Here is a 144,179-nt window from a genome sequence, read left to right as displayed (position 1 = left end):
ATTCAGTACTTTATTCTCTCCCCAGTAAAGGTCAAGTTTCCTACCTGTCATGCAAGAAGGGTCCTCTGCTGTGGGAGCCACACTACCTTTCAGTCTTAATACTCCTCTGTCATACAACACTATCCAGAAGACATTAGTCTCTGCCCACTTTGCAGTCCTATAATGCACCATGCTCTGATGTCCCTGTCCCTTTGTTCAAGCTGTTTCCTAAACCTAAGATGTTTCTTTCTCTATTTTTGTCTGTTGAACCTATGCTTTAAAGCCTGGAGCAAGTATTTCCTTCACTGTGAAGCTATCTTTGTTGATGTTGTGTGTATGTGTGTGGGGGCATGGGGGTGTTTAGGTTTCTGGTATTACAAGTAACTGGTGGACTAGCCTTTGAGTCCCCAAAGCATTTATTAAGGACTTGAAGAGGAACAAGGGGAATGAAAAAGAGAAGGAGGAGGAGAAGATGAAGAAGGAGGAGGAGGAGGAGGAGGAAGAGGGGAAGAAGAAAGAAGAGGAGGAGAAAAAGAAAGAGAAGAAGAACAAAGAGGAGGAGGAGATGCAGGGGGAGAAGGAGGAGGAGAATAGCAAAAATTATAGCATTTACACAGTGTTTTAAGGTTTGCAAAGTGTTTTACATATATTACCTCATTTGAGCCTCACAACAGCTCTGTTAAGTAAGTGCTATTATTAATATCCCCATTTTACAAATAAGGACACTGAGGCAGAGGCAGGATTCCAGGTCTGATTCCAAGTCCTATACTCCATTTAGTTGTCTCTAGAGTAAAGATATTTGCCTAAAGGTTATTGAAAAGTCACCAGCCTTGAATTCCATAGATTCCATAGCCATAGATTTCTCAGGTACCATTAAAAAAACAAGGCAATAGGACAAGCATCCCATTCCTGTGGTGGTATAAAGTAGGTCCTCTTGCATCTGAGCCATGGCTTTCTTGAGTGGATCTTAGCTGGGATTCCTTTGCACTCACCTGATTCCAGCCTATTAGACCCTGGAGGCAAGCCAGCTTCAGATCAGATGGGTTTCAAGGTCAGGCACCACATGAGCCCTTGACCCCTAACCAAGTGCCTTCACAGGGTTTCTGTGGAGCCAAGTTCTGAAATTCTTGGAGGCAAAGGTGACACCTATTGGCCCTTAGAAATGTTGTTCTTTATTCATTTGATGACGGACAGTTTCAGCAATACTTTGGGCCAATAACCTGAGAGAGTAGCATGGTAGATTGAGAACTGGTCTCACTGTCATGACAACAAGATATGCTATGACCTGATTCAACATTTCTTAAGCATTCATTGGACAGCTAGTAGGCACAGTGGATAGAGCACTAAATCTCAGGCTTGACCATGTCACCGCCCCCCCATTCAATAAACCACAGTAGCTCCTTACTACCTTTAGGATCAAATTTAAATTCTTCTGTGAATCATCCAAAACTCTTCACAATGTATCTAAATTCACCCTTCCAGCCTTATTGCATGTTACCCCCCTTAAAAAATTCTGTTGTCCAGCTATACTAGTCTTGCTGTTCTTCATACACAAAAATCTATGTTCTGTCTGTGAATCTATCCCCTTCTCAACTTTCTCTTATAATTCCTTGTTTTCTTCAAGGCCACTCAAATACCACCTTCTTCATGATGCCTTTTCTAATCCCCATTTATTTGGACTATTGTCTTTTATCTATTTTGTATACACACACATATTTCATGACAGTATATGGCACACCAGACAGAGCACTAGGGAGTCAGGAAAACCTGAGCTATGACCCTGGGCAAGTCACTTAATCTCTATTTGCTGCAGTTTCCTCATCCATAAAAATGAGGATAATAATAGCACCTACTTCTTAGGGTTGTTGTGAAGATCAAACTTGATAATATTTGCAAATCACTTTGCAAATCTGACAGTGCTATATAAATGCTATTATTCACTTATATATACACATATGTGAATATATACATACACAGATATGTACATTTGTGTGTATATGTATGTATACATGCTAGTATTTAGCACTTTAAGATTTGCAAAATGATTTACAAATATTTTCAAGGATTGATTTACATACCCATCAATATTTACATATTCATATGCATACACACATTTGTCTCCAGGAAGATTATAAGTTTCTTGAAGACATGAATTGTTTTGCTTTTTTTATTGTCACTTGTTAGGTCCTTAATAAATGTTGATTGATTTATTGATTACTTGGGGGAGCAGAAATGCACCATCTTTAATTTGTTGAGTCAGAAGAGATAGAGAAATCCTATAAAGAACTTTTAAAGACCCTCCAAATTGTCAAGATTTACTTTGATTCTTGGTGACTTCAATGTAAAAGTGGGAATAGGTGAGGATATTGAAAAATATATTGGAAAAAAAACAGATCATGATAAAGGAACAAGGGAGGACAAGGCTACACAGAAAGCTCAGACTTATTTATCATGAATACTATCTTTGAGAAAAGAAAAAGTAGTCACAGGCCATGGCAAACATGAATATCATTACAAAAAATGAAATTATTCATTACTAATGTTGGAGTCATTCCTATAAGAGTCATCAACTATCTATGTCCCCTATCAGCTATGTCATTTCCAATTGTCAGACCACCTACTTAGTAAAGCAAAGATCAAACTTTATTCACAGATTTTAAAAAAGAATAAAAATGAGAGCAATATATCATGTGCAATTGAAACAACTCAATCCCAATCTATTAGGGGGCAGCTAGGTGGCGCAGTGGATAAAGCACCGGCCCTGGATTCAGGAGTACCTGAGTTCAAATCCGGCCTCAGACACTTACTAGCTGTGTGACCCTGGGCAAGTCACTTAAACCCCATTGCCCCGCAAAAAAAAAAAAAACCAAAAAACCAAAAAAAACCCAAAAACAAAACAATCCCAATCTATTGAAACATGTTATTGATAATAAAAATGATTAATGAAAGGAAAAGGAGGCATAAATACAGATTATAATAATGTCATGCAGTATTTTAATCAATATAAATCTACCAATATAATAAGACCAAAAGAATTTTAAAAGATATTTTAATTTGCAAATATTTTACTTTGCTAAGCAAAAGGAGATGACAATAAATGGTAACGCTGGTTTAGAATATAAATTATTTTGTAAAATTTTATAGAGAAAGATTATGAAAAATTATGAGAAATTTGGCCTCATAAAACAGAGAGAAATAGTGAAAGATAAAACCAAAATGGAATGAAGACAAACAGAAGAAAAATAGAAAAGATCTGAAAGATTATTATCACAAACTTTTTATTATTTGTTCGTTTATTTATTGTTATAGTCAAAATGCAGGACAATGACCCCATTTGGGTTCTAACATCACAGTCCCATATTTTCTTTTCTTTTTTGCAGGGCAGTGAGAGTTAAGTGACTTGCTCAGGGTCACACAGCTACTAAGTGTCAAGTATCTGAGACCAGATTTGAACTCAGGTCCTCCTGGATCCAGGGCTGGCCCATATATTCTTAAAGAGGAAATTCCTTGAAATATGTAACAACAGAAATAAACTCATTTTATGACCCTATTATTACTAATATCAGGCAAAGAGTAAAAAAAGAAAGGTCTCTTCTCATCAAATGTATTTTCTACCGTGATATGAGATCCAATGTTGAGTGTAAGTTGAAGAGAGATTTTCTGTAGATGGTAGTGTCTTCCAAATGCTCTTATTTATGGATGACAGTGCATTAAGCCTTGAATAATCACAGAGCCTTCTACAAGAGATGTCACCACTCAAAAGAATTTGGACTAACCACTCATGGGGAGGGGGGGGGCGGAGAATACCAATTTCCCAGATTGTAACATGCAAATAGAAAGACAATCTTTAGAGTTTGTCCATCAGGACAGCGCAAATAAACAACCAGTTGGTCCCAGAAATAAAGAGGAGAAAAAACTGGATGCACTTCAGGAAATTGTGAAGTTCCTTTAATTACCCCATACTTCTCCCAGAAATAAAGGCTCTTTAGAATACTAGTGTAGTTTATAGCTATGAGGCATGATGGCCAAGGAACTAAAAATGAGTATCATACTGAAGAGCAAGGAACCTCAAGGAAGATCAGGAGTGAAGAATTGTCATCCAGTAATGATTTTGTATATATGCATGTATGTATGTGTATGAGCACACATGTATGTATATATATACACACACATACATATTAACTATAGGTGTATATTATATATACATATAAATATGTCTATGTATATATGTGTGTGTGTGTATATATATATATATGATTATAAGAAAAAGAAAATAGACTGATCACATGGTGAAAGCAAAGAATAGTAGGTAGACAGTCCAATGACTCTATTGAGATCCTAACCTCTAGGATATTAGGAGAAAGTGAGGAAAGTCCCTAGTAGGTTGGATGGATCCTTCCAATGGTGAATCACATACAATAGGCGAGTACTCATAGGTGTGAATTGTATCATTGGAGGGGATATCAAAGCCTATGGCATCAGAGATCCATGTGAATATTTGAGAATTCCTAATAAAATCTTAAAGAAGGGTCTTAGAATGCTTTTACAAACCAACTCTTAGCGTTTTCCACTTCTGGGAAGATTTCCATGAATGACTGATCTCATGAATTGTAAGGATATTCATGATCATTAACTATGAGTGACACTTCTTGGCCTTGTCTCCAGATGTTGAGGGCCTTCCTTCCTTACCTCTCTGGGCTAATTAGAACCTGGGTAATGAAGGTCACAGGTCAAAAAACTAAAGGCCAACATAGTTTTAATGTTTCATAGCCACAAATTGCTCTTCTAACCAAAACCACCAACTAAAAAATATACCCCATTTCAACCAGAACAGATTGAAAAAGTTATTGTAAATGACTCCGCAAATATTTATCCCCCTCTTCTGTAGCAGTAAAACAATTCTAAATTTGTGTCTTACTGAAAATAGCTAAGAAGCCGAGACCAAATCAGGTATTTGTACATAGAAAATTAGACCCTTCTGCATTTGAAAAAAGATGTTTTGTGTGTTCTTCTCTATATTACTTACACATGCAACTTAACTTATCATAAATAAATACTCATATGACACAAGGAATGCAATTTTCTGACTGAGACCCAAACAGTTAGTGACAGTTCACATGGATAGTGAGTGATTGAACCAGGATTTGAATTGAGGTCTTCTGAATCTAAATCCATCACTAGATATAGTAGAGCATCTAAGAGTATGATGTCAATGATTTTAGGTGGAAAGGTCATTGGAAAGTACTGGATCTTAAGTCAGAAAGCCCTGAGTTCAAATTCTGCCTCAGATACTTATGAGGGGAATGACCCTTGGCAAGTCACTTATCATCAGTTTCCTCATCTATAAAATAAGAATAATAGTAGCAGTTTCCTCCTAATGTATTTGTGAAGTTCAAATGAGATATTTATAAATCATTTTGCAAACCTTAAAGTGCTATATAAAAGCTATTATTACACAGAGATGAAGTGATGTCAATGGTGGGATTATGGTCAAAATCTTACAGTGTAGTGGATAGAATGTGGGATTTGGAGTGAGAACATGAATTCAAATCCTGCCTCAGACACTTACTAGAGATGTGACTCTGGGCAAGTCATTTAACCTCTCTCAACCTCAATTTCCTCATCTGTAAAATGAATATAATAACACCTACCTTCTTGGGTTCTTGTAAAGATCAAATACAATGATTAAGTTTTGCAAACCTCAAAGCTCTATATAAATGATCACTGTTATTAATCAGAGTCCTGAGGAAACTAGTGACACTTTCATTAATTCAATTTCCTGCTTATGCCAGGGTTCACCCAAACTCTGCTTCTATTTCAACCCTGATTATTGAAAACCTTGGTAAAATATGAATTCACTCTCTTCCCTTAGTAAATGCACAATTCTGTAAATGATTGGGTCTTTCTTTGCTAAAAGATCCTTTGTTTGGCAATTTCATCATATTCCAGTGTCACCTTTCCAAACCGAAATTCTCAGTGTACCGCAAGACTGAGATCATAGGATTGTAGTTTCAGAACCAGAAGGGACCTCGAAGGCCTTCTAGTGCAGCTGCCTCATTTTACAGATAAGGATACTGAGGCCCAGGGAGATTGAATCACATGACCAAGTGCACACAGTAAGCACTAAGTAGCGAGAGGCAGAAAATGGATTACGTTGTATTGGAGAATATCTGAGGGCTCAGGGAAAGGAGAGGAGCCTTCAGCTCAGGCCAATTATGGGAAATGTCAAAAATCTCACCATCCCCACAGCAATCCCCAGCCTGAGAATAGGAGAGGTGGGGTATCAGAAGGAATGTGCACTGACCCTGGGACATTCTCTGAAAACTGCTTTTTAAAATAAGAAAGTTCACTTGTTTTCTTTCCATTCATTTCTTTCTCATAATGGAGCAAACCACTCTATTTTAGTTCATTTAGGTTTAGAGTTCATTGGATCCTAGGATTTAGCATATAAGGCAGTATTTAGACCAAGAAAACTCTCTCTCTCTCTCTCTCTCTCTCTCTCTCTCTCTCTCTCTCTCCTCTAATCCTGGATTATCCAGATGATATAATTACTTCCTCTCTTCTCTCTCCACTTTGCCAACTAGAGATGGCTTAAAGGAGCCCAGGGCTGGATTGTTGTGGAAAACCACCCTAAAGACCAACTCCATCCCAGCATTTACCTATGTGTGGCATCTGTGTGTGTCCTTTCCTGACACCAATCTCATTCCACTGAAACTATGTTTTGCTCAGTCCTTTGAGTACACAGCTCAAAGCAAGAAAGAGGTAAGCATGACAGGCTCTGACACCTGATTGTGCCAGGAAAGGAAATGGGACTGGGCATTTTGCTGCTGGCACTTCCTTTCCAAGACCCAATCTGAGCAGTGACCTTCTTAATGAGTTTCCCCTGCAGGCTCTCCTGTTCTTTCTCCACCCCTATCTCTGCTCCCTCAGAGGGTCAGCAAACAGTGCCCTCAGACCAGAGCTAAACAAACAAACAAATAAATCTACCTGGGGCTAGAGAAAAGCAGGAGGATGGAGTGGAGTAGGTCAGTCCCTGAGGAAGCATATTCAGATGGCCACGGAGGAAAAAAAATAAATCAGTGCTAAGGCAATTGAATCAAAAAATGTAATAGGAAGCTGACTTTATGTGCGACTATAGGTTAGACTCTTAATCTTCCCTTAGCCTCAGTTTCCTTATTTGCAAAACTGAGATAATAACTGTCTGCCACACACACGGTTGTTCTGAGGACTGAATGATGACAAGAATGTAAAAGTGCTCTGGAAAACTAACTGGAAAGTACTCCATAAATATTAAGCATTATCATTAGAGTTTCTTATTTGTGTCTGTCATAAAATTAAAGAGAACTTTTATAAATGTGGTCAAAGGGAAGAAGTGTTGGATTTAGGAGTCCTGAGATCTGGGTTCAGATCTCATATCTGGTACTTACTAGCTCTATAATAGGAATTCTTAACCTGGGGTATGGGCAGCTAGGTGTCACAGTGGATAGAGAGCTGGGCCCAGAGTCAGGAAGACTTAATCTTCCTTAGTTCAAATCTGGCCTCGGATACTTACTAGCTGTGTGACCCTGGACAAGTCACTTAGCCCTATTTGCCTCAGTTTCCTCATCTGTAAAATTATCTGGAGAAGAAAATGGCAAACCACTCCAGTATCTTTGTCATGAAAATACCAAATGGAATCAAGAAGAGTAGGAAATGATTGGACAATAAAAACCTGGGATCCATGGATAGATTTCATGAGGCCTTGGATGGAAAAAAATAAAAACTACATCTTTATTTCAATATAATTGATTTCCTTTGCAAGCATATGTATCTTATTTTATGCACTTAACATTATTCCAAGAAAGGGTCCATCCATAGGCTTCACCACATTGACAAAGGGGCTCGGGACACAAAAAGGGTTAATAAATTCTGTTCCAGGCATGTCACTTGAAATTACCATTTCTTCATTCACACAATGGAGTGGGGGGGAGATTAGTGTCAAAAATTTTTATATATATTATCTCATTTAATCCTTGCAAGAACCCTGCAATGAAGGGTCTGCCAGTATTTTATAGTCAAGGAAGCTGAGCCTAAGAATCAGGTCATAGTCAGGCAGCTTGTAATGTTGGAGGCAGGATTCAAACCCAGATTCCTCTTAATTCCTGGTCCAGCACTTTTCTCCAGTTTGAAACTGGAGTAGTTGGGAGATCCTAAATTCCTCTCCTGAAGCAGGAATCAGGGACGGAGGTGCTAGTCCTTCCCTAATGCCCCAGCTTCCCATCTAAAACATCTCCCTCTACCTCCCAAAACAATTCTCTTGTCTATAAAATGTTAATAATAATCCCTGCTCTGCCTTCCTCACTGGACTCTTAAGAGGATCAAACAAAAGATATGAAAGCACTTTGCTTTTTTTTTTAAATAAATGGTTTATTTTTTGTTATTCTAATCTCAATAAACACCAGTGAATATGAACATTTCTATATGCAAAGAAAAACAGAAAAGGAGTATTATACATGAAACCATAAATCCATTATATATAGTTTGGATTTTTTTTTAAACTACATAATATATTCAGCACATTAGTTCCAAAGTTGTTCTGCTTGTCTGTGTCTGTGTCTCATGCTGAATCTTCTACTGTCCTGTGCAGTTTTATAAATGTTCCATTAATGATCTTATTCTTTTGGGGGGGGGGGGCAATGGGGGTTAAGTGACTTGCCCAGGGTCACACAGCCAGTAAGTGTCAACTGTCTGAGGTTGGATTTGAACTCAGGTCCTCCTGAATCCAGGGCCGGTACTTTATCCACTGTGCCACCTATCTGCATCCCTTATTCTTTTTTTAAATCACTACCATTACCCTTCCTCTCTCCACTAATTCTGTCCCTGCCCACCATCCCCTCAAAATGTAGAAACCTCCCTTGTAACCAATAAGCATAGTCAAACCAAACAAATCTACATGATGGTCATGCCCCCAAAAAGTATGTTTCATTCTACCCCTCTGTCCCATCACTCTCTGTCAAGATATGGGAAGCATATTTCATCATCAATCCTCTAAAGTCATGTTTGGCCATTGCATTGGAGTTCATAAGTCTAGCAAAGTCTTTTTCCTTTATACTACTATAGTCATTGTGCAAATTTTTCTTCTGGTTCTGCTCCCTTCGTTCTATATCAGTTCATACAAATCCCCCAGGACTGGAAGCACTTTGTAACTGAATGATGTACAATGTAAGAAATAGGATAATGAGGGGCAGCTAGGTGGCTCAATGGATAGAGCACTGGTCCTGGAGTCAGGAGTACCTGAGTTCAAATCCTGCCTCAGACACTTAACTGTATGACCCCAGGCAAGTCACTTAACCCCAATTGCCTCACTAAAAAAAAAAAAAAGAAATAGGATAATGGCCATGATGATAACAACATTGATGCTGATTATAATGACAATGATGGTAGAAATGGTAGTGATGATGATAATCAATCAATGCACTTCTATTAAGAATCTGGAGATAGTCCTCACAGGAATTTAAATTTTACTAAGGGGATAAAACAAGTTCAAGGCTAAGTAAATGCAATACCAAAACAAAAAAAAAATATAGTGATGGGATTTGGGGGTATGAGGTAGGGAGAGAACTAGCAACTGGGATAATCCAGGAAGGCCTCTTAGCACTTGAGCTAAATCTTAAAAGGAGTTCCTCTAAGAGTTCCAAGAGGACTCTTGTTATCTTTGTGTTGGGAAATTAGGTCATCTTTTGTCTCAATTCTTACCTAGCCCCAAGTCATTGAAAGAGTGTGGCCTCAGAAAAACTGAGACCTGGGAAAGAGTTTAATTTAGAAAGGCCAAGGTCACCCACTGCATCCTGGGGCCATTGCCAGTCATCTTGACTTTTCTCTTTTCATTGGACTTCTTCAATGACTCTGGAAATAAAAGTAAGGCTGACTCAGCCTCACAATTCCAATTCGTATGCAAGTCAAGAAAGACATTAACTTTGAGATGTCATTTGTACTTTTTAATAACAAAGGATGAACAACAACAAGAGGAAGAGGTAACAATAGAGGACTGCCTGTACAAATGATGACGATAATTTGTCAGTCATCTAATCCTGGTCAAGTCGTTTAACTTCTCTCAGCCTCAGTTTCCTCATTTGTAAAAAAGAATGGCTTAGAATTAATTGGTCTCCAAGGACTTTTCCAGCTGCAAATATATGATTTTTCTACAGATGATTTCATGCACTCGCTAAGCACTATTCTGGACTTAGTTTGTTTTCCCAAATAGATTTTCCTTCTGGGAAGAGTAGACACTGACCAACTAACATGAATGTTAGGGCACCTGGCAATTGTAATTCTCATTTTAAATGATTAAATTAGTTTTTTGGAACAAGGTAATCTAAGATGAATTTGAGTAGTGAGATTCAAGTTTCCTAGGGTCAGAGCTTCTGGATAAGCTGACCACTGAGATTCTAAGACCAGCAGAGTTGAACTAATCCATCCTGAAGTGAACAAGTGCCTGGAAGCCTGTGCAAAGACAAGAGTACTAAATTCACTGATGGCGGAGCTATAAACCAACACAACCATTCTGGAAAGTAATTTGGAATCATGCTAAGAAAGTGAAAATATCCGTAACCTTTGATTCAGAGATTCTGCTTCTAGGTCTGTACCACAAGGAGCTCAAAGATTGAAATAAAGGCCCTGGGGGCAGCTAGATGGCACAGTGGATAAAGCACCGGCCCTGGATTCAGGAGTACCTGAGTTCAAATCCAGCCTCAGACACTTGACACTTACTAGCTGTGTGACCCTGGGCAAGTCACTTAACCCCCATTGCCCCGCAAAAAAAAAAAAAAAAACCACATGTAAAAAAAAAAAAAAAGAAATAAAGGCCCTACATATGCCAGAAAATTCTTTTTTTTGCATTTTTTTTTTGTAAACAAAGTAGATTTCCCCAAAGAGGAATGGCTAAGCAAATTGTAGTACATGAATGTAATGGAATTAGACTGTGCCTTAAGAAACAATCAATAAAAAAAGTACCAAGAAGCATGAGAAGATAAATAAGCAGAAGGGGAGGATGGAACTACATAATAATTGTAACAATATAAATGGAATGGAAAAAACAATCACAGCAACAAAAAATGAAACCAAATATTGTGCAATTATAATGACCAAGATTTTTCTGGAAAGAGAGATGAGAATTTGCCTACCCTCCTGTTTTGTTTTTGTTTTTGTTTTTTTGGTAGAAGGACTATAGGGATGGAATATGCATATGCTGTCAGACTTTGTTGCTGTCCTGTTTAGTTTGTTAGATTATATTTTTTCTTCTCTTTCTTGTTAAAGGAGATCAGGATTTTAGAAAAGCCTGGAAAGACTTGTATGAACTGATGTATGGTGAAGTGAACAGAACCAGGAGAATGTTGTGCACAGTGACAGCAATATTGTTCAATGAAGAACTGTGAATGACTTAACTATTCTCAGCAATACAGTGATCCAAGACAATCCCAAAGGACTAATGATGAAACTTACCATCCACCTCCAAAGAAAGAACTGATTTGAATAAACACAGAATGAAGCATGCTATTTTCCACTTTTATTTTTTTTCTTTTATTTGTTTTCTGGTACAAAATGATTATTGTGGTAATGTTTGACATAATTGCACATGTAAAACCCATATCTGATACTGACTCAGGGAGAGGGGAGGGGAGGGAAGGAAGTAGGGATAAAATTTGGAATTCAAAACTATAAATAAAGATGTTTATTATTTTAATAAATAAATTGATAAAGAAAAAAAGAAAAAAATCAAAGAGATCAGGAGTAGAGGAATGGGGAAGGATATGTTTGGAAATGCATGGTTGTCTTTTCTTGCTGTAAAGTCATAAGGAGCAGAGCAGGTATGAGGCTGGGAAACCAAAGGCAGGTGAGTCTTTTGGGAATCATTTAGGAAGCAGGAACAGAAACTGGAGTCAGAGGGACAAAGCAAGTCAGATTGCAAAGTGTGGGCTAACAACCACAAGTAGAATATGTATCACTCCCAGGAGTTTTAGCGGGCTTACCCTAATATTGTGATATTTATAAAGTGCTTTAAGGGTTGCAAAACCCTTTACATATTGATTCTCATAAAAAGCCTCAGAGGGAGATACTATGAGTATTATCTCCCTTTTACAGAGTGGGAAACTAAGGCTAAGAGAGAGATGAAGAGACAAATCCAGGGTCAAACAACTAGTAAGTGACATGCAATGGATTAAAACTCCTGCCTTCTCCAGATTTCCCAGGATTTGCATTTGCATCAGTCACTCAGCTTTGACCCCACCCCACACACTCCTTGAAGCTGAGCTGCTTGTCACAGACTAGCTGTGGAAGACTAATCTGGTTGAGAGAAAGGCCTGTTGCATTGAATTTTGTTAAAATTCAGTTTTTATTATTTTCAAATATATGTATATATATATATATATATATATATATATATATATATATATATAATTAAATTAGGTTATAGAGCAAGCGGACCTTAGAGAGTAGAGTTCCTCAGCACATCTGCTTAAGAGGATAGATAAGAAGATGAAACAATTTGGTTCAATGGATGGAGAACTGGCATTCTGAGTCAGGAAGGTGTGGGTTCAAATCCAGCCTTTGAAACAAAAAGGCAACAAGTATCAGTGGTAGATATAAGCCTCCCTGAGGCCCCAGAGCAAAGATCTGGAGAATGAGCAAATTATTTAACCTCTCAGTACCCACCATAATTTTCTAAGACTATGACTTCTAGGATGGTTGCCAGTTTTTACTAATAAAAGGAATTTCCTTTTTAGTAGAAAAATTGGGACAGCTAGGTGGCACAGTGTATAGAGTGCCAGGCCTAAACCCAGGAAGACTCATCTTCACGAGTTCAAATCTGGCCTCAGATACTTACTACCTGTATGACCCTGGGCAAGTCACTTAACCCCATTTACCTCAGTTTCTTCATCTGTAAAATGAGCTGGAGAAGGAAATGGCAAGCCATTCCAGTATCTTTACCAAGAGAACCCCAAATGGGGTCACAAAGATTCAGACAAGACTGAAAAACAACTGAACAACAAGAAAGAAAGAGTAGTTGGATTCATCTCTTCATTTCCCTTCAGCTACACCAGGATAAATTTGTCACCAGAAATTTGCTCATCATGGAAATTGCTTCTGTTTTGATACTTCTACCCCCTGGATCCCCTCTAAACCCTCCCTTTATAGAAGGCTAAGAATTTCCAACCATCTCTTCATTTCCTCCAGCTAATAAGCTTAATTTTGACTCCATAAATATCATTCCCTCCCATTCCAGTACCCTTTAACACATCTGCCTTGAACTTCCTTTTGGTGTTACTCACCAGGGGCAGGAACTATCTATCTTTTTCTCATTTGTATCCCCAGGGTTTAGCACAAGGCCTGGCACATTGTTGTTGTTCTTGCTTGTTGCTGTTCAGTCATTTTTCAGTCATGTCCAATCTTCATGATCCCTTTTTGGAAATTTTCTTTGCAAAGAAACTGGAGTGGTTTGCCATTTCCTTCTCCAGATTATTTTTAGAAAGTGAGGAAACTGAGGCAAATAGGGTTAAGTGGCTTGCCCAAGATCTCACAGCTAGTATCTGAGGCTGGATTTGAACTCAGGTCTTCTTGACTCCAGTTCCAGGGCTCTATCCACTGTGCCGTCTAGTTGATACATAGTAGGCACTTGATAAAGGTTTATTGACTATTGACAATGTGAGTGAGATTTTTCCCATCCCTTAGATAAAAGTGATTTAACAGTAGTACTGAGCAGTTTATAGACTACAGTGATATTCTTTAGTAGTTTAAGAAAATGATAAATAAAAGAAAATGATAATGAAGTAAGACATATTGAAAAGAGCTACTGCAAACGCTAACTTGTCTAATCTACAAGTTTAACCAAAGATTCAATTATCTGACTTCCAGTTGTGGTTAGGTATAGTTACCAATCAGCTTAAAGGTCAGATACCTAAAATAGTCATTTCTGAACTATAAGGGACCAATTAGAGCTGGTGAGAAGTTGGAAAGCCAGGCTAAACCAATACAGTGGAAATTCTTGATAGCCGAGAAACAACTCAGAGAAATATAGTCCAGAGAAGTTGTGTCCAAGATGGATTCTTATGTCATGAGCCTGTTAAGTAGGGTACATAGAATGGCAAGTGACTATGCTAGTATCTGACTGATGGTTTCTTTCTTTCTATTCCATGCTTATTGTATTTGTACCCCTTGCGTTATATTAAATTGTGGGAGGAGTCATTGTGTATAATGTAACGATTGGAATGACGCCACCTGCTGGAGACTTACTGTAGAAGAGTTCTGTGATGAAGCAAAGGTCTTTGAGGGCAAGACCAGGAGTCTTTTCTTTGGCGTCAGGAAGTGACGTCTGCTGGTGGGAGGAGGAAGGGGGAGCCGGGTGCTCTGCTTCTCTCTCTCTTCTTGGGGATGCTGGTGGAGAAGGAAGCAAGAAATGCGCTCTCCCTTTAATAGATAGGAATCTAGGCCTTTTCTTCTCTCTTTACCAAATTCTTATTCTCCTTAATAAATGCTTAAAGTCTAACTCTTGCTAAAGCTTATAATTTATTGGTGACCACTCATTAGATATTTTAGACAGTTTAGCTAGAATTTTAGCCCTTAACAATAAATAACCGTGGATTCTAAGGCTCAAGGTCTTTGGGTCCTAGACCTGAGACCGGTTCTATTGTGAGACAGGATCCTTCTCTCAATAAACCTATTTTCTTTTGGCTTGGAGACTTTGGTTTTGTTTGTTTGTTTGTTTGTTTGTTTTGTTTTGTTTTTCTCCATCTAACACTGAAACTTAGAAATTTTCACAACACTAAGTCAGAAGATCTGGTTTCAAATCCTAGTTCTGCCTAGTACTACCTATGTTACCTTAAGCAAATACATTTAATCTCTCTAGGCCCTGGTTTCCTCAATCTGTAATTAAGACCTCTAAGACTCTTCCATCTCTAAATCTATGATCTCTATCAACCTAAATTGTCTATAATAATGAAATCATAGCTTTAATTTTTTAAAAGAATATTTGCCTTAGGCTATCAATTCCTTTCATGAGAATCTAGAGCATTCGATATCTATACTACACACTGGACGTATTATTTATTGTTTCATAATAGTCAATTAATATTTCATTGTGTATGAAAATTAGTCTGTAGGCTCTTGGAGTGGAGGGACAAGCATATTACAGGGTTTTTGGTGCCTCCCATAATGTTTTACATATCAGACATATCTAATAAATATGTATAAGGGAGGGAATGGTGATCAGGGAAGTCACTTAACAATTTGAGGAGTTCCCCTGATAAACCTGATAAGATTACAGGGTATAACCCTTTCCATATAAGGGGTACTTCCTCATGGAATCTAAGCTTGCCTACGAGTATCATACTGATTGAGTTTCAGAGACTGGAGTTACCCCCTGATGATTGGCCAACTGAGAATTAGTCACCCTTGCCCATAGTCCATAAAAATGAGTTTATTGTTTTCTTTTGCTCTTTTCAAGACTTGTCTTTACCTTTTCTTCTTATGTCTTTTCCAAGAGGAGAGAGGAAGGATGGCAAAAGGAAATGGTAACAGTAGCACATGGCAATGGTAGGCATATGTTTGCTTGAGGTCTGAACTGAGAGATCCTTAGAGTAGACTTCTTTGAGTTTAATAGGTAATAGTGAGAGGTTTCCTATAGAACCCAATAGAAGAAACAAACATGTCTATGACCAGGTAGCCCAAGAGGAGAGTCGTAGCTTAGGAATTGCCTCATGGATAAAACCTGGATAAAATTGCCAAATGAATAAAACATGGATAAAAAAAATTCAAGAGTTTTGGCACTGGATCTTCCAAAGAGAAAAGATTTCCTAATACCACAAGCAAAGTCAGTGAGTTACAGAGTAGGCCCAACAAAAAGATTATTTTTCCATCAACTTCCTTTCCCAGAAGGTTTACCCTAAACCACAGAGTGGAACCATGAGTCTGGAAAGGCATTATGTATGGTGCCATGGGAAAGACAGACCACCAGACTAGAAAGGGTGTTGCCCTTATAGCAACCCCAAGTTCAGTTCTTTTGGATAAGGGTTTTGTTGTTGTTGTTGTTGTTGTTTAGTTATTTTTTAGTGGCATCTGGGTCTTTGTGGCCCCATTTGGGGTTTTCTTAGCAAAGATACCGGAGTGGTTTGCTATTTCCTTCTCAGCTCATTTTACAAATGAGAAAACTGAGGCAAATTAGCTTAAGTGACTTGCCCAAGGTCACGTATCTAGTGTCTGAGGTCAGATTTGAACCCAGGAAGATGAGTCTTCTTGACTCCAGGCCCAGCACTCTATCCGCTGCACCACTGCAGTTTCCCTTGGGTAAAGTTAACAGGGTATTATTTAAATGACCTATGTGTTTTTGTATCATTTCATGGGCTCCAGGGAGGTACTTTATGGTATTTTTAAAAAATATTTTTCATCAGATGATATGAATTCTGTTCCATACCCGATGCTTCTATTATAGTTTAAGTGCAAAAATAGAAACTGAGGACCTTTTTAACCTACATGTGGGAAAACTAAGACATGAACTACACCACGAAATTTTCCTGTTCCAACTCCAGGCAGGAACAATTAGACAAAAAGAGAAAAATACGCTATTTGGTCAACCTTCAGGATCGAATAGAGTCTTTGTGAATCCTGAGTCTTTGGGAGGCCCTGGTTCACAGACTCCATATATGGATTAACTGATTGCCAGCTTTTTGTAGTTTAAGATAATAGAACCATAGTTCTTTAGCTGGAAGGCATCAAAAACCAATACCCTCATGCAATCCCCACTACTCTAATCTAATCCTTTCATTTTACAGATGGCAAAACAGAAGACCAGAGAGAAGTGACATATTAAATGTGTTGTTCAGAAGGTCCCTTTTAGCGCTCAGATTCAATGCCTCGACTGGAGGACTTGAACATGATTTGTCCACATGTAGTTTAAAAACTCTACCTATAATCTTCTCTATACTATTAATTTGCCAAGCAAACCTTTTCTTCATAAGTTCTTTCAGGATGAATTTTTAGTCCAGTTCAAATTGTCATAAGTTGTGATTTATGAAGTTTTCCTGTAAAGACAATTTGATGATGATGATGACGAAGAAGAAGAAGAAGAAAGTAATCATAATAACTAATGATGACACTCTTGACACACACTTAAAAGCCACATTGTGAAACGTGGCAGCATCTGAGTAAAGAGTTAATCATAGGGGGCAGCTAGGTGGCTCAATGGATAGAGCACCGGCCCTGGATTCAGGAGGACCTGAGTTCAAATCCGGCCTCAGACACTTAACACTTACTAGCTGTGTGACCTTGGGCAAGTCACTTAACCCCAATTGCCTCACTAAAAAAAAAAAAAAGAGTTAATCATAAACAGTCAGTATCCACCTCTGAAAATCTGTAAGGTAGTATGTTGGTCAGTAAGAAAGGCTTAGTAAATGTCTGGGCAGCTAGGCAGCGCAGTGGATAGAGTGCTGGGCCTGGAGTCAAGAAGACTTATCTTCCTGAATTCTAATATGGCCTCAGACACTTACAGCTGTGGGACCCTGAGGCAAGTCAGCTAACCCTGATTGCCTCAGTTTCCTCATCTATAAAATGAACTGGAGAAGGAAATGGCAAACCACTCCAGTATCTTTGCCAAGAAAACCTCAAATGGGGTCATGAAGAGTCAGATGAGACTGAACAGCAACAAAAAGTAAATGCTTGTTGACTTGATGGGGCTGGTCTTTGTACCAAGTGGATTAGAAATAAGACTTTCTTTGTGAAAGGACTTTTACCAACAAGAATGTGTGGATTGCTATTCCTGGTCAAGTCTGATTTCTTTTGGTAATGAAAATATGAGGTCTAGAGGGGAAATCAGCATGTTACAGGGACTGTACATGTTGTGTCTATTAGGTCTGAATTGACGTAAGCTCTAAATTTTGAATGCTCTATCAGGAAAGCAAAATGCAAACCAGGAAAAAGGTTGTACCGAAAAGTGTTTTAGAAGCTGACTTTATCATAAATATTCATCCGTCAAAACTTCTTTTCAGATCTCACTCAGTGCTGAAGCCCAGGAAATGGCTGCCCATAAATTCACTGTCAACATATTTCTTCACTTTCTGACACTGTATTATGTCAGTTCAACCTCATGGTCTCCCACCAACAGAGTCTTACCCCTGCTTTACCATCGTGTAGGCATGCAGTCCATCTTCTTTTTAACTGTGATTACTAGTAAACCCATTCTGGGGTTTGTATTATTTTGAATCCAGGGGCTATATTAAACCCAGGAGATGAAAGTGTCATACACAGGCAAGGAGATTCATAGTGCCTCTGGAAAATAGCAGTATTTAGATGGGAACAAGGTCAGAGTTCACCCATTTCTGTATGGAAGGTGTGGGAAAGCTAGGAGAGCTATCTCTCTGTTCATATATTGAAGAGAATTAATTCAAAATAGAAAACTGAAAATTCAAAAAAAGAATTGAAGCTTTTCTTTTTTTTATTCTGAACTTAAGCACCAAAAAAGCATTTCCATATAGAGAACATAAAGATGATATTATATGAAATGGTGCATCACCATTTCAAATTACTTGCATTAAAAGAAAAAAAGGTATATAATAAATGCCACATATTACTTTCAAAACTGTCCTGCTTGTCTGTGCTTCCTTCTGTCCTATCCATTTTTTAAAATGTTTCAATGGCCCTTTTTTCCTGTATCACTATTGTTAACTTCCTCCCCCTCACAAAATGTTTCTCCAATTAAAAACTGGAAAAAAACCCAACAAAAACCTTGTTAACAAATACTTGTAGTCAAACTTGTAGTGACTGTCCAAAAATGCATGCCTCTTTTTTGCACCTTGAGTCCATCACCTCTAAAGAATAATTTATTCTTAAAAGAAGGAACAAAATCTTGGAGTCCTATAAAAAGTAGAATGAGCATTCTTAATTCTGCTTATGGACAGCAGGTTGCATAATTTTCCACTCACCTATAACTTTATTATACTCATTTTATCTATTCATCAGACAAGCCACTTTTAAGTAATGGGTAATGGCTCTTTATTAAAATGTCCTTTCAGTGACAAATGCATTAGGTTTTTATGATCCTTCACATATCTGCCTTCAAAATGGCAGCACCGATTCCCCATTACTTGAGTAGACAAAGGTTACAAAGTGAGGCAATGAGAAATAAATTTGAGGGCTTAGCTGAAGCCTTCCTTGGGAAGCAGACATACACAGTTTTTTCTCACATATTCCCAGCAAAGTTTCGGTTGACCTGATGAATTCTGTCATTTTTACAATTGTAGAATTCTAGCCAAAATTTTCCATCCAGGGAAGCAGCCAGATGGCTCTCACTGAGCACCAACACCAAGAATTCCCAACTGCCCTGTCCTTCAGCACAGCACAGTATATTGAGTGTATTTTTGGAAACTAGTCTCTTGGTGAAGCTGAGAGATCCAGGACAAAAGTGGTGCTTGGAGTTACTTCAATAGGTGACATTTGGTAGGGACAGAGAAGAGTTTAGCATTGGATACTTTTGAGCTTTTGCAGGTTATCTGGGGGAAAAGAAAGCATTACTGCGGACTAAATGGTAAAGGGGAGAGGGGACAGAAGGAGGAGACAATGACAAATATGGGAATGGTGTATAATAACCATTCTTTCCCAACAGGCTGAAGTTTTCTGAGTACATAATCATCTTTACTTATTATGGATTTTCCATATTTTCTGTACACTATTTGTTCTTATCAAAATTACAGATTGGAGGAGGGAGGAAATTAGGGTGTATGCCTATGATTTCAGCAGTTTATGGAACTCCTGGTATGGAAACTCCCTAGACTGATGCATATAAGCAACTCACAAATTATTTATCATCTTAGGGAGTCCCCTGGGAGTGCTGAGATGAAGCGATTTGCCTCTTTACAAAGCTGGTATATGTCAGAAACAGGACTTGAATCCAAGCCTTCTGACTCCAAGGAAAACTCTAAACCCTATTTCTGCATACTGGGTCTAAAATTATCCCTGATTCCATTATCATCTATTTTTCTGCTTCAGAGTAGGATAATCCCTATACAGCAAGCCAGGAGAATTCTCAGGATGTCAAAACACTTAGCAGTTTCTAGGGACTGCTCAGAGCTGCCAAATTTCCTCACCTCTTCACTCCCACCCTAATTACCTCAAATCCATTCACAGAAAAAGCTACTTACTCCACAGGCTATTGGACACATGACTGGATGCCCTCTGCAAGGGAGAGAGTGTTGGTTTTGGTGTCAAAAGACAACTACAAATCATTTCTTTTATTTCTGTTGCTGTTTTTTGTTGTTTGTCCTTTGTTCTTGAAGAGAACCATGACATCAGGGTGATGTCATAACTTGCAGTGAATTGGATTTAAGTGAAGGAGGTTGTATGCAAAGTCAACAACCTCCCTCTCTCCCCCAAAGCCATGTGGGTCCAGTGGCAGGAGATGATATAGATATAGATATAGATATAGATATAGATATAGATATAGATATAGATATAGATATAGATATAGATATAGATATAGATATAGATATAGATATAGATATAGATAGATATACACATACATACATACATAGTAGTAGTGGTAGGCTTCCACCAGTCGCAGACGACCGTGGATCAGCGCCTTGAAGAGCCACAGGCCACAGTGTGGCTGTGCAGTCCCATACGGGAGCAGCTCCTGTCACAATGAGGACATCGGAAAATTGCGCTCTCTGTTGCCCTTTGGTTCCTGCGTCTCATTCATTTTTCTTCCTCCCGAGCTTGAAGGCCCATCTCAGCTGCGCACAAGCCGCTCCTGAGTACTGAATTCCATCGGGCACGGTCCTTGGCCATCTCCTCCCAGCTGCCAATGTCTATTCCCAGAGCCCTCAAGTCTTGCTTGCATACATCTCTGTAGCAAAGTTGGGGCATCCAGCAGGTCTTTGGCCTGAGGCTAACTCACCATAGAGAAGGTCTTTAGGAATGCGCCTGTCTTTCATGTGGTACACATGACCGAGCTAACGCAGCCATCTTTGTTTCAGTAGCGTGTAGATGCTCAGAAGTTGCACAGGTTGGAGCACTTCTGTGTTGGTGATCCTATCTGACCAAGATATGCCGACGATGCGCCGAAGGCAGTGCATACATACATACACGTATATGTACATATACATATATATATATACACAAATATGTACATATATATACACAAATATGTACATATATATATATACACACACACACACATACACACACACACATCAGGATGACTAGAGATGGCCCCGGGGTGGTTTAATGCAATTGGGGTTAAGTGATTTGCCAGGGTCACACAGTTAGGAACTATCTGAGGTGAGATTTGAACTCAGGTCCTCCTGACTCCAGGGCCAGTGATCTATACACTGTGCCACCTAGCTGCCCTCATTTCTGTAGTAAGAAGAGAAAGAAATGGAAACTCCCTGTTCAAATAGGGGATGTCTGTCTTTATCAACCAGAAGAGCCAAGCCTAATATGAAAGGAGTCAAAGCCTTTACAAAAGAATACAAATAGCTTTGCAAGGAAATGGCTGATATGTGCTGACAGGAGAGGATTCACTTTCCCATGATGCCATGGGTCCCAAGCTACCTGTATAAGAGAAAGAAGGAACAAAGGTCACTAGTAAAGAAAAGAAGTAGACAGAGTGACTTTCAGAAGGTGACAGCATTGAAGGTCAGCTGACTGAAGCCGCAGAGACCGTGGCTGGAAGATGAATAACTAGAGAGATACCTGAGGTAGTCCAGGGATTACAGAACAGGGGACTCAAATGGCAGCAGTGAACAGGTGGCAACAAAAGATAGCAGTGGAGAAAAATGTAGCTCATGTCAGAGTTAAGGGACTATCCACCTCTGGGAAAAGATGGCTAAGAACTGGAAATCAAAGGAATACCCATGCAACAAGCTACACTCAAAACCTGCACCAACAGTGAATTCAAGCTACTGAACCTTCCTCTATTAGTACTGTGGGTATTTTATAGGGAAGAGAACGAGGTACTCAGAATGAGATGTGCTACTTAGGCCATTCAGTTTTTCTATTCCTTTACATTCTTTTTTTTTCCTTTTTTTTTGTGGGGCAGAAACTAGGTATAGACCAACATCTCACACCATATACTAAAATAAGGTCAAAATTGGTACGTGGTTTACACATAAAGGATGATACTATAAGCAAATTAAGAGAGCATGAAATCATTTATCTGTCAGATTTATGGACAGAGGAAAAATTTAGGGCAAAAGAAAATATATAGAGCAATACAAAATGTAAAACTGATAATTTTGAATATATAAAATTTAAAAGCTTTTGCATGAAGCTAATGTAACCAAGATTATAAGGAAAGTGAAAAACTGGGAAAGAATTTTTGAAACAAGTATCTCTGATAAAGGCCTCATCTCTCACATATATAGAGAACTGAGTGAAATTTATAAAAAAAATACATATCATTTCCCAATTGATAAAGGGTCAAAGAATATGAACAGCCAGTTTTCAGACAAAGAAATCAAAACTATCTATAATCATATGAAAAAATGCTCTATATCACTTTGATCTGAGAAGTGCAAATTAAAACAACTCTGAGGTATCACTTTACTCCTATCAGAGTGGTAAATATAACCAAAAAGGAAAATATTGGATGTTGGAGGGGACGTGGGAAAACTGGGATGCTAATCTATTGTTGGTGGAGTTGTGAACAAATCCAACCATTCCAGAGAGCAATTTGTAATTATGCCCAAAGGGCTTTAGAACTGTGTATACCCTTTGATCCCACTGCTAGGTTTATATCCCAAAGACATCCCCAAAAAGAGAAAAAGACCTATTTGTACAAAAATATTTATAGCAGCTCTTTTTGTGGTGGTTAAGAATTGGAAATCAAAGGAATGCCCATCAATTGGGGAATAGCTAAACAAGCTGTGGCATATGATTGTAATGGAATATTATTGTGCTATATGAAAAGACGAGCAGGATGATTTCAGAAAGACCTGGAAAGTGAGCAGAACCAGGAGAACATTGTGCACAGAGACAGCAATATTGTTTGATGAAGAACTGTGAATGACTTAACTATTCTCAGCAATACAATGATCCAAGACAATCCCAAAGGACTAATGATGAAAAGTACTATACACCTCCAAAGAAATAACTGATATTGATTGAACACAGACTGAAGCATGCTATTTTTCATTTTCTTTCATTTTTTCCCTTTTATTCAAGTTTTCTTATACAAAATTACTAATATGGTAATGTTTTACATAATTGCACATGTATAAACTATATCTGATCACTTACCACCTCAGGGAGGAGGCAGGAGAAGGAGAGAAGGAAGGATAGAATTTGAACTCAAATTTTAAACAAAAATGTTTATTCTTATTTTTTAAAGCCACATACAATGAGATCAGTTTTTACCATACAACAGGCTTTTGGGGTATGTGAGCTTAAAATATGACACTTCAGACCCAGGGTACCCATGGGTAAGTGACTTACCCAGGGTCACACAACCAGTATGTGTCAGAGGCAAGATCTGAACTCAGCTCTTAATTCTAAGGTCAACTCTCTAACCATTATGCCCAGCTTCCTCTCTACTTGCAAGAAGGTAGAGCTGAAAACAAGCCAAAGTCCCAAAGAGACTTCTGGATAAGAGCAAATAAGCCATAAAAAGTATTGATAATTGAGAAGTCTTTGAGATTGAACTCAGGACCATCTAATTCCCAAGCGTCAGTTCTAGAGGAATGAGCTTCACGTCACTTGCCCTTATAGAATGCCACACAATGCTCAATAACTACTTAAGTAATAATTACTCAGAGTATTTTTGAAAGAGATCAAGACATTTTTAGTTCTAAATCTAAGATTCTATGATCTTATGCTCACTAAATGCTACATGTAGGTGCACAGAAACACAAGCTATTGAAAATTCTGCCCCTCCACCCACAGAATGTGAATTTGCCCTCTTAACTGTAGTAACATTTTATTTTTACTCTTTTCATGGCAATTAGTATATTCTGTTTTGTACAACAGTTGTTTTTGTATTGGTCTCATCTGTCCTCACAGATTTAAAGTTCACTGAGGAAACGGATTGTGTCATTTGTAATTTGACATCAACTTGCAAGGGCTAGTCCAGTGCAACCCCCACAGAAGGCCCTCTGAAAGGTTTAATTGAATGGAACTGAATTGGATTGGATTTCCTTTCTTTTAGTAGGTGTTCAAGAAAGGTTGAATTGCATTAACTTGGAAGAAACAGGTGGAGAAAGTCTGGAAAATGCCATTGACTCTGAATATTTAACCCACCCCTGTCTGTCATCCCAGTGGTTCCTTTTAATGAATGCTGTCCAGTGGGATCCAATACTGAAAGGCCAAAGCCTTCCATTCATTTGAAAACCAAACTCCATTTGACTTTCAAGTGAATTTCCACATAGAGAGGAAGATAAAAGGTTTAAAAGGAAAGGACAGAGGTGCTTATCTTCTCATCTCTAGGAGAGACAGTCCTGGAACTTTTGAAAATAGCATACAATAAGTTCCTTAAAAGAGGACCTTTTCGACTTCAACAAGGGTTTAGTGCATTCTTCCTTTAAGGTGAATTTCTTCTTCCTACCCCCACCCCACCCCCAGCATCTCTGTATCCAGAGTAAGCTTGATAATTCTGCAAAAAAAAAGCGGGGGGCGGGGGGGGGGGGGAGGAATTCTCTCACTCTTTGTTTAAAAATCCCAAATTTCTTTCATTTCAAAAAATAAAATGAAAATCTTCCACTGGTCTCACATCTCTAACTCTCTCATTCTCAGTGTGTGATAGAGGCCCTTTATAATTCATCAAAAAGGCCACATATAATGAGATCAGTTTTTACTCTACAGCTGGATCTTGTTGCTGCAGCCTTGAGCGAGGAAAGCACACCAGAGTAACTGCAAGACTTCTAGATATTGTCATAGTTTCCAGCTTGATGAATCGTGTTGTTAAAAGCAGTGAATCATATGTGTGTGATATGTCAGAGGCTCAGTGTATTCATCACCACCACCACCACTCCCACCCTCAAAAGAGTATTTTTGGTTTTAAGCAGAGCGAAAGCATAGCTCTGAACCTGCTGGTAAGGGCTCAAAGTTGTAACTAAGGTTCTCAAACTCATAGAAATACGTGCTGCTACTGGCCTCCCCCGGAATCTACCAGGAAATGTGGTACCTTGTCTTTTCCTAGCCCATAAGTAGGGCAGAACTGGGCTGGATTTCAGCATCAACACACGTATCAAGTAATACGTACTAGGCCCATGCTTTTTCTAAGACCATGCTCTTATTCTGGGAGGAGATAAAAAGAGATAAGAGATAGTCCTGGCTTTGACTATGATCCTGGGTATGCTGGGACCAACTCAAACTAGCTAGAGGACCCATTGTAAAATTTTCAGTGAGGATTTACACCTCAGCAATGGGAAAACACTACAAAGAAGGTCTGGATGTCTTGTTCTGTTGTTGGTCTAGACTTAAAGTAGTAGAAGAAATGTTAATGATGCAGATTAAGTTTAAAAGTGTACCATAGGGGCCGCTAGATGGCGCAATGGATAGAGCACCAGCCCTGGATTCAGGAGGACTTGAGTTCAAATCCGACCTCAGACACTTAACAATTACTAGCTGTGTGACCCTGGGCAAATCACTTAACCCCAGTTGCCTCACCAAAAAAAATAAATAAATAAAAGTGTACCATATACATATTTTTTTTTTGAAGAGCCAATTGTTAAATATTTACTAGAACACCCCTTTCTAGAATCCACACTCTATCCCAATCTCTCTTGTCAGCATATCTGTCCAGGAGCAGAAATGGAGTCTCTGGTCAGGGAACAGAGCAAAACCATAAGGATCCCACAAACCCTGAAGTCCTAACCCCAGATGCCTTATCACTGTGCTCTAACCAACCAACTTAACTAGCCACAAGAACACTGCTGTCTAATTCCATGGGGCCCCACCCCCAAATACACCATATTCCATCCTTCCTCTGAGATTTGGCTCATACCATCATCTCTCCATCTTTTTCTCTTTTTTTTCTTTTTCTTTTTTTTTTTTTTTTTTTTTGGTCAGGCAATGAGGGTTAAGTGACTTGCCCAGGGTCACACACAGCTAGTAAGTGTCAAGTGTCTGAAGCCGAATTTGAACTCAGGTCCTCCTGAATCCAGGGCCAGTGCTTTATCCACTGTACCACCTAGCTGCCCCTCTCCATCTTTTTCTAAGTTTTCCTCCCTTTTCCTGCTCCAGTTACTTGCAATCATATCATAAATAGCCTTAGCTACCATCCACCCAATTATATCTAACCCATCATTCAAGATCCAACTTGTCTTCCCTCTTCCACAAAACCTTCTACAGCTTTTCTAATCAACATAATCTCTTCTTCCCTTGAATGTCTATATATTTATTACCTATCATATGACATTTAGTCAAAACAATCCTAACTTCCTCCATTTGTCCCCAGCACCAAGGCCAGGGGGAACTTAATAAATTGTTGAATTAAATTATAACTCCTATTTCTTTAGTAGTTTAAGATTTACAAAGTATTTTCTTCACAAAAATCTGGTCATACAAATATTATTATCACCATTTTATATATCTGAGGCTCAGAGAGAAGTTAAGTGAGTTGCCTTTGCTCATAGAGCTAGTGAATATCTGAGGGAAATTTAGACCCAGATCTCTTTCTTCCAGGTCCAACATTTTTTCCATGCATCACACAGCTTATCAGTGCCCCCCACTATGGCTGATGAAGTTTCAAGCAAATAATAATTACTAGCACTTATAAAGCATTTTGTTTTATGGAAATAAGCATTTTAAAGTTTACAAAACAAATATTTCATTTGATGCTCATAACAACCTGTGAAATTACTATTTTACAGATTAGGAAACTGAGGCTGAGAGGGGTTAAGTGACTTACCTAAGGTCACACTACTAATAATTGTCTGAGGCAGTATTCAAACTCATTTTTTCTAACTCTTTCTCCAGTTGTTTACCTAATACATCACTTGAACTTTAGTAGAAGTCAATTCAAAGATGGCTTGGAAGGTTGGCAGGAGGATAGCCACTGTGCCAGGGTGGGAATGGAGCTCAACCCCGCAGTCATGCTGACATAGATCCAGTCCCAGGCAGGCCTCACCAGAGAAAGAGAACCCCCAGAGCCTCTGAATCAGCTGCAGTGCCAGCATCTTCTTAAGAAGTCAACTGAATACAACTGGATAATTTACCTATAGCACATAAAATCCTCAGCTTCCTTGACCCCACCCCCCCCCCAAACTGACCTTAATACCTAGGAAATAAAAAAGAGGAGGGTGGGGGGAGAGAGAAATGTACAGACAGACAGACAGAAAGATAGAGGGAGACAGAACCAGAAACAGAGAAATTGAAGGAAGGAGGGAGAGAGACAGAAAGGTAAAGACAGAGGGGGAGAAAGAGATGAGAGATGATAGATAAATGGTAGATAGATAAATAGATAGATAGATAGATAGATAGATAGATAGATAGATAGATAGATAGATAGATAGATAGATAGATAGATAGATAGATAGATAGATAGATAAATGGTAGATGGATAGATATGTAGGTAGATAAATGATAGGATAGATAGATAGATGATAGATAGACAGATAGTAGACAAACAGACAGATGATAGTAGACAGACAGACACAGATAGATGGATAGATAGTTGATAGACAGTAGAAAGACAGACAGATAGATGATAGATAGATAGATAGATAGATAGATAGATAGATAGATAGATAGATAGATAGATAGATAGATAGATAGATAGATAACAGACAGACAGATAGTAGACAGACAGAATTACCATATGGGTAATTGCTGTTTAGTCATCTCTGACTCTTAGTGACCCCTTTTGGGGTTTTCTTGACAAAGATACTAGAGTGGTTTGCCATTTCCTTCTCAAGCTCTTTTTACAGATGAGGAAACTGAGGTAAATAGGCTTAAGTGACTTGCTCAAGATCATACAGGTAGTTCGTGTCTGAGGCCATATTTAAACTCAAGAAGATGTCTTCTTGACTCCAGACCTAATGCTCTATCCACTGCACCACCTAGCTACCCTTGTCTGAATATGTCATACCTCTAAAGTGAGGTTTCTTTGAAAGAAAAAAAGTATATAGGCATTCATTAAAATATAATGCCAGGTTTTAGACAAGACAGATTAGAGGAGGAAAGGGTTGACCTGCATTAGGACCAAGGCACTATTATTCCCATATTTTAAGTATCCTAACATGGTATAATACAGCAGTTCTTAAAGTACAGTCCAAATATCCCTGGGGGTCCCCCAAACCCTTTCAAGTGTCTGTGAGGTCAAAAATGTTTTCATAATAAAACTAAGATGTTACTTGTCTATTAAAATATCTTTCCCTTTTCCAACTGTGTCTATCTTAGGTCAGATTATCTTCATATACTTCAACCAAAACAGCATATCATTACAGATTGAATGCAGAAGTTAGCAGAATCTAGCTGTTTTCTATTAAGCAAGACATTAAAGAGAATTTGCAAAAATTTTCAAAAACAATGCTACTCTTCTCATTATTTTTTTGTTTTTGAAAATATAGTGATTTGGGGGGCAGCTAGGTGGCGCAGTGGATAAAGCACTGGCCCTGGATTCAGGAGTACCTGAGTTCAAATCTGACCTCAGACATGTATGACAGTTACTAGCTGTGTGACCTTGCGCAAGTCACTTAATCCTCATTGCCCCACCAAAAAAAAGAAAAGAAAAGAAAAGAAAATATAGTGATTTTTCATAAAATATTTTATTTATTGTTGAAGAAGACATGGGAATAATGGAACACTATCGCATTGTTAATGGAGTTGTGAACTGATCCAACCATTCTGGAGAGCAATTTGGAACTATGCCCAAAGGGCTATGGGGTTGTGCATACCCTTTGACCCAGTAATACCACTACTAGGTCTGTATCCCAAAAAGATCATAAATAAGAGGAAAGTATTCACATGTATGGGGAATGCCCATCCATTGGGGAATGGCTGAACAAGTTGTGCTATATGAATGTAATGGAATACTATTGTGCTATAAGAAACGACAAGCAGCCAGATTTCAGGAAAACCTGGAAAGACTTAAGTAGACTGATGTTGAGTGAAGTGGATACAGCCAGGAGAACATTGTACACAGTAACAGCAACATTATGTGGTAATCAGCTGTGACAGACAGCTCCTCTCAGCAATACAATAATCCAAGATAATTCCAAAGGACTCATGATAGAAAATGTTCTTCACATCCAGAAAAAAAGAACTGTGGAATCTGAATGCAAATTGAACCATACTGTTTCTAATTTTTTTTTCTTTTCTAAGGTTTTTCCCTTTTGTTCTGATTCTTCTTTCACAACACAACTAATGAGGAAATATGTTTAATGTGATTGTACATATATAACCTATATCAGATTGCTTGCTGTCTTGGGGAGGAGGGAGGGAAGTAAGGGAGGGAGACAAATTTGGAACTAAAATTCTTTTGAAAACAAAAATAAAAACTATCTTTACATGTAACTAAAAAAAAATAAAATACTATTGAGATTGAAAAAATAATTTATTTATGTTAACACAAGGTGGGTTTATTATCATTTTAATGGAAAAAATGGTTTTTTATTTGAACAGTTTTAATTTCTAAATCAGTAAATATCAATGGATATAATCCACATAAATAAAAGCTCTTTGCGGTCCTTTATAATTTTAAGTGTGTAAAGAGGTCTAAAGACTAAAAACTTTGTTATTTGCATCGTATAAGAGAAAAACTTGACTGAGTCAGGAAATCTGGGTTCCAAACATGTTTCTACAATTAACTCACTGTGTCTGACTTTGGGCAAAAATCCCTTTTTGTATTGGACCTCAGCTTTCTTATCTGGAAATTGAGGGGTAGACTCTAAGATCCCTCCCAACTTCAATAATCTATAACAATCTATGGAATTTCTGAAAATCACATAGCAAGTAAGCAGTAGATTTAGAATTTCTGATTTGTGATTCTAAATGGAATGTTCATTTTTAATCTGAATAACACTGTTCATGTGTGATGATTGTGAAAAACTGATTTGAAAACACTATCCTGAGGAAAAATTTTCACTTGAATATCTAATGTTGAGAGAGAGACAGAGAGACAGAGAGAGGCAGAGAGTATGGTATAGTAGTTAGAAAGTTGGTCCCAGGAAGGCCTGGATTCAAGTCCCATCTCTGACATATGCTGGCCTGCTGGACCCTATGAGTCACTTCTCAGCACCCCGGTACTCTCTAAGACCCTGCAGAGCAGTTGCTCAGCTACATTGGTAAAAGGGAGTTTGTTCACTGGAGGTTGCCTATACCAGTGAAATCACAGAACTTGTTTTAAAAAAATCTTATTAAGCTTTTTCCTTTAAGTCACTCCAGTGGGATGCCTGTGAGCTATTGTGAACAAGAACACACACACAGGGTCTGAAGTTCAGAGTATTGATTTCCCCCTCTTTTTTCCTTCCCTTGCTTCACCTCACTTCAATGAAATTCAAAAATGGTTGTCATAGCAAGTGGGTTAAATCCACTTCAGTTTAAAACAAGGGAAATGTGTGTAGTCTCTGCCATGCACTTCTAAAGACCTTTGACTGTGGCTTTGGAGGTCATTGAGATTTTCTTGTGTGTTGTGTTGTGTTGTGTTGTGTTGTGTTGTGTTGTGTGAAAGCCTACATCTTTCCAAGTCATCAGGAAGTCAAAAGAATACTTAGAGACCATTCTACTCTTTTGGGTCCTGCTAGGTAGATAAAAGGTTAATCCATTTACAGATAGTTCTCAGAGTTGGAAGAAATCTCAAAGGATATCTAGTCCAACTTGTACCTGTACTGTAATCTTTTCATACGACTTTTCCAGTAAGTGGTTATACAACTTTTGCTTAAAGATATATGGTGAAAGGCAAGGGCAAGTGGGGAAATCTCAGGTGGGGGGGGGGAATGTATATAGGATATAAAGGTTAATCTCTCTTAGAAAAACATGGATAGACTTCCACAAAATAATGGAGAGCAAAATGAGCAGAACCAAGAAAACACTACATAGTAGTAGCAATATTGTTTTAAGAGCAGCTTTGAAAGAATGTCATTTTGACTATTATAAATAACCAAAATAACGACAAAGACCTATGAAGGAAGATGTTATCTGCATCCAGAGAAAGAACTGATAAGTAGAGGTATGTATAAAATGATTTTACAGAAAAATAAATAGATAAATAGATGATTGATAGATAGAAAAATAGATAGATAGATGATGGATAAATGGATGGATAGATGGATGGATAGATGATAAACAGATTTGTGTCTAATGATAGCCATCTCTAGGGTGGGAGTGGGGCAAAAAAAGAGAAAAAAAATAAATTTGCATGCTAACTTTATTATATATTTAAAAGGAATAGTAAGTTGAACATAATAGATTTGTAGTTTCATGTGCAATTTTTAAACATATACTGTTATGTATTTGCTTGTTTTATTCCATAAATTAAAAATAAGGCAAATTTAAAATGTATTAAAGTTTAATCTGCATTACCATTCTCTATATCAGTTTCTTAAGTCTAAACAATCAACAAAAAAATAAATCAAGCCCCGATTTGTAGCATTTGCCAATTTCTGAGATAGAAATGCTCACCATGAAAATTTAAGAACTAAGTCTGGGGTGTTCCAGCACACCCCTAGTGACAGGGAACTCACTACCTCCTAAGGGAATTCCCCTTTTGGAAACTTAATTCCCAAGAGAGTTTATCAAGCTAAAAATCTGCCTTTCTGTGATTTCCCCTGATTATTCCTAGTTCTGCTCTCTTGAGCTAAAAACCAATAAATCCAGTCCTGTTTCTGCATGACAACCCTTCAGATACTTGAAGACAGCTCTCATCTATCCTCAAAGCCTTTGCTCCTCCAGGCCACGCATCCCTAGCTTGATCTGCAATCAATTTCCAAATAACACATTCTCCAAGCTTCTCACTATCTAGGTTGGCCTCTTTGGGATTTGGTCCAGCTGGTGGAGATCCTTCCTAGAATGTAGCATCCAGAACTGAATTCAGCATGCCAGCGGAGGTCTGCTGGGGTCAAAGTATAGTAAGACTCACCCTTCCCGGCCTCATTCTAGTCACTCTGCAGTATAGGTTACATTAGCTCTTTTTTTCCCCACTGTTACAATGTCATACTATTGACTCTTTATTATGGCATAAGCTCTTATAAAGGAAAGATTATTTTATTTATTGTAAGCCCAGCACCAAATATAAGTGCCTGGCATGTAGTAAGTGCCTAATGAATGCTTGTTGATTGATTGATGTTGAGTCTGCAGCCTAATAAAAACCCTAGACCTTTTTTTCTTAGGAATTAATGTTTGGCCATGACTCTCCAATACTGTACAGTCACATTCCTTAGGATACAATCTTGGGTAACCCAGGAGTAAAGCAACCCCAGAACATTAAATTTGTCTTGGGGTTTGAGTTCCCCTACAAGGGAGTCCCACCTACATGGGCAAACACAAAAGTAAAAAAAGAACAAAAGTACAAGGTATTTATATGTTTAAACCACAAAGGAGGGGTAAAGCATCAGGCAGATTGAGAGGGGATATTGTAAGAGCTGGCTGATTAGATAAGGTACCTGGATCTGAATGACCAAGCTGATTCCAGACAGGAAAGCTCTGAAGTCTGACCAGATGTTATCCTACAGGGTGTTATTGTGGAGGGTGACTGGGATGGGGAGTCTGGGAATTAATCGCTGCACTAATGCTTAATATAAGATGGAGGGAGTTGTGCTCACTTCACCAAGTTGGAGTTGTGTTCACCAAGATAGAGTTGTGCTCATTCTGTGATCCACACCAAGCGAGAATGGCACCATAACTAGGCCCCACAGTAAAGAGGAGGCTTTTACTGGGTAAAATGGAACTGATCCATGGGCTGGAGTTGAATGATGAAATAAGGGATAGGTAGGTATCATGTCTAGACAATTAATGGCAAAGGAACATGGAAGTCAGGACACCAGGACCAAAACCTTTTGTTGTCATTTTAAAGAGAGGTCTATGCCCTAAATCCCTTAACACCACCAAGGGAAAACCAAACAGACCTGAAATAGCAACAGTGAACTAGGAATAAGATGCTGGCAATTAATAATGAATTAAGAATGAATCACAAAAATAAAGAAATAAATATTTAAAAAAACAAAGAATGAATCACAGTGTCGTTCATTGCTTTCTTAGATAGATGCTCTTTTACACATGTCAGATTGGTTCAGAAGTTAAAGTAATAATGCTCATCGTAGAGTTCCTAGTTGGCCTCCTCATCAGAATGGAAGGTCAGGGGCAGCTAGGTGGTGCAGTGTATAGAGCACCGGCCCTGGATTCAGGAGGACCTGAGTTCAAATCCAGCCTCAGACACTTGTCACCTACTAGCTGTGTGACCCTGGGCAAGTCACTTAACCCCAATTGCCCCGCAAAAATAAAACAAAAACAAAAAAAAAACAAAAAAAACACAACAGAATGGAAAGTCAGTACAGACAGATTTGGGGGCAGATCTTAGAATACACATACAAGGGAATGTCAGAACCCCACCCCATAGCTGGGATCAAGAGGCTAGTGATTAGGGACAATTAACAGGGCCTGGGGGAGAGAATCTTCTTGGAACAAGAGAACATGGCCCATGCAAGTGAATAGACTGCTATGTGGGGTCCAGCTAGAGTTTATGGGGCAAAACAAGAAATAAGAAAAAACACAACACAGTCATAATTCAGTGCTGGGGAGGCCAAGCTAAGTGGGGCAAGGAAATCTGTGACAGGGGACATGCTTAACTAGAGAAGACTCTTCAGGTATTTGAATAGCAGTCATGTGAAAAAGGGATCGAATTTGTTTGGCCCCAGACCTCAGAACCAGGAGCAATAAGGGGAAGTTACAATGAAACAGATTTTGGCTTCATATCAGAAAAAATTTCCTAGCAGGAAGAGCTGTCCAAAAGTGGAAAAGGCTACGGGCAGAGGTAGTGAGCTGCCCCTTCCTTGAGAGGGTTTTATGCAACAGCTGGGTGACCACTGGGTGAGTGTGTTGTAGTGAGGAATACTTTTAGGTATGGATTAAACTAAATGGCTGTTTCAGTTCCTTCTAACTCAAATTCTGTGATTCTTTTTTTTTTGGGGGGGGGGGGATAGGGGGAGAGTTGAAGAGGCAAACAGGGTTAAGTTGCCCAGGGTCACACAACTAATAAGTCTGAAGTGTCTGAGGCCAAATTTGAACTCAGATCCCCCTAACTCCAGAGCTGGTGCTCTATCCACTGTGCCACTTAGATGTTCCAATTCTGTGATTCTTCAGCAAAATGATGGTTTTTCTCATGTGACATCTCCATCTCAGAGAGCATTTTTTATCCTAGTGGTAGGGTAAGCATTCCCCCTCATCACTGCACTGCACTAGCACCATTAGTATGAGCACAAATCAGGGAGGGACTCCTAAATTCAATTCAAGAAGTATTTAAGTACCTAACATATGCAGAACACTGTGCTAGACAGCAGAGACACAAAGATTTTTAAAGGGATAGTTTCTACCCTCAAGAGGCTTACATTCTACCAAGGAGGTGATAATATGCACAGACAAATAAAGGTAAAGGAGAACACTCCATACAAATCATCCTGGGAAAGTAAGAGGTGGCAGAGAATATTTTTACCTGAAGTGAGAGTGGGAAATATATATCGATTCAAAAGATCTCTCAACTCAGTGACTTGAAAAAAATAAAAACCTTCCTTTGAACTCTTCAATAGTTAAACAAGTGAGTTAGTGAATGCACATTGCCTTTGTAGACTCTACAGAGTGAAAGGAATGGGGCAATCTCTGAGAATATCCCAGATCATGCCACTCTTCAAAGTGGGGGAAGCAAGAAAAACCGAAAAACGAGGTTGGAATACTGGCTCTTTGAATGCTTCTGTCTTAGAGCAGCAGGCAAGTTTAGGAATTTACAAATTTTTTTAAAATCGTTAGTTCCCCCACCACCACCACCCACCCCAACAACAAACAAACAAATGGAAGTCATTCTGGGGAGTTCATAATGATGGATTTCAGATTAGACTCAAAATTAACTCAAAGATATCAAGAAATCTAGAATTTAATGTGATTTCCGTGACATTATGGCTGCAGTGCCATAAAATATAGGTTGAAAAGGCCATTACCCTTGAGCTTTGGGCTTTTTTTTTTTTGAGGGGGAATGGAGGGAGGAGTGGCTTCAGAGGACTGGCAAGAGGGAATGAAAGGGAGGCAACTAGGTGGGTGCAGTGGATAAAGCACCAGCCCTGGATTCAGGAGGACCTGAATTCAAATCTCACCTCAGACATTTGACACTTACTTAGCTGTGTGACCCTGGGCAAGTCATTTAACCCTCATTGCCCCGCCCCCCCCCAAAAAAGAGGGACTGAAAGCATTGTGCCTCGTTTCAATGAAATATCAAGTTGACCCCCTTTTTTTTTCTTTTTGCTAGCATTCTATTTCTCCCTGCCATTTATTGTTGGCAACCAGCCCAAGCAAACACACTGAGAAATAGGCAGAGAGAATTGCACCCTCGCTTTGAAAGCAGTTCCTCTTAGCACATACTCATTTCATAGCTTACGCTCCAGCAAAGGCTCTGGCGTCTCCCAGTGTCACTGGAGATGCTGTTGCCTTGGATGATGAGTATTGCTTGCAGCTCATGTGCTAGCTAGCTCCATCTGTTAATAGTTTCCCTAATTGAAATGGGTTAGGAAACAATGGATTCCTCTTCAAGGTAACCTTTCATAAATGTGTACATACGAGCCTACAGCTTTCCAAATCTCAGGAACACTCATCGGCTGCTGCTGGGATGAAGGCAACAGCCTGCCTGCTGATTGAATGTGTAAATAAACATGTTCCCTCATCTTCTCACTGTGGAGGTAGGAAATTCGAGGGAGGTTCCTTGGCCTTGCTTTTTTGAAAATGAGGGGGTTTGTCTAAAAGGCAAACTAGAAAAGGATCTAGCAATAAATGGGAGGATCGCTGAGTGTCCCTTCCCTTCTGAGAACGACCGCCACATGTGTAGGAAGGTGAAGTTTGGGCGTGTATGTGTGTGGTTATTCCGGTAAAGCAGTGATGAAATTAATTCGATCATCAGTTTCTAAAAGCATATAGGTTTAAAGAGGAATATTATTAGTTACTCGAGGGAGGGGACAACTGTGAAACTTCTAGAAAAGGAAGTCTCTGTAGCCTCCACTTCATCACTAGACATTTATTCCTTAATCCCTTGCAGTTTGGCTCTCACCACTGACATTCTTATAGTTAGGTAGCTAAATGGCGCAGTGGATAGAACAAGAGGCCTGCAGTCAATAAAACCAGAGTTCAAATCCATTCTGTAACACTTACTAGCTTTTTGACCCTTGGCAAGTCACTTTAACCTCAGTTTCCTCATCTGTAAAATGGGGATAATAATAGCATATACCCCCCAGAATTGTTGTGAGGATCAAATGCTGTAATAATTGTAAAATGCCTGGCACATAGTAAGTGCTATATTTTTTAAAATAGCTATTATTATTGATAGATGTTCTGTTGGCATCTCCTCCCAATTAGCTCAGACAATTAATTCGTTTCCCTTCAAAAGTCTCTCCTTAAAAGGGGCAACTAGGTGGTGCAGTGGATAAAGCATCAGCCCTAGATTGAAGAGGACCTGAGTTAATATCTGACCTCAGACACTTGACACTTACTAGCTGTATGACCCTGGGCAAGTCACTTAACCCTCACTGCCCAGCAAAAAAAAAAAATCTCTCCTTAACCCTTGACTTTTTTATTTCCATTGATGACACCACCATATCACCAAACATCTGGGCTCATAACCTCAAAGTCACCTTTGTCCCCTCCCCATTGAACCAGACAATCACCAATTTTTGTTGAGTCTTCTTACACATTAATGAACTTTTTCTGTTCTCATCCTTCTTGAACTGTCTGCAAGATCTGACACTCTAGACCACCCTATCCCTCTTGATTTTTCCCACTAGGTTGCACTCTAGACATCTCTTCACCTTAGAAGATCATTTCAGCTCTGGAATTCACACCATGGAAGTACCCTGGAGCCCCTGCCTCTGATCAGACAACTTCTCCTGGAGCCCCCTTTTAAGGAGGGGGTTCAGACCATCTCTTTCTTTCCCTCTAGGCTGTACTTTTCAAGATTTCATCACACCTCTGTGCCAGGTACCTTCTTAGGTTTAACCTTAGCCTCTTTACATCTTTCTGTTATCTATTACCTTCCTCATTTGAATGTAAGCTCCTAGGGGGCAATGCTTAGCCCAGTGCTTGGCACATAGTGAGGACTCAATAGGCCAGCTTTTCCTTGAATGATATTAAAACCATTTGGGGGCCTTATCTGGTTTAGGGGAATAAGGCTTGGACTACTGACTGTGACTTTCTGATGGCCAGAATATAAAGGAATTATTGGCTACTCCCATCAGACTTCTGATTAGCAACCAGCATGACCGATACAGAAGCAGACAAGGTATACCCAACGGAATAAATGCTGTACCCTTGCTAAATAACCTTTCCCTGCTATGGCTAAATAAACATTCCTTTTTTTTAAACTCTAAGTATCTCATTTTATTCAGTTTTCAAATCCCAAAAGCTAGTATAGCCTAAGTCAGGCCTGACCTATATTATACTGGAAATGGCCTCCCCACCATCTCTAGTTGTTAAAAGCCATCTCTTACTTCAACTCAGGTGCCACTTTGTCCATGAAGCCATCTCTACTCTAGATACTACCCAGTAAAACTGGTCTTTCTTTTCTGTAATTTCTCATATTGGATTATCGAGACCTTTTGTATACTTATCTCACTCTCCCTTGTATCATAGTTGTTTGTATGCTTGTCTTTTCTCCAGGGTTGTTCCAGATCTAGCTCCAACCAACTCAGTAGAGGTGACTGCTAAATTTTCAATGAAAATTTACACCTTGGAAACCCACAAATTACAAATCAGGATTTGATTTAGTGTTTTGTTCATTGTCTTACTTAAGAGAGAAATGGAGAAAATGTTACCAATGCATATGAAACTTAAAAGTGTATCATGTTTTTCCAGAGCCGGTTGTTAAATATTTACAAGCACACCATTACTTTTCTTCCTTATGATTACAAGCTTCTGGGGCAGCTAGGTAGCACAGTGGATAGAGCACCGGCCCTGGAGTCAGGAAGGCTGAGTTCAAATCTGGCCTCAGACACTTGACACTTACTAGCTATGTAACCCTTGACAAGTCACTTAACCCCAGTTGCCTCACCAAGAAAAAAAAAATTATGATTGTAAGCTTCTTAAGAGAAAGGTATGGAGTAGCTAGGTGTCAAAGTGGATAGAGCACTGGCCCTTGGAATCAGGAGGACCTAAGTTGAAATCTGGCCTCAGATACTTACTAGCCGTGTCACCATAGGCAAGTCATCCTGATTGGAGGGCGGGAGGAGGGGGAGGAGAGGAGAGGAGAGGAGAGGAGAGGAGAGGAGAGGAGAGGTGAGGGGAGGAGAGGAGAGGAGAGGAGAGGAGAGGAGAGGAGAGGAGAGGAGAGGAGAGGAGAGGAGAGGAGAGGAGAGGAGAGGAGAGGAGAGGAGAGGAGAGGAGAGGAGAGGAGAGGAGAGGAGAGGAGAGGAGAGGAGAGGAGAGGAGAGGAGAGGAGAGGAGAGGAGAGGAGAGGAGAGGGAGAAAATATATGTTTTGGATCCCTTTTTATCTCTAAAGCTCCATAATATACCTTTCACGTAATTGATATTTAGTAAATATTTCTTGAATTGGACTGAATGCAGGAGTAGGCATAGGTTTTGAGGGGGAGGTAAAACCTCTAATTTGGTTTCGGAAGTAACTAGGTTTGGAAAACCTATAGCAGAAGATATTTAATTTTCAATGCCTATTTTCCCCCAGATAATTCCAGGTATAAGTGAGTGGTAGTTAACAACTGTCTAGGGATATCTAGCAATATGGATAGAGACTGGATCCATGATTTCATTTATAGAGGGAAACTGACAGGGAATTCCTGAGTAGGAAACTCTCTCCACCCTTGCAGGTGGCACCTTTTCTACAACTTGTAGTCTTAGAATGTCAGTTTTCAAAGTGTGATCCATGGATCCCTCGTGATCCCTGTGATCCTTTCAAGGAACCTACAAGATCAAAACTATCTTCATGATAATACTAAGATGACTTAATTTTTAAATATGGTAAATATCAATAGATACAACTCACATATAACAAAAGTTCTTTGGGGTACTCAATGATTTTTTTAAAGTAATGGTGTCAGGGGCAGTTAGGTGGTGCAGTGGATAGATAAAGCACTGGCCCTGGATTCAGGAGGACCTGAGTTCAAATCCAACCTCATATATTTGACACTTACTAGCCTGTGTGACCCTGGGCAAGTCACTTAACCCTCATTGCCCAGCAAAAAAAAAAAAAAATAGTAATGGTGTCCTTGGAGACAGCTAGGTGACACAGTGGATAAACCACCGGCCCTGGATTCCGGAGGACCTGAGTTCAAATCCAGCCTCAGATACTTGACATTTACTAGCTGTGTGACCTTGGGTGAGTCACTTAACTCTCATTGCCCTGCCCCCCTTTAAAAAGTAATGATGTCCTAAAACCAAGAGTGTGAGTAAAGAGGCCTTCAGACCAAAAAGTTTGAGAACCACTGGTCTTAAAGATTTTACTGATGCACTGACAGATTAAGCAATCTCCCTGGGCCACACAGCCTATATGTGTCTAAGATGTTCTTGACTCCTGTTCAAGAGTTTTATCCCCCATAGTGTACTGCCTTTCTAGAAACTGAATACATACACATATAATATTCAAATGAGTCTTCTATCTCATAGATTCTTGAGCTCCCTCCAATGATAAAATCACAACTCATCCCTTCCTACACATCCTGTGCCGCTCTTGTCCACAATATAAGGTCTCCCCAATATATATCGGAGGTCACGCTCGAGCACTTGGGCCACAAAGCAGTCATTCCTTTGTCTCTCCTTTCCGGCTGTTTTTCTTTGGACTTCTTTATTGCTTAGAGGTTGCAGCCTGCTTACACATCTCCAAATTCAATACATATATTGGAGAACCAAGGTCATTTTTTTTCAGTAATTCTTGATTATTGCCATCTTTAGCTCTTCTTAGCAATAGCATGACATGGCTTCAACCGTCACCATCTCAAAGGCTGTGGGTGGAGGGGGAAGAAGCATCTTGAATCATTCAAGTCCTGATCACTGCCAGGGAATTGTTCATCTTCTCTGCCTCAGGAAAATTCCCTTTGCAGAATACATTTCGCCAGTCAGCTCCCTCCTTAGATGATCTCTTTTATCTGCAAGGCTTTTCCTTGAGTTTTGATGTTACCCCTCATCTTCCTGATGCTTTGAAAAGCATGTGAATCCAGATCTGGTAAAGATACGAAGTTCTTCCTGCCACACTCATTCTCCCCCACATATCCCTTCCCCACCCCGGTTGTTCAGCCATGTCTTATTCTTCGTGACCCCATCAACCACAGCACACCAATACTGCTCATGGGGTTTTCTTGGCAAAGATATTGGAGTAGTTTTCTATTTCCTTCTCCAATTAAGGCAGTGAATTAAGGCAGAGGTTAAGTGACTTGCCCAGGGTCACACAGCTTGTAAGTGTCTGAGGTCAGATTTGAACTCATATCTTCCTAATGCCAGGCCCAGTGCTCTATCCACTCAGCCACTTAGCTGCCTCATCACCCCATGCAAACATATAATAATAGGTAGCATTTGTATTGACCCTTAAGCTCTACAAAGTCCTTCACAAATATAGATGACTCTCACTCTTTTATCCTCATTTTTATAGATGAAGAAATTGAGGCAAACAGGTTAAGGGACTTGCCCAGGATCACACAGCTAATAAGAAGTTTCTGAGCTCTTCCAGGCTCAGCACTCTATCCATGACTCTACCTGGCTTCCTCCATACATAAGAGAGCAGGGTAGGCTATTGAGAAATCTGTGAACTCCATCTTCTTTCCTCATTCCCTTCCCCTTCCCTTCCCCTTATCCCTCCTCCTACCCCATTAATATACAGTGGGGAGAGCACTAGTTTTGGAGACAGAGGACACAAGTTCAAATCTGACTCTACCAATTCCAAGATGTGTTACCTCAGGCAGGTCAGTTCTCTCTGGGCCTCAGTTTTCTCATCTATAAAAAAGAGATTGGGCTAAATGACCACCAAGGTCCCTTCCAGCTCTTACTGTACTGTCAGATCTACCTTTTCCTCCCCCTGCCCTTTCAGCTGTCACCTACTCACTACTTGCATAAAAGTAATGGGTTAATTTATATTAGCTATAGGTGGCTTTTTTTTCAAAGGATTCTCACAACAGCTGTATATGTGGAACAAATTTTATTATTTTCATTCTATAGGTAAGAAAATGGAAGTTCACAGATATTTTGACAAACCCAGATCATACAGCTAAGATACAAAAGCATCCCATCTCCTGACTCATAAGTCCAGTGCTCTCTCCATAACTTTCTACCATTTTAGAGGAGAGAGGGATGAATAGTAGATAGAATGAAGGACCAGGAGTCAGAAAGACCTGGGGTCAGATCTTTCCTTGGATACTTACTAGATGTATCACCCTGGGTAAGTCATCTGATCTGTCTGAGTCTCAGTTTCTTTATTTGTAAAATAAGAAGGGAGAGGGCAGCTAGGTGGCACAGTGGATAAAGCACCAGCCCTGGATTCAGGAGGACCTGAGTTCAAATCCGGCCTCAGACTCTTGATACTTACTAGCTGTGTGACCCTGAGCAAATCACTTAACCCTCATTACCCTGCCAAAAAATAAACAAATAAATAAATAGAATAAGAGGGAGGGGGCAGTGGGACTCAATAGCCTCTAAGATCCCTTCTAGCACTGAATCTATCATCCGATAGCATCCTCTTAATGAAAGAGAGGTCTAAGAAACTCAGCACCAAGGACTGAAAATATTCTGTCCATACTTCCCCTCAGTGATATTTCCATGTTGAGTGAGGATCCCAAGGAGTTGGCTTGTTTAATCCAAAGGATTGAATTTATAATGGTTAAATTCAGATGCTGTGCACCCTGGGTTGGAGATATATTTCTAGATAAGGGGTACTTCTGTTTTTGGCTTGGAGTTGTCAGCTCATGGCCATGATTGATATGTAAGATTATTTTAAGTAGCATGACCAGTACTCTCCTCCCCCCCCCAAGTCAGACAATAAAGTCTAAATAATTGTCCTCCATATTTCTCCTTTAAATCAAACTAATTCCTTTTCTTTCCTCCTACCATAACCACCCAAGAAACCTCTCGCCCATCTAGTATCAGTCCTGTGGTACATTCCTGAACTCAGCTGGTTGTCTATTTATCCCTTTTATATGGCTCAGTGGATAGAGCACCAGGTTTGGAGTCAGGAAAACCTGACTTTAAATCCAGCCTCAGACACTTACTAGCCATGTGACCCTGGGCAAGTCAGTTCACCCTGTTTGCCTCAGTTTTCTCATCTGTAAAATGAATTGGAAAAGGAAATGGCAAACCTCTCCAGTATCTTTGTCAAAAAAAAAAATCCAGGGGCAGCTAGGTGGCGCAGTGGATAGAGCACCAGCCCTGGAGTCAGGAGGACCTGAGTTCAAATCCGACCTCAGACACTTGACAATTTACTAGCTGTGTGACCCTGGGAAAGTCACTTAACCCCAATTGCCTCACCAAAAAAAAAAAATCCAAATGGGGTCACAGTGTCAGACATGACCAAAAACAACTGAATAACAACAATAGATACAATGTGCTAGCAAACCCAAACAATTTGGGGGTAGCTAAGTGGCCCAGTAAGTAGACTGCTGGGCCTAGATTCCAGAAGACAGCTCTTCCTGAGTTCAAATTTGACCTGAGACACTTACCAGTTGTGTGACCCTGAGCAAGTTACTTCATCTTATTTGTCCTCATCTATAAAATGAGCCGAAGAAGGAAATGGCATGGGGCAGCTAGGTGGCACAGAGGATAAAGCACTGGCTCCGAATTCAGGAGGACCCGAGTTCAAATCCAGCCTCAGACACTTGACACTTACTAGCTGTGTGACCCTGGGAAAGTCACTTAACCCTCATTGCCCTGAAAAAAACAAGAAAGAAATGACAAACTACTCCAAGAAAAATCTAAACGGGGTCATGGAGAATCAGGCATGACTAAAACAACTGAACAACATATACATAAATATTTGAGAAGGGAGAAATCACTAACAACTAAGAGGATCAAGAAAGGCTTCCTGTAGGAGATGGCCCAAGAGTTGAGCCTTGAAAGAAGCGAGAGATGGTGAGAGGCTGAGGTAGAGAGAGAACACATTCCGGGAATGAAGGTCAGTTTGTGCAAAAAAATGGAGGCCGAAGATGGAATGTCAAGACTGACTCTATCATAAAGCATATGCTGAGAGTGTAATAGGAAAGAAGCCTAGAAGCATTGGCTTAAGCCAGATGGTGACAGGCTTTAAATGTCAAGCTGGGGGTTGTATATTTTATCCTAGAGTCCATAGAGAGCCACTGATGGGCTGCGTCAGACCGCACTGTAACATAGCAGCTTCTGGAGATAGAGATGAGGGGTTTGGGGAGGGAGAAGGAGAGGGAATCAGGGTTCCATACAGGGTAGAAGGGGATACCTCTGGGCAGCCACCCTACTTTCCTCCCCACCTTTTGCTCCCAATGAAGTGACTCAATGAAGACCAGGCATGCCGCCTCGGAAAGGCTGCCACCCCCTGCACTACATCGAATGCTGGCCCTGCAGGAGAGCCTCCGAGTTCATGACTCCATCAGTCTACAGCCAAAGCACACAGGTGCTGCTGGGCCGTGGAACGTCCAAAGCAAGCTTTCGTTTTGGCTGCTGAAACAAGGAGCTCTTTAATTTCCCATCAGGATATCACGCTTTCCTGATGGGTGAGTCTTGGCTCAGAGTGTCCAAAGTAGCTTTAGCTACAGGAGAGGACTGTTTGCTTTGCTTGGGAAGGGCAGGAAGAAGAGAGGTGGATAGGGAAAACAAACAGCTTAAAAACACGGCTGCTGGCCCTCTTCCTAACCAGGGTGGGCTGGAGAATTCGAGGGGGTTTCATCAGAGATTCCCATCCTTTGTCAAAAATAAGGACCCTTCCTTAATGACCAAAATGTCATAGAGTCTCACATAATAGGAGTTACACTATTAATATCTGTTGATTGAGAAAATACATGCTGACAGAAAGCTACCACAAACTCTGGAATTTTGTTTTTAAATGAATTTGCATTTTACTAATAACCACATTTGCAAACGAGTAATACATATATGTGTGAGACACATAATTTATGCAGTCTATAAAAGGCGTGCTTATTTTTATTTATTATCCTGAGTCACACTGCATATTTTATTGAAACTAAATAAAGATAAAAATGACAATGCTCAGTGCACACATGGCCTTTAAGGTCACTTGAGACCTCCTCTCAGAGGTCCTCAGCCTACAGGTTGGCAATAATCATGCTATAGCAAGTGATACTGATCATAACTCAGGGTCATAACTAAGGCAAGGCACATGAGGCTTTGTCTCAGAAGATTAAAAGTTAGAGGATACAAAATTTTTAAATAAAGGTTTTGAGATTCTACAATTTAAAAATGTATTACATTTTATTTTGACAGAACTTACACTTCTTCAGCAGTGTAGACATAACTGAGCTTAGCACTTAGTTAGCAAGAATAATTAGTTAAAATAGGAAGTGATTAGGTGGTGCAGTGGATAAAGAGCAGACCCTGGAGTCAGAAAGACTCAGCTTCCTGAGTTCAAATCAGGCCTCAGACAACTATTAGCTATGTGACCTTGGGCAAGTCACTGAACCCTGTTTGCCTCAGTTTCCTCATCTGTAAAATGAGCAGGAGAAGAAGATGACAAACCACTCCAGTATCTTTGCCAAGATAACCCCAAATGGGGTTAGACTTGGCTAAGAAAACAACTGAATACAACAAATGTTTATCAGATTTGAGCATATTGTCCCGCTGAAGAGTCTGATGTAGACTGTCATTTGTGAAAGGCTGCCTTATTCCCTTCTTAAACCTTGATCAATGATACTCTTAAAAGATATTTAGATTATTTTAATAAAGACTTTTATTGGATGGGGAAAAAATAAAATAGGAAGCTATGAGATGGTATGCTTTCTCTTACCCCATAGCTGCATTCCAGGTAAGCTCCTCTACATGACTGTCTGACTGCAGAATTCCTTGCAACGTACAGCAGCCCTGTGATATCCTGAAGTCTTTCTCTGCTCCTCCATAGGGTAATGTCCTCAACCCGTGGGAGGTCAATATTCCAGGTTCTTTCCCACCCTGTTCCTCACTACTACCACCCCTAGCTAAGTTTGTCTTAATTACTTCCAGTATTATTTTCATTATTTACCACAAAGTTGATTTCAGGATAGGCCACATGCATCTTGCCCCAGGCACCAAAATTTCTAGTTATAGCTCTGTTGTGAAGGCAGGCAAGCTAGCAAGCTTTGTCCAAAGTCAACTAGAAGTTTCATCTGAAGTCAAGCTAACAAGTTTCATCCTTATGACAGGTCAGTCAGACTTAATCTCTCCTAGACTATACTTTTCACCCTACTCTGCCCTCTCTCTCTCAGACCTGTGTCCACTGTTTACATGGGCAGTGAGTTGAGAAAATAAGAATGCTTGAAATGAACCATCTCTACAACTAATAAACAAATAACTCAAAACTCTTAGCCTTTAGACTGAGGAAGGAAGCCTAGATAGTGGTCGGGTTCTATTACTAATTCCTTGAGTGACCTGAGGCAAATCATTTAACTTTTCTACCTTCCAGTTTCCTCATTAGTTAATGTTTCAGGAGGTAGTGTTCCTGCCTCATTCAGGATTGCTGTAGGAATGAATTCAATTCAATTTAATCCAATAGGGGCAGCTAGGTGGCACAGTAGATGAAGTACCACCCTCGATTCAGGAGGAGCTGAGTTCAAATCCGGTCTCAGACAGTTAACACTTACTATCTGTGTGACCCTGGGCAAGTCATTTAATCCTCATTGTCCCACAAAAAAAAAGGAAAGAAAAAAAGGAAATAGAAGGTTTCTCTTTTTGAGAAGTTTTCATGTAGAGGCTAGGCAACCACGTGTGGATATTGGAGAGGTGAATTTTCTTCAAGAATAGTCTGAATGGGGGGTGCAGCTAGGTGACGCAGTGGATAGCGCACTGGCCCTGGATTCAGGAGGACCTGAGTTCAAATCCAACCTCAGATACTTGACACTTACTAGCTGTGTGACCCTGGGCAAGTCACTTAACTGTCATTGCCCTGAAAAAAAAACAAATAAATAAACATATAAATAAATGTTATCTTAAAAAAAAAGAATAGGCTAAATGAGTTTACCTTTGAGGTTTGGTGGAAATTTATGAGGGAGTGATCATAGCATATTCACAGGGCACTGAACTTGGTCAGGAAGATCTGAGTTCACATCCTGTTTCTGACAGTTACTAGTTGTATGACCTTAGGCAAGTCACTTAACCTTTCTGTACCTCAGTTTCCTCAAATGTAAAATGAAAGGGTTGGACCGCATGGCCTCTAAAGTCTAAATCTATGATCCTATTGACCTCTTTGAGATTTCTGCAAGAGGAGGTGCCTGAGCTGAGCTTTGAAAGAAGTGATAGCTATGGTAGCGCTTTGAACAGTTAAGAACCTTGTAACCACATAAAATGCTATTCACTAAAAGATAACAAGAGGCAAGTGCCTCCTGAGCCCAGGCAGAAAAGGGGGAGGAAGAGGCCTAGGCCAGAGAAGGACATTTTGTTTGTTTTGTTTGTTGAGTCCAAAGGGAATCAGAGCATTTGAGACTGCTTGGCAGCTGCCCAAGAGCTTCTTAAAGTTCTTAAAGAAAATGCATTCTGAATGTTAGCCTCCAAGCTGGCATGTCTGTAATGTGAGAGAAAGGAGAAGCTGTCAGGAATCTGACTCACTGTGGAATATCCTGGACCCCAGGCTCAGAGGCCAGCAGCTTAACCCTTGGTGGGCATCACTGAACCATGGGATGTCAAAAGCAGCCCAGGCATGGTCTGGTCCCAGCTTCTCATTTTACAGATGAGGAAACTGAGGTGCAGAGAAGGGAAGTCATCCATTTAAGGTCACACACTCCATTAATAGCAGTCAGTATTCAAACCAAGATCTCCCACCTCCTAATCCACTGTTCTTTCACTAAACTACTCCTCTACTGGTCTTTAGATCATGGTTTGTGGATACCTTGGCCACGTTGATACAAACTGGTGTAGGCTAATGAAAATTTGCAAAGGTGGTGATATTTTTCAACCCCTTTCTTTTCTTTCCTTCCCTTTCCTTTTTCTTTTTTTTTCTTTTCTTTTTTTTTGCGGGACAATGAGGGTTAAGTGACTTGCCCAGGATCACACAGCTAGTAAGTGTCAAGTGTCTAAGGCCAGTTTTGAACTCAGGTCCTCCTGAATCCAGGGCCAGTATACTATCCACTGCACCACCTCGCTGCCCCCTCAACCTCTTTCTCGAAGGGCGATGTAAACAGAGGTGAAACAAGGAATTTCCATTTCCTGAATAACCTTTAAGAAAGCTGTGGCATCTATCTCCTGTTAACCCCCAATCTCCACCTCCCATTCCCTTCTTCCCCAGATTCCTGCACAAGCTTTCTCCATTACCTCAGTCATCCATTGCCTTTGAGCTGACCCACTGCCTGCCCTCCCAAGGTGTTAAAATATATCAAAAGCTGAACTCTGCTAGCTGTTCCTTTGCATAAGATGTCAACTAATTCATATTCGAATGTCAATTACTGTTTGTTAATATCACATTACTATTTTTTTGTGGGGCAAAGAGGGTTAAGTGACTTGTCCAGGGTCACACAGCTAGTAAGTGTCAAGTGTCTGAGGTCGGATTTGAACTCAGGTCCTCCCAAATCCATGGCTTATGCTTTATCCAATATCACATTACATTTTTTTCTTTTTTTTTTTTTTTTGCAGGGCAATGAGGGTTAAGTGACTTGCCCAGGGTCACACAGCTAGTAAGTGTCAAGTGTCTGAGGCTGGATTTGAACTCAGGTCCTCCTGAATCCAGGGTCAGTTATTTATCCACTGCGCCACCTAGCTGCCCCCATCACATTACATTTTAACAAAGAATAGCTTAACTCAGAAGAACAGATTTCAGGTAGCCATACTGTAAAGACCTGGGAGAGATATTAGGGGGACAGGTAGGCCTTCCCAATGCTCCCCAAATCAACCCTCCCTAAATTGCACCTCTCCAAATTACACCTTTCAGCAGCCACCTACTCTGGTTACAAAGTAGATTCCAATCTCCCCAGCTTCATGCCCTGAATCCCTTGTATCTGTTATATATACACCTATATAATGATGTTGTCTCTGCAGCCAGATCAAATACAACCTCCTAGAGGGTTGGGTTTTTTTTTTTTGTTTTGGTTTGTTTTTTTGTGGGGCAATGGGGGTTAAGTGACTTGCCCAGGGTTACACAGCTAGTAAGTGTCAAGTGTCTGAGGCCGGATTTGAACTCAGGTCCTTCTGAATTCAAGGCCGGTGCTTTATCCACAGCACCACCTAGCTGCCCTCCACTCCACTTGGTTTTGAACCTCCAATGCCAATTTTTTTGGCCCAGGCCAGTAAATTTTCCCTCCCAACCTTGCCTCCTCCTCCCTGCAAGGAAACACAGAATGAATAAAAACATCAGTCCCCTCACCTCAAAAAACAGACCTAGGCACAGAAATTATCCCCAAAGTTCAGAAGAGACAACCTCTCTCCTGACAAGGTGGGGCACAGTTGAGGACACTGAGCTCCCCGAGATTTTATCATGTTATAACCACAGTAAATCTGCCTGCCTATTTATGCCACTAGGTATTTTTTTAACCTAGAAGAATCACTTTCAACAATTCTTTCCCTTGTCCACTCCTGCCCTCTCCAGCTCTCATTCCTAATTGCCACACCATTTCTTTCCTTTGGTCTTTCCTGGAGTCCAATTTTTCTGTAATGATCAAGATTGTGGGCTATTTGTAAGAGGCTTTTTCATGAACTGGGGGGAAAATACTATTAATGGGATGCAGAAAGAGCTGTAGGACTTTTTTGAACAAAAGAACTCATTGAATAAGCAATGGGCATTATCTGCATCTATTTTTAAAGATGAAGCTCCTGGTCTTGGAGGAGGGAGAAAAAAATCAGGCAGGAGAATCTTCTGAAGGTCATCAAATACTGATGGAAAAAATCTGAAGTTAGCCTTTAGAACAAGGTGCAAAATTTTATAGCCTTGGGTCCTGCTGGTATCAATTCAGATGTCATAGGCACTTAGCATATATCAATTCTAAGTGTCATTCCATTCTCCCAGGGTGTCTTTAATAGACAGGGTCTCCCTACTGAGACCCCAGTTTTCCTGACTTGGTTAATAAAGGTGAGGGTCTGATTTAATAATAGATTCATACCTCATTATTACCAAAGTTGAGATCCTTTGCAGTAAACTCCAACTGAGGTCGCTTTGGTGAGTAATTATAGACTTTCGTATTTCATTAGCTCTGTCTCACCTTTACCCTAGCCTAGGGAGTTGTTCTACCATAATTTCTACTGCCCTGACAGTGGACAGCTTCCATAGGGAGGGGAGGGGAGGGGAGGAAAGAATAAAGCAGAAGGGTTGATGGGGTATAAGAGAATTTCCTTGTGACCACTATCCTGTTAATAATGGCCAGCTAATTGCTTGTCTACAGGCTACAAAAGCAAGAGATCTGTTAATGACACATCCAAAGTCAGCCATAATGTGTGTTTCTGAGGAATGGCGGTGCTTCTATCTGCTTGAAGGTACTATGGCTTAGTAGAAAGAGCACTAGACTCTATTCTCTCATCTGTAAAATAGGGATAATAATAATAATATCAATTTTACATATATTATTCCACTTGATCCCCACAACAACTCTGGGAGGCAAGTACTGTTATTATCCCCACTTTGCAAATTAGGAAACTGAGTCATATAGAGGTTAAGGGATGACACAATTAAGTAAGAATTTGAAGCAGGGCTTAAATAATGGTAGATAGAGGAGTCGACCTGCTGGTTACAAAGATATGGGTTCAATTCTTGACTGATGCCTATTTGCTTAATGATTCTAAGAAAATCACTTAACCTCTCAATGTTCCAGGAAACAAGGGCTATAAGCTACAAAATAGTTACTGGTCTGCTTTGGTAGAGGGAGCCCCCTCAGTGGAAACTGAAATCCCCAGTGAATTTTTTAAAATTCATTTAAATTGAATTCCCAATGAACTTTTTAAAATGAATTAAACATTTTTATTTATAGTTTTGGGTTCCAAATTTTATCCCTCTTTTCCTCCCTCCCCTTACCCCTCCCTGAGGTGGCAAGCAATCAGATATGGGTTATACGTGTATGATTATATAAAACATTACCATATTTGTCATTTTGTACAAGAAAATTTGATTAAAAGAAAAAAGTGAAAGAGTGAAAAATAGCATGCTTCTGTCTGTTCCATCAATATCAGTTCTTTCTTTGGAGGTAGATAGTATGTTTCATCCATGGTCCTTTGGGATTGTCTTGGATCCCCAATGAAATTTTTGAAAAATACCTCCTGCAAAGTATTATTGTGTAATTCTTTACATATTTGAAAGTGCTAGTCTTTCTCCCTATCCCTTAGTGAAAGAACATTGTAGAGACAGAGAGATTTAGAATAAGGACACTTTAGTTGGAGTCTCAGTCCTAGCACATGTCAGTTATGTGGTCCTGGATGAGTCACTTAAACTATATGATTCACTGGGTTGTTGTTGTTGTTGTTATTGTTGAGTCATGTCTGACTCTTTGTGACCCCATTTGGGGTTTTCTTGGCAGAGATGTTGGAGTGGCTTGTCATTTCCCTCTCCAGCTCATTTAACATATGAAGAAACTGAGGCAAACAGGATTAAGTAACATGCCCAGGGTTCCATAGCTAGTAAGTGTCTGAGGCCAGATTTGAACTCAGGAATAGGAATCTTCCTGACTTCAAAAAAAATTATTTTATAGAGTTTTGTTATTGTTGTCATTTCAGTAGTCTGACTTTTTGTGACCCCATTTAGGGTTTTCTTGGCAAAGATACAGAAGTACTTTGCCATTTCCTTCTCCAGCTCATTTTACAGATGAGAAAACTGAGGCAAACAGGGTGAAGGGACTTACCCAGGGTCACACAGCTAGGAAGTGTCTGAGGCCAGATTTGAACTCAAGAAGATGAGTCTTCCTGACCCCAGGCCAAGTACTCTATTCACCTCATCACCTAGCTGCCCCTCACTTAGTTTGCTGGTCTGTAAAGTGGGGTTTACTGGGGCTATGTGGAATGAAGCTGACCAGCAACTGTTCTTCATCTTATGGCTCTGGTTCCCCAGGGTACCAAGAGGTTAAGTGATTTGCCCAGAGTCATGAAGCAAGTGTGTGTTGGAGGCAAGACTCAAATGCTTCTTTGTGCCTGGCAGGCCAACCCCTCTACCCAGCACACCACACAGTGCCTAAACAAATCTTATCTTAGCACACAGGCAGCTAGGTGGCACAGTAGACAGAGGGCTGGACTTCAAGTCAGGAAGACTTGAATTTTAACTCTACCTCAGACTCTTCCTTAATCTACTCATCCTACCTATGTCTTATGACCATATATGATATAGTAGCCCAGGTACAAGATTTTGAGTAAGAGGACCCAGATTCAAATCTCAGCTCTGCCACATACACCCTACATGACCTGCAGCAAGTCAGTTTACCTCATTCAGCCTCAGTTTTCTCATCTGCAAAATGAAGAGGTTGCACCCACCAGCTAAAATCCTATAAATAAATGCATGCAATTTGTGTCCCCATGTGACCCAGGGAAAATCATTTCTCCTCATTCAGCCTCAGTTTCCTCATGTGCAAGATTAGGATGCTATACTAGATGTCCTCTATGGTCCCTCCCAGCTCTTATTCTACAGTCTTGTAATACACACACACACACACACACACACACACACACACACACACACATACACACACACACTATGAGAGTTGGGGCAAGTAATTTCACTTTGCTCAAGCTCAGTTTCACTATCTGTAAAATGAGAATGTTGTACCCTCTAACTCTAAATATATACATATATGTGTGTGTATATTTGTACATATGTATGTATCTATTTAGGTAATTAAAACTTAAAATTACGATTAGACATTTGGATGCTCTCTCTATACAAAAACATAGACATATGCATATACCTATATGCATAAATGTATATATGTGTATGCACACACATGTGTGCATATGTATAGAACTCTGTCTTTAATTTCATGCTGAATGAATCTTGTCAGTTATCTGCATGGGCATATCCTTTTTTCAATGGTGCAGCCTGAAATGCTTTTTGAACAGCAAAGGTATAGAGGGTGGTGGAGGAAGAAGAAGTGAGGAGGCTGAAGGCTATTATGGTGCTAGAGTGTTTTGAGCTTGGGAAAAGACAATAGTGTTTTAAGTTTGGAAAAAAAAACATCTGGAAGTTCAGCCCTTCAGAGACTTGTTTTCTGAGGAACAATATTTCCTAGAACTTGTAAGATTCATTTTCCAGCTTATAAGACCTGTATTTCCAAAAATCCTTACTCTAATATTGATCATGGCATGGAGGTGACCCTAAGTCCTCATCGGTTATAGGAGGGAGGTCTAAACTCTCACAAGATCTACCATGTCAGAAAGCTTTTGAGTATGATGCCTGTAATAGATCAAGTTTCTTTCCTAAGAACCAACCTGATTAAATATGGAGAGGCACATCACCAGTAGGCTGGACACCTAGAAATGTATTTTTTGGCTTTGGCAAGTCATGAAACAATGAAAAACAAAAGTGGCCTTCAGTCCTGCATGGCCCTTTCTACTTTTACAGTGATAGAGGCAGAGATGTGGAAAAGAGCTAAATGGGTATTAAGAATGGCATAGTTTTTAGACCATCACTAAACTTTACTTCGATCATTGCTACTCTGAATGAGAAACTCTTGTCCAGTGATTAACAAGCAGACATAATATAAAAGGAAATGAATCATATCAATTTTGACATTCTTGCTATAAATGAAACCAGAAGAAAAAGGGAAATTGTAGCTAAAGAGAAAGACAGCTCACATATTCCTTGGAAAAGTCAAGAAAGAAGTTGATTTTTATCAAGAAAGGTTTTTGTCAAGAAAAGTTTTTATCATAATCTCAAAGGGAACAAGAAAAGTTATTTCATGGACTATTTGGTCATCTAGCACTGGAGTACTAATGATAAGTATTTGCAAAAAGAACATCATAAAAAAGATCATGAAAATAATTATAATTTATGCATCTATATCAGTAATGACTGCTGAAGATAAAGTGGCAATGAAACTCTTAGAAAAACTTGATGAGGCATTCTAAATTAAATTATTAGACACCCTGATACTTTTTAGCTACAATGTAAAGGTAGGGAAATTTTTGAGGGGGGAAAGTATAGGGGAAAGCTTAGTTCATGAAAAAGAAATGAGAAAAGTAAAAAAAAACCCAACTAGACAATTATGGAGTAAAAGCAGGGACTTGCCTGAGTCCTCCCAAATTCTTCTCTAAACAGCTTTAAAATATTGCCTCAAAGTGAATTCTGGAGCAGCAAAAACAGAAAAAAAGAATGGGGTGAAACAATTTTCCAGTCTAAGACAACTTAGAAGGTCAGCAGGAAAGGTCGGGCTTACTAGGATAAGAATGATAGAGCACAGTCCAGTGCAGGGCTTGAGGGTGACTGAATTGACAGAATCTACTTCCAGAACTCTCAGCCCACAGTAGGTAAGAGTTGGGCGGGGGGGTGGGGTGGGGGGTGGAACAGGGTTTGACAACTGATCAGAAGAAGATTTCAAGGAACACTTTGCTGGCTCTGGGTGCAGGACTCTTTTGTATTACCTATACTCAGATCTGGTTAATAGTCCCAGGACAAAAAGGAGGAGCACCGGCACACTACAGCATGTAGCCACAGGGGAGCAAGGATTCTAGTCACAGTTCTGGGGCACAAAAGCTACTTGTGGTTACTCACAGATAAGAGTACAGTCCACGAGTGTACTAAACACAACTCTCCCCAGATCACATGACCCTGGAAGCACCAAAAACTTACAAGTCCCCAGAACTAGCTCTGAAAACAACAGCAGGAAAAATCTAAATCTTGGGATAATACCCCAGCAATCCCAGGGGCAGAGGCCAACTTTGACATAAAGTTAAAAGTCAAGGAATAGAATGGAAATGAGCAAACAACAACAAAAGGAACCTACTATGGTGACAGGGAAGATCAAAACACAAACTCAAAAAAAGACAACAAGACCAAAACAGCTACATCCAAAACCTCTTTAAAAAGTAATAATTTTCACAGGCCCAAAAAAAGAATTATAGGAAGAGCTCAAAAAAGATTTTAAAAATCAAATACGAGAAATGGAGGAAAAAATGGGAAAAGAAATGAGAGTGATGCAAGAAAATCATGGGAAAAAAGAGTGCACAGGTGGTAAAGGGCACAAAAAAATACTGAATTTTAAAAAAAACCTTAAAAAACAGAAGAGGCAAGATAGAAAAAGGTACAAAAGAAAATTAACTACTCAGAAATTAGAACTGGGCATGAGATGCTAATGACTCCATGAGACATCAAGAATAAAAACAAAATCAAAAGAATGAAAAATAGGAGGAAATGTGAGCTATCTCATTGATAAAACAACTGACCAGGAAAATAGATTGAGAGAAGATAAATTAAAAATTACTGGACTACCTGAAAGCCATGATAAAAAAAAAACCCACCTAAACAGCCTCTTTCAAGAAATTATCAAGGAAAACTTCCCTGATATTCTAGAAACAGAGGGTAAAATATAAATTGAAAGAATCCAACAATCACCTCCTGAAAGAGATCCCAAAATGAAAACTCCCAGGAATATTATAACCAAATTCCAGAGCTCCTAGGTCAAGGAGAAAATACTGCAAGTAGCCAGAAAGAAACAATTCAAATATTGTGAAGCCATAGTCAGGATCACACAAGATTTAGCAGTTTCTACATTAAAGGATCAGAGGCCTTGGAATATGATATTTCAGAAGGCAAAGAAGATAGAATTAGAATCAAGAATCACCTATTCAGCAAAACTGTGTATAATGCTTCAGGGGAAAAAATGGGCATTCAATGAAAGAGAGGACTTTTGGGGCAGCTAGGTGGTGCAGTGAATAAAGCACCGGCCCTGGATTCAGAAGGACCTGAGTTCAAATCTGGCCTCAGACACTTGACACATTTACTAGCTGTGTGACCCTGGACAAGTCACTTAATCCTCATTGCCCTGCAAAAGGAAGGAAGGAAAGAAGGAAGGCCTTTCTAGCATTTCTGATGAAAAGACCAGTGCTGAACAGAAAATTTAGCTTTCAAGGACAAGACTCAAGAGAAGCATAAAAAGGTAAATAACAAAGAGCATTCATATGGGATTCAATAATGTTAAACTGTTTATATTCCTATATGGGAAGATGATACTTGTAATTCCTAAGAACTTTCTCATTATTAGGGCAGTTAGAAGAAGTATATATAGACAGAGGGCATGGGTGTGAGTTGACTATGATGGGATGAAATCCAAAAAATAAAATAAAATAAAATGAAGGGGTGAGAATAAGGAATACACTAGGAGAAAGGAAAAGGGAGAGATTAAATGAGATAAATTACCAACATAAAATTGGTACAAAAGAGCTCTTACAGTGGAGGGGAAGATGGGAGTGTGGTGGACAATGTTTGAACCTTACTTATTGGAATTGGCTTAAGGAGGGAATAACATACACTCTCAGTTCAGTATAGAAATCTTTTTTTACTTTATAGGGAAGGAGGAGGGAAAGGGATTAAGAGAAGGGGTTGGTAAAAGGGAAGGCAGATTGGGGAAGGTGGTAGTCAGAAGCAAAACACTTTTGAGGAGGGACAGCATGAAAGAAGAGAAAGAGAAGGATTAACAGGGGGAAAAGGATGAAGGGAAATACACAGCAATAATAACTGAAAAAGAAGTAAAGCAAGTGTCTCCGATAAAGGCCTCATTTCTCAATTCTATAGAGAACTGAGTTAAATTTATTAGAATGAAAGTCATTCTCACAAACTGATAAGTCAAAGGATATGAACAGGCAGTTTTTAGAGGAAGAAATCAAAGCTATCTATAGGCATATGAAAAAAATGCTCTAAATTACTATTGATTAGAGAAATATGAATTAAAACAACTCTGAGATACCACCTCACACCTATCAAATTGGCTAATATGACAGAAAAGGAAACTGACAACTGTAGGAAAGGTTAGGAGAAAACTGGGACACTCAACCGTTGGAATTATGAACTGATCCAACCATTTTGGAGAGCTATTTGGAACTATACCCAAAATGCTATAAAACTATGGATATACCCTTTAACCCAGCAATAACACTACTAGGTCTTATCCCAAAGAGATTATTTTTTAAAAAGAAAAGAACTTATACATACAAAAATATTTGTAGCACCTCTTTTTGTGGTGGCAAATATTTAGAAGTTGAGAGGACATGCATCAATTGGAGAATGGCCGAACAAATTGTAATATATGATTGTGATAGAATATATTGTGCTATAAAAAATAATGAGCAGGATACTCTCAGGAAACCTGGAAAAACTTAGATGAAGTGATGCAAAGTGAAGTCAGCAGAACCAGAAAAACATTGTATACAGTAACAGCAATATTGTAAGATGATCAACTGGGAATGACTTAGCTATTCTCAGCAACACAATGATCCAAGATAGTTCCAAAGGATTTATGATGAAAAATGCTACCTAGTTTTCATTAAACAACAACAATTAAATAAGATCATCAAACTGGATGTATAGAAGGTGACAAAAATCACAAGGACATTTTGAATGTTAGAGCAATTCATTGGTCTGATTACTACATATTTATTCTTGTTTCTGAAATCATATTTCACACAGTCTCTTTTCACATATAATATCTATATCATATCACCCAGATATTTCAAAGACAATATTTAATATTAGAAATGGGTTTTGATGTCACACTTTGTTTTGTGAGGTTTTATTACTATTTATGTAATTATTTAAAGGTCTTTAATAAAATATTCCTTTGCAATCAGCAAAAAAAAAAGAAAGAAAAGAAAAAGAAAAAAAGAAAGAAAAGAAAAATGCTACCTACTTCTAGAGAAAGAACTGATAGAATCTGAAAGCAAATCAAAGCAAACTTTTTTAAACTTCCCTATTTTTCTTGTTTGTTTTGGTTTTGGTTTTTGGTTTTTGTTTTCTTTCACAAAATGACTAATATAAAGATCTGTTTTGTGTGATTTTGTTTCCCTGGGAAAGTCACTTAACCTCTGTCTGCCACAGTTTCTGCATCTGTAAAATGGGAAAATAATCATAACAATTTTGTCAAGATCAAATAACATAATATTTTAAAGTGCTTAATTAGCAGTGCCTGGCACATAGTAGATGTTAATGAATGCTTATTTCCTATTCAGATGCCTCCATACATGGAGGTGACCCTAAGTTCTCAAAGGTTATGCCAAGTTCTGTCAGGTCCTACCAAACTGGACAGTTTTTGAGTAGAGATGCAGCATGGAGTATGACAGTGATGTCAAACTTAAATAAAAACAGGGATAATTAATCTGTACAATGCTTGCTGGTGCATATTGACAGTTTTAAAGTGTTATATTATCTATATTTATTGTGGTTTTATTTATTTTGTTAAGTATTTCCCAATTACATTTTTATCTGGTCTGGGCCATTCTCAGAAGCCTCATGGCTAGAGTGTTAGACACCTCTGATGTAATGAACAAAGCTCTGCCCCTAGATTCAGGAAGACCTGGGTTTGATTCTTGCCTCAAATACTTCCTAGCTGTATGACCCTGGGCAAGTAATTTAATCTCTCTGAGCCTCAAGATCCTCATCTGTAAAATAGAGATGCTTATCACTAGAGGCTTAATGTAGTAGAAGATGGTATCCCAGGTTAATCATGACTTCCAACTGCCTGCACTTGAGTTCCTGAGTTCCTGATTTGGTAATTACCAAGGTAGCAGTATTTTATATCCTTTTAACTTTCAAGTGCATTCCTTTAATGTTTAATAAATAAGATTAGTTGCTTTTTGTTTGGTTGGTTTTTTGTTTGTTTGGGTTTTTTGTGCAGCAATGAGGGTTAAATGACTTGCCCAGGGTCACACAGCTAGTAAATGTCAAGTGTCTGAAGCCGGATTTGAACACAGGTCCTTCTGAATCCAGGGCCAGTGCTTTATCTACTGTGTCACCTAGCTGCCCCTTAAGTTAGTTTTAATTGTATTTTATGAGTCATAGTACTTTCTTGAATTTTACATCTCGAACAAACTACCTCACACAGGGTTCTGTGGATCAAATGAGATAATGGACGTAGAGCTCTGTAAACCTTTAAGCACCATGCAAACGTGAACAATTTCTATTATAAACTCAGTGATAGACTGAAGGACTATTGTCCAAAGACCAGCCCAGTTGAACGCAAAGAGACTCATTAGGAAAAAATAAGCCATCATGTGATGAATTTTTCCCCCAACCCAGGGATTTATTAAAATTATCTACTATAATGCCAGAGAGTTTTGTACAGAGTGGAAGGAGCACCCACACCCCTGAAATCTGTGTTCCTTTAAGTACTAAGGAAGTTAAGAGATTATTGCTTTCCTCAATGATAATGCCAGCCACACATTATCCAGTCTTCCTTCCTTCCTACCTTCCTTCTTTCCTTCCTTTCTTCCTCTTCTTGATTTCTTCTTTCTTTTTCTTTTTTCCTTCTTTCCTTCCTTCTTTTTCTTCCTTCCTTTCTTCCTCTCCTTGCTTTCTTCTTTCTTTTTCTTTTTTCCTTCTTTCTTTTTCTTCCTTCCTTTTTTCCTTCCTTCCTTCTTTCCTTCCTTCCTCTCTCCCTCCCTTCCTTCCTTCTTTCCTTTGTCAAAAGAAATGAATTAAAATTCTGATCCCTTCCCTTCTCACCTTGAGGACTTTCCCAGTAGGGTCACGTCTGTGAGTCTCTCCTCTGGTACCATATTTTTGCTGATAGTAAATTTTGGTGGTATTTTTTAAAAATAAAAACGCAAACTCAACATCTTTTTTTGGTTTGTTTCCTTGCTTTGAAATTCTCCCTAGGAGGTTTTCCATCAAATTCCATCAGAAGTGGACATTCTTTTCTAAACTCCTTGCTCTGGTTCTCTTCTGGGACTATATGATTCATTCAAGCTAAGATTATGAAATCTCTATGGCCCAGCCACTCACTCATCCTTTACTTTCAGCACTGAACTCTCCATTTTTCCAAGCTCCCCATCCACCCACCAAGACTCTTTGAAGGAGAAAATGAATATTGAAAACAAAATGTGCTCAATGTTTTCCAAGATCTGATTACTTAGATTTTGGAAATTATTTCTCATGAAAATGGCATTCCTGTACAGAAGCCTTGAGAGTTCATTAAAATCTTTGTTTCTTATTTATACATTCTTCCCTTTCACAAAATCTTCCATCTAGCCTGACCTTCTTGCTGTTTTTCACAAACAACATGCTATTTCCCATTTCTGTGACTTTGCACAGGTTTCATGACAGAAGGGTACTTGGTCATCAAAGGGTGGGATAACTGGGCCTTCTGAACTGTTGGGAGCAAAGGCCCAGAGAAGAATTGTCTTTTTCTCCTTCATCCTCTATTACTCCCTTCCTTGCATTCCCCTCCAAAGCTTTACTTACCAGTCATTGATTCCTATATTATGTACTGGACTTGTTCTTTAAAAGGGTGAGGAGTTTGTTTAGCTCTTGTGAAGTATAGAAGCTTAGTGTAATGGAAGATGGTATCCCAGGTTAATCATGACTTCCAACTGCCTGCACTTGAGTTCCTGAGGTCCTGATTTGGTAATTACCAAGGAAGCAGTATTTTATATTCTTTTAACTTTCAAGTGAATTCCTTTAGTGTTTAATAAATAAAGTTAGTTGCTTTTAGTTTGGTTGGTTTTTTGTGCAGCAATGAGGGTTAAGTGACTTGCCCAGGGTCACACAGCTAGTAAATGTCAAGCGTCTGAGGCCGGATTTAAAATCAGGTCCTCCTGAATCCAGGGTCAGTGCTTTATCCAATTCATCACCTACCTGCCCCTAAAGTTAGTTTTAATTGTATTTTATGAGTCATAGTGCTTCCTTGACTTTTACATCTCAAACCTGGATTGCTAGACTTATCTAACTTAGGCCTGGTCTACAGTACTAAGCATTCCCTCCTCACCTTTGCCCCTTAAAATTTCTAGTTTCCTTCAAAGTTCAAGTAAAATTCCACATCCTACATAATGCCTTTCCTGATTCCCCCAGTTCCTGTTATCTCACTTCCATCAAACTGCCTTGAAATGTAACACACGCGCGCGCGCGCACACACACACACTTATTTATTTTTAAAATGCCTATATTTGTGCCTGTTGTCTTTTCCAGTAAAATGTAAGCACTTTGAGTACAGAAACTCCTTTATTTTAATCTTTATAATCCCAATAAACAACATAGTGCCTGGTGTGTAGTGGGAGTTTAATTTATGTTGATTACTTGACTATGAGCTCAGCCTATGACCTGTTAACACAACTAGTTAAAGCTTAATACTAATGAAACTAAAATTAGAGGTTCAATTATTTTATGGTCATTTTTGTTTCCTCTTTTTTTCCTTTCTCGGGATTAAAAATCTATAGCCATGGCAACTAGGTAGCCCAGTGGTTATTGTTTGTCCTTCATTCTGGAAGAGGACCATGACAGCAGGAGGTGATGTCATAACTTGCAATGAGCTGGATTTAAGTGAGGCAGGGCTATGCATGCAAAGTCACTAAGCTCACTCTCTCCTCCAGAGTCATCTGGGTCCAGTGGCAAGATGTACATCAGGACAACTGGAGATGGCCCCAGATGTTTAAAGTAATTGGGGTTAAGTGACTTGCTAGGGTCATACAGCTAGTAAATGTCTGAGGTGAGATTTGAATTCAGGTTCTCCCAACTTCAGGGCCAGTGTTCTGTCTACTGGGCCACATAGTTGCTCCTACAGTGGATAGAGTACTGGACTTGGAATCAGGAAGACCTGAGTTCAAACCCTACCTTAGCTACTTACTAACTATGTGACCTTGGGCAAATGATTTTGCCTCAGTCTCCTCATCTATACAATGGAAATGAAAATAGGTCTATCTTTCAGAATCATTGTGAGGATAAAATGAAATAAATATTTGAAAAGTGCTAGATAAATACTGGCTATTGGTATAACCTCTAATTCTAGTTAACCATCCTTCACAGGACACATGCATGCCACTGGCTGAACACAGGAGAGAGAAGGCTCACCATAAAACCAGCTGTATCTGAATCACAGATTTAGAGCTGAAAGGACCAAAAAATATGTTGTTTGTTATAAGGGGAAGGGAAGAAAATAAGCAATTATTAAGTGACTATTATGTGCCAGTCACAATGCTGGGCACTTTTTAAAAATATCATCTCGTTTGATCTTCACAAGAACTCTGTGAGGGGGGTATTATTATTATTATCCTTATTTCACAATTGAAGAAATTAGTTACTTACTAACTGTAGGATCCTGAGCAAGTCCTTCAACCTCTTTCTACCTCAGTTTCTCTTTCTATAAAATGGGGATAATAATAACACCTACCTCCCACAGTTGTTGAGACAGCTAAGTGATGCAGTAGATAGAGTGCTGGTCCTGGAGTGAGGAAGACTCATTTCCTGAGTTCAAATCTGGGCTCAGATACTTACTGGTTGGGCAAGTCACTTAGCCGTGTTTGCCTCAGTTTCCTCATCTGTAAAATGAGCTGGAGAAGGAAATGGCAAACAACTCCAGTATCTTCACCAATAAAACCCCAAATGGGGTCAGTCAAACATGACTGAAACAATTGAACAATAAACCCATGGTTGTTACAAGAATAGAATAAGTTCATATTTGAAAAGGGTTCAGCCAAATTTGAAATATTGTATTCATGCTAGTTATTGTTATTATTACTATCTGTACAACCTTGAGAAAGTCATTTTATTATTAATAGTGATAGCTAACATTTATATACTTGTTGAAGGTTTCAAAATATTTTCTGTACACTTCCTCATTAGTTCTCTGTTTTCTCATCTGCAGAATTAAGAGGTTGAACAAAATGGTCTCTAAAGACCCTTTTAGTCCTACACTTATGATCCTATAGCTGGGGAACATTCATCATTAACAACCCCTTCTATAGGTAGCTAGTCTGGGATTTCTTCATCTTCCTATGGGGAAAAAAAGACATTGACAAACACAACAAAGTGACTTGTGTTTACCACTGCTTTTTTAGAAGTCAGAACTGTGTGCTGGGAGCTTATTAGGCCAAGTGAATTGCACTGGCCAGACAATGGGTTAGTATTCTTTAGAAGCTAAGAAAATAAATCAATCTAAACTCACTTCCTGCTCCTTCTGGAAGAGAGAAAGAAAAAGATGCATTCTCTGTTCACTTAAATCATCCAACTATTGCTTAGGAGAGTTGGTATTTGTAATGCTGCATCTGGGGCAAAAGGACATTAACGGGCTAGAATGGAAGTTATACAAGTCTATTGGGAAAATACAAAGCATCCTGGGATACCTATGGGATACACAGAGATATGCAAGTATAAATCACACACAAATACATGTACATATATATACATATAAATGCAGCATGCATTTAAACACACATATAAACACATTTAAACACACATAGATGTCCCAAAACACATACAATACACAAACACACAAATACACAGAATCACATGCATATAAAGATATAAACACATACATATATACATTAAACTGTGACTGCTGAATCTTGCTAACTTAAATGGCAATTAAAATAATGGCATTTCTATAGCACTTTTGGTTATACAAAACAACTTTATCACAGTTATAGCCTTGTAGATAGCACAGATATGATTGCCTCCATCTTACAGATGAGAAAGTAAGACTCAGAGCACAATCCCTTAGATGAAGATATACGTTTACACTTTTCAAAATATTTTCATATACCTAACTCAGTTGATCCTTACAACACTTTTCAGATCTAAATGGCAGGTAGTTTCTCCATTTTACTTCTTTATTTTAATAAGTGTATGAATTCACTAATGTGGGTACTCCCCCTAATGGTTCAGGTCACCTCTCATACATGCTTTCTTGTACTATGTGACTCTTGTTCCTATCCTCCCAGAAATCCTCCATAGCAGAAGGCATCTACCCTAATGCTGGGGGACATTCCACTTACACTATGTGAAGATCATTCACAGGCCAACCTTCTGCTATCCGTTTCTCTGGCAACATGACAATCCTACTTCCTTTTTCATTGTTCTGGTCCAGGCCTGATTCAGTCTGTTTGGGTGGTTTGAGCTTGGCATTGGAATGAAATGAGACACTCATAACATTTAATGAAAAATAAGTTTACTTAATTATTGTTGTTTTTCAGTCATTTCAGTTGTATTTGACTCTTCATGACCCCATTTGCAGTTTTCTTGCCAAAGATACTGGGGTGGTTTGTCATTTCCTTCTCCAGCTCATTTTTACAGATAAGGAAACTGAGGCAAATAGGATTAAGTGACTTGCTCAGGGTCACACAACTTACAAGTGTCTGAGTCCAGATTTGAACTTAGGAAGATGAGCCTGACTCTAGGCCCAGCACAGAAATAATATTTACTAAGGATATGGCATTGGTTCATGTGGATACAGCTTAGTAAGGCAATGTCATGGAGAGGATGCATTGACTTACAGAGCAGAAAGGAATCTTACAAGCCTGAAGAATCTAACGTTTGTGCCCTGGGCTCTCATACTTGGCCAATCAGGAAGCTTCATAGGAACCGAGTGGCTCTAATCTTGCTCCCTTGCACTATTAGTCATGAAAACAGTTTTTTTGCTATTTTTTTTAGGGAAAAACTAGCCTGTGTATTAGGGATTGTGCAGTCTTAGTAAGTGCTATAAAATTAGTCTAGACTAAAGGGCCAAATCTTAGTAAATGTTGCTTTTCCCATGTAGGTCAAGATGATACATTTTATGTGCCTTTTTATACAGTTTGTCATTGGTGACATGCTATGGCATCTCCACGCCTGCCATGGCATTTCTATACCTGCCCTGTGTCCTCTCCATTGGCCTTTGAGTGACCTGAAATTTTTATTTCTCAAAGATTAAGATATTACATGACTGGCAACCACATAGCATCGATGGAAAGCAATTAATGTTACTTAAGAAAATAAGGCTTTAGGATCAGCTAGGTGGCACAGTGGATAAAGCACCGGCCCTGGATTCAGGAGTACCTGAGTTCAAATCTGGCCTCAAACACTTAACACTTACCAGCTGTGTGACCCTGGGCAAGTCACTTAACCCCAATTGCCTTACAAAAAAAGAAAAAAGAAAATAAGGCTTTGTTTCAGGAAGAAGCTAGGGGTAATTGAAAGAATGGTATAGTTTCCTATTCACTTACTCCTGTTTTATTCCAGTTCCAGTTCACTGTTCATTTTCAGTGCTATTCTAGATGCATCTACTACTGTTGGATCAGCTCTATGAGTTTTTCTTGCAAATGCATTTCATGGTCTAGAACTATGCTTTCCAAACTTTTTTTGAAGAGGTATTCCTATCAGTAAAAATGTTTTTGAGCATCCACCCCTATATATATTTATTAGTTAAATAGATATTCGAATAGAAGGTGGGAAATTATGTGGAACAGTGGATAGAACGCCAGGTATAGAGTTGGGAAGACTCATTTTTCTGAGTTCAATTTCAATTAATTTGACACTTGCAGCTAGCCAGGCAGGTGAATTTCCTTTTTTATATTTTTTAAATTAAATTATATAAAACATAACAATTAAATAATAAGTCATAACAATCAATGACTATAATAACTCTTTGTCAGGAGTCATATTTCTCTTACTAGCTGTGTTACCCTGGGTAAGTCACTTAACACTGTTGGCCTCAGTTCCCTCAGCTGTAAAATGAGCTGGAGAAGGAAATGGCAAACTAGTCCAGTATCTTTGCCAAGAAAACCCCAAATGGAGTCATGAAAAGTCAGACACAACAGAAACAACTGAACCACAATAGATGATATACTTTATAAAAAACATACCCCAAAATAAACAATAAAAACAATGAGCTAAAGATAAATTTGATATCTTTAAATATTTTCTTTATCAACAGCGCAAAAACAACTCTATGTGATCTAAGAGCAATTTGATTGAATGTTTCATCATTTTCAAAAATACTTGTGTATGTCCCAGGGGATATAAATAATCGTTAGCAATTAATTGTCTAGTTAATTTGCTACTTGTAACTAGCCAAGCAGGTGAATTTTCTTTTTTAGATTTTTTTAAAAAGATAGACAACATAACAATTAAATAATAGGTCATAACAATCAATGACTATAACTCCTTGCCAAGAGTCATATTTCTCAGTGTGTAGATAGATATTCATTAAATCCAATACAAAAGCAACAAGGAAAAGTGAATTGTCTCTGATTGCAATGCAGCAGGATGTTTTGAATACAAAGCCATTTCTCTTCTTTTACATGATTCTGTCTAATGGATGGTTTCACACCCTAGTTCCCTATTTATTTTTAGATAACTTAGTTGTATGTTTGCATAATGGTGAAGAATAGCAACAAGGCCAGTCTGGCTGAATTGTAGAGAATAGAAACTGATCAATTGTATATAATAGATGTGAGTTTCATGTGCAATCATCTTTTTTATTATACTGTTATGGAAATACTTATTTTATTCCATAAATTTAAAACAAAATTTAAAAAGAAAGAAATTGATTGATCTACATTTACTAAGTATTTAGTATATACCACACAGGACAGTAATGTGTAAGAAAACTCGAAATGCAGATTGAAGCCAAGTTGTGAAGGGCTTTAGATGACAGCAGAATTTATATTTGGTTTATTGAGTAGGATGGTGACATGGTCATATCTGTGCTTTAAGAAAATCACTTTGGCAGACAGGTGGCAGACAATTTAGAAAGGAGAGAGACGAGGCAGGAAGACCAAAGAAGAGGCTATTGCAATGGTGCAGATGAGAGAGTGAACCAGAGACGTGGCCTCATGAGAGGAGAGGAGGGGACAGATGTGAAAAACTTTGCGGAGCTAAAAACAATAAGATTTAACAGCTGCTAAGGTTGAGTGAGGTGGATAAAAACAAAAATTTGAAGATAACACTGAGCTGGCAAATCTGTTAGACTAAAAGGTTGGTGACAACCTCCAAAGAAGTAGAATAATTGGGAAGGAGGGGTAGATTTGGGAGGAAAGATTATGTAATGAAACCTCAGATACAAACCACGACCCATCCATTCCTGATCCCTTATCAATTTTTTTTCAAAATTAAAGTTTATTTATTTTGCCCAAATCATAGAATAAGCAACCCAACAACAAAATGACTCTTGTAAACAATTATGCAAAACAAAATAAAGCCTGTGAACAGTTGTATGTGCTAACGTACTCTGTGACTTACCCTTTCACAAAACAAAGACCACATGTGAATTATTTTTAATGAGGGAACACCAATGCTGTCTAGTACATTTTCCATTAATTTTACTGCTGTCAGATTTTATCCTCCTTTACTAGACTGAAGGGAGTGTGCATATCTTTTTGTTCTACTCTTTTTACTCTGTATCACTTCATAAGTATTCCCATATTTCTTTGTGTTCTTCATATTCATAATTCCTTATGGTCCAGTAACATTCCATTATATTAATAAAGAACAATTTATTTCATAATCCTCTAATCATTAGATACTCTTCTCATGTTTTCAGCAAGGATACCTTATGTGTATAGTCAAAGATGAATTATTAAGTGCTTACTATGGGCTAGGCATTGTGCTAATCCTGAAGATGGAAAGAAAAGCAAAAAGCCTTTGTCCTCAAGTTTCTTACAGTTTAAATATGTAAATAAGTTCGAGTGTTCAATGGCTGAGGCAGCTTCTAGACTTTTTTTGGTCTCATTGTACCAACTTCTTCAGTTAATCTTCCATAGGAAATGGTGACAGTCTGTGTCAGTGTCTATTCCTTTATCTTTTCCTCTCATTTATTTTGTTACATACCAATAATTTGTTTAAATAGTACAAAGCAAGGTTCTTTTAATTGCAGGCCATATCTCCTCATCTTTATTCCTTCTTATAATTTGAGATCCATTGATTTTTGCTCTTTGATTTAACAATTGTGGTCTTGTTCACAGACAATTGATTTGGAACTCTCTCCTACACTAGTAGCTAATTGTTTCCAATATAGTCAGCTTCATTTTTTTTTTTTATGTTATTGGATTTTTTCCATGTTCGGTGTCTTCTTTTTTCTGAAAGCACTCATGGTATATACATGTGAGACTTCAGTGTACAAACCCTTAAGGGTGCAATTTTATAAGCCTTTAGTCTCTTTATTCTTAATCCATATTTTACAATTTTGTCACTGAGTATCAAAATAATGACTTAATTTGGAGGATATTAATGAGACAGCATGGTCTAGTAGAACAACCACTAGCTTTAGAATCAATGGACCAGGTTTGGATTAGGGCCCTGACACTGTACTACTTGTGTGATTCTGGCCAAGACCTCTTCGGCCTCTGGCTCCTACCTGTAAAATAAGAGGGAAGAGCAAAGATCATCTGTAATGTTAATAGATGGCAGTATAGTACTTTTTGTTTCACAAAGTGCTTTACATATATTATCTCATTTGATCCTTACAACAATACTGTTAAGTAAGTAGTTTAGGTATTACCACCATTTTCTCTTTTACAGATGAAGAAACTGATAACTCAGGAAATTTAAGTGACTTGTCACAAAGATAGTAAGGATTCAAATCCAGACCTTCCCAACTCCAAAGCCAGTCTTCTTTGTAACACATGATACTGTTTATCTAAGATAACTTCTAGCTCTAAATCTATGATCCTTTGCCCTATGATGCTATGAGTTGTTTAATCTTTCACCAGTCACGTCCAACTTTTCATGACTCCATTTGGGTTTTATTGATTGATTGATTGATTTATCTATCTATCTGTTTGTTTATTTATTTATTTGGCAAAGATACTGGAGTGGTTTAACATTTTCTTCTCTGGCTCACTTTACAGAGAAAGAATCTGAGGCAAGCAGGGTTAACTGACTTGTCCAAGGGACAGCTAGGTGGCACAGTGGATAGAGTACTGGCCCTGGATTCAGAACAACCTGAGTTCAAATCTGGCCTTAGACACTTGACACTTACTAGCTGTGTGACCTTGGGCAAGTCACTTAACCCCAATTGCCTCACCAAAAAAAAAAAAAACTGACTTGCCCAAGGTCACACAGTTAATACATGTCTGAGGTCAGATTTGAACTCAAAAAGATGAGCCTTCCTGACTCTAGGCCCAGCCCTCTGTGCACTGTGGTACCACTTAGCTGCTCAAATAAACAAAACAACTCCTCTTCATCCTCTGAAACTGATCTTAGCACTTAAGCTACAAATGTCATCATAGAGGTCTTTTTGCTTATACTTGTCATAAGTACCTCAAGGGAAGACAATCAAATATCCTGTGAAATAATGTGTCTTTGGAAACTCAGTAAAACCATCTCTGCTGACTACTTTCTTTATCTGGATCTCTAAAAAGAATGTAACATTTTTCTGTGTAGCTTTATGTCTTCTGAGTTTGTTTGTAGTAAAAATGGTCATACTGACCTGATTCAGTTGCTTCAGTAGTATGTCCACTGGATAAAGATATCACACTTGGAATATCAGAAGTTAGGTGAATGTTGAGAGATAGTCTAAACATTATGTGATTTTTTTTAGAATCCTCTGCTTCTTCTTCCGCTCCTCTACCAACATGATTGCAGAAAGTAAAGGGGTTTTAGAGGACTGAGGACCATTTTGTAGTCTTCTTTTTGAACAGACTGCAGTGGTCAAAGAATGCATCCACTCTCAGGAAGTCTTCCAGAGATGAGCCTCTCTGTACTTAACTAGACTGGTCTTTGGAAAACAGGCAAGGTCTGTGGCCAGAACCACATGATCTGACATAGGAGAACCTGCCAGAGCTTGCAATCCACTGGCAAAAGCCATTGAAGTCCCAGGATCACCTCCGCATAACAAGACAGCAGAATGGCATTTTGGGGATCCATTTAACAGTGGAACAAAATGAAGCACAGAGAGGTTTGTTAGCAGGATACACTGAAAAACACAATGATCTTGGAGTCAAAAAACCTGGATTTGAATCTCAGGTCTGCTACTTCCTGGCTGTGTGACCCTGGAAAAGTCCCTTACCCTGTATTTCCTGTAGTTTCCTCATCAGCAAAATGGAAATAATAACAGCACCGACCTCCTGGGTTGTTGTAAGGAGCCCCTGAGCTAATAATTGCAAAGTGCTTAGCACAGTGCCTGGCAAATAAAAAGTTTTATAAAAATGTTATCTATCATCATCATCACCAATCATCTATTCATCTATAAACCAAGCAACATTTTCAGTAACTGAATATACAGGTTGTTGAAAGAATAAAGTTAAATAAAGTATATGCAAATACTTACTTTGCAAATCAATGTTATTTATATTATTATGTGATATTACATTTTATGTGGCATACATTATTATTGTTGTTATTAGGAGGAAGAATGATAGAATTAAGCCTAGAATCTCAGAGGCAGCATACTATAGGGGAGTCAGAGGAACAAAAATCAAATCCTATCTCTGATGCTTACTACCGTATAAACCTTCATTGGGCAAAACATTTAACCTCCCTGACTCTCAGTTTCCTCATCTGTAAAATGAGGGACAAGTAGGTGGCACAGTGGATAAAGCGCCAGCCCTGTAGTCGGGAGAATCTGAGTTCAAATCTGGCCTCAGATATGTACTAGCTGTGTGATCCTGGGCAAGTCACTTAACTCTGTTTGCTTCAGCTTCCTCATCTGTAAAATGAACTGGAGGGGCAGCTAGGTGGCACAGTGGATAGAGCACGGGCCCTGGAGTCAGAAGGACCTGAGTTCAAATCTGGCCTCAGACACTTAACACTTACTAGCTGTGTGACCCTGGGCAAGTCACTTAACCCCAATTGCCTCACTAAAAAACAAAAATGAACTGGAGAAGGAAGTGACAAACCATTTCAGGAATTTTGCCCCCCAAAACCCAAATGGGGTCATGAAGAATAGGACACAACTGAACAACAACAAAAAATGAGGGGGTCTGTGAGGTCTCTCAAGATTTATGATCAATGATAGCATTGATTCCTCATTTGTCTCTCTTTCATGGCATCAAGCAGTACGTTGTCCAGAACTGCCTCTCTGTGGGACACAAACAGATGCGTCTATTTCCACTTGGAGCCATTTACAAGCAGGATTCATGTGTGGATTTTCCATTGCCTAATTAGGCTTACTCCTATGAGACAAGCTGATATCCCACTAAAGAGACAGACTTACGAAAGTGAAAATAAGAAAGAAAGGCATCTGTGGCAGGGTAAAATGAATGTAAGAGAGGCATCACTGACGTGTAGAACTCTGAGGCTGCAATAAACGTTTCTTAGTTGGTAAAAATTGTTAGCATGCTCTTGTATATTGCCATATCAAAAGGAACTACTCAGCAGAAAAAAGAAGAGGCATAAGAGAGACAGGGCATCATAAAACTCAAGCGAGAGAAGCACCTTCCTCCGAGTTGATTTCTTAGTTGTAGAGAGATGTGCCGTCTGCAGACTTCATCTTCATAGCTGGATGGGGAGCCCAGGGTTATAGATTCTCCGTGTGGGAGCTGGGATGGATAACGATGTTTACTGTAAGCACAGGATGGCTATGTGTACAGGCAGTAAAGTGGGAAGATCTCCTGCTGACAAAATACTACGGGTCCTTCTGGGGAGAAGGCGGAAAGGAAAGCCAACAAATAACCAGAGGTGACCTTGCTGGCTCAGGCAGGAGCACAGATCAAATCAGATGCACAGGGATGTTGCAAGAGAACAGGACGATTTCTCGGAATAGGGAGCCATCTAGTGGATCGTCAATAAATTACAGGCACCATGTTCCAGACTGAAAATAAAATTAACGAGTAATTACTTGAGTTTCAGTTTCTGCTTGTCACCTCACTAGGACTCTGTGAGGGCACCTCTCCCCCTCCTCCTCCTCCTCCTCCTCCTCTCCCTTCTCCTCCCCTCCTCCTTCCCCTCCTCCCCCGCCTCTTCCTCCTCTTCCTCGTTATTGTTGTTATTGTTATTACCATCATCTTTGTTATTGTTGTTATTGTCAGCAGCATCATTGTTATTGTTGTCGTCGTAGTTATTATCATCATTATCGTTATTAAAAGTAGTAGGAGGGGGGCAGCTAGGTGGCGCAATGGATAGAGCACTGGCCCTGGAGTCAGGAGGACCTGAGTTCGGGTCTGGCCTCAGACACTTAACACTTACTAGCTGTGTGACCCTGGGCAAGTCACTTAACCCCAATTGCCTCACTAAAAAAAAAAAAAAAAAAAAAAAAAAAAAAAACAAAAAAGTAGTAGGAGAGGTAGCTAGGTGGCACCGGCCTTGGATTCAGGAGGACCTGAGTTCAAACCCTGCCTCAGACACATGATCCTGGGCAAGTCACTTAATTCCCATTGCCCCACAACAATAACAAAAAAAAATTAATTTTTAAAAAAGTAGTAGGGGCAGCCCTGGACCTAGAATCTTAAAGGCTGCATGATATGGGGGTGGGGGGGGCGGGGAGGGAGGAACGACTGACTAGAGTCAGAGGATCACAAATCAAATCCTGCCTTTGATGAAATTCTTCCTCCTTATTTTGTATATGAGGAAACTGAGGACAAAGAAAGAAAAGTAATTTACCCAAGGTTCGTATGATCCTTTCATTTTGTGTTTCTCAGGCTTTCTCTCAAAAAGAGTACAAAGCTAAACACCACCTCCCTCCTTTTTTTCTCTTCTTTCTAGTTACTTTTTAAAAATGAAGCAAAATGTCTTTATTATTTTAAAATTGTTGTTAAAAACTTTGGAGTTTATATCATCTTCATTTCTAAAGATATCTCTTCATTCAATTCAAAGAGACATCCCTCATTAACAATGGGTAGAAGAAGGGGCAACTAGGTGGCACAGTGGATAGAGCACTGGCCCTGGATTCAGAAGGACCTGAGTTCAAATCCAGCCTCAGACACTTAACACTTACTAGCTGTGTGACCCTGGGCAAGTCACTTAACCCCAATTGCCTCACCAAAAACAAAAACAAAACACAAAAACAATGGGTAGAAGAGAAAAAAAAGGGGGGGGGGGAGCAATTCAACAAAACAAATATATCAACCAACTCTGAAAGTTCATGCAGTATCTCTTCACCCTTTCAAATAAGGGTGGTGGAGTTAAATTTTTTCATCTCTTCTCTGGGCCAATCTTTGCCACATTATATAAGATCAATTATATCACAACTAATTAATAATTATAGGAATAGAGTCAGCTAAAAAGGGTCCTTAGATACCTTCTAATCAAGCCCCTTCGTTTTACAATCCAGGACACTAGCTCTCAAAGAGTTTGAATTGGCTTGCCCCAAATCATTCATCAGAGACAGAATTTGAACCCAGGTCTTCCTGACTTTAAAGTCAGCAACATATTTATTATACCATATTGCCTCTCATTCAGCTTTGGTTTTTGTTCTTTCTCTTTACATTGTTGTAGTCATATATTCTTTCCTTGTTCTGATTACTTCCCTTTCCATCAGTTCATACAAGTTTCCCCATATTTCTCTGAATTCTTTATATTGATAATTCCTTATGACATGGTAATATTCTATTACATTCATATAAAACAATTTGTTTAGCCCTACTGTATTTTGAATGTGAACATGAATATTTTGGTCTTTTTATCTTCGATCTCTTTGGAATATGTGTCTATTAGTAGGGTCTCTGGGCCAAAGGGTATGAACATTTTAGAGACTTTTTAGCATAATTCCAAATTACTTTCCAGAAAGGCTGAACCATTTCAAAGCTCCAACAATGGTAAATTTAGTGTGCTCAGGGTCTAGTTAATTTTATGATCACTCTGTGTATTGGTCTTTACATAACACCTCCAACACTGAATATTTTCACCTTGTGTCCTCTTTACCAATTTGTTGAATGTAACCTCAAGGTTGTTTTGCTTTTCATTTCTCTTATTATTATCAATTTGGATCAAGATTTCATATGGTTGATGACAGTGTGATAATAGTTCTCTTTTGAGAACAATCTGCTCATAGACTTTGATCACTTATCCACTGGGGAATGCCCATCTGGATTTTTACTTTTGTATCTTGCTTAATAAAGCCCAAACCTTCACTTCTAGAGCTATCTGCAAATAATTGTCCCAAGTTTTAGGTACTCCCTTAGAGACTTAGCCAAATTGGTTCTTACCAATAGTAAACAGTCCTTCACTTCTTCCTTGTTGGAGTCTAGCAGATAAATTTGTGCTTCTGCCACAGAGCACTCTTTAAAGTCAGAGTCTAACTGTGCTGCTTCTTCTACAGGTCTATTGGGCAGACTATTAAGAAGACTTCTAAGGTTATCCAGAAAATACAGTTACAGCTTTGTTCCACTGCTTTCTTACCCTCATCTTCCATGGTGGGGTGGGGTGGGGGGAGGGGGAACACATGTTACCTTCATAGACTATGAAGCCTATATCCAAGTGACTTCTGAGATAATAATGGGAACTCTGTCATTTGTAGGTTTAAAATTTTTTAAGTGCCATTTGTCAGCAGCTCACAGTCTGAAATTGGCCAGTTGGTGGAAGCAGAAGGAATTTGCTCATCTCCATTCAAAACTGACTTTGGTTCTTCTGATTGAAGGTATTCGAGCCCTGTGGGTGGCAAAGTGATATAAGGCCTTAGTCTTGACCCCATATGGGGTCGTGTAAATGAATGTGGTGGGGGGGGGGTGCATCTTGAAAAATTTGACAACAATTAAAGGTTACGTATAGTTATATTGTATATACCTATATACCCAGGGTAGAGTAAAACTTTTTCAGGTGAAAAGGGGTAGTGAGTAGGAAAAATTTTAAAAGCCCTGATATAAGGTACTTGGCTTGGGGTCAGAAGACTAGGCTCTAATCCCAGCTCTGACGCTTAGTAGCTTACACTGGTTAAACTAGTAGTGACACTTAGTTTCTGTAAACCTCAATTTCCAGTAGAAAAAATGGAAATAATAATAGCCCTAGCCTCATATTGTTAGTGGGAATATCAAATAGTGCTATATAAATGTGAGCTCCTATTATCTCTTGGATTACTTGAACCCCTAGGAAATGTATGGCAAATGCAGTCACAGTGTGGCTTAATTTCACTTTAAAGCACATCCCTCACCACAATGGAACATTTGGAAACATTATGTCATCTGGGCCTACCAATATCCCACATGCATATACAACCCCTGTTTAGTGATATATATTATAGTTATTTCTAAGGTCCTATAGAGAAGCACTTTGGTATAATAGAAACAGCATCTGGGTGGCATATTAAAGCAGCTTGGTATAACAGATAAAGTGCTTGACTCAGAGTCAGTAAGACCTGTTTTCAAGTCCTACTTCAGACACTGATTTTATGACCCTGGGCAAGCAACTCTATGGATCTCTGTTTCCTCATCTATAAAATGGAAGATTAGCTGAGAAGGCTTTTAAGGCCCCTTCCAGCCATAGATCAAGGATCCTTTGTTTAATCTGGAGCAAATTGCTTAACCTCTCTGGGCCTGTTTCTTCTTTAAAATGAGGATGTTGGATTGGATGGCTTTGTAAGCTAGGTGGCACAACACATAAAGTCCCAAACCTGGAGTCAAGAAGGCTGATCTTCCTGAGTTCAAATTGGGCCTCAGGCACGCACTTACTGTGTGACCCTGGATAAGTAAGTCACTTAATTCTGTTTGCCTCAGTTTTGTTTTTGTTGTTGTTGTTGTTGTTGTTTTAGTGAGACAATTGGGGTTAAATGACTTGCCCAGTGTCACATAGCTAGTAAGTGTTAAGTGTCTGAGGCCAAATTTGAACCCATGTCCTCCTGACTCCAGGGCCGGTGCTCTATCCACTGCGCCACCTAGCTGCCCTTGCCTCAGTTCTTTATCTGTAAAGCGAGCTGGTGAAGGAAATTTCAAAGCATTCCAGTTTCTTTGCCAAGAAAGTACCAAATGGGGTCATGAAGAGTCGGATACCACTGAACAATAACAACATTGCGCACAATAAGCCACAAAAGAGATTTATTATTTCATATGATTTCATCAGTGGTTACTTCTAAAAGTTTATAATTGCCTTACACTGATGAGACCCATAACAATCCCAAGCGTGTGTTTGGAAGATAGAGAGGGACCAGATTAAAATGTAATTGAGAAATATTTTACAAAATTAATAAAAATATAATTGTAACCCCAGTCCCAAAGCCCATTGGCATGGGACTATCTCCTTATTGGTGTATATCAATGCCTTGAGTCTGTGGAGGGGAGGAGAGGAAAGTTGGGGAGAGACTGAGAGCTTTGGTCTTCTTCAAGAGTTATTTGAATTTTGGAGTGTTGGGTTGTTCTGGGTGCTTCTCGCTTCCAGCTTTAAGAGGGAAGATGAAGGCCAACCCCCTCCAGAGTGCTGAAGGAAAAGACTCTTGGAAGACATCAGCACAGCTAGACGTCTCCATCATGTCTTTACCTCCCACTTGCTACACTAGTGACTTTGGGGAGTTTCCTCTTTGGTGAGATCTGGGACAGCTCCTTTACTCTGTATTGTCTGTTATATATTCTCCTATGTATACTTTTTTCTGGTTTCTGTTTTGCTATTTGAAGAAATGGGTTTCTTTACTATTCACTATGTGTGCTCATTGTGGAACTGGTATTTGGTGGGAAAGGGGTCAAACCTTGGATATAGAGCTTGGGTTTCTACTTCCCCCCTAATTGTGAACAATGATCAAAAGTTAGATTGAAGGGGCAGCTAGGTGGCACAGTGCCCTGGATTCAGGAGGACCTGAGTTCAAATCTGACCTCAGATACTTGACACTAGCTGTATGACCCTAGGCAAGCTGTATGACACTAGGCAATGACCCTCATTGCCCTGCCCCCCCCCAAAAAAAAATTAGATTGAACCTGAAATCCCCTAGACAAATAACATTTAAGGAGATAGGTGGACAAAATTCTAGCCCTGTATTCCTTCTCTCTGGAAGAGTAGAGTGGTGACCTCTGGGCCCTACCCACTGCTTTCCCTCCTGGAAACAAAGTCTTCTTTGGAGAAAGAAGGGGAGAGAAACTAGAAATCTCTATTCTGCCTCCCTTCAATCTACACAAAGGCACTCCTATGCCATGTGTGGGAGACAGCCCTTGCTATACATGGAGGACTCATTAAACAATAAAACATAAATAATCTTAATATGTGGTTTTCTAAGTCAACATGTGCCTCCAGGGATCCTTAAGTATAATTTAGTGGTCCCCATGTCTACTTGAGTTTGACATCACTTCCCTATACCATAGTGGATTCTTTAACAAGTTACTGTTACCAAAAAAAATATCATTGCTGGGTAATAGTCATTTATCTCATGATAAGACTTAGCCAGGCTTGTGTGCAGATAACAGTTCCTCACTGGGCCTGAACTCACCATAGTGAAACATGTCAGAACACATATTCATTCTCCTGACATGGCAGCATTTAAGAACCTGGGATCTTCTCCACTCCACAGTATAGTTTTGGGGTGGTTGTTTGTACTTCATTTTCCAAGAGCACCAATGACACAACAAGGGTGATGTCTTGATTTACCTGTGAACTGGATTTAAGTGGGGAAGAGTTATTCAAAGTCATCAATCTCACTTTTTCTTCCCGAGTCATCAAAGTCCAGTGGCAAGATATGTCAAGGTAACTGTCGATGGCCCGGGATGCAGGGATAACCTTGGCATTTTCAATGTCTGACTAAGTGCTAAAGCACTCCACAGCATCTGCTTCATCTACCTTCATGGTGGTTGGAACAAATTGTTCTCTTTCCATTCCACCAGGGGAAGGATTCACATACTTGACATCCCCCTAAGTCTCCGAGGAGTTTGAGGTTGGTCAATTACTCTCAAACTGGTTTAGCCCATTTGCCAAGACAGTTTTCCTGGGGTGTGGCCACTGTGTATGGCTATAACTTCTTGGATCCACACGTGAGAATTGAGTGCCAGGTGGACATCAAAGGTGGATGAATAACTCAGAAAGGGGCTCAACACGCCCTCATACCAAAGGTGCTAGTCCTCCCTAATACCCCTTATAACCCATGATAATGGAATAGTACCTTAAGTGGAGTATACACGTGTGTGTATTTATGTATATATGTGTATAGATATAGATATAGATATAGACATAAATCTATTATTATAAGGAGAGCAAAGAAAAACCACATGGTACAAGGGAAGCTACACCCAGTCAGATTTCTTGAGCTCTTCAGTCATCTTAGTCCCTTTAGGGAAATTTCTTGGAAATGGGGGAAATTTAATTCAATAAACATTTACTAAATGCCTATGATGTGCAAGACACCATATTGTAAGCTAAGGATATGATGAAAAATGATACCACCCCTATCCTCAAGGAGCTTAAAGTCCAATAAAAGGTTATAACTTTTTCTTCCCCAAATGAGTAAACAAAAGATAACCATGTAACAGGGACAAAGGAAAGATTCATAGGATTGTTTTAAGAAAATTTGAAGATGTCATCTGAAGATGAGGGAAGCAGGGAACTTCTGAGAGGAGGTGGGTCCTTGGGCTAGGTCTTGAAAGATCATAGGATCACAGCAAGATTTCCATAGGACCATCCTGGAGCTGGAGCTGGAAGCGGCCTCACAGATTATCTTGTCCAACTCCCTCATCTCATCAATGATGAATCTGAGGCCTGCCTGAAGTCATACAGGAGGTAAACAGGAGAGGTAGGTTTTGAATGCAGTTCTGGAGACAGCAGATCTTTCCACTGGACCAAAGCTTTTTCCAACAGCTTTACTTTACTTTACATTGCTTTAGAGATAGGGGTGACAGCCTGCACAAATAATTGCATAGGGGGTGAGAGGGCACAAAGTAAGCTCGAGTAACAGTCAATCTGGCTGGAATGTGGAGCACATAAAGGGGCATACAGTGAAATACGGCTGCACCAAAAAGTCTTAAGTGAAAGACAAAGGAGTTTTTATCTTACCCTTTCCAGCAATAGGGAGCCATAGTAGTTTTGTGAGCTTGTTAATGATGTGTTCATTGGAGAGATTTTTTTTTATAACTATTTGAAGATGGGACTAAAGAGGAAAAGAGCCTGGATGTAGGAAGACAGAACACACACACCAAGCTAATTCGCTGGTACCCTAGAGCAGGCAGAGCCCAGTGCCAGCTGTGAAGAGAACTGGGGCCTGGGCAGAGGAAGCTGGCTAGGGAACTATTTTTTTTTTTTTGGCTAATTTTAGCCGCCCACAACATTTACTAGTTGTGTGACCCTGGGCAAGTCACTTAATGCCAATTGTTTCACCCTTCCCCACCAAAAAAAAAATTAGTCTAGGAGAGAGGAGATTTAAGTCTGAACTAGAGAGGTAGCTTCTTAGTCAATTTTTTTTAGGATGTTTCCTAGCCACTCTCAATACTAGTCAGTAGGGGATGGCTTCAGAATGAGAGTCTTGTGACTCCCAGACTCTTGTTCTGCTAGCTGGGAACCACAGGTCACTCTTGGGCTTTGTGACAAGAAAGTTGTTGTTTGTCATTCTTCTCAAAGAGGACCACGACACTGGGGTGACGTCATGACTTGTAGTGAATTGGATTTAAGTGAGGCAGAGCTGTGCAAGGTCACCAACCTCACTATCTCCTCCAGAGTTATCTGGGTTCAGTGGCAAGATATACATCAGAATGACTGGAGATTCTGTACATCAATGCAAGTTAGCATGTTTTCTGAAACATAGTCTTAGACAACTTCCCTGCCCTCCCCTTTTAAAAGAGTGAGGGTCCACAGGAATGGAACATCAACTTTTTTCAATGTATTGCTTGATTTTGATCATGTTTTAAATCTTCCTCTTTTTTTAAAAAATTCTTCATTATACGAGATGGCTCTTTTACTAGGGGAGAAGGAAGTGATACAAGGAGTAATCTAGGTAAATTTTTTAAAAAGATATCAATATGTCAATGAGAAATGCTTACTTTGGCCATTATATTCTTGTGTATTAAAATACTAGTCCTTTGTAAGACCTTATAAAATAGACTTTACTAAGCTTATTAAACTTGCCTTTCCTAAACTAAAAGTTTGCAAAATGCTTTATAAAGAAGCAAGCATTGATTAAGCATCTACTACGTGCCAGGCAATGTGCTAAGAGCTTTGCAACTATTACCCCAGTTGATCTTCACAACAACCCTGGGAGGTGTTATTATCTCCATTTTACACATTTAGGAAACTGAGGCAGACGGCGATCAAGTGACTTGCCAAGAGTCACCCAGGGAGTGTGTCTGAGGCTAGATCTGACTTCGGGTCTCCCTAACTCCAGGTTCCAGTGCCCTATCTATCCACTGAGCCACCAATATCTTGTACCAAAGTGGAATTAATTGAGTATGCTTCCACTCCGAGAGCAGAACCCCCGATATACAACCTTTGCATAATAATGGATGGATGAAGAAGCAAGACGCAGGAATAAAAAAGAGAGAGAGAGAGAGGGAGAGAGGCATGTTTTATACACCTGGCTAGCCTCAGAGCGGAGGAGCTTTATTTGGGCAGTAGTACCAGTATTTCTTGATAATGAACCGCGTGACAGTATTAACGCCGCTTTGCCGATGTCTGGTAGGATGCAATTACAGCAGCAATATCTCCCGGTAATGTCTCCCAGTCCCTAGTCTCATTCCCCCAACATTTGCCTCGCTCGGCTGCTCCGGTGACTTATGGACTTCTCCTGTGATCAGCGGCAGTCCTTAATTGCTTTCTCCTCTTGGCTCCGAATCAGTGAATGCGCCACCCTGCCGTACATTCCTTTTCCAGGTCACTGACCTGCAAAGGGAAGAGAGCAGGGCCTTCTGCCAACAAGCTTCCTTCTACAAGTCTCAGGCCTCTATCCTAAACTGGTTTCAGTTCCCTTTGTCTGGATTTTTCATGCCTTCTTCCAGAGTCCCGAGTCACTGAGGCAAATGGCAGAGGTGTGGAGTATTCCTTTTTTTTTTTTTTTTTGGCGGGGGGGGGGGGGGGGGGTTTCCACCCGGGCGATGGCTTTTGCAGTATTGAATGAGATTCAAGCTGGCCAGAGTCGCAGCACAAATAGTCCTTCCTGACATTTCACTGCCAAGGGCCCATGACCTAGACCTTAGCTTTCACATTTGCCTGGAAACAGCATCGCCCACCTATGGGTGGGAGAACTTCAAGTAAAGAGAAGGTGCCACACAACCTGTTTGCTGCAACTAATTCTTCCTGAAAATGCAGATGGATATCCCTGGCATGGCTGAGAAGTTTCTGGGAACAGGTTAGCTCAGAAGCGAAAAGATGCAAGGCGCATTGAGAAGTCGGGTGGGTGTGGCCTCTTAATGCTGTGGCAAAGCCTGACTTCTTTCCATTTTAGTTATAGTACAAGCCAGGGTTAGAATAGCCACTAGTATGCCCTGTAAGGCAACTCTATAGGAAGCAGCTTGGCAGGATGGATAGAGAGCTACCCTTGATGCAGGAAGACCCAGTTTCAAATCTCACTTGTGACCCAGAGCAAGTCACTTAGTCTCTCATTGCTCAAAGCAGCTATCTAAGATTGTAAATTACAGAGAAGGTGCTGACTTAAATTGATCAAAGGAATTTTCTCTGCTGGGAATTCCCTGTACCAGTGAAACTATGGGGTCCATACCCCGAAAGCAAGTGTACATGAACTGCCAGAGGGAGGATTAGAAGGTGCATTGTTTTTTTTTAATTAGTCTTAGTCCTCACATTTTTTTTTTGTTTTTTTCTTTTTTTTTTCAGGGCAATGGGGGTTAAGTGACTTGCCCAGGGTCACATAGCCAGTAAGTGTCAAGTGTCTGAGGCCGGATTTGAACTCAGGAACTCCTGAATCCAGGGCCGGTGCTTTATCCACTGTGCCACCTAGCCACCCCCACATTTTTTTTTAAATGGTCAGTAACTGGTCAGTCACTGGTGGGTGAATTCCAAACAGATTAAACTTGTGCACCTAGAGAGCCCCAGGGACAAAAGGCCCAACACAGAGAGCAACTGCACCACACCCTTCTGAGTGAATATCAAAACTTCCAGCCAATCAGACATGTTTTCTGTTCCCACTGCACAGCATAATAAGGGAAAGTTCTATGTTACTGGACTGCATCAAGTTTTTAAAATTTCAAACTGCTCTGCAAAAATATATGGCAGCAGATACTCTGAACACTATCCAAGTCTTGAAGTCGGCAGACACTTAAAACTTAAATGGACAAGCTAGGTTCCTTGTTCACACCGAATAGCTTTTGACCGGCTTATAGAAAGGATGCAGCAGTCCATGAGACTCTCTGATGACCTTCTGATGATGTGAAGGAAGGCAGAGGAAGCAGTAAGTGAAGCACAGCATCAGACTGCATTTCTTAGGCTCTGAATCAGCCTGGCTCTTGTCAGACATAGGGGAAAAGTCGAAATCGGCCACCTAAGTGAATAAAACAAACCCAAAAAAGTCAATATAACCTTCCCCTCTCCCAGACCAATCTCCTCCCTCTCCCCTTCTCTTCCACGCCTGGATCAGGTGTGGTCATTTGTGATTTAACCAACCAGGAGACTAGCTGGAAGATAAAGAATAAGTGGATAGTGGGCAGCTAGGTGGCTCAGTAGATAAAGCACCCGCCCTGGATTCAGGAAGACCTGAGTTCAAATCTGGCCTCAGACACTTGACACTGGCTAGCTGTGTGAACCTGAGCAAGTTACTTAACCCTCACTGCCCCACCCAAAAAAAACAAAAAAAAAGAATAAGTGGATGTATCTCTAACACTGGTTAGCAACAGGAAAACATAACCAGTTATCCAGGGATAAACTAATTACGAAGGCCTCATTCATAGACTCATAATAGCATAAATATCAGAGTTGGAAGGGACTTCTGAGGCCCCATCCTTGATCAAGAGTGAGCTCTACAACATTCCTGACAATTCCTCATCCAGTTTCTGTTCAAATTCAACAAATATTCCTTAAACATCTAATAGGGGAGCCAAGATGGCGAAGGAAAGGCAGTGAGCTCCCAAACTCATGACATGATTGCTCAAAAAAACATCCAAATAAGGTCATAGGAAAATGCTCGGAGCAGCATAACTCACAGAAGAATGTGCTGAAATCATCTTTTAACCAAGAACGGCTTGGAAGGTCACAAGGAGGGAGCTGCTGTGCTGATACAGGAGTCTGGCCCAACCCCACAGTCACCCTGACACAGATCCAGTCTCAGGAAGTCCTCACCATAGAAGGAGACCCCCAGAGCCTCTGAATCAGCTGAAGCACCAATGTCGTCTGGATCTAAGCTCACAGTCTGGTGAGTGGGCTGAGCCCTTGACAGGGGAGAGACTACAGGGGGCTATGCTGGTGCTAAGGCAAAGCTTGGATTTTACACCCCTGCTGAGAACCAGGAGGTAGGCTCAAGTAGAAGTGGCCCAGGTGGGGGAGGGGCACAGGCTCGTCGGAGCTAACAACCACAACACACAAAGCTGGTTGATTGGCAAGTTGGGCTGGGGTCATCTAGGACCAGGAAACAGGCCGGGCGAGGGAAGAACCTGATTCTCCTTAAATCATACCACCTGGGACTTCTTAAGTTTGGGATACTGCAGCCTGGAAACAGTGCCCCACTTTAAGGAGCTAAAAGTCTAGTAAAAGAAAGGCAAGATGAACAGACAGAGAAAGGTGAGGACCATAGAAAGTTTCTTCAGTAACAAGGAAGACCAAGGGGCACCCTCAGAGGAAGATGTCAACATCAATGCCCCTATATCTAAAGCTTCCAAGAAAAATACGAATTGGTCTCAGGCCATAGAGGTGCTCAAAAAGGACTTTGAAGATAAAATTAAAGAGGTAGAGGAAAAAATGGAAAGAGAAATGAGGGTGATGCAGGAAAGACATGAGAAAAAAGTCAACAGCTTGAAAAGTCAAATGGAAAAGGAGGTACAAAAGCTCTCTGATGAAAATAATTGCCTAAGAATTAGGATTGAACAAATGGAAGCCAGTGACTTTATGAGAAACCAATTCACAATAAAGCAAATCCAAATGAATAAAAAAAAAAATAGAGGGCAATGTGAAATATCTTCTGGGAAAAACTGCCAACCTGGAAAATAGGTCCAGGAGAGATAATTTGAAAATTATTGGTCTACCTGAAAACCATGATCAAGGAAAGAACTTAGACATCATCTTCCAAGATATTCTCAGGGAAAAATGCCCTGAAATTCTAGAAGAAAAAGCTACAATAGAAATTGAAAGAATACACCGATCACTTCCAGAAAGAGATCCCAAAAAGAAAACTCCTAGGAATATTATAGCCAAATTCCAGAGCTCTCAGGTCAAGGAGAAAATATTGCAAGCTGCCACAAAGAAAGAATTCAAGTACTGTGGAGCCCCAGTCAGGATAGCACAAGATCTAGCAGCTTCTACATTAAAGGACCGGCGGGCATGGAATATGATATTCCAAAGAGCAAAGGAAATGGGATTACAACCAAGAATCACCTACCCAGCAAAACTCATCATTATTTTTCAGCGGAAAAAATGGGACTTTAATGAAAAAGAAGACTTTCAGATATTTGTGATGAAAAGACCTGAACTGAATGGCAAATTTGACTTTCAAATACAAGACCCTAGAGAACCATAAAAAAACTGGAGCTGGGGGACATACCTGGGGTCATACAGTGGGCGACTGTCTTGTGTCTGAGGCTTGGTTTTGGCTGGGATACCCCTGGGTCCAGGGGTGATGATTTGTCCACTGTGTCATTTAACTAGATGATGACATCTATAGGGTTAAATTGAGGGGTGAAGGGAAATCACTGGGGGAGGGGGAAGGGCAGAGGTGAAATCCTACATGAAAGAAACAGAAAAAGGCTTATGGAGGATGGGAAGAGATAGGAGAGGAGCAGGGCAGTAAATTAATTTTACACTCATCAGAAAAGGCTCAAAGACCTTAAACTCATCAGAGCTGCCTCAAGAAGGGGCTAACAGACACACCCAACTGGGTGTAGTAATCTATTTAATCTGGGCAGTAAATGAGCCTAACACTCATCAGAATTGGCTCAAAGACTTCAATTTCATTAGAACTAGCTCAAGGATAGAATAATGTATACATTCAATTGGATGGAGTAATCTCTCTAACCCTGCAGGAAAATAGGAGGGGAAGGGGATAAAGAGAGAGGGGCAAAAGAAGGAAGGGCAGAGTGGGGGAGGGGACAGACAGAAGCAAATCCCTTTTGAAGAGTGATAGGATGAAAGAAGATGGATAATAGAATAAATATTATGGGGAAGGGAATAGGATGGAAGGGAAACAGTTAACAATAGTAATCATGAAAAAGAGAAAAGGGGGAAAAATTGTACAAAAAATATTTATAGCAACTCTTGGTGGAGGCTAAGAATTGAGAATCAAGGGAATGTCCATCAATTGAGGAATGATGGAAAAAGCTATGTTATATGATTGTAGTGAAATGGACTTGTGCTACAGGAAATGACAAACAGGATGATCCCAAAAAAACATTGAAAGACTAATGAACATCGATGTATGGTGAAGTGAGCAGAGCTGAGAGGACATTGTGTGTAGTGACAGCAGTATTGTTCAATGAGTAATTGTGAATGACTTAGCTACTCTCAGCAGTACAATGATCCAGGACAATCCCAAGGAACTAATGAAGAAGCATACTATGCACTGCTATAGAAAGAACTGATAAAAAGAACACTTGTGGATTGTACATATATAACCTGATTGTGATCTTGTAGAGGGGGGAGGAAAGGGAGGGAGGGAGGGAGAAAAATTTGGAACTCTAAATCTTATGAAAATGAATGTTGAAAACTACCCCCCCAAAAAAAAAACCATCTAATAGGGCCTGGGTATACAGAGGTAAGCAGAAAACAGACCCCATCTTTGGAGTTTACATTCAACTGAAATACTTCTAGTAATGAAGAACTCACCACCTCTGAAGCAGGAGTCCTTAACCTGAAGGTTGTGAACTTATTAGCTTGGTTTTTTAAAATATTTTGATCATTATTTTTCAATGCCATTGGTTTCCTTGGTAATCCTGTTTATTTTATTTTGTGCATTTATAAACATTATTGTGAGAGGGGGTCCATAGACTTAACCAGCATGCCAAGGGGATCTACAAAAAAAAATTTTAAGAACCCCAATCCAGAGGCAGCTTATTCCATTTTTAACACCTCTAATTATTAGAAAGTTTTCCCTTATAGCAAGCCCAAATCTGCCTGTAAGTAACCTACATTAGTCCTCTAGGAAAAGGCAGAATAATTCTAATCCCTCTTCTAAGTGGAATCTTTCCAATTTTTTGAAACTGCTTTCCTTCCCTTCATCTCCTGCCCTACACCTTATCTTTTCCAGGTTAAACATTCCCTTTCTATTCAATTGATCCTTGTAGAGAATTGCCTCTTCATAATCCTTTGGTCACACTCCACCTGGTTATTTATTGTCCTTCCAAACATGTGGAACCCATAAACAAACTCCAGGAATAGTTTGGCCAGGACAGAGTAGAATGGTGCAACCTGAATCTCTTCTGGGCACTTTTCCTCATGACTTCTAGTCTTTTTTGTTGCCTCTTCTTTTTATTTTATTTATTGTTTGTTTGTTTATTTATTTATTTAGGCCCTTAGCTTCTCCATCAGACAAGAAAGGAAGAAGGAAACTCAAAGGAATCAGTGTGGTTGTTCTCTAACAGCTCTCACTGAATGCTAAGAATTGTCCAAAATCGGGACCTTGGCCTGTGGGTTTAATTTATTCATATTGAATAAATGAATTTGCTTCTCCTCATCTTCCAGGGGAAATGAATAGTATTTCCCTTATCTCCCCCTAAAAGGTATTTAAAATACAGGTGGAATCATTCCTTTAACTAAAATTCTGAGATGGGAAGTTTGTTTTTTATGTGTTGTATGATTACATTCGTATAGAGAAGTACTTTCAAACCCAAATAGAAATGGGGGCCACTCAACTGTATGTAAGGATCCCTGTGGGCTGCATGTTGACTTAGAAAACAACACATGCCTATATATTTTATTAATATATTAATGCATTAAAATCAAATAGAACTCTAATCTGGTTCTAGCTGTACTCAGTAGTGTTGTGGGCTAGGTGTTTGACACCTCTGATGTAGAGAACTCTGAGGAAGTTCCTATCAATGCAAGTTGGTACCTGTTCTACAACTGCAGGTCTTTGAGAGGTACCAAGAGCACTAGGAAGTTAACTGACTTGCCTAAGGTCACACAGTCAGTATTTGTCAGAGGTAGGACCTAAACCCTCATCTTTCTGTCTCTGAGACCTGGTGTCTATCCACACCATGCTACCATTTTTTAAAAAGTAATAAATATTTTTATTTATAGTGTTGGGTTCCATTTTTTATCCCTCCTTCCCTCCCCTCCCTAAGGTGGTAAGTAATCAGATATGTGCTATACATGTACGATTTTGTAAAATATTACCGTATTGGTTATTTTGTATAAGAAAACAAAGAAAAAGAAATGAAAGAAAGTGAAAAATAGCATGCTTAAGTCTATGTTCCATCAATATCAGTTCCTTCGTTGGAGGTGGATAGTATGTTTCATCAATAGTCCTTTGGCATTGTCTTGGATCGTTGTATTGTTGAGAATAGTCAAGTTATTTACAGTTCTTCAAATAATATTGCTGTCTCTGTGCACAATGCTCTCTTGGTTCTGCTCACTTCACTATACGTCAGTTCATACAAATCTTTCCAGGGCTTTCTGATACCATCCTGCTTGTCATTTCTTAGAGCACAATAATATTCCATCACCATCATATACCATAGCTTGTTTAGCCATTACCCAATTGATTGGCATTCTTTTGATTTCCAGTTCTTAGCCACCACAAAAAGAGCTGCTATAAATATTTTTGTACAAATAGGTCTTTTTCTCTTTGGGGGGATGTCTTTGGGATATAAACCTAACAGTGGTACTTCTGGATCAAAGGGTATGCACAGTCCCATAGCCCTCTGGGCATAGTTCCAAATTGCTCTCTAGAATGGTTGGATCTTTTCACAACTCCACCAACAGTGGATTAATGCTACCATTTCTTAAGATGAGAGTTAGAACTCTGAAAAATAATCTTTGAAATATACAGATGTTTCCAGACACAGATCATATATGGAGCACAATCAACAGTTGTCCTTCTCCCTGTTTTCTCTTCCCTTACTTCAGCAGGTATTGAAATATTACCTCCAGACTTGCAGACTCCTGCTAGCCATGTCTGAGGATTGGTTCCTAGGTATATTAGGAAATACAGAAAAGTGACTGGGATGGATGACTCAAAGGCTTGACTTAGCATCAAGGCCTTCCTTGCTGCTGTTGACCTGTGTCTGTTGCCAGATTCTTAGCCCGTGTTTCTGTTTTCCTGGTTTATGAACCTAAAATCTCCTAAGATCTTAGATCCACTTGATCTCTTCAGAGTTGTCTGATGATCTGGACTCCAGACCTAGTGTTTGACTTAACTCCTGGTATTGGCACATGCCCTGACTTTGGCTAGCCAATATGGATTGAAAGAGCCATGACCTTGTTCTGACCTTCAGTGCTTGAATATATTTTGATCGATCCCCAGGTTACTCTTCAATCACCAACTTCTTGGCCTTTCCCCAGAGCTAACTTACTTCTATGTATATCCCCTATCCTGTGTTCTGTTCTTTTGATCTTCACCTTCCATCTTGTATTTTACAATCTGCTGGCACCCACAAAGTAGGCATGGACAGACCATGGTAACTGCTTGGAAACTTCACTAAACCAAAAGTACAAAATTTGTCTTCAATTATCCCCAAGCCCCAAGCAGCCACAGACCTTATCAAGGTTATGACTACAACTACCCCCTCACTTTTTCCCCCCTCATATTGGCTACTACCCTCCTACCTGTCCCCTGCCCCGTCCCCCCTGTGCCACCACCACCACTGAGGAAACCGTGTAAATGGGGCTATGAGGATCACCCAATACCTCCACCAGGTCCTTCTGCTGGCCACCATTCCAGTAGGTCACGTAAATGATGAAACTCAACATTCCTGAGATGAGTAAGACACAGGGCAAAGCAAAGAGAGCTGGGTGGATTCCTGGGAAAGATAACACGACAAATTTGTCGATGCTGAGGCTCAGGCATTGACTTCCAAACATAGCTCTGAAGGTGAGGAAGAAACAGTAAACTTACTTTCTAGCTTGTTTATGTGCTAGACTCAGATTATTGTTTTTATTTTCATGTATAAGCATAACCCTCCTGTCATGTAACACCAATAAATGGAACTCTGGATTTAATAAAAGATTACCTGAGGGGAGAGGTGATTATTCACTTCAGTACAAAATTCCCAGTGGAATTCACAAGCTCATCTATTAAAGACATATGACTCCACCCCCCGCTTTATGTAACACCAATAAATGAAAATCCAGTTTTAATAAAAGATTATGGCGGGATGATTATTCATTTCAATAAAGAATTCACAGTGGAATTCATAAGCTCATCTATTAAAGAGATTTGATTTACAATAGTTCTTCATACCAGGGACTTGAATCAAACCAAGAACAGGAATTAGCTAAACCAAATGAAATACACACACATACACACATTTTTCATAAAATGGCTAAATCAAATCTCTGCTTATTTTTACTTTATTTTAAGACTGGGTCTCCTATCTCAACCAAGTTGGAGGTACAGTGGCCACTCATAGGCATGATCTAACTGCTAATAAGCACTGAATCTTTCACCTCCATTTTTTTTCTGATCTGGGCTAGTTTGTCCCTTCTTAAGCATCCTAGTGGCCCCCTGCTCTGGTGGGCTTACCATAATGGTGTCAAACTAAGTGCTGACACCTGATTTGCTTAGCCTCCTGCAGTTTGGAACTCCTAAACTCAAGTGATCCAATAGTTTCAGCCTTTCCATAGCAGAGATTACAGGCATGTGCTATCATGTCTAGCCTGTTTTATTTTATTTTTTAAGAAGAATGTTATAATATAGTTTGAATTAAAATGGAACCTACGTTTCTTACAATCACTGACCTAGAACACAATCAGAGCACCAACATATTCTACAAAGCAAACCTGAAAAAAACCAATATTTTATTTGGTTCAAATTCAAGCCTTGTACCCAATTTTTCAGGAATATAACTATTGTGCTGTCTGGCGAGGTAAAATATACCAATATAATCATGCAAAGTAGATTCACGGATTTAAGGAACAAATCTCAGTCTGCTTGGGTTACTTTTCCCTTGGGTACACCTTAGCATACAGCAACACAAAAAGGAAAATCCAGCCATCTGTGGTGGGAGCTTTATAACCCAAGTTCTGCATTAAACCAGTGAATTATGCAGAACAGTTTAAAAGGCCCAAAGGGGATATCATTTTGAGCTCAAGGAATGAATGATCTGGACTAGGTTTCTAAAGTATTACAGGTTCACCAGATGCTTCCTTTATCTTTGTCTAGAAAGTCTTACCTGATATAAGATGCATTACATAACAAAATGGCAATGGAAGCTAATTTGTTAAGGAAGGTATATGATTTTAAGTGGGCAACTAGGTGACTCAGTAGATAGAGTGCTCGGTCTGGAATAAGGAAGATTCATCTTTAGGAGTTCAAATCTACTCCAGAATTTGTCCTGAGGCATTATTTAAATTTGTTTAAATTATTTAAAATATTTAAAGTTGTTCAGAGGGGTTTGGGGGAGAGCTCAGGCAAGCCTCTGCCTTTTCTCCAAGGTCTTGGTTCCACCTCCCTACCCCCTCCAGTTCAACTCTGGGGTCAAACAGGAGCTGTGTGACCCTGGGCAAGTCACTTAACCCTGTTTGCATCAGTTCCTCAAATGAGCTGGAGAAGGAAATGACAAACCACTCCAGTATCTCTGCCAAGAAAACCCCAAATGGGGTTATGGAGAGTCAGACATGACTAAAATACCAGTTAACAACAACAGATTTAAGGGTATGCTATACCCAGCTCATACCAAAGAGCTGATTGTTAAATTTTCAATGGGAGCACCTACACCTCAGAAATCAGAAAATGCCATAAATCAAGACTTGATTTCTTTCTTTGATCATCTAGACTTCAAATGATAGAGAAAATATTAATACAGTAGATTAAATGTAAAAGCATGTCTAGCTTTTTTTTACCAGCATCCCCCTAGACACAGGTGACCTTGATTGACCATGCCCAGAAAACACAGATCATAATCCCAATCTCACAGACCATGGGTGGTCTCAATCGGGGAAGATAGCCTGCAGGAAGAAGAGGAAAGAAGCCACCTGATTTACAGTAGATACTGATACATCAGTAAGCAATGAGGCCCAAATACAAGACTTAGATAGGATGTTGTAACTCACTTAGTCCATGGTTTCCTAAAATAGGATAGGCCCAAATACAAGGTTAGATAGGATGTTGTAACTCACTTAGTCCATGGTTTCCTAAAATAACTTGGTCATAAAACATTTTGTGTATGGATAATATAATTAATTATTAATATCAATAATAGCCATCAAACTAGCTAACAATAAACTAATAATTGAGCTTAAAAGCTTAAAACTGCACTAAGACTTTTGGGACATCTTATATAGTGCTTTAAGGTTTACAAAATACACTGCGGGTACTTAAATGATTTAATCTTCATACCAACTCCATGAAATTATTATTATTATTATTATTATTATTATTATTATTATTATTATTATTATTTTAAACAGATGATGAATCTGATGCCTAGAAGGAAGAACCCATAAGGGCTAGTCTGAGGGATGGGGAAGGACAGGAGGCATAAAACACCCTCCAATAAAAGGGAATTAGGGAAATTATGGAGGCAAATAGAGGAAATTAAATCCACTTTTATACCACAGAGTTGACAAAAAGAGCAATTGAAGTATAATGGAAGGGAAGCTAGGTGACACAGTAGATAAAGCACCGGCCCTGGATTCAGGAGGACCTGAGTTCAAATCTAGCTTCAGACACTTGACATTTACTAGCTGTGTGACCCTGGGCAAGTCACTTAACCCTCATTGCCCCTCGCAAAATAATAATAATAATAATAATGAAGTGTAATGGAAAGAGCATTGGACTCGAAGTCAGAAGATCTGAGTCTAAACCTTGGCTGAATCTGAGCCTCTGTGTGACTCTGGGTAAAATGGCAGTGGTTTGGGGCTGGTGTTGGGAGTGGGAGTAGATAATGTCTAAGAACTTTTATAGCAATTGATTCTGTTCCCAAGTGCCTTGAGTTTGTTGTTGTTGTTCAGTCATGTCCAACACTTTTCAGCCCCTTTGGGGTTTTCTTGGCAGAGATACTGGAGTGGTTTGCCATTTCTTTTTCTTTCTTTCTTTCTTTCTTTTTTTTTAGTAAGGCAATTGGGGTTAAGTAATTTGCCCAGGGTCACAAAGCTAGTAAATGTTAAGTGTCTGAGGCTGGATTTGAACTCAGGTCCTCCTGACTCCAAGGCTGGTGCTCTACCCACTGTGCCACCTAGCTGCCCCTTGCCATTTATTTCTACAGCTCCTTTTACAGATGAAGAAACTGAGGCAAACAGAGGTTAAGTTACTTGCCCAGGGTCACACAACATAGCTAGTAAGTGTTTGAGGCTGAATTTGAACTCAGGAGGAGGAGTCTTCCTGACTTGAGGCCCAGTACTCTATCCACTGGAATACCTAGCTGTCCTGAGGTGCCTTTAATACAAATATAAAAACCAGGGCACTGTGGCAACTCAGAGAATGATGCAGGGAGAAATGCAGGTCTGTGAGGTGTATCTCAGTTCATAATATGAAAAAGGGGAAGGGAGGAAAAAGAGAAGCCTTTAAACTATTCGCATATCATTATGATCATTATCATCATCATTATTATTACTATTATTCACTCACATTTATACAGAATTTTAGAGATTACAAAATCCTTTCCTCCTAATATCCCTGCAAAGTAAGTAATATAAGAATTATCACCTCCAGGGGTGTGTTGGTAGATGTTTAACAACCAACTCTTTTTTGGGGGGGAGGAACATACAGAACACACCTTTAAGTTTAATTTGCATTATTATTTTTGTGTCACTTTTAAAAGTCGAGATAATCAACAAAACAACAAATCCAACCCTGATTTGTAGCATTTGCTAATTTCCAAGGTGTAAATGCTCACACTGAAAATGTAACAATTGGCTCTCCTAGTCCATTGGAGCTGGTTCCAGCATACCTTTGAATTCACTTCCATGTTACAAATGAGGGACTTAGGTCATGGGTTGCACAGATAGTAATAAAAGTTCTTTTAATATTATATACACTTAAAAGCATATTGTGAACCTCACAATAGCCCTGGTTTTGTTGTTGTTGTTGTTGTTGTTGTTGTTGTTGTTGTTGTTCAATTGGGTTTTTTAGCAGTGTCAGACAATGACTCTATTTAGGGTTTTCTTGGTGAACATACTGCAATGGTTTATCATCTACTCCAGCTCATTTTACAAATGAGGAAACTGAGGCAAACAGGGTTAAATGACTTGCCTAGGGTCACACAGCTATTAAGTGTCTGAGGTCAGATTTGAACTTAGGAAACTGAGTCTTCTGGATATCCACTACACCACCTAGTTGTCCTGGTAGGTAGGCTTTATCCCCAATTTTATAGATAAGGAAATTGAGGCTGAGAGGAATTTAGTGACTTATACAGAATCCTTCAGTTAATAAGCATCTGAGGCAGGATTTGAACTCAAGTCTTCCTGACTCTAGATCCAACACTATCCATTGCACACCTGGCTGCCTGGTAAGCTAATAACTATAAGAAGCAGTATGGGAACCCAATTCTCCAAACCCAGTACTAATTCTACTACACCACACGTGGTTGGGTTTATCGTCTATTTTCAGAGCTTGTGATCTTCTGCTTTGACCCTCTCCACTCTAAGATCCTTTTCCTAAACTTGGCCACAACCTGAAAGAGGAAGAGATATCCCCCTGTTTGGCCCTCCCTTTCACATGGAAGACCTCACATGTTCTCTCCATCTTACAGGGCCTCCTTTCCCTACTGTAGCAGCCAGAGACAAAAAATAACATAAATTTTTTAATTAAAAAAATATTTTTAAATTTTAAATTTAAATTTTTAGATTAAAAATTATAAAATGTTTAAATAAATGATAAAATATAAAAAGTTAAATTTAAAAAATTATAAAAATAAAATAGAAATAAATTAATATTAAATAAAATATAATGAATAATAAATAAAAGACAAGAAAAAAGAAAAAATAGAAAAAGAAAATAGTAAATAAATTAAATAATAAAATAGAAAAAATTTAAATTTAAAATTTTTTTTAATTAAAAATAAACATAAATTTTAAAAGATAAGAAAATAAAAAATTAAAATTAACAAATAAAAAACAAAACAAACAAATGAATGGATAAATACATTTGTTAAAATAAAATAAACCACTGTCCATCCCTCACTTTATATATACTGCCAGGCCTTCCACTCCCCCGCTTTTGCCCCTTTCCTTTCTCCTCTTTTTTCAGAATCATGGAAAAGAGTGATGCCTCTCTTCTTCCTTTCAATGAACAATCTTCCCTACCATTGACATATTTTCACAAAAGTCTTGCTTATACTCGCCAACTCCCAGACTCCATGGAACAGTTAGGGAAGCTGTGATTTAGTCAAAGGATGATTCAGCAGAATGAGCACTGGGTTGCAAATCAGAGACTGATTCTAAGTCTCAGCTCTGTCACTAACTACATAACCTTTTGTCACTTGATGTCACTGAGCTTTGATTTCCTCTTCTGTAAAATGAAGGAGTTGGGCTTCATGGCCTCTAAGCATCCTTCTAGATTAAAATCTATGGTCCTTTGATTTAGTCCAATCACTTTGCTTTACATACAATGTAAGTGTCTCCCCCAAACTGAGGTTTTTCTACTATTCTTACCCAAAAGGTTAGCCTTATAGGTAAGTAGAATAGGAGATCACCAAAGATGATTTATAATAGAAAATGGACTCTGCCCCAAAATTCTCTCCACTTCTTCTTATAGTACATGAAAAATATTCTTAAGCATAATTATTAGATTATGCATTTGATTCTCAATTAATTTATTAATTAATGTGTAATATAATTACACTACTATAATCAAAGATGGAGGCAGCATGGTATAATGTAAAACCTTCTGGACTATCGATCATATCTCTTTCTCTCTATTTATCTATCTTTCTATCTATCTAGATCCAGGCAGCTCGCTACTAAGTATGTGACTTTGGACAAGTCACTTCTAGAAGCCTGTGTAGCTTTCTTATTTGTAAAATAAGATGGCTAGACTCAATAATCTCTAAAAACTGAAAATTCTCCATGTGACTTTTCAAATTGCTCTGGGACTTGAATACTTTTCACAATCCAAGAATTCCTCATTAAACTGCAGCTGTACTCGGAACATTAGCACCCACAACTGCTATCTGCCTAGTTTCATTGGGACTATTTGATGCTAGCTGAGGGCAAGTTTCCATGGGGAGGAAACCCCTAAAAAGACTCTGAAAAGTATCAGGAACACAAACGGGAAAAGAAGAGGAGGTGGGTGGGCACCAAAGATCAATTTCATCTGCTTCTCTTATTTGAGGAGAGTCCAATCACTTACCAATGGGCCACACTTTAATCAGGTGATACTGATACAGATAGCTGATGCTATTCTGCACCTTGATGCTGAGACAGTACTCTCCTGGGTCCTTGAAGGTGTGGTTCACGTTGTAAGAGGTTCCATTTACCACCACCAGGTGGCACTCATTTCCTTCTAGTAGGACACAGTCTGGCTTGATGAGCCAGCACAAAGTCAGAGGAAAACTGAAAATAGACAATAAGAAGAAAAAAAAAAAACATAAATGGCACTTAAGAAATGACTCTAAATATATAATCACAGCAACTCAGAGGTGGAAGGGAACCTCAGATCAGAAATAATCTGAACAGGAATCCCCTTGTGGTCATCTGAGAATACTGGAACTAGAAATAAGCTTACTCGTCACCATTTTCAAGATTTGGGGATGTGCCAGAGCCAGCCTGAATTGTCTCTGTGTGAATTTGCACCTTGGAAATTAGCAAATGCTACAAATCAAGCCTTCATTTTATTGGTTTTATTGGTTGTCTAGACTAAAGAAAGAGACAGAGAAAAAGCTAATGCAAATTAAACTTAAAAGTGGGTGGTGGAGGCAGCTAGATGGCACAGTGGTTAAAGCACCGGCCCTGGATTCAGGAGTACCTGAGTTCAGATCTAGCCTCAGACACTTGACACTTACTAGCTGTGTGACCCTGGGCAAGTCACTTAACCCCCATTGCCTGCAAAAAAAAGTGGGTGGTAGATACAGTTCCCCCCAAACACACAGTGCTGTTTAACATTTATCAACACACCCCTGCCTGAAGTCTAGCAAAACATATGGACCCCACCTTGTAGAATAATGTTTTTAAACACACAGAATAAAATCCTTAGGATTCTAAAGGAAACCATTTATATTGGTTTCCTTTATAGTTGGCTATAATTGTATTTTATTTAACACAGTTATCAATAGAATTTTCTTTTTTTGTTTTGTTTTGGTGGGGTTTTGTTGTTATTTTTGCGGGGCAATGAGGGTTAAGTGACTTGCCCAGGGTCACACAGCTAGCAAGTGTCAAGTATCTGAGGCTGGATTTGAAGTCAGGTCCTCCTGAACCCAGGGCTGATGTTTTATCCACTGTGCCACCTAGCTTCCCCCTATCAATAGAATTTTCAAAAATCAAGTCAAGGACCACACATTAAGAAACCCTGATCTAGGCCAACCCTTTGATTTTTTTTTTTAATAAACATTTTTATTTGAAGTTTTGAGTTCCAAATTCTATTCCTCCTTCTTTCCCTCCCTTTCCCCACCCCCATTCCCTGAGGTGGTAAGCAATCAGAAATAGGTTAGACATGTGCAATTATGTAAAACATTACCATATTGGTCTTTTTGTATAAGAAGAATGTAATAAAAGAAAAAATAAAAAGAAAGTGAAAAATAGCATGCTTCAGTCTGTTCCATCAATATCAGTTCTTTCTGTGGAGGTGGATGGTGTTTCATCAATAGTCCTTTGGGATTGTCTTAGATCATTGTGCTGCTGAGAATAGTTGTCATTCACAGTTCTTCATCAAACAATATGTTGTCACTGTGCACAACATTCTCCTGCTTCTGTTCACTTCACTGTACATCAGTTCATATAAGTCTTTCTGGGCCTTTCTGACATCAACTTGGTGGCTCTCTCAGGGCTCTAAGAGAAAGTGCAAAGTGGAGGAGGCCTATCTTATGGAGCACCCCCACATCCCTTACCATAATCCTTTCCTTAAGGTCAGGTGGCTGGTGCCTAGTTACAGTCTTCTGGGATTTGTAATTAACATTTCACTTCTAGAAAGTTATCTCATATACAATATGCCTAGAGCATCAGAGACAAATAGGCTAAACCTAAGGACACAATGAGGAAAAAAAAAGTCCAGAGGAAGTCTTATTTTGGGGGGGGTGGGTAGGGTGGGTGAGGCAATTGGGGTTAAGTAACTTGCCCAGGGTCACACAGCAGAGGAAGTCTTATTAAAGATTTCTTGCCACACTGCATCATTCTTGGAGATCTTGAAGTTGTCTTTCCAAAAACAAGTTTCATATACATTCCATCATAAATGTTTATTTAATGTCGCTAGGTGCTCTACAGACAAAGATGAAAATCCACCCAGTCCCTGCCCTCAAGATGATTATAGTCTGCTTAGACACACAATTTAGTTTTCCATTTGCAAATGTGTGTATTAGAAAGTCCAACAATAAACTATTACCAAGGAAAAAAATGGTTGTGGGAACAGGCTAGCTGGGAAAAGTGTCCTGCCCTTAACAGGCATTTAATAAAAAAAACTGGCTAAGCAAGCATTTCCTTGCACATTGAGTGTCTTCAAGTTTGAAAAAAATCAAAGTGGTTTTCAAGTGACCCACCAAATTTTCACCAATTCATCTCTCTTAGCATTCACAGTTGCAGCTTACAGATAACCTCATAGTGCTAAAAGTCTCAAGCAATGCTCTGTCCATAGGATTATCTCCAGGGGGCCTTCCATGTATGTTCCAGTCCATAACTTATCTTGTCACAGAATTTCAGAGGGGCAAAGTCATCAAATGTCACTTAGTCAACCTATTCCCCAAATAGGAATTCCCTCCAAAACATCTTTTCTGCAATGAGCAGTGATACAGGTTGTATTCAAAGAACCCCCAGTGATAAGGAACTGACTACCTAATGAGACATGCCAGTCCATGGTCAGGATATTTTTTCACATATCCAGGTGAAATCAGTCCCTGTAACTTCTACTTGGTTTTGCTCTCTGGTGACAAATGACAGAAGTAAAATCTATTAAGGAGCAGCTAGGTGGTGCAGCACATAGAGTGCTTGGCCTAGAGTCAGGAATATTCATCTTTGTGAGTTCAAAGGGTCCTTAGACAGTTACTAGCTGTGTGACCCTGGTCAAGTCATTTAACTCTGATTGCCTCAGTTTCTCATCTATAAAATGATTGAGGGAAGAAAATGGCAGACAACTCCAGTGTCTTTGCCAAGAAAACCCCAAATGGGGTCACAAAGAGTTGGATATGACTGAAATGATTGAACAGGAACAAAATAATGTCTTTCCTAAGTCATCTCTTCTCCAGACTAAATATTCTTAGCTCCTTCAGCTGTTCCTCCTGATGGGATGGCTTTGATTTCCTCATAATTCTGGTAACTTCCTTTGGATTTGCACCAGATTTCATTATTTTAAAAAGCGGCATCCACAGCCCCAAACACAATACTCCAGGGCCCAATACTCTGCTTGGGGAGAAATAATTCATATGTTATTTCGTAAGGGAGCCAAAATACATTCATCATTTCTTGTGTCTAGAGGTTGGTGGGAGAGAAGATTAGAAGACTGAATTATAGACTAATAATTACAACAGGAAGTTGACATAATCCAAGAAATATAAGCAGTGTGTAACAGAGGCCTTCACCAACACCCAAGTTTCTCCAAAAGGTGACCTTATTCTCCTCTATAAGGGCATGGAACATTTCTCATGAGGGTCCCTATCATTTACAGGAAGAAGAAATCATAAGAGCTTGAAGGACCCAGAAGATAGAAGTGGTCTAAGCTGTGCGTGATCCTGGGCAAGTCATTTATCCCTGTTTGCCTCAGCTCTTCATCTGTAAAATGTACTGGAGAAGGAAATGGCAAGACCCACTTCTGGTATAATTCTATACCAATTCCTAGTCCTTAGGAAGAGATCATAGAGGATCACTGGATCATGAATTTAGATCTGAAAGTGATCTTGGAGGTCATCTAGTTCAGAGTTAACAAGCTCATGGCCTGAGGCCATGTGGAGAACTAGATTAAATTGTAATTGGGAAACATTTAACAAAATAAATAAAGAAATGATACATTGACACAGCATAGTATGAATATGTGATTTCTTAAGTCAATATACAGCCAGAAGGGATCTTTTTCTACTTGAATTTGACATCACTGATCTAGTTCAACTCTTCATTTTTCAGAAGAGGAAAATGAGACCCAAAGAGGTCGTGACTTCACACCATGTGGCATGACTACAGGTAGTATGGGGAAGAACCAATATTCGAACACAGGTCCTTTGATTCTACATTCAGTACAATCTACATTCAGTAGTTCTCTTTGTTTCACCACACTGGAAGACAGATGAAGAAATTTAGCATTTGCTAGGCATCTTTTAAGTTCCTGCTATATATCTGGTGTTACAACAAATTTAAAGGGTTGTCACATGGAAAACAGACTTCTTTTTGGTCTCAGGTATAGAACCAGAAACCATGGGTAGAAGTTACAAAGAGGCAAATTTAGGCTTGATAGTCAGGAAAGACCTCCTAAAAATTGAAGTGGAATGGGGAGTAATGGGCTTCCTCCTAGTTGGCGGTATGCTGGTAAATGTTTAACAGCATGGTCTCCAAAAACAAGTATATACAATACACCTTTAAGTTTAATCTGCAGTATCCAATTTTCTCTATCACTTTCCCATGTTCAGACAATCAACAAAACTATAAATAAGTCCTGATTTGCTTGTTTGCTGATTTCCAAGGTGTAAATGCTCACACTAAAAATTTAACTATTGGCTCTCCCAGTTTGAGCTAGCACTAGTATACCTCTGCCTTCTTTAGAGGTCTTCAAGCTAATGCTGGATGACCACTTGATACATGTGGTATAGTGGAGTTTCTTTTTCAAATATAGGTTGGGGGGGGGTGTTACTGTGATTATGCGGGATAGAGAAAAATTAGAAGCCACGGATCCTGCTCTTACAGTCCAATTGAAGAGACAACACAGACACACACATGAGAAATAAAAACCTAAACTAAGTACATGCTAAGATAGAATTAGCTGGTGTATGTGAAAGAAGCAAGCTAATATTAATAATAACTCCACTTTCCCTCATGCTTTATGGCATTTCTCAAAGAACTGCTATATTCTTTTCTTATGATGCTTCAGTGAGGTAGGGACTGCAAATATTATTCCCTGTTTTACAGAGGAAATCAAGAATCAGAGATGCTGGGTGACTTCTCCAATGTTCAAGCTACTTAGAATGAATTGTCTCTCTGCTATATCAGAAAAGACATGATCAGAGTGGGGTGCAGTTCATCAGAAGAGGTTTTGTTTCATGGCTGTAAGAAAGATGATGGATGGATGGATGGATGGATAGATGGGGGGATAGGTGGGGGAATAGGTGGGAGAACAGGTGGAGAGACAGGTGGTGAGATGATAGATAGATCATTTATTATTTATTATATGCCAGACAGTGTAAAAGGAAACTTTCTGATAAGACCTTCTCCCACCAAAAATCAAACCAAACCAAACCAATTGTCCACTTAGCCTCCACTCAAGGTTAAACATAAACATTTCCGGATAGTAGTCACAAACATACTAGCTGGGCTTCTTTCTCACTGTTCTCTTTCCTCTGCAGACATCCGCCAGGTGCTGCCTACAGAGAGGACATCAGGTGGATGAGAGACAGGGAACACACTTTAATGAGGTGACATTTTCAAATACAACACATTAGTAGATCAATGGATCAGTTGTCCAGAATCCCTGGATATCAAGTCACTTCCTGTGTGGTTCAAACTTGGGGGTTGTGAACTTATTGTTTGGGTTTTTAATATGTTGATAACTGTACTGCAATATAATTGGTTTCCTTGCACTTAACCCCAATTGCCTCACCAAAAAAAAAATGGTTTCCTTGGTGATACTACAAATTTCACTTTATGGATTACAAAATCATTCTGAGAAAGGCTTTGCCAAGCTGCCAGAGTAGATCACCACACAGAGAGGGGTAAGAACCACTTCTCTAAAGGCTATTATATGACAGAACCTGTCTTCAAATGCTCATAGGATCATAGATTTAGAACTGGAAATGACCTAAGACACCATCTACCCCTTCATTTTATAGAGAAGAAAACCGAGGCTCAGGGAAATGAAGTGATTTGCCCAAGGTCACATAACTAAGAAGTGTCAGAAGAGACACTCAGTGTGAACTCAGTTGGGTCAATAAGCATTTATTAAGCACCTACCATGTACCAGGCACTATGCTAAGTGCTGGGTCTTCTGACTCCAAACCAATGGTCTACTCCCTGGTGACAAGGAAGGTTGGTAAGCTCAGATCATCAGAAATCCAGATCAAGGTTGAATCCCTATATGAGTAGTAAGACTACACCTCATATCCCTGCTAGCCAGCTCACAAATGTGGCCTTTTGGTCACTATGGAGCAGAGAGAGAAAAAGGAGGGAAGGAAGGAAGAAGAAAGGGATTAAGGGAGGGAAGGCAGAAGGGCATCTTTAGAATCAATCAGAATGATAGCCAGCAAACACTAATCTTACTTTCATCCACCTCAAGTAGAACAGGGGATCTGGGATTGAGGAACTCCTATGGCAGAGCCTGGGACACAGGAGGTACCCCATAAAGGCTTTTTGATGGACTGATTGATGATTGATTAGGCAAGGGTTTTCTCTCCTACATAACTCTAGAGCATGGTTTCTTGAACTTTTTCCACTTGCAAACCCTTTTCACCCAAGAAATTTTTATACAACCCAGGGTACATAAAATAGGAATATATAAACTTTTACTGTTGCCCAATTTTTCATGACCCCCACATTCATTTGGGTCATGTAACTAAATGTGGGGGTTGTGAAAAAATTGGCAGTAAATGTTTGACTTGTATACCTATTTTATATACCTATATACCCAGGTTTGCATAAAAATTTCTCTGGTGAAAAGGGGCAATGTAAAAAGTTTAAGAAGTCCTGCTCTAGAGGACGGGGAAAGAACAAAGATCTTATTAAGAATCTGAGCAACATTGTAGAAAAGTGGTGTAACAGGGAGACTAGAAAACAGTAGTGCCCTTGTTTCTTACCTCCCAGTGATATGCAGAGAGAAGGTCACACTTTGCATCACTTGTGTCTCATTCAGTCCAAAGACCCGGACGCTTCCAGTGGCATCTGAAACATAGAATTTAACAATTTATCACAAACAGGTATGTTAGCTGCAGCTGACCCTACTGTGAAGCAAACTGGGGAAAGAAAATCCCAATCTTTTTCCATAGGATTGACCTGCAGGGGAGGGTGGGGGAAGAGAGACCTATAGTCTGAAATTTTACTACCTACACTGGTCCGAAAAGATCCCTGGTTTGCATAGACTGTACAGAGATAGGATAAAATAGGATGAAAGGCATAATCAATGTTGGATAAGCCATAAAAAGACAGTCACACTAATGGACTGTTGATAGAACTGGGAATTGGTATTACTATTCTGAAAACCAATTTGAAACTCTGGAAGTGACTAAACTGTGCATACATTTAACTCAGTTCTACCACTACTGAGAATTTAACCCCAAGGAAGTCAAAGATATAATAATGATAATTAATATGATATGATATAACTATAGTATAACTATATAACATAATATAATTGCTAATATTTATATTGTAGTTAAAGGTTTGAAATACATTTTACAAATGTAAGGGGCTAAAGCAGGTGGCATCATTCCAATTGTTACACAAATATATCATTTTATCCTCCCAACCCTGGGAGGTAGATATTATTATACCAATTTTACAGATAAGGAAACAGTGGATTTGTGGGATTTTGCACATCAAAGCTATTCTTCATGGTTTATCTCAACCTGGTTTTGCATTCTATTAGTGCATTGGCTCTTACAACAAATATGCTTTAATTTTTATTTCTGATTTTATTTCTGCTTGGTTTCACTTTCTAGTTTTCCCAACTAAGTGAAGTGTCGTTAAATTGCCTAGCACTATAAGGGAGTAATTGCTTATAGCAGCAATACCTTCTCTAGATTTTTTTTGGGGGGGCTGTTGTTCATCCTTTGTTTTCTAAGAGGATCAATGACATCACAGGGGATCTATTGACTTGAACACGGATTGGGTTTAAGTGAGGCCGAGTACCTCAAAGTCATCAGGCTCACTCTCTCTTCCTGGGTCATTAAAGTCCAGTAGAAGGACAAAACTCAAGATGATTAGCCCACCCAGGATGATCTTGACATCTTGGATGCCTGACCAAGCTCTAAGCACTCCATAGCATCTGCTTCAGCCCACCTTCATGGTGGTTGGAACAAATTGTTCTCATCTGTCCACTCCTCTGGGGAAAGTCTTAACATTCTGGGGGTAGACCCCTTCCTAACTGCTGCAAGGTTTGAGGCCTGTTAGTTACCCTCAACCTTGTTTAGCTCATCTGCCAAACAGGTTTACAGAGGGTGTAGCTGCTGTGCATGCTAGCTTTTTCTTCTTTTTTTTGGTGGGGTCACACAGCTAGTAAGTGTCAAGTGTCTGAGGCCGGATTTGAACTCAGGTACTCCTGAATCCAAGGCCGGTGCTTTATCCACTGCGACACCTAGCTGCCCCCTCATGCTAGCTTCTTAAAGAACACCAAAAGTGGATGAGCAGCCTTGAAAAGGGCTCAGCAAGCCCTCACACCAGAGGTGTGAGTCTTCCCTGAACACCCCCATGTACCCCTTTTTCTGTTTACCTTTGTAAACAATATAGGGACTTTTCCTCCTTATCTTAGAGGCCAGAGGGAACCACTGGCATTTAATAGGCAGGGCAGTAACATAGTCAAACCTGTGCTTTAAGAATTTCATTTTTGCAACTGTGTGGATAATGGGCTAGAAATGTTGTAGGCACAGAGTCCAATTAGGAGACCATATCAAGTCCAAGCAAAAGGGGCTAAGACCCAGTACTAGGATAGTGGGCCCTAAACCTAGGCCAAGGTTCTTTCCACTAAAACAAGATTAATTCAGTGTCTGTTCTGTGCCAAGCATTACATGAGTGTGCTCCTCCTGCTTCTGCCAATAATTCACTGCATAATACTGTGTGATAAGCCCTAGCTGAAAAATTACTCCATTTTTGTCGACTGACTGATCCTATATACTGTGATGAAATAATGGGATTTAGCAGATACTCAAAGACCCACCTGGAGATTAATCTAAACTGATTGAATCAAGTGAGAGTGATTGACTGCTGATTAGCCTACTTCAAAGTTAACTAGATTGTAATCACACCTGGCTAGCCCTTAATGGATTTGGAGGATGTTAACCAATCAGCTAGAAGCAGTGTGTAAGGACTGCCTCTGTTCCAGACCTATAAAAAGCTTCCACAATCAGTTTGCTAATGAGTTCCTGATTAAAGCAGGCTCATGGAGGAGAACTTGAGGAAGAACCCAACCAGGCTGGAACTCTATTGGAGATAGGCCTTTTCTTAACGTTCTGAACTCCATGTTAATACCTGTATGCTTTAATAAATGTTTAATGGGGGCAGCTAGGTGGCACAGTGGATAGAGCACCGGCTCTGGAGTCAGGAGTACCTGAGTTCAAATCTGGCCTCAGACACTTAACACTTACTAGCTGTGTGACCCTGGGCAAGTCACTTAACCCCAATTGCCTCCCTAAAAAAATAAAATAAATAAATGTTTAATGCCCAAAGACTGGTGCTGAAGCTTATAGTTTAATGTGACCACAACATAGATTTTAAACATCACAATACCCAACAGTCGGTTGCATTCCGGGATAGGAATGCAAGGTTAGTAGACTGTCAATTTAGCAAACTTCTTTTAATCCGGCTATGCAAGGTTAGCAAACTGTACTAATTGTGGTATCCTTGTAATTGATAAGGTATTCTGCAGTCCAGGACACTTTGTCTGAATGCTCCTAAGCTCCCCTTCCTGTGAATCTGCCCAGCAACCACAATCAGATACAAGGGCAGGGACCCAGGAGATCTGGGTTCTCAATTGGAGTACCAGCTTGATGGATGCCCAAACCACTGCATCATTGTGTTTCTGTGCATCTGAAAGCTGAGGGAACCATACACATACTTAAATGCCTATGACTAATAAACTGCCCAACTTGTGATCTTTTGAGGACTTATGCTCCTCTATATCTCTTTACTCATAAATCCCTCATAGTCTTCACGGAATAGAATCTAGGGGAGGCTGTTGCAAAAGGGATTATTGCATGGGGTAGGCCAGATGGCCTCTAAGGGGTCTTGACACTGTGAGAATCAGAGTGCCACCACCCTGCTGTGAAAGACAATGTGAGAACCAGGATGACGTGCGCCGGCCCCCCCCCCCCCCTGAAAAGAAAACATGTGACTAAGCATCTGGAAGCTGTCTGGCATCTGGAAGTTACCGCTTGTAAGTCTTGTATATCAATGCTATGAGCCAATTAGCTTGGAGCTTTGTGTGAGGATGGCCCTGCTTCCTGTTTCACAGGGGGCTTCTGGGAGAAGATACTGAGGATGTTCCTTTTGGTTCTGGAAACGGCTGTTGGGGGGAGACTGATTCTCGCTCTTAGATTGCTAGATGAAGGATGCTTTTTCTCTCTTTGCTAACCCCTAATATACTTTAATAAATGCTTAATGCCCAAAGACTGGTGCTAAAGCTTCTAATTTAAGGCAGCCACACATTAGATTTTTTTAGACATCACAGTTAGAATTTTAAGCTTCACACAACTCAACTAATACTTGACACAGAGTTCAGCAGGCATTATCTCTCTTACTGAGGCCTTACATACCTTCAATCTACTTGAGTTGATTAGTGCTGCTGTCAACTTGCATGAAAATAGCAAAGTCTGACATTCAGGTAGCTATTTAAGGGCTGCAAAGTACATTATATAGATTTTTATTTCCTATGGGAAGGGGACACTGGGTCTCCTCACTCAGACTGAAGGTACAGCAGCCATTGATTGGTCATTTTCAGTTATGCTTAATTCTTCGTGACCCCATTGGGGGTTTTCTTGGCAAAGATATTGGAGTAGTTTGCCATTTTCCTCTCCAGTTCATTTTACAGATGAGGAAACTGAGGCAAACAGGATTAAATCATTACCCAGGGGTCACACAGCTCTAAGCGTCTGAGGTCAAATTTGAATTCAGGTCTTCCTGACTCCAGGTCCAGTGTGCTATCCCCATTATACCATCTTGTTTTCCATGAGCTCCCCCTCCTGCCCAGTACTGATCATCATGGAAGCTTTCACCTGTTATTTTCTGAGATGGACTAGTTTGTCCTTCCTTAGGCAGCTTGGTAGCCTACTCATCACAGCAGTTCATCATATACTATAGACTATCACCATTAGCCCTACTGCAGTTCAGAACTCTTAGATTCAAGCGATTCACCAGCTTCAACCTTCCCAGAAGCAGGGACTATAGGAGTATATCACCAAGTTTGGTTCCTACTGCCTTTTTGTAAAAAAAAAAAAAAGTTTTTATTGATGTCTTTTCTTTTTCTTACATTGTCATAGTTTTCCCCATAGTTCTTCTCCCTTTCCTTCTCAAAGAGCCATTCCAAATAACAAAATAACAGAGTATTTTTAAGACAGAGAGAAAAAGAGAGGAGAGAGAAAAAAATCAACATAACCAATCAATATATTGAAAAAAGTTTGAATACATGTACAATATGTAACATCTGTGGACTTCCCACATCTGGGAGGGGTGAGTTAGGGGTATCCTCTAATATCTCTTCATTTTTAAGTCCTGGTTGATCTTTATAATTTTGTGATATTCACTTTTTATTTGTGTCTCTGTGTGTATGTGTGGTTCTTTCCATTGACATCATCATAGCTGTTGTATCTATTATTTTCTTGTCTCTGACTACTTTAGTCTGTATCAGGTCATGTAGATCTTTCCATGCTTCTCTGTATTCATCACATTTGTCATTTCTTACAGCACAGTGATATTCCATTACATTTATATACCACAATATGTTTAGTCGATCCCCAATCGAAGGATCTCTATTTTGTTTCCATTCCTTTGCTTCCACAAAAGGGCTAAATACTGTGGTGTCCCCATGGGATTTTTTCCTATCAATGGATTCCTTGAGGTATAAATAAGCCAAGTAGTAGAATCTCTGAGTCAAAGGGAATGGATATTTTATATGGACTTTATTTGAAAATTTCCAAATTGCTTTCCAAAATGGTACCGATGTATAGCTCCATCAACAATGCATCAATATGCCTATCATCCTCCAACCCTTCAACACTGACTTGCCATTTTTGGTCATCTGCCAATTTGTAGGTTCTAAGGTAAAACCTCAGGGATGACATTTCTCTTATTAGTTATTTGGAGCTTTCTTTCATGTAGTTGTTAACACTTTGCTATTCTTCATTTAAGAACCATTTGTTCATATTGTTTGACCAAATGAATTGTCTGGGATTAGGATTCTGGAGTCATTAAAACCTTCTTCAGTAGAGGATCTCTAGTTAAAGAGGAGACCATACCATATATATGAATATGGATGGTGGTGGTTGTATCTTTTCTTGAATTATTTTCCAGGTCCATTGTCTTTGACAGGAGATACCTTACATTCTCCTTTGTTATTTCAAACCTTTGATTTTGTTCTAATATTTCTTATTGTTTTCTGGAGTTACTAACTCACGTTTGGTCCATTATAATTTTCAGGGAGCCTGTTTCTTGGATAAGTTTACTACCATCTATTCTAAGATATTGATTTTCCTTTCAAATCTTTCCTCCATAGTTTTCTTGTCATTTATAATCTCTTGCTTATTTTCTTCTAGGCATTCTTGTAATCCTTTCTTTCTTGAGGCTCTGTTATAATTGTGGTTTTATCTCTTCTTCTGGGTTTTTCTTTTCGTCAATTTTTGATCCATAATATTTCTTTTTAAAATTTTCTACTTGTTTGTTTGTTTTGCAGGGCAATGGGGGTTAAGTGACTTGCCCAGGGTCACACAGCTAGTAAGGGTCAAGTGTCTGAGGCCGTATTTGAACTCAGGTCTTCCTGATAAAGCCCTGGCTGGTGCTTTATCCACTGTGCCACCTAGCTGCCCCTATTTATTTATTTTTATGGTCACATTTTGAGTTCTGAGTTGTCTTCCTTCCCTCTCTTCCTTCAACCCCGTAACAGAGAAAGCTAACATTTTATATGGATATATATATGGAACCACAGAAAACATACTTTTATATATCCATTCTTTCTCTGGAGATGGATAGCATTTTCATTCATAAGTCCTTTATAGTTGATTTGAATGTTTGTATTACTCAGAGTAGCTTGGAAATTCACAGTTACTCTTTAAACAATATTGCTGTTACTATATAAAACATTCTCTTGGTTCTGTTTGCTTCAATCTGTATTATATCATGCAAGTTTTTCCATGTTTTTCTAAAATCAACCTGCTCAACATTTCTTATAGGACAGTAGTATTCTATCACAATTATATACTGCAACTTATTCAGCCATTCCCCAATTGATGGCTATCCTCTCAATTTCCAGTTCTTGCCCCAAAGAGAGTTGCTATAAATATTTTCAAACATATGGGTTCTTTTCCTTTGTCCCTGATCACCTTGGGAAACAAGGGTATATACCTTGTTGGGTCAAAGGGTATACACAATTTTATAATTCTTTGGGCTAAGTCTAGATTGCTCTCTAGAATGGTTGGATTAGTTCACAGTCCTACCAACAGTGTATTAATGTCTCAATTTTTCCACATCCCCTCCAACATTTGTCATTTTTCCCTTCTAGCATTTTAGCCAATCTGATAGGTGTGAGATGGTACCTCAGAATTGTGTTCATTTGCATTTCTCTAATCAATAATGATCTAGAGCATTTTTTTCATATGAATATAGATAGCTTTGTTTTCTTCTTCCAAAAACCATTGTTTATATCTTTTGACCCCATAATATTTCTTTATAGCACCTTGTACCTTCTTTTGCTTACTCATATCTCTCTCTATCTTTAGTTCTTGATTTGATATTTAGTGTGAGCACCAGCCTTCTCCCTCTCCCACTTTGATGCTCCAGCCCCGTTTGGTTTTGAGCTTGCTTTCCTTGGTTCCTGCAGGTAAATTCCAATTCTCTTGCTGTGTCTGCCCTTGGAGCTCTAGCAGGCTTTAGGTTCCCTGATCAGATTTTGTAGTTTGCATGCCATGTATTTTAAAGGAAGAAATTACAATTTGGAATGTGAAATGGAAGGGGCCCTATTTTAGATATAACCAGTTAAGCCATATAATATAAGTGATATAAAATGGAAATGAAAATAGTTTCATAATTCTCAGATTACTAAATATGGTAATTAAGGTCCACACATTTTTTATATTTTGTGGAATTATAATAAAATGGTCTCTGCCCAAGTATTTGGATGTGGAGCAATAGAGGGAATCTGGAAATTCCTGAGTGTTGTTTTCATAGTCCTGATGTTCATATTTTTTAGGTTTATTGTGTCATATCCTATGGAAGAAAACACTTGTAGTATTTATAAGACAAAGACTCCCAGGGGACCTACATCTTATGATGGCATTCCTTTTAAGTAATGTGAAAAAATAATTATCAATAACTAATAGTTTGGGAGGGGGAGATTCAGAGCTCTCCCCTTATTCCTAAGTCCTGACTTAGCTCAGTTTTTCTTGAATCTCAATCCTTGATAATGAGATTTCATTAATTCTTCTCCATCTTGGTCAAACTCCACCCAATCTTAAAAGGAATTTAATGTAGGGTAGGGAAGCCTATTGTGTTCTACTTAAGCTTGGGTAGAGGCTGGAAGTAGTCTGGTATAGCTGGAGGTGGTCTGTGTAGAGATAAATTCTCTGTGGGTCACTCTCAGCCCCATTGACCACCTACTGTCTAAATAGTATTCTAAAAGGGTATGTAAACTGTGAGCCACTCTACCATGATTATCTTTGGTCTAAGAGAGATGACCAAATGACCATCCTTTTGTTAATAACCTGTTGGTCTTATTGATAAAATTATTAAATTACCCACAAACTCTCAATTTTTAATCATCACAATAATAATTTCTATTTACTTATTTTGGCTAAGAGGCAGATTGAAATAGTGAGTAGAGGGCTGGCATCAAAGCCAGAGTGAATTACAGTCCCACCTCAGATACCTATTGACTAGGTGACCCTGGGATAGTCCCTTAACTACTTCCTAAGACTATAAGTTTCAGAACAGTGACCAATCTGCATTAATAGAGGGAGGTTCTTTACCAGGAGTTCCCTAAACCAATGAAATCACAGAATTTGCTCCAAATTTCTGATACTAAAGAAAATGCAAATCAAAACAGTTCTAAGATTTCATTTTACATGTAGAAAATTGTCAACGATGACAAAAAGTAGAAACAGCTAGGTAATGCAGTGGATAGAGCTCTGGACCTGAAGTCAGGAAGACCTGAATCCAAATCTGGCCTCAGACACTTACTAGCTGTGTGACTCTGGGCAAAACATTTAACTTTTATCTGCCTCAGTTTCCCCCTCTGCAAAATGGGAATGATAAAAGCACTTAACTCCTAGGGTTGTGAGGATCAAATGATATCATATTAGTAAAGTGCTTTGCAAACCTTAAAACTCTATATAAATAAATGCTAGTGATAAACCCAATTGACTGAGAACTGACTGACTTCATCTAGTTTCTTTCCCAGCCCAATGAATTGCCTGAGGCTGACCAGATTTTGTCAATTCTAGCTTCTATCCAAACTCCTTTTGATTTCCATTAATTGATCCTACTTTTTTTCCTCTAGAGTCCATAAACTTCCAGAATAAGTCCAATAAGCATCTGTTTCTCCCATAGCACCCACTCTCAATCCCAAGGGAAGCTGCATTCTGTGTACATATCTAGGAATACTTACCTTGCGTTAGTCAGTAGACAATTATTAAGCATTATGTTCCAGAAACTGTGTTAAACCATGGGCATATGAAGAAAGGCAAAAAGACTGCCCCTGTGCATTAGGAACTCACAATCTAATGGGGGAGTCAACGAGCAAAAAAAATATGTATGAAAAAGCTGGGTAAACGTCGTGATTGCTGTCTTTAGTTAATAAAATAACTGACAGCATGGAACCCTAGTGTGAAATACAGAGTCACTTAAACTTGTCAATGAGCTATATAATCCAGGTAAAAAGGCTTTATTTAATAAAGACTACCTATGGAAATGGGCAGCTAGGTGGCTCAGTGGGTGGAATGCCAGGCCTGGAGTCAGGAAGACCTGAGTTCAAATTTGACCTCAGACTAGCCGTGTGACTCTGGTCAAGTCGCTTAACCCCTTACTGCTTTAGTTTCCTCATCTGTAAAATGAGCTGGAGAAGGAAATCGCAAATGACTCTACTATCTTTGCCAAGAAAACCCCAAATGGGGTCAAAAAGAGTTGGACCCGACTGAAAAACGACTGAACAAGCAACCTATGGGAAAGGAAGTATAATCCTAAACCCAATTCATGTATTTTTTTCTTTTTTAAAGTTATAACATACATGTATCAGTACAGGATAATAAGACCTGATGGTTAAAAAAAATGTATATGGGGGCAGCTAGGTGGAGTAGTGGATAGAGCACCAGCCCTGGATTCAGGAGGACCTGAATTCAAATCTGGCCTCAGACACTTGACATTTACTAGCTGTGTGACCCTGGGCAAGTCACTTAGCCCTCATTGCCCCGCAAAAAAAAAAAATGTATATGAAAAAATATTAGGAACTGTGAATAAAAAGTGGGAAAGGACAGAGTCTCCTGAGAGAAATAGTTCCCAGTTGGCCTTCAAGACTATAATAACTGTGACAGTTCTGTTCACACACTGACAAGTTTCCTCTTCTCCCTTCTTTATCTCATAATCCCTTGATATTATTCTGGTGTTTTCCTTTACTCCAGTTTCTGATGAGAGATGGTCCTTCCCCCTCCCAAGGCCAATGCCTTTATACACAACCTTGATCACATACCTTCCCATCTTCCACAGCTACCCCCGTGATCACTCCAGCTTGCTCTATAATTATTTGGGGGGGGGGGGCAGCCAGGGCAATGAGAGTTAAATGACTTGCCCAGGGTCACACAGCTAGTGTCAAGTGTCTGAAGCCGGATTTGAACTCAGGTTCTCCTTAATCCAGGGCCAGTGCTTTATCCACTGTGCCACTTAGCTGCCCCTATAATCTTTTATTTCTCTCTGCTGCCTATAAACACACACACACACACACACACCCTATTTCATGAAAAAATCCCTCACTAGTTTACATCATCTATGCTTCTTCTCTTTCTCAGCCAAATTTCTTGAAAAAGCTGTCTATTCACAGTCCGTTAATTCCATTCTTCTTATTCTCTTCCAAACTCTCAACAATCTGGTTTCCAGCTTGAACTGAAATGGTTCTTTCTGAAGTTACCACTGCTATTGTAATTACCAAATCTAATGACTTCTCATTCCACCTCTTTTGTTTTGTTTTTTGTTTTTTGGCAAAGCTGCTGGAGTGGTTTGCCATTTCCTCACCAGCTCATTTTACAGATGAAGAAACTGAGGCAAACAGGGTGAAGCGACTTGCCCAGGATCACACAGCTAGCTTTCTGGAACATGTGACACTGTTGAACATTCTATTTTCCTAGATACACTCTTTTCTGTTTTTTTTTCTTGGCCATTGCTTTTTTTTTTTCTTTTTTTTTGGTTTTCTACCTACCTATCTAAGTACTCCTTTGCAGACATGTCACACCCTTACTGTGGATGTGCTTCAAGTCTGTTCTGGGCCTTCTCTTTTCTGACTATGCTGTCTTACCCAGTGACCTCTTCAGTTCTCAGGCAAGTAATTATTCAGCCCCTCTCTCTCGCCTGAGCTCCAGTGCCATATCACCAACTGCCTAGTCAACATTTTGAACAATTAGTCTCATAAATATCTCAAAATCAATTGATTATCCCCAAACAGAGTTGATTCTCTCTCCCTCTCCCCAAACCTACACCTCTTTGAAATGGCCCTCTTTCTAGGGGCAGCTAGGTGGCGCAGTGGATAAAGCACTGGCCCTGGATTCAAATGGAAATGTCATGCTATATGCAGTGGAGATATTTTCAGAAAGGTAGAGAGAAGGGAAATTTGATTGGTATGGGATGAGAGAGAAGGTACAAACTTTTAAATAGCTAATGGGAGTTCCCATACCCATGGACAAATGGGGGAAGCCAGCCTCCCTCCCAAAATGTACCTCGATTCCTAGCACCCGTATCCTCAAAAATTGCTAAGAACAGACTTCTCTGTTTGGATGAGTTGAGATTTGATCTTGCTCCTGAGTTAACAGGTTCATCTACTCATGTATTCCAGTCTAATCTAGATAGCATATCTGATTTCTATTTACTGTTTACTTAGATAAATGCATTTGGTCACTAACCTTGAGTACCATGTATAACATAGTAACATGTATTTGATGAGATGGAACTAAACTAGCTGAGCATAAGCATAACCCTGTCTTTTTTTTTGCAGGGCAGTGGGGGTTAAGTGACTTGCCCAGGGTCACACAGCTAGTAAGTGTCAAGTGTCTGAGACTGGATTTGAACTCAGGTCCTCCTGAATCCAGGGTCAGTGCTCTATCCAGTGCACCACCTAGCTGCCCCCTATTACCCTGTCTTTTAAAGCAAACTAGTAAAGTAGTTGACCCTGTGGGTCTTTTATAAAATACAGTCTCCTGCTAATTCTCTGAGAATTAAGTCTTCGTAGGCCAGACCCCGCCTTATACTCATATATTCTAGTATATATAGGCACACTGTCTCCCCCATTAGAATATTCGCTCCTTGAGGGCAAGAACTGTTTTACTTTTTGTCTTTGTATCCTTCATTCTACATTGGCTGCCTGGATAAGGTCATCACTTCTGTATAACCTATATCAGATCACTTGCTGGCTTTGGGAGCGGGGAGGGAAGGGAAGTGGGGAGAAAAATTTGGAACTCAAAATCTTATAAAAATGAATGTTGAAAACTACTTTCATATGCAATTGGAAAAAAATACATTACAATCATGTTAAACATATTTCCACATTAGTCATGTTGTGAGAGATGAATCAGAACAGAAGGGAAAAGCCACAAGAAAGAAGAAACAAACAAAAACCAACAAAGTGCAAACTACTATATTTCAATCTGCATCCAGACTCCATATTTCTTTTTCTGGATGTGAAGAACACTTTCCATCATGAGTCTTTTGGAATTGTCTTGGATCATTATATTGCTGAGAAGAGCTAAGTCTATTACAGTTGATCATCATACAATGTTTCATTACTGTGTACAATGTTCTGCCGGTTCTACTCACTTCACTCAGCATCCGTTCATGTAAGTCTTTCTAGCATTTACCCACTTTTATACTTAAGCAAGGCTTTGACTAATGTTGAGTATCTTCTATTCTAACAAACCTGCTGACTTTTGTTCAACCTGTGCCACTATGATCTCTAGATTTTCTTCATTATCTATCTTGTTTTTAATTCATTCTTCTTCCCTCTCTTCTTGCTATCTTGCATATATCCCTGAAGATCTTCCATTCTATCTCCCTAATGACCACTAGATTGACATCTCTTCTGTGACTTTATTTTCCCTTATAGAAGTTATATAGAATTGCTATTGCACTGTAAGAAACGATGAGCAGGAGGAGTTCAGAGAAACCTGAAAGGACTTGCATGAACTGATGATGAGTGAGATGAGCAGAACCAGAAGAACATTATACACAGTATCATCAACATTATGTGTTGATCAACTGTGATAGACTAGATTCTTCTCACCAATCCAACAGTACAAGAAAGTTCCAAAGGACTCATGATGGGAAAAGGTTCTCCAAAATCAGAAAACAAAAAAAAGAACTGTGGAATATGGATGCTAAGTGGACCATACTATTTCTTTTTGTTTTTGTTGCTGTTGTTTTTCTTTTTTTAGGTTTTTCCTTTTTGCTCTGATTCTTCTCTTATAACATGACTAATGCAGAAATATGTTTAATGTTTTATATATATATATATATATATTTCTATCTATATCTATCTCTCTCTATATATATATATAACCTATATCAGATTACCTGCTGTCTAGAGGAGGGGGGAGGGAGGGGAGAGAGGGAGAAAAATTTGAAATTTGAAATCTTATCTAAACAAATGTTGAAAACTAAAAAAAATTTTAAAATAACTTTTTTTAAAAAGAAGTTATATAGAATCACATATCTTTTATATCTTTTTTTTCTTTATTCCTTCCTTTTCTTTGATTATCTGATGCTGAGATTCTTCCTTGTTTCTACTACTATAACCCTTTTAGATCAGTTTAGGCCCACACTGTTAAGGGAAGGGACCATAGATAATATAAGGGTCTTGAGGATAGGGTCTATCTCTGTCTTCTGAAAGCCTAGCACATAATAGGTTCTTAATAAGGTTTGCTAAGTCAGTTGTTACAAAGCCCCTATACATTTTCAATTTGACATTTGTGATTAATTTATTCCTTTCTTTAATCCATCAACCAACAAGCATTTATTTATTAATCATCTACTATGTGTTAAGCCCTGGGTTGTTAAAGGAGGACTAGCGCCTCTGGCGTGAGGGCCTTTGTAGTAATGTTCATCCACCTTTTGTGTCTATTGCCACCCGACTCTCACCTGTGGCTCCAAGAAGTGGTAGTATCCACAGTGGCCATGCCTTGGTAAACCATCTAGGCAGATGTGCTAAACCAGGTTGAGGGTATCTGACCAGCATCATTAAGTTTTCCATTGAAGTGTCTTTGATTACAGTCATTTATAACATCGCTACAATGAACTTCTCTGATCAGGTAAAAGAACAAGATCTCTACTGAAGTGTTTTGATTAAAGTCATCTCTTGGCTCTAGTTAAGGTGTTCAATAAAGGGCTTTTCCTTTCTGTTCTGATTCTTCTCTCACAACATGATTAATGTGGAAATATGTTTAACATGATTGAAATGCATAACCTATATCAGATTGCTTGATGGCTTTGGGAGGGAGGAGGGAAGGGAAGGAGGGAAGGGAAGGAGGGAGAAAAATTTGGAACTCAAAATCTTACAAAAATTAATGTTGAAAACTGTCTTTATGTGTAATTGTAAAAAATAAAATACTATTAAACAAACAAAAAAACCTCTTAAAAAGAAAAAGAAAAAGTAGATAAATGTATCAGTAATTTAGCTAATAGTAAAATTTCTTATTGGGCAGCAAGGTGGCACAGTGGATAGAATGCCAGGCCTGGAATCAGGGACGCATCTTTGTGAGTTTAAATCTGGCCTCAGACACTTATTAGCTGTGTGACTTTGGGCAAGTCACTTAACCATGTCTAACTCAGTTTCCTCTGACCTGGAAAACTGACCTGGAGAAGGGAATAGCAAACTACTTGCCAAGAAAACCCAAATGGAGTCACAAAGAGTTCTGAAACAGCAGAACGACAACAATAAACATAATGGATAATGAAACCCCCTTGTTAAAAGAAAAATTACAACTCTGCTGATTTCCTAGACATTAACAGCAGCTAGGAAAGCACTTATAGAAAAGGAAAAGAGAAAAGAAAAGAAGATTAGAAGGGGGAAAGTAGAGACATTTTAAACTTGCTTGTGAATTGGATTTGAGGTAGAGTTGCGCAAAGTCATCATTTTACAGATGAGGAAACTGAGGCAAACAGCATTAAATGACTTGCCTGAGTCACACTGTTAGTAAGTATCTGAGGCTGCATCTGAATATGGGTCTTCTGATAATAGGCCAAGCATTCTATCCACTCCAACACCTAGTGGCCAGTACTTTATTATTATTATTTTTTAATGTATGAGGTATTTTATTTTTTCCATTACATGTAAAGATAGTTCTCAACTTTTGTTTATACATGCTTTACAATTTCAGATTTTCTCCCTCCCCCCTCCCTCCCCCTCCCCCCTCCCCTAGACAGGCAGGTAATCTGATATAGGTTATATCTATATATCTCTATACATATACATATAGATATATATATACACATACACATACATATATACACATAATAACATTAATCCTATTTCTGCATTAATCCTGTTACAAGAGAAAGAATCAGAGCAGTGATGCAAAACCTCAAAATATAAAGAAAAAAAAAACCAACAGCACCCAAAACAAAAGAAATAATATGGTTCAATCAACATCTATACTCCACAGTTCTTTCTTTCTTTTTTTTTCTTGGATGTGGCCAGTACTTTAAACTTACCTTTACACAAAAGCACCTGACTTGACTACATGTTTATTCTGAGCACCTAAAACTGTATGATAACATTTTGAAATACCTCATGCTTTTTTTTTCCTATAATGGGTGCTTGTCAAAGTGGAATTTCTACACTTTTTACATTGAAATGTAAATAAAGCTGCATCTGGAACCAGGTCTAAAATTGAAACTTTTAATACTTTAATCATAATCTCAGTTTCTGAAATCTGTAGTCACAGCAGCTATCTCGTTCAATGACTCAGTGCCATATAGAAGCACACAGACCTCCTGCAGATTAAACAAACAAGTTTTTTCAATATTTGTCTGGTTATTTTTCAAATGGATGGAAATGTCATTGTAGACTTATGTCATCATATATTTATACTAATCATGGAGCTACTATCATTTGGAGGCAGTGGCCCATGAAATTTTTTACATTAAAAAGAGAGCTACTGAATGATGAGATTCGAAGTCATCTTGCAGTGGACTTAAGAGAGTTATAGGATAGGAAATGGAAGTACCAAGTGTAGACAGCTTTCTCAAAGTTTATCTTTGAAGAGTCAGTCAGTCAATATACATTTACTAAGGACCTACTATGTCCTAGGCACTCTGCCAACCATTAAAAGATACTAAGAAAGGCAAAAGCCCTCAAGGACTTCACAATCTTATGGAGAGGATGATACACACACACACACACACACACACACACACACACACACACACATCCTGTGTGTATATGAGGGATCAAATGAATTTTGTTCTTTTTTTAAGGAGAAGAGATGCGTATGTTTGTGGTAAGGAAAGAACTAGTAAATAGTGAGGGGGGAGAGAGGGGGGAGATAGAGGAGGCAGAGAGGGAGGGGGAGAGAGGGGAAAGAGAAGGGGGGAGAGAGGGGGAAACGGAGGGGGGGAGACGGAGGGGGAGGAAGGGGGGAGGGGGAGGAACAGGGGGAGGTAGAGGGGGGGAGGGAGGGAGAGAGAAATAATAGTGATAGTTTGCTAAGAAGACAGGAGGGAATAGGATCAAGGGTGCACACAGAGAAGTGACCTCTTCATCTGAGACTTGCAATTGGATTGATTCTCTTATTTGTCTGGTGCTGTCTTGTCATGTATGTAAATTCAGTATGGCTTTCATATGATTGGCAGAAGACTGGAAGAGGAGACTATCTGCATGCCATTTCAATATCCAGTCAATTCAGTCACTATATTTCCCCTTAACCTAGCTGTCCTCCAGATAGCTATTTCTATCAATGGTCCCATCAATCAATTCACCCACCCAGTTTCAAAACCTTAAAGTCATTTGTGTTTCTTCCCTTCTCCTCTACCACCCACATCTAACCAGTCACGAAGTTTTTTGTAAATTCTGCAGTATCTTTGACATAGTTCCTCTTCTTTTCATTTCTCTGCAAACACTCACGTTTTAGTTCTCACCTGAACTATTGTAACAGTCTCTTAATTGATATGTTTACTCTCAGCCATGCTCAAGGAGATCCTTCTCAGTGGACTAATGATAATAACGATGATAATAATAATAATAATAATAATAATGTGTGGGGGCAACTAGATGGCACAGTGGTAAAGCACCAGTCCTGGATACAGGAGGACCTGAGTTCAAATCCTGCCTCAGACATTTGCCACTTACTAGCTGTGTGACCCTGGGCAAGTCACTTAACCTTCATTGCCCCACAAAAACAAACAAATAATAATAATGGGCATTTGTATGTTTTAAGGACTTTTACAAAGCACTTTACAAATATTATTTAACTTCATCCTCACAGCAACTCCATGAGATACGTGCTATTAGCCTCAAATGCTTTCTAAATTCCAGGTGTATGGGTGAGGTTAATTGATAGTGAGAGTAAGTCTATCAAGTCACCACATCCCATTTAAAGTTAAGTGTCAAGAAACATGTAATACATCTAAAACATTTAATACCTTAAGTAATCATAGACTTTAAAACTAAGTATAAAAAGGTCCTTAATAAACTGGAGTGATGTTGCACTGAAAATGTGGCCAGGCTCAAGAAATCTAAGTATCTGGAAGCAGAAAAGCAGAGTTTTTCAGATAAACTTCAAAGAAGGGATCACTTGAGGAGAGGGAAAAGCAACTTGGCCTATGCCGTAGCATCCTCCTCTTCATCCCTTAAACAGTTGGAGGACCTCAAAGTTTTGGGAGGATGAGAGAACTTTGGACTTACCATCTTCCTATTGGCATCCCAGCAGTGATCTGCGAATCACCCCTTTGTCACAGGTGCTCTCTAAGCTTTAGCCCATTTCCTCTGGATTTTTTATGTACTGGCAAGAGTTTGGGACATGTTTTTGAGAGGAAATTTTTATACCAGTTATGACACCATGGCAAATGCCCTTTTCTAAAAAACTAAATCTGGCTGACTAATTGACATCAACTGATAACCATGGTAAAAAGTATACTGGTGGGGACAGCTAGGTGGCACACTGGATAAAGCACTGGCCTTGGATTCAGGAGGACCTGAGTTCAAACCCAGCCTCAGACACTTGACACTTACTAGCTGTGTGACCCTGGGCAAGTCACTTAACCCTCATTGCCCTGCCAAAAAAAAAAAAAAGTATACTGGTTGGGACTCGTGAACCATAATATTAGAAAAGCTACCCGTATCCTCCTAGGGTTAATGCTAGAGTCCTGAGGAAACAGTAGCTGAGCTCGTGGGACTCCAAGTACTAGTGTGAATGAAAGTTTGGGAAAAGTAACTCCAAAACATATACTACACAGGGAAACTAGACCACCACCTATTTCCCAAACTCGATTTTTAAAACTTTCATTTATTTATTTAGTGAGGCAACTGAGGTTAAATGACTTGTGCAGGGTCACACAGCTAGTATCAAGTATCAAGTGTCTGAGGCCAGATTTGAACTCACATCCTCCTGACTCCAGGGCCGGTGCTCTATCCACTGCAACACCTAACTGCCCCTCCCAAACTCTATACACAATCCCTCACCTACAGGCATTGACATAAGCTTTTCTTATATGCCTGTAACATACATATACCCTCTTCATTTCTGCCTCTGAGAATCCTTATCTTCCTCCTATTGAAGCAAGTCTTCCTTGATTCCTTTAGTTATCAATGGTATTTCCTTCCACTAATTTTCCTGGGGCACTTTCCCTTTCCCTCTGCAGCCTCTCTCCCCTGCATTTACTCTTATCATACATACCTGTATGCAGGTTGCATATTGTTTTTTCAGGTTAAAGCCCTTAGGCTCTTTTAGAAAAGCATCAGGCATCTACAAAGTTGTGATGAGGCATGGCTCCCTGTTTTATTTTGTTTTGTTTTTTTTCTCCTATTAAGAAGTGATCTGGGTGGCAGCTGATGGCGCACCAGCCCTGGATTCAGGAGCACCTGAGTTTCAAATCTGACCTCAGACACTTGACACTTACTAGCTGTGTGACCCTGGGCAAGTCACTTAACCCCCTTTGCCCCTCAAAAAGACAAAAACAAACAAGAAGTGATCTGGGGTGGGCAGCTAGGTGGTACAGTGGACAAAGCACCAGCCCTGGATTCAGGAGGACCTGAGTTCAAATCCAGCCTCACACCCTTGACACTTACTAGCTGTGTGACCCTGGGCTAGTCACTTAATCCTCATTGTCCTGCCAAAAAAAAAAAAAAAGTGACCTGCCTTTCTCCTTCTAGAATCTCAGCTAGATCTTCTATGTCCAGCAGGAGATTTTTGCCTCCGCTATCAAGATTTAAAGGACTCTGAGCCTCATTCTTTCAGGTATCTGGTGCCCTAAGGATCCATCTTTTCTGGAAACTCTACTTCAGGGGTAATTAGGTGGCACGGTGAGACATTTACTGGTTATGTCACTGGGCCGGTCACTTGCTTCAGTTTTCTCAACTGTAAAATGGGGATAATAATAGCACCTACCTCAATAGGGCCGTTGTGAGGATCATATGAGATGATATTTACAAAGCACCTAGCACAGAGCCTGGCATATAGCAGGTGGTTAATAAATACTCGTTCCCCGCTTCCTCACCACTGGACTTGTGTCTCTCTGTGGCATACCTTCTGCCAGCTTATGATGGGTATTCTATATGCCTCCTGGTGTTACTCTCCAAAGACTATAGTATGCCTGCTAATCATCTAAGGGTGACACTTGGAACAAACTGCCAAGACTTTAGGGTTCAGGGACCCCAAAAATTAGAAGCAAAGGAAAGCTCTATAGCTGCCTCTTCAAAGGGGTCATGCTTGACAGCATCTGGTCCAGGTTAAGCATAGAGGGGAGCAGCACCTGGCAGAGGCAGCAGATCCAAGAGAACAGTAGGTGGAGGATGCAATGCATCCTGTACACCAGTGTCTAGTAGGGCCAGCAAATCTAAGAAGGCCAACGAGGCCAAGGGAATGACTGGTGGGGAGCAGGAGCAGTTTGCCGATATGACAAGAAGACGTTTGCAGGCCTGCAGAATTGCAGGTGTGAGCTGAGCCTCCAAGAATATACCACTCCCATAGTTACATGTGTTCCCCTCTACTTCCCCCATGGATGGAGTAGGTGTAATTGTGGAAGGAAATGTTCTGGGTTTAAGGGGGAAATACTGTTTTGCTACTTTTCTTATGGTGCCATTTCATTAAATGTCTTTGTTTTGAGCTAATTTATTCTTCTGGCTGATTATTAAAAGTAAACACAGGGGCAGCTAGGTGGTGCAGTGGATAGAGCACCGGCCCTGGATTCAGGAGGACCTGAGTTCAAATCTGGCCTCAGACCTTGACACTTACCAGCTGTGTGACCTTAGGCAAGTCACTTAACCCCAACTGCCTCACCAAAAAACAAAAACAAAACAAAAAAACAGTAAACACATCAAAAGGGGAAGGCGAGAACCTTCAGGGAAACCCTGTGGAACCAAAGGTTTCTAGAACATTGGGACAGCCTTGTCTTGGGGACCTGACTTGGGATCTGTGTATGGAGATAAATTGTATGTACAGCTAAGTGATAAAAGACTTAAATGCCAATGGAGGGGGGAATTATTTGATTGCAAAGGATCAAATAACATCATTACACCTCCTAAATCTTTCAGAGCACCTTGATAAATTTATACTTATAAAGGTATTTCCTTAGCATTCCTTAACTATATTCCCAAGGACTAGAAGGTTTGTTTGTTTTTGCAGATAGATGACAAAGATCTACCAGTTTACAAACACATTTTGCATACTAGCCAGGTGAATATCCCCTATTTAATTCAATAAACAGATATAAATCTCATCCTATGTGCAGATATTGTGCTAGGCCCTCAGGAGATGTAAAGACAAAAATGAAATAGTCTTTGTTCTTAAGGACTTTATGTGCTATGGGGAAAAAATAAATAAATATGTACACCTATAAGGAAAGACAACATAAATAACACATGCCATAATATAAATATATATTTAGATATAATGAAAATATATAAACTAATAAACTAATATAAAATACATAATAATATATAATAATTATATAAATATACATGTATATGTGTTGTCTTTGGGATAAGAAGATTAACAATGTTGGGGGGGTGGTCAGGAAAAGCCTTTTGTAGGAGGTTATACTTCAACTAAATTTTGAAGGGAGCTAGGGATTCCAAGAGGCAGGAGCACTCTAGGCATGGGATAAAACCTGGGCAAGGGTATGGAAGCAAGAGATAGAATATGGTGCACAACGAACAACAAGTAGGCTGATATATATGAAAGGGAAAATGTGAAATCTATATATACAGATAGGTTGGTGCCAAGTTGTAAAAGAATTTAAATACCTAAAGGGGGAATTTTAAAATTTGATCCTACAGGCAATAGGAAGCCACCTGAGTTCCTTGAGCAAGAGTGTGACAGGGGCACAAGGTGCATTTTAGGAATATCAATTTGGCAGCTGTGTGGAGAATGGATGATTGGAAAAGGGAGAGGCTGGAGGTGAGGAGAGCAATTATGCCTAACAGTTGCTATATTCAAGTGACACCATGAAGACAGTGATGACAAGAAATGTACAAGAAGCCCGAATAAGATGAGCAGAGCCATGGGCTAAATCAAAGACTTTGGTTCAGATTCTTCATCTGGATTATCAACACCAAACAACACTTAATTAGACTGGCCCTGTGTCTGCTGTGTTGGTCTGGGCACAACAATCTCATTTATACCTAACTGCGTGTCTTCTTTCTCAACTCAAGTTTGGCAGTATGGCATGATAGATAGAGCTCTGGGAAAGAAGTCAGAAGATCCAAGTTCTAGACCTGGATCCCAGGCTCTTTGACATGTGACCTTGGATCAGTGATTCAAATTAGCTTTAACTCCCTTGTCTGGCCTTGCATTACTCCCACTATGTTATGGATGATCTTGGATAATCCAAGAACTGGCCCATATTTGGAAAAAGGTGGCGCAACCAGGACCAGCACTCAGCTGTAACAAAGAGGAAGGAGGAGCTGTAGCAAGTGACTAGAATGACCAGCTCTCTCCAGGAGTGAGTGACCCAGACAGAAATGAGGAAGTGTCTGGGAGAATCTCTAACCACTGTGACAGATTTCCCAGCAGGGAAGAGTTGGATCCAGGCTGGAGTCAGTGGGAAGGGCAATGCAGCAGTTGGCTTCAATGATTGGGCTGGCAAGCACAGTGATTTCACCCTTAGTGGCTGGTGGGGCCCTCTCCCTGGATAGATGGATCACACTGGTCTGAGAAACCAGAGAACAGAAAGTACAGTTTGTCCTGTTCTCTCAAGTAAAATTCAAATTTTATAGATATTGTATTACTTTAGCCTGAGATATGTAGTCATTTTAGCTTAGCGTAAGTGACTGCCAAAGGGTGCAATATGGGGGGGGGGGCAACAAAAATTCCCCAAATCTCTCTTTTGGACAGCTTGCCACAGTCATTGTAATTCCCACCATGCCATATTCCTCTAAAAAGACTCCTGGAGAAGACAGCTAGGTGGCACAGTGGATAAAGCACCAGCCCTAGATTCAGAAGAACCTGAGTTCAAATCCAGTCTCAGACACTTGACACGTGCTAGCTGTGTGACCCTGGGCAAGTCACTTTTCCCTCACTTCCCCACAAAAAAAAAAAAAGACTGTTGATGCCACAGCTAGGGACCCAGGCAACCTGGGTCCTTCAGGAAGTCTGAAATCATCATGACCTCTGATATTTGGTGGTTGCAACAAGGGACCAAGGAGACAAAGATAAGTTTGACATCCCCTGGAGCCCTTCTAGCATGTCTGAAATTAACACACTTTCTAGATCTCTTAAAGGCAGCTCAGGGCTGTAGCAGGGGACAAGCCAACTCCTGGTGAAAGAATACCAGAGACAGAGTCAGAACTGAGGTAAGCATCTGAGTTAGGCCACCAGGAGACAGAGGCAAAAGGCAGGGGTCTAACATCTTGTCCCAGGGAGAGGGATCAGGAACCAGCCATTCAATTCAAAATGGCAGCAGGATGGTAGTAGCTGCATCCAGACTGAAGAGCAGATATGATCAGACAGGGCCTGCCCACTCTATCCAAGAGTGTGGGAAGGAAGTGAAGCCTGTACGTGGCATTGCCATTCCAGGAGCTGAGAGTGGAGATGATTAAGCACACTCTAAATATGATGATAAAATACAATGGGTAAGAGAAGCCCAAGAGGTAAATCAAGAATATGAAAGAATATGAAAGTAAGTCCATAAGTACAAATAGAGGCTCAAAAAAAAATGGCTTGGTCATAAGTACTCCAAAAGTAGATGAAATAAATGATAAAAAGATTTTTTTTAAAAATAAATTAAAAAGAATTTTTTTAAAGGGGCAGCTAGGTGGTGCAGTAGATAGAGCACCAGCCCTGTAGTCAGGAGGACCTGACTTCAAATCCAACCTCAGACACTTAACACTTACTAGTTGTGTGACCCTGGGCAAGTCACTTAACCCCAATTGCCTCACCAAAAAAAAATGAATTTAGGAAAAAAAATAGGAGAATAAATATCTTAAAACAGAAGATGGAAAATATGACACCAGTGGTGAACTCTCTAAAAGACGGAATGGAGCAAATAGAACAGATAGTTCCTGCCCCCAAGGAGCTCACATTCTAGTAGAAGAAAGACAACTTATCAAAAGAAGATGAAAAGGGTAGGGGGAGAAGAGTACCCTTGGCTCAGGGGGCATGATGAAATCCTGCAAGCAGGTAGAAAATGATGAAGTGTCTGTTCTGGGACCACTCCTTAAATAGAGAAATTCTCCAAAGTCTACATTCTATCTTTTTCAATCAGAGGGAAAGAGGGACCCAATGGGAAGGGGATACTTGGGAGTTTGTGAATTCCACAGTTGATTTGCAGCTGGAATTGGGATCCTGGGAAGTATCTCATAGGAGATGAAGCCTCAAACTGCTTCTCCATGTACTGTGGCTACAGTTACTGAAGACCCAGAAAAGAACGTTCTTGACACCAAATTCCTTGACATTGTTAAATGATAAAACATCTGAAACTGATAAGATTTTGTCAGAATAAATGACATTAAAGAAGAGGCATTCCCAGATACTTTTCCTTGGTAACCTAAGTCGTTTCCATATGACTTGTCTCTCTCATTAGAATATGAACTCCTTGAGAGCAGAGACTGTTTTTTATTCTATTTTTTAACCCCAAAGTGCTCTGCATAGTCTTTGATAATATTTTTTTGCTCGTTCATTCATTCATTCACTCAACACATTATGTACTTGTCTTCCTGGTTAGAATGTGAACTCCCTGCAAGTAGGGAATGTTTTATTCATTGTATTTATATCACCAGTGCAGAGCACAGGACCTGGTACATAGTAAGTACTTAATTAGGGCTTTTTCATTTATCATCCATCCACTTTTTTCCTGTTTCTTCTATTTATGTATTTATTTTTTAGCATTTAAAAAAATCTGAGTTCTAGATCCCCTTCCTCTTTTCTACCCCTTTACCATACATCAAAAGGGCAAACATTATGATATCAATTTGTATATGTGAAATCATGCAAACATATTTTCCATATTAGCCATATTGAAAAATAAAGAAGCAAGAAATCCTACATCAATTTGCATGTAGAGTTCAACAGTTCTCTCTCTGGAGGATAGCATTTTTCATCACAAGTCCTTTCTAATTGTATTGGATCATTGTATTGATCAGGCTAGCTAACTCTTTCAAAGTTGATCATGATTACAACACTGCTGTTACTGTGCACAATGATCTCACTTCATTTCGCACCAGTTCATAAAGGTCTTGTTTCCTCATCATTTTTAATAGCACAATAGTACTTTCATCACAATCATATACCACAACTTGCAATTGATAAATATCCCCTCAATTTCCAATTCTTTGCTGCCACAAAAAGAGTTGATATAAATGTTTTTGCACAGATAAGTCCTTTTCCTTTTTCTTTGATCTCTTTGGGGTTCAGATTTAGTAGTGGTATCACTTTTAAATATAGAACAGTTATCACATAAATTTCCTTTTTTGTCCTTTTTTTCTCCCTCAACCCCAACCCTCAGCCTAGAGATCCCCAGAATTAGACACAAATAAGTATACATATGCAAAGTTATTCTATACATACTTCTATTTATCCACTTTTTTCTCTGGATGCAGATAGCATCTTTGTTAATATGAGTATTTATAATAGTCAAAATAACTTGGTCACTCACAGTCATTCTTAAAACAATATTGCTGTTATTGCATACAATTTTATCTTGCTTCTGCTTATTTTGCCCATTATTTTATGTAAGTCTTTCCATGTTTTTTTAAGATCATTGAGCACATCATTTCTTATAGCACAGTAGTATTCCATCACAATCATATACCACAACTTGTCTAGCCATTCCCCAATTGATGGGCATTCCTGCAATGTCTATTTCTTTGCCACCACAAAGAGAACTGCTACAAACATTTTAGAACATCTAGGTTCTTTTCCTTTTCCCCTAATTATCTTTAGAAACAGACCTAGTGGGGGTAGCTAGGTGGTACAGTGGATAAAGCACCAGCCCTGAATTCAGGAGGACCCAAGTTCAAATCCAGACTCAGACACTTGACACTTATGAGCTGTGTGACTTAACCCTTATTGCAAGTCACTTAATCCTTATTGCCCCCGCACCCCCCAAAAAGAAAAAATAAACAGACCTAGTAGTGGTATTGCTGGGTCAAAGGGTATATACAGGATGGGTCAAAAGGTACAAAAGGTTTCAATATTTAATAACTCCTTTATTTTTGTTTTAATTTATAATACTATAGCATCATATACTATATATATAGGAAATGAATCTATATTATGGTAAAAAATATTGTAAATGGTGAAAAGAACGAAAAAATAATTTTCAAAAAGTTATTAAAACATTGTGACTTTTGGCCCACCCTGTATAGGTAGTTTAATAACTCTTTGGGCAGAATTCCAGATTGCTCTTCAAAATGGCTGGATCGGTTCCCAATTATACCAACAACGAATTATTTTCCCATTTTTCCACATCCCCACTAACATTTTTTTTTTTGTTTTCCTCTTCAGTCATTTTAGCCAATCTGGTAGTTGTGAAATGATATCTTAAGGTTGTTTTAATTTGCATTTCTCTAATCATTATTTAGAGCATTTTTCCACATGACTGTAAATAATTTTGATTTTTTTAATTGGAAAACTACCTGTTCATATTCTTTGACCATTTGTCAATTGGGGAATCATTCATATTCTTATTGATTTGACAAAGTTCTTCATATATTTGAGATATGAGACCTTTATCTGAGAAACTGTCTATAAAATTTTTTCCCAATTTGTTTGCTTTCCTTCTGGTCTTGGCTACATTTGTTTTACTTTTGTAAAACCCTTTTAATTTAATGTAATCAAAATTATTCATTTTATACCTAACTTTGTTCGCTCTCTTGTTTATTCATAAATTGTTCATCTATCCATAAGTCTGATAATATGTTCCATGTTCTCCTAATTTTCTTGTAATATCTCTCTTAAAATCTAGGTCATGCATCCATTTTTACCTTATTTTTGGTAAATGGTGCAAGATATTTGTCTATGTCCAGTTTCTGTCATACTGCTTTCCAGCTTTTCTGCCAATTTTTACCAAATAATGGATTCTTATCCCCAAATCTTAAGTCTATACTTGTCAAAAACAAGGTAATTTATGTTTATTTGCTTTGTAAATTATATATCTCCTCTATTCCACTGATCTACCTTTCTATTTCTTAGCTTGTATCAGATATTTTTGATAATTACTGACATAATATAGTTTGAGAACTGGTACTGCTAAACTTCCTTCCTTTACATTTTCTTTCATTATTTCCTTTTATATTCTTGACTTTTTGTCCTTCCAAATAGATTTTGTTATTATTTTTTTCTAATTCAGTAAAGTAATTTTTTGGCAAATTAATTGGAATGATATTAAATATCTAAATTACTTTCGGTAAAATTGTCGTTTTTATTATATTGAGCCTACCTACCTAAGAACAATTAATATTTCTCCAATTACGAAAATCTGATTTTATTTTTATAAAAAATTTTTTATAATTTTGCTTATATAATTCCTGGATTTACTTTGGCAGGTGTACTCCCAGGTATTTTATGCTGCCTAGAGTTGTTTTAAATGGGGTATCTTTTATTATCTCTTCTTGGAGAGTTTTGTTTGTGATATATAGGAATGCTGATGGTTTATGTGGATTTACTTTACATCCTGCTTCTTTGCTAAAATTATTCACTGTTTGAACTAATTTTTTAGTTGAGTCTTTGGGATTTCCCAAGTATATCACCATATCATCTACAAAAAGAGATAACTTTATTACCTCATTTCCTATTCTGATTCCTTCTATTTCTTTTTCTTCTTTTACTGCTGTTGTTAGGATTTCCAATACAATATTGAAAAATATTGGTGACAGTGGGCATCCTTGTTTCACACCTGATCTTACTGGGAAGGCTTCTAGTTTATTCCCATTACAAATAATGCTTGCTGATGGTTTTAGATAAATGCTTTTTATCAATTTAAGAAAAAAATCCATTTATATTAATACTTTGAAGTGTTTTTAATAGCAATGAGTGTTGAACTTTATCAAAAGCTTTTCCTGCATCTATTGATATGATCATGTTTTTAAAAATTATTATTGATGTAATCAATTACATTAATAGTTTCCCTTATTTTAAACCAGTAAACCATTCTTATTTCCTGGTATAAATCCCACTTGATCATAATGTATAATCTTTTTAATATATTGTTTAATCTTTTAGCTAGTATTTTCTTTAGGATTTTTGCATCCATATTCATTAATGAAATTGATCTATAGTTTCCTTTCTCTATTTTTGCTCTTCTTGGTTTAGGTATCGGTATCATAGTTGTTTCATAAAAGGAATTTGGTAGGATCCCTTCTTTGTATATTATTCCAAATAATTTATTTAATATTGGAATCAGTTGATCTTTAAATGTTTAATAGAATTCACCTGTAAATCCATTTGGTTCTGTTGCTTTTCTGATAAGAAGCTCATTTATGGCTTGTTCAATTTCTCTTTCTAAAATAGATCTATTTAGATTTTCTATTTCTTCTTCTGCTAATATGGCAATTTATATTTTCTGTAAATATTCTTCCATTTCACTTAAGTTGTTAAATTTATTGGCATGTAATTGGGCAAAATAGCTCCATACAATTGCTTTAATTTCATCTATGTTAGTGATATATTCACCCTTTTTCTTTCTGATTCTAGTGATTTGGTTTTCTATTCTTTTTTTTTAAATCAAATTAACAAATTGTTTATCTACTTTTCTTTTACAAAATCAATTATAGTTTAATTAATTCTATGGGTTTTTTTTAGTCTTGACTTTATTAATCTCACCTTTAAGTTTTAGAATTCCAATTTAGTGTTTAATTGCAGATTTTTAATTTGTTTTATTTCTAGTTTTTTTAATTGCATACCTAATTCATTAATTTACTCTCTCTATTTTATTGACATAAGCAATTAGATATGAATTTTCCTCTAATCACTGCTTTTTTTTATCCCAAAGGTTTTGAGATGTTCTCATTCTTATCATTTTATGATTTGTTCTTTAATCCACTCCTTTAAGAATAGGTTGTTTAATATCCAATTAGTTTTTAATCTATGTTTCATGGTCTCTTATTAAATATAACTTAATGCATTATGATCTAAAAAAGATACTTTTAATAGTTCTGCTTTTTTCTTTTCAACTAGAAAATTTATATGTACTAATATATAGTCAATATTTGAAAAGCACCATGAACTGCTGAGAAAAAGGTGTATTCCTTTCTATTTTTATTCTGTTCTCTCCAGATATCAATTATATCTACTTCATCTAAAATTGTATTAATTCCCTTAACTTCTTATGTATTTTTTCATTAGTTTTATCTAGTTCAGAGAGGGAAAGATTAGAGACCCTACTATTATAGTACTACCATCTATAACTTTTCTTTTAAAAATCTAGATGCTATAGTATTTGGTGCATACAAGTTCAGTATTGATATTGCTTCATTGCCTATGGTACCTTTTATGAAAATGTAGTTATCCTGTTTATCTCTTTTAATTAAATCTATTTTAGCTATAACTTTGTCTGATACCATAAAACATTTTATATGATTATAGATAGCTTTGATTCCTTCTTCTGAAAACTGCCTCTTTATGTCTTTTGAAAATTTATCAATTGGCGAATGGTTCTTATTTTTGTCAATTTGATTCAGTTCCCTTTGTATTTGAGAAATGAGGCTTCTATTTTATCACTTCATTGTCAATGCATCTTTTATCAAAATATAGTTTCCTGGGGCAGCTAGGTGGCTCAGTGGATAGAGCACCAGCCCTGGAGTCAGGAGGACCCGAGTTCAAATCCGACCTCAGACACTTGACAATTTACTAGCTGTGTGACCCTGGGCAAGTCACTTAACCCCAATTGCCTCACACACACACAAAAAGCAATACTAAAAAACAAATGGAAGAAAATACAAGCCTAACAAAATATAGTTTCCTTGATTATCTTTCAATTAGGTCTAATTATGCTTTTGCGTTTTCTGAGACCATGACTGACATTTCTGCGTTTTTCACTTTAGCTGAAGCATAATAGATTCTGCTCTAGTCCTTCATTTGAACTCTGTGTCCTTCTGTCTCAATGTGTCTCTTGTACACAATATATTGGTTGCATTCTGATTTCCAATCTGTTCTATTTGCTTCTGTTCCAAGGGTTAGCTCATACCATTCACAGTTATGATCACTAATTGCATTTCCCTCCATCCCATTTTCCTTTTTTTATCCTTCTCTCTTTTTTTTCCTGTCCCTTCTCAAAAGTCTGTTTGCTTCTGACCATGCCCTCCCCAAAACTGCCCTCTCCTTTATCATCTCTCCCCCATATTTCTTACCTCCTTCCCCTTTTATCCTTCTGTTGAGTAAGACAGACTTCTATACCCAATTGAATATGCATTTATTCTTCCCTCTTTGAACCAATTCCAATGAGAGTGAGGTTCAAGCATTGGTTGCCACCGCCACCCCATTTCTCCCTTCACTATGAAATCCTTTCCTTGTACTTCTACTTTATGTGAAAAAATTTGCCCCACTTTTTTTTTTTTGGCAGGACAATGGGGACAGGACTTGCCCAAGGTCACACAGCTATTACGTATCAAGTGTCTCAGGTCAGATTTGAACTCAGGTCCTCCTGAATCCAGGGCCAGTGCTTTATCCACTGTGCCAACTAGCTGCTCCCAATTTGCCCCATTCTACCTCTTCCTTTCCCATCTCCAATGCATTCTTTTTTTCTCACTCCTGTATTCTTTTTTTAGACATCATCCCAATGGAATCAATTCACACCCATGCCCTCTGTCGATGCACACTCCTAACTGCCCTAATAATGATAAAGTTCTTAGTTCTTAGGAGTTACATGTATCATCTTGTCATATAGGAATGTAAACAGTTTAACTGCATTGAGTTTCTTATGATTACTCTTTCATGTTTACCTTTTTATGCTTCTGTTGAGTCTTCTGTTTCAATGTCAATTTTTCTATTCAGTTCTGGTCTTTCAAACAGGAATACTTAGAAGTCCTTTATTTTTTCCCCCTGAAAAATTATACTCAGTTTTGTTGGGTAAGTTATTTTTACTTTTAATCCTAGCTCCTTTGCCTTCTGGAATACTATATTCTAAGCCCTCCTCTTCTTTAATGTGACAGTTGCTAAATCTTATGTGATCCTCACTGTGATTCAACAATATTTCAATTGTTTCTTTCTGGCTATCTGCAATTTTTTCTCCTTAACCTGGAAGCTCTGGAATTTGGCTACAATATTCCTGGGAGTTTCCATTTTTGGATCTCTTTCAGGATGTGATTAGTAGATTCTTTCAATTGTATTTTACCCTCTGGTTCTAGGATATCAAGGCAGTCAGTGTTCCTTGATAATTTCTTGAAAGATGTTGCCCAGGTCTTTTATTTTTTATCATGGCTTTCAGGTAGTCCAGTAATTCTTAAGTTTTCTTTCCTCAATCTATTTTCCAAGTCAGTCATTTTTCCAAATTTTCTTCTATTTTTCATTTTTTTTTAACTTTATCATTCTTGAAGTCTCACGGAGTCATTAGCTTCCAATTTCCCAATTATAACTTTTAAGGAATTATTTTCTTCAGTGAACTTTTGTACCTCTTTTTCCTTTTGACCTATTCTGCTTTTAAAAGAGTCCTTTTCTGTGGGGCAGCTAGGGGGCCCAGTGGATAAAGCACTGGCCCCGGATTCAGGAGTGCCTGAGTTCAAAATCCGGCCTCAGACACTTGACACTTACTAGCTATATGACCCTGGGCAAGTCACTTAACCCCCATTACCCAGAAAAAAAAAAGAAAAGAGTCCTTTTCTTCAGTGATTTTTTGTGCCCTTAAACCAATTCTGTTTTTTAAAATTATATTTTCTTTAGTAATTTTTGCTTCTTTTATCAATTTTCTTTTATCACTCTCATCCCTTTTCCCAATTTTTCCTCCACCACTCTTATCTTTTTCTTTAGCTCTTCCAGAAATTCTTGCTGGCCTTTGGTCCAATTAGCATTTTTTTTTTTTAGTCTTTGCACATACTGTTTTCACATTGTTGTATTCTTCTAAGTTTACATAATGGTCTTTCCTGTTGCAATAGTAGCTGTTTATGGTCACATTCTTTTTTGTTGTTTGCTGATTTCCCAGCCTATTTCTTCACTTTGACTTTATGTTAAAATTGGGCTCTTCTCACCTGTGTGTGAGGAGGCACTATGCCAAGCTTCAGGTATGTTCATGCCGATGTTTTAAAGCTAGTTCTGGGGTCTGCAAGTTTTCTGCCTATGAGGTTTTGTGATCTGGGGAGAGGTGTGGTCACTGTTCTCCTGGTCTATGCACTGGTCTTTATTCTGGAAGGGTCCTTGCTCCCCCATAGTCATAAGCACTAGCACCCCTTTTGGTCCTAGAACTATGACCAGGTCCCCTGCTTTCCTGCATCCACAAATGCTAGTGATCCTCTTGAAGTAGGGATGGATTTAATTGATCAAATTGATGTGAGGTGTCCCAAAGAATTACAAGACTCAGTGACTCAGTTTCCCAAGTTTTATTAAAATACTGTGAGGCCACAGGAAGAATACCATAGGAGAAAAGAAAAGGTATCTCAAATAGAGGGAAAAAAGGTGGTTATATTTATAGTAAGAAAAAGTAGGTTATCTTCTCATTATCTTAATTTCCTCCTTAAGGAGGTAAATGGGTTGTTCACATCTTATTTTTTGACTTCCTGGGGTGCTAAGACCTCCTTGAAAATGGTTACCTTTTCCCCTAGGGGTATGTTTTTGGGGTCTAAATGTCATAAGGTGAACCCAAGGACACATTTGGCCTTCTCTATGCATGTTCATAAAGGCATGCTTAAACTTGTCAGAGCCAGAGGGTCTCTCTATTTATTGGATCTCTTTTACTTAAGACCTGGTTTCTAGGTGTTCTGTCATCTAGGAATATTAATGACTATTAATGGTTAATGTTCCCTAGTTACTGTCTAAGCTTCTGTTGATAGTATTGGTTGGTAGGTACTTGAACCCTCTTGGTTACAGTACTGCTTAGTTTCTTTGTTAACCCTTTTAGGCACTATTGATAGGTTATCTTTTAACCCTTTTTAGCCTCCTCCATCACTCTTGGCCATGATTCTGAGACCAGAGCCCTTGCTCCTTTGTGACCTATCATAAACACTCTTCTCCATCTTGGAACTGCTACCCAGAATTTTTATGGGGAACAGAGTTGCCAATCAGTGCCAGCTGTACCCATGGCCAGCAAAGGGTCCCTTACAATCTCTTTCTGACAACTGTCTGAGCCCCTTACCATCTCTAGGATAAGAGCTCCTGAAACTACTGCTGTTGCTGCTATTGTCATGACAACCTCCAAGGCCCGCTGCTGGTACTCCTGCCATGCTTCAGGCTTGTGCCCACCCCAGTATTACAGATCTCTTTTTTGGACCTCTGAAGTTGTGTTAGGCTGGAAAAATATGGACTCTACTGCTTTAAAATTAGATTTGAGGAGTTATTTAAAAGTTGTTTGGAGGAGAATATTGGGATCCTGGACCGTACTCCATCATCTTGGCTCTGTCTACTCATGTGCTTGTTATCTTCCCTATTATACATGAGCTTCTTGCAATTAAGGAATGTTTCATTCAATTTAATGATCTGTATATCCTTTCTACCTCAGGCACCCATAGGAATAGGTACATATCAAATCTTACCATAACTCATAACTATGCCAAACCCTAAATCTGAGTTCTTTCTATCAACTACCTTTTTCACTCCTTCTCAAGGGCTCTGGAATCCTGTTTTGCCAACTGGGTCCACTAAAATTTCATATTATCTAATCTCAATTTGCCTTTACTGCTTCTGACAATCTCTTTAAAAAAATACTTCCCTGATTGACTCTATCATACTCTTCACAAGGGGTATTTTAAAAAACCTCCTCTCATTCTTACACCACAAATTGTTGTATCTTCCCTAAAAAAAAATCTTAATTAAAAAAAATTCATTTTGAAATTAAATACATAAAGACAAAAAAGAACAGTTCCACATACACAGCACAACATAAAATAAGGATTCAATCTAAAACCATGAGTTTCTATTTCACACTGTTTACTTAAAAAAATAACCATGTAGTAAATACTACACATCATTTTCAAAGGTACCCTGCTTTTCTGTGTTCCCTTCTTAGTTTTCTTTTGTTCTCAGCTGCGCACTTTTTTTCAGCTCCCTCTCTCCCCACCCTTCCTTAGAAAAGGTTACCATTAGAAAAAAATGTATTAATGTATATTATAAATATTTTATATATGTATATATGTAAAATCATACTATTACATACTTCTATTTATCAGTTCTTTCTCTGGAGATGGAGAGCATCTTCTTTCATAGGTCCTTTGTAGTTGATTTGAGTTTTTATACTATTCAAAATTATTGAGTCATTCTGAGTTGTTCTTAGATAACATTGCTGTTACTTAAATCTTTGCATTTGTCAAACACAAGGTTACTATAATAATTTGCTATTGTGTATTGTATGTCTACTTTGTTCCACTGATCTACCCTTCTATTTCTTAGCCAATACCAGATAGTTTTGATAATTAATGCCTTGTAGTATCATTTAAAATCTGGTACTGCCAAACCTCCTATCTTTATAATTTTTTTCATTAATTCCTTTGATATCTTGACCTTTTGTTCTTTCAAATGAAATTTGTTATTTTTTCTAGCTCAATAATTTTTTGGTAATTTAATTGAGATGACATTGAATAAATAGTTTAGGTAAAATTGTCATTTTTCTTTAATGGCTCTGACTTCATAAATGCTTAATATTTCTCCAATTACTTAAATCTGACTTTATTTGTATAAAAATTATTTTATATTTATGTTCATGTAGTTCCTGAGTTTGTTTTGGAAGGTGTATTCCCAGGTGTTTTATACTGTCTATAATTATTTTAAATGGTTTATATCATTATCTCTTCTTGCAACATTTTATTGGTGATATATAGAAATGCTGATGATTTATATGGGTTTATTTGGTATCCTGCTACTTTGCTAAAATTGGTAATTTTTTCCACTAACTTTTTTGCTGAATCTTTAGGATTTTCCAAACATATCATCATACCATCTGCAAAAAGATATAGTTTTATTACCTCATTGCCCATTCTGATTCCTTCAATTTTTTTCTTATTGCTAGCATTTCTAATACACTATTGAATAATATTGGTGACAATGGGCATCCTGGTTTCACCCTTGATTTTACTGGGAAGTCTTTTAGCTTATTCCCATTACAAATTAGGCTTGTTGATGGTTTTAGGTAGATGCTTATCACTTTAAGGAAAAATCCCTTTATATCTATGGTTTCAAGTGGTGTTTTTTTTTTTAAAGGAATGAGTGTTGTATTTAATCAAAAGCTTTTTCTGCATCTATTGATATAATCACATAATTTTGTTGCTTTTATTATTTACATGGGAAATTATGTTAATAGTTTTCCTTATGTTAAACCATCCCTGCATTCCTGGTATAAATCCCACTTGGTTATAATCTTTGTTGACTTTTTTTTTTTTTTTGGCAAGGCAATGAGGGTTAAGTGACTTGCCCAGGGTCACACACTAGTAAGTGTCAATTATCTGAGGCCAAATTTGAACTCAGGTCCTCCTGAATCCAGGGCCAGTGCTTTATCCACTGAGCCACCTAGCTGCCCCCCCCCACTCCGGAGAAAGGGCCAGGTTGACTGTGTGTGTGTGTGTGGGGGGGGGTTATAATCTTTGTAACATATTGTTGTAGTCCCCAAAATTCTAAAAAGCAATTTAAGCCATACTCTTAGATTCTTGTTTCTTGCCAACAGTCTATAAGCCATTTTGTACCTGGATACTCCACTGACATCTCAAAATCAACATGTCCAAAACAAAATTCTTTATCTTCCCTTCTAAACTCACCTCTCCTCCAAACTTCCTTTCTGTTATAAAAGGCACTTCCATTCTTTTCTTCAGCCAGTGTTGCCACCTGGGAATCATCCTTGACTCTTTCCTCTTTTTCATTCTCCATATCCAAATATTTGCCAGTTCTTGTCAGCTCTAACTCCTGTAACATCTTTCATTCTCTTCACTTCACTCACTCTTTCATCACCCTTCCTCAGGCTCTCATTACCTCTCCCCTGGACTATTTCAACATCCTCCTTTCCGAATCCAGTTTTTCCTTTCTCCAATGAATTCCCTACCCTGCTGTTTAATTAATATTGCTCAGACATAGGACTATGTCACTGTTCTGCTCAAAAATCATCAAAGCCTTCCTATTTCCTTTTGACTGAAATAATAGCTAGAATTAACATAGCACATTAAGGTTTGCAAAGTGTTTTAAAAACATCATCTCAATTGATCCTCAGGATAGCACTGGGAGGTAGGTGGTATTATGATCTCCATTTTACAGGTAAGGAAATTGAAACAGAGGTTAAGTGACTTGCCCAGAGTTACACAGTTAGCAAATACCTGAGCTTTGATTTGAACTTGGAGCTTCTTTATTCTAGATCCATTCCTTCGTTGTGTCACCCAGTTAGAAATACAAACTCTTTAGCCTGGCAATCAAAGGCCTCCATATTATTGTTGTTGCTAGATGGTACAGTGGATAGAGTACTGGCCCTGCAGTTGGGAGGACCTGAGTTCAAATGTCACCTTGGCTTACTAGCTGTGTGATCCTGGGCAAGTTACTTAACCCTAATTGCCTTAAACATCTGGGGCCATCTCCAGTCATCCTGATATATATCTTGCTATTGGACCCAGATGGCTCTGGAAGAGAGAGTGAGGCTGGTGAGCTTTCACAGTCCTCCCTCACTTAAATCCAATTCACTGCAAGTCATGACATCACCTCCTGAGGTCATGGTCCTCTTTGAGAATGAGGAACAAACAACAACAAAGGCCTCCACAATCTGGCCCCCACCCACCCTTCTGGACTTATTTCATATGATTTCCCTTCATGAATTTCACGTTGACACCAAATTGTCCTGCTCTTCTAGCTGCTGCCTGAGCTTGACAGTTCTCCTCTCTCAGTGCCCTGGGTAGATTGTGCCTCATGCCTAGAATGTACTTGTTCATCTTCTCAGCTTCGAAAATCCTTAGCTCCTTTTAAAGATCAGTTCCAGTCTTACCTCCTGTCAGAGACCTTTTCTGTTCCAGACAGTTCTTAGTGCCTTTTTCCTTCAGAAAATATCTTGTGTTTATCTGTGCATAGGTCATGTGTCCAAATGGAGTTTTATTTTTGACTAGGTATTCCCATTACCTAGCATAGTGTCTGACAGAGAGTTGCTGCTCAATAAATATTTGTTGAATTGAATTAAACTTGAAATCTTCCTTTGTCAAAATGGATAATTGTTATCTGGGAGCAGTTATGACTTAAGGTATGAGTGGCTATCCACACCTCAGCATGCAATTGGCTGTCAGGTTATTTGTTTAGATAACCCAGCAAAGAAAGCAGCCTTCTTAAAAGTAAGAACCAGGACAGCTAAATTGGGGGTTATTTTGTTTTGTTTTGTTTTGTTTTGTTTTTCAGGGCAATGAGGGTTAAGTGACTTGCCCAGGGTCACACAGCTAGTAAGTGTCAAGTGTCTGAGGCCAGATTTGAACTCAGGTCCTCCTGAATCCAGGGCTGGTATTTTATCCACTGTGCCACCCAGCTGTGCCGACAGCTAAGTTTTTATGGGGATGAAGGAGTTAGGAAATTAGTAGAATGTAACTCATAATCATGTAATTAACCCTTTTAATTTTTCAGGTTAAAAAATAAAGAGGTCGGGGCAGCTAGGTGGCGCAGTGGATAGAGCACCAGCCCTGGATTCAGGAGGACCTGAGTTCAAATGTGACCTCAGACACTTGACACTTACTAGCTGTGTGAACCTGGGCAAGTCACTTAACCCCAACTGCCTCACCAAAAAACCCCAAAACAAAACAAAAACAACCAAACAAAAAAAAAAATAAAATAAAGAGGTCCAGAAAGGGTAACTTTCCTCAGGTTATAATGCTAGTTAGTCACTGAGCTAAGGCTAAGATTCCTGACCTCAAAGGTCAGTATGGTTGGCACTCCTATCCTTTGTAAAGAGTTACCCCACGTCAGCTGTTTTCATATGATGCTGGGAGCAAAATTAGATAAGCAATGATAAAAGTACATTTTTTTACTAAGATGTGTCTTTCCAAAGCTATTTGCAAATTGTCTCCTCGTTTCCCCCAAAGAATGAATAGCAACAAGGGAAAAAAGAGAGAAGAAAAACAGAGAGATTGACATCTTGGACAATACATTTCTCAGCATATCAACAGATAATCCTGATCTATAAAGTGACATAGTATATCAGCACCACAATCAACAACCAAAAGGAACCCTGAGGATAAAAGAACTTGTTATGGGCCTCTGAAGTATGAATGCAATGAGAACACCTTCAGTATCCTCTAGGGAAAGTTTCATTTCCATTGCTTGGACTGGCCAAATACTGGTCAAACTTAGCCCATTCATTGCTGGCCCTGTACTAGGTGCAATGGTTGGCTCTGGACTACTTCAATAGTCTCTCAAAGGGTCTTTCTGCACATGTGCACATACTTCAGGTCATAAATATGCTGGCCATTGATCACAAGGAGACAGAAAGGTCACTTTGGGGTTTTTTTCCTTCTGTCTTCTAAAGCCAGTTCAAGACAGTAGTTGCTAAATCAATTTCTTCCCCTATCCTCCTTTTCTATTCTATAGCTTTTTAAGAGAGTAAGGCAAGCACCACAGCCAAGTTTGCTTTCCCATGAGTATAGGTAGGTTGAGCCATCTACCTGCTTGCTAATTAGAACTTGAGTATGAGGATGAAAGAAAAAAAATTAAGCAGCATGTGATTGAAAGACATGAAGAGGGGAAGCTAGGTGGTGAAATGGATAAAGCACCAGCCCTGGATTCAGGAGGACCTGAGTTCAAATTTGGTCTCAGGTCCTTGACACTTACTAGCTGTGTGACCCTGGGCAAGTCACTTAACCCCCATTGATCTGCAAAGAAAAAAAGAAAAAATAAATAAAGACATGAAGAGAGGGTTCCATTTTGGGGAAAACATTCTCAGATACTAAACAAGCAAGTAGTAAAGTGAAGATTTTAACCTCAGTTCTCTGGCTTCTAATCCAGCACTTTCCCCATGTTTGAATGAATCTTCACTTTGCTCACAGTTATTAGGATGTTTCAGATAACAGCAGTTTTTTGGGGGGGAATACGGGTAATTTCAAAAATTTCCTCAATATTTCACAAATGTAGAAATATACTGTCTCTTTCCCATTCCATTCCCCCACCAAGAAAGAAATGTACATTTCCGAGTGTTATCAGATGCAGTAATGTCTGATGTTATTAGTGTGCTGTCTGGAATGCTTATTAATAATATCAGGAAATACAGCATATGTATCCCCACCCCCTTTACAAACATCTCATTTAAAAACATCCTAAGCCTACAAACCAGAATGTACAGGAAACCAGTTCACCTGGAACTCCAGACATAGAGTTAAAAAACACAGTGGATGGAATGCTGCAGTTGGAGTCATCAAGACTCAAGTTCAAATTCACCCTCAGATACTTTCTAGCTGTGCATTCCTAGGAAAGTCATTAAACCAACCCTAAAATAAATCGATCAATCATTAAACATTTATTAAGTGACTACTATGTACCAGGCACTATAACAATCACCAGAGATACAAAAAGAGGCAAAAGAGGGGGCAGCTAGGTGGTACAGTGGATAAAGCACAGGCATTAGATTCAGGAGGACCTGAGTTCAAATATGGTCTCAGACACTTGACACTTACTAGCTGTGTGACCCTGGGAAAGTTACTTAACCCTCATTGCCCCACAAAAACAAAAAAGCAAACAAAAAAAGAAATTAAAAAGAAGCAAAAGACAGTCCCTGCCCTCAAAGAGCTTACAATCTAAATAAGGAGGTGTTCATTGTAAAAATCTGGCAGAGTGACCCCTTTATGAAGTCCCAACAATCTCTTTGATGGCATAAAGGATCAACTCCCTCACAAATATATAAAAAATAGATAGAAGGTAATTTTAGAAAGATACTAGTAACTGGGAATAATCAGCAAAATGCTTTAAATAAAAGATAGTGCTTGATCTTCTGACTATAAATTGACTGCTCTTCCCACTACACTCCTATATTCACCTACATTATGATTGAAATAGTTGGGGGGGTTTTTGGTGGACTCCAAACCTAAGCACTGTTCATAACCTAATTTCTAAGGGAAAATAAGCATTCCAAGTTGAAAATACTCTATTTACAAACTTTAAGAACATAATTCAATGTTGGGAGTTATTTATAGTTTTTGAGGGACATCTGATGAGAGAGAAATTGCATTTCTGTGTGAATTGTCAAGTGAAATGAGCTCAAAACTCTCAGGGAGATGAGGGTCTAGGCTTTGGGCCCTCAAAAGCAACTTTCTTTTAGGGATATGTGCCCTATTTTACATTTTTTCAAAGATTCAGATCAAGACTTTCAATTCCTTTAAGAAGAAAAAAAAGAAGACTGTCTGAGGACTATAATTATTAATTAATTTAAAATTTTATATATGTGTGTGTATATACATATAGGTAAAGATATGCATATATGTAAATATGTCTACATATGTGTAAATAATTCTTGTTGTTCAGCTGTGTCTGACTCTGTATTTTCTTAGAGGTTTTCTTGGCCAAGGTACTGGTGCAGTATGCCATTTCCTTCTCTGGATAATTTTACAGATGAGGAAACTGAGGCAAACAGGGTTAACAGACTTGTCCAGGGTCACATAGCTAGGAACTATCTGAGGCCAGATTTGAACTCAGGAATAGGAGTCTTCCGGACTCTAGGCCTGGCACTCATACACTGTGCCACCAATGTATTATTTAGCCATAGCTTGCCAGGCACTCTGAATTGGCTTCCTAATGTCTTCCTTTTCTGTTTTTTCTTTTGTTCTTTGAGCCTCAGCTTCCCCATTTGGAATTGAGATATTACTTCCATTATGTGCTTCCTTGGGTTGATGCTAGGAAAGTACTTTGTAAACCATACAGGATTAGATGCATTATACGAAGACAGGCTGTATAGTGTAGTGGATTGAGAGCTACCTAAGCTCAAGTTAAGTAGTTAGAGGTTCAAATTCAGTCTCTGACACAAAGTGGCTGTTTGACCATCGGCAGTGTTCCTGGCAATTTTATAGCTTTATATACCCCTCAGTGTCCCAGGCAAGCCCCAAAGACTATAAATAACCAAAGCAATTGCTGAATAGCACTGGTAGAAGGAATTTCTCACTAGGAATTTTCTACATCATTGAAATCACAGGTCCCACCTAAATAAATAAATAAATACAGTATCATATCAATGTGAGCTCTTAGCCCTACATTTAGGGTCAGGGGGCCCAAGTTTGAGTTTCGACTGTAAATCTGGTCCTATGACCTTGGGAACATAGGATGGGCTGCCTCAAGAGACAGTAGATTTCCCTTCACTGTAGGTCTTCTTCACCTTTAACTTTTATTTACAGCACAAAATATGGTTTATAAAGAAGTGTGCTATTTATGGGGAGAAAGAAAAAAAATTATGACACTGATAAATTTTGCTTAAAAATTTCATGATCTACAGAGACAGGCAGACAGGGGCCATCCAGTGCTGATCTAAGACCCTGGCAAACCAAGCAATAGGCCAGGGAGCTATCTATTAAAAGGTGTCAAACAGGGAACATAAAAGTGGGAAGGCATACTTTTCCCAGGCTGCCAGCGACCCTACAGTAATCCTGGGGTTGGCCTGACCATAAAGGGCTTAGACTAGCCATTTCAATCATAAATATGGTAAGAATTGAAAACAAAATGGGCCCATTTGGTCAATTTGGACTGTCTGTGATAATAGACACCCAGCTATTAGGGATTCAATTCAAAGTGTTGACCTTGGACATCTAGTTCATGAAGGCTAGTTCCAAGGAGAGAGAAGTAGCTCCATACCAAGTAGTAGCAGTAATTGAAACTGGACAGGTTAATCAATCAATAAGCATTTATTAAGCACCTACTATGTGCCAGGCTCTATATCAGGTAGGCATTAGGAATACAAACACAAAATGAGGTGTTGCTTCCCTACAGAAACTTTTGTTTTATTGGGGGGAGGCATAATAAATAATAATAATAGTAATCATTGTAAAGTATTTAACACAGTGCAGAGGCCATGGGAAGCATTATATAAATGTCAGCCACCATTACTACAATTTATATGCTCACATATAAGTAAATGTAGGACATGTACAATTGTGGGGTGGAAAATAGGAAAAGCCTCCTGAAACACTTGAGCTGATCTTTGAAAGGAACTAGGGATTCTAAAGAGGCATGGGTGAGAGGGGAAGAACATCCCAGTCTTTGGGAACAGGCAAGGTGGCCAGAGATGGCACATTCTATACCAAGCACAGGATATTCAGAGATCTATGAAATAGACCATCCTGCCCACTCACAGAGGATTCCCTCGTACCATAAATTGCCCAAGCAGTAAGGGGAGGGGGGGGGCAGAAAAGGAAAGCTGCAAGTATTCTAATGCCTGGTTAGGACTTCGCAAATGGCACAGGGCACAATTACTGTGATTCCTCTGAAACCTCCAAGTAGGCCTGGTGGGAATGTGAGGTTGAGAGTAACCAAAGTAGTCCTCCCTTATTTCCAGTCCTTGTAGGTTGAGTGGGGCTACAACAATCCTCCCAACAGAGGGTGCATATTTCCAGAAGGTTGGCTCAGCCTACTGGCCTCCCCTCCCAGGCTGGCTGATTCCTAGGGGTACACTCCGAACCCCCTTCCCGTAATAGTCATCGAGGGGCATCTAGCCTGTTAAAGAAAGAAGAGAAGGAAGAGGGGGATGGGGGAGAGATGAGATAGGAAGAGGGAGAAAATGCAGAGGGAGAACGAAGGCAGATCTGGACTCCTGGGAGGGAAGGGATTGTGCAAACGCGCAGAAATAACCGTAATAATGACGTGACCTCCCAGTCACACTCCAAGAAGGGGGGGGAAAGATCAGTGTCACGAGGGAGACTGTGGGCATTTAAATGCCAACAGCATTTCCTGCCCAGCAATCCAGAAAAATGACATGTATTTTAACCGGCACGACTCGGTGGACTGGCACGGAGGTCGTAACCAAGCTTACCTGCTGGTGACCTGGCTTGGGACACGAGAAGGAAGCAAGCAGCCACGAGGATACGGCTCAAGGTGACGAGCGCCGCTAGAGCCATCTGCATTCCGTGCTCTGGTCGGCGGCAGGACCTGACAATGCAAACCTGCCGCCTCGGCTGCCCCTTCAGCTCTGAGACCCGGGCTTTATCCCCTTCGACTGATGATGCTGATGCGGATGCTGCCACCTACAGCCCACCTGAGGCCAGTAAACGCTTCCCGCTCTCCACCGACATTCCACTTGTCCTACTTTAGCCGGAATCTTCCCCTCCTCCACCAGCCATTTCTAACTGGGGGTAAGGGGAAGAGGGAGGAGTGATCTCCTAAAGAATGGAAACACCTGGAAGAGCAAGTCATCACAGCGAAGGATTTAAAGTTGGGAGGGACCTTAGAGATAGGGGTTCTTAACCTGAGGTCCACAGACTCTGTGAACTTTGGATGGGGGGAAAATGACATTCATCCTCATTTTCAGTAACCTCTAAATAAAGTTTAGCATTTCCCTTCATTATGAATGTCACAAGTCACAGTTGTATTAGCAGTATTTGTGACTTTGCCGCTACTAAAACTCACATATTTTCTTATCACATAGTTGTTGCAGATACTGCAAAATATGGACTACGCTTATCACTACTTAGAAATTACTGTGGGTATCAGATCTGCTGCTAGATCAAACATGACTTGTCTTTCTGTTTATGTTGTAATATATAGTTGGTTTCCTTTATAATCTAGAGTCAGAAAGACCTGAGTTCAAATCCAACCTCAGATACAAGCTATGTGATCCTGGGCAAGCCAACCTCTGTTTGCCTTGGTTTCTTTATCTATAAAGTGGGTTGATGTGAGGCTCAAATGACAATTGTAAAGGACTTAGCACAATAC

General features: G+C 39.1%; 1 protein-coding gene across 1 annotated transcript; it reads right to left on the bottom strand.

The window, feature by feature from the left end:
• Positions 1–79,047: 79,047 nt before the first annotated feature.
• TMEM130 (transmembrane protein 130) lies at positions 79,048–143,677 on the bottom strand. Its single transcript, XM_043975099.1, has 5 exons — positions 143,281–143,677; positions 101,229–101,313; positions 94,445–94,647; positions 87,844–87,956; positions 79,048–81,337 (listed from the first exon to the last, which is right to left on the bottom strand). Exons 1-5 carry the CDS (start codon positions 143,369–143,371, stop codon positions 81,149–81,151), a joined length of 681 nt encoding a protein of 226 aa, XP_043831034.1. The 5' UTR covers positions 143,372–143,677; the 3' UTR covers positions 79,048–81,148.
• Between the last annotated feature and the right edge of the window lie 502 nt (positions 143,678–144,179).

Source organism: Dromiciops gliroides, chromosome 1 (genome assembly GCF_019393635.1).
Source record: "Dromiciops gliroides isolate mDroGli1 chromosome 1, mDroGli1.pri, whole genome shotgun sequence".
Lineage (NCBI taxonomy): Eukaryota > Metazoa > Chordata > Mammalia > Microbiotheria > Microbiotheriidae > Dromiciops > Dromiciops gliroides.
The sequence above is the reverse complement of the archived record's forward strand: the minus strand, read 5'-3'. Positions and strand labels throughout refer to the sequence as shown.

Excerpts from the sequence above, each read along its gene's own strand:
- TMEM130 (XM_043975099.1), bottom strand. The coding sequence starts at position 143,371 with ATGCAGATGGCTCTAGCGGCGCTCGTCACCTTGAGCCGTATCCTCGTG. Across the intron at positions 87,957-94,444 it reads GATTAAAGTGTGGCCCATTG|GAATCCACCCAGCTCTCTTT; the intron begins GTAAGTGATTGG and ends TATCTTTCCCAG. Across the intron at positions 81,338-87,843 it reads AGCAGAAGGACCTGGTGGAG|GTGGCCGATTTCGACTTTTC; the intron begins GTATTGGGTGAT and ends TTATTCACTTAG.